Here is a 144,179-nt window from a genome sequence, read left to right as displayed (position 1 = left end):
TAGCATATTTCTATTCACCGAAGTATTGATACTTTCAAACCTTTAAAATGGATCTTTACTGTTCACACTGCTTTATAATCTACATGTTACATGTTTAATATTGTATGAAGATTGTTCAGTGACATTGCATTTTAATTTACAGTGTTATTCTTAGTGGTTGAATAGTAGTCAATGGTGTAGCTGGATCATATTTTTTTAATTTAATTTTTATTTTAAATTGGAGTACAGTTACAATGTTGTGTTAGTTTCAGGTGTAGAGCTAAGTGATTCAATTGTACATATACATCCACTCTTTTTCAGATTCTTTTCCCATATAGGTTATTACAGAATATTGAGTAGAGTTCCCTGTGCTATGCAGTAGGTCCTTGTTGATGATCTGTTTTATACACAGTAGTGTGTACATGTTAATCCCAAACTCATAATTTATCCACCCGCCCCCCGCCTTTCCCCTTTGGTAACCATATTTGGTAACTTAGAATTTGTTTTCTAAGTCTGTGAGTCTGTTTCTGTTTTGTAAATAAGTTCATTTCTATCATTTTTTAAGATTCCACATATGTGATATCATATGGTATTTGTCTTTCTCTGTCTGACTTACTTCACTTAGTATGATAATCTCTAGGTCCATCCACGTTGCTGCAAATGGCATTATTTCATTCTTTTTTATGGCTGAGTAATCTTTCATTGTGTAAAATATACCACATCTTCTTCATCCGTTCCTTTGTTGATGGGCATTTAGGTTGCTTCCATGTCCTGGCTATTGTAACTAGTGCTGCGGGAAACATTGGGGTGCACGTATCTTTTCGAATTATGGTTTTCTCCCGTATATGCCCAGGAGTGGGATTGCTGGATCATATGGTGGTTCTATTTTTAGTTTTTTAAGGGACCTCCATACCGTTCGCCATAGTGGTTGTACCAGTTTACGTTGAATAGTCGTCCATGGTGCAGCTGGATACCGTTTTGAAGGGTTAACGACGTGTTTCTCCCCATGCGCACCCTCTTGAACTTGCTTATCACAGCTGCCTCCTCCCGGTGCCTGCCCCACAAAAGGATGCTGTGAGTACCAGGCTAAGTATCTTAACCTGGGTGTTTTCTGCAGAAATGGAGACAGAATTTTAAAAACAGACTTTCACGACTCATGGTAGAGGGGAGGGAGTAGAGATAACAGAAAGAAAAGTTTTGCCTTCAGGAGTCTTTCAGGGATCTGGTTTTGAAAAGTTTACGACACAACTGTGGCCAGTGTCCAAGGTCACCGTGACTAGGGTTCCCATGGGCAAGGTTGAGAGAGGAGTTGGAAATGACTGGGCTTGTGTTATGCCCCTTTCTGACTAAACCCAGGGGTAGGAAAGACAGAGTCCCTAGATTCTAGTTCCTGAGGATAGAAAGGAGTTGGGCTCCGTGTTCCCAGATTCCCAGCACTACCACGACCTGAAGAGCTGAGTGGAAATGGAAGAGAGGCAGAAAGGACCTGGTGTAGCCCACTCAGCTTCCTGTGACCCCAGACTGGTCTGGGGGAAGAGTCAAGTTCACCTATGCGTTTATAAAGGATATGGCATTGGATGAGCCAAGGGCACCCCACACAGGAAGTCTGCATGGGTGGCAGCACCCAGACCAGACAGGCATGTGGGCATCTCCGTAGGTGCAGGGTGAAGGGGCAAGCGCAGCAGAACGATGAACTTGGGGATTATGATATGGTCAGATGCCAACCGATGATCAGCAGTCTTCCCCTCCGCTCTCACCCCATTTTACGGAAGCACTAACTCAGAAGTGACTGCAAGGAGAGAGAGAGGAGAATTTCCTGAATGGATTACGTTCTTCTTGAGAAAGGAAAGAACTGAGAAAATAAGGTGACTCCTTTGCACACCTGAGTAGTGGCTTAGAAGGGTTGTACCTACCTACTGATCAAGGTCTACCATAATTTAACGGATCTCCTACTTTTAGAAGGTATTTTGCTCCCAGTAGGTCATTATTATAAGTCATGCATAACCAAGCATCATCCCCATTCGTTCTCTCCACTGCTGGCCTTCCCGAGTTTGTCAACCTGGTTCAACCTTTTTTTTGTTCTTTCTATGCTAACAAAACTACTCTTACAAAGGTAACCAATGAACTAGGTCTTGCCAAACACAGTGAACTCACCATAATCTCTGTATGTCACGTCACGTCCCTATTTGACATTGATACATATTCTTCTGAAGTTCTCACCTCTCTTGAGTTGCTTACTGTAATTCTTTTATTTCCTCTACTTCTCTGACTTTTCTTTCTTAGTTTGCTTCTGCAGCTCCAACTCCTCCAAAACCCATTTAAATGTTGATTTTTTTTCAGATTATCATTCCCCTTGGTTCCCTCTTCTCCATTGCCACGTGTTTCAAGTTGATTCTTGGTCAGTGTCACATATTTAACTATCTCCTAAATATGGTACCTCCTAGATCTTTATCTTCTATATCAAATTTTTACTAGATTGCCTCATTCGTGGCATCTTCTCATGGATCTTAATTCACCCATCCATCCATTCATTCATTTATTGATTTAATATTTATTGAGTGCCAGATATTGGTCTAAGCATTTGTGATATGGTAATAACAACAACAAAAAAAAAGCCAAAAAAATCTGTGCTCTGAGACATTACACTCTAGTTTGATTTGATGGACAGTAAACAAACAATAGAGGGAAAATGGCGTTTTTTCAGTTAACCGCTCTAAAATCAGGCTATTTTTTTCTCCATACCTATGATTCTTCCTTCAGCTACCATAGCCAAGAATGTTATGATTATCCATCAGCTTTTTCACGTTAGAATCATCAGAATCGACCTCAACTCCTCTTCTACTTTGCTTTGGGAAGCAGTAGAGCCTAGTGGTTAGGAGTCTGGGCTATCCCATCCCACAGATCATGGTTCAAATTTTGTCACTTAAAATAGCTACGTGACTTTGGTCAAGTTACTTAACCTCTCCAAACTTGTATCAAAAAATCCTACCTCGGGACCTCCCTGGTGGCACAGTGGTTAAGAATCCACCTGCCAATGCAGGGGACACAGGTTCGAGCCCTGGTCCGGGAAGATCCCACATGCCGCGGAGCAACTAAGCCTGTGCACTACAACTACTGAGCCTGTGCTCTAGAGCCCACAAGTCACAACTGCTGAGCCCACGTGCCACAACTACTGAAGCCCATGCACCCAGAGCCCATGCTCCGCAACAAGAGAAGCCACCGCAGTGAGAAGCCCGTGCACTGCAACAAGGAGTAGCCCCTGCTCGCTGCAACTAGAGAAAGCCCACGCACAGCAACGAAGACCCAACGCAGCCAAAAATAAATAAATAAATTAATTAATTAATTTAAAAAAAATCCTACCTCACTAGACTGTGAGTGAAATAATATACAGTCATTATCCCTGCCTTATATTTGATACTCACTAAATGGTAGCTATTGTTCTTTTATTATTATTATTAATCCAGTTGGCAATTAAATCTTGCAGATTTTATTTTCTAAAACTTCACTGGCTAAAACGGTAGCCCCCAATGCATGTGGTCATTGATCCCTTGAAATGTGGTTAGTCAAAACTGAGAGGTGCTGTAAATGTAAAATACACACTGGATACCAAAAACAGTACCTAAAAAGAATGTAAAATATCTCACAGATAATTTTATATTGATGACCTGTTAAGATAATAATATTTTTGATCTGTTGGGTTAAATAAAATATTCTATTTAAATTAATTTCACATGTTTTGTCTTACCCGTTTAATACAGCTACTAGAAAATTTAGACTTACCTAAGTGGCTCTCATTATAAATATTTCTAATGAAAGTGCTGTTGGAAACATTTCCAAGTATCGTTCCTCTGCTCTGTGCATCATGATTATCGTCTCTCTGCTGTCTTAGCTCAGTACTATCCTACTGGCCTCTGTCTGTGATTCTTCGAAATCCATCCTCTACACAGTTGCCTGATTGGTACTTCTAAAATGTTAGAAAAGCTTTTTCTACTACCTGGAGGATAAATCCAGGCTCCTTGTCTTGGCATACAGAACTCTCTGTGATCATGCGTTTTTACCTCTCTGGACCGTCCTTGAATTCTTTCTCACAGTTTCCACGGAATGCGGCTGCTCAAAGCTATTCATGCTTCTTTGCTATTGTACATGGTTTCCCTCTACCTGAAATGAACTCTCTCATCCTGTCTACCCAAAGAATTCCTCCTTTATCCTTAAAAAACTACCTTGTTGCGGTGTGAAGTTTCCCCACATCTCCTTTTAGTTTTGTTTATACAACCACGCTTTCACTTACTTTCTTCATTGTCCTTCTCCATTACTAATTCTCTCTCTTTTGGGGCTTTGAGTTTCTTAAAAACTGGGATTGTAATTTATTACTGTTTGTATTCACCATACATATCAGAGTATTTGTAACAGATTAAGCAAAAATATTTAAAGGAAGGAAGGATAAATTGAAGGCTTATTTAAAAACATAATAAGCAAGCCATAAAAACAGTATAAACTAAATATTTGGTACTGTCCATCTTGAATTTGAAAAAAATACTCATGTCTAAGACACACCAATTGCCCAGGTAAATATAATGTAACATCTGTTTCCAAACACGATAGTTGCATTTTGCATCAGAAGTACTCTTAGGATCCACAGCCGATTCTGATTTTTCCATTTCCTACTTCAGCCAGTGGGAGCAATTGGGAATAATACATGCACCTCTTGAAACAATCAATTCTTTAATGGAAACTCTAGAACTTGATCAGTTCACTCTCTGATATAAGACTGTCTTCTCTAATTTAAACAAAAAAACAAAACCTGTGATTAGTTATCCTTATTGGAAGTTCTGTTCTTATATTATTTCTACCATGAAACTCACATAAACAATTCTGAGAATAAGGCCCATAGTGCACTCTTTGAAAGTTTGCAAGCCTCTTTGTTTCCTAGGTTTTGTCTCCGTAGACTGTCCCTTATCTGACAGAAAGCTGGCCCTTCCCCACTGGGAGAACCCTGAAACCACTATCAGGTGCTAACGATTTCTGAAGCAGACAGAAAACAACTGAGAGACGTGAGCACAGATTTCTGTGCTGTCATCTCATTCCTGGTGATTTATTCACTGGAAGGCACTGTTTGTTTTCCAAGGTGGAAAGGTCTACACTCATCTTTGCAATTTCTTAAGAACCTAAAAACAGATATAGTAGTGTACTGACCTAATTTTCCAGGCAAGGGTTACCCAATAGGTCAGTGGGCTAATTCCAGATTTTTATGTACTGTGAAAAAGTATGGTCATTGGATCAAGAAGTTGGCTGGGGGCGAAAGTTGCCCTTTAAGGGTAACATAGATGACAGATGACATCACCATTGGGCCTGGGCTTGCTTGCCTTTGGGGACTAAAGTTTCATAAATTATCACAAATTAATGTTTGTGCAGCATGGGCTGTGTAGAGGCAAAAAGATATGATGCACTTTGTAGGAATTACTTGTACTAGGAAAGAATTTACCAAAAAAAAAAAAAAGATACTTCAGTTTAAATGAGTCTAAAATCTTCATATAGATCCATTCCATTTTAAAATTCACTATTGTGATATACCAAGGTGCTGTTTTTGTAACATACCTTTTTATTATTCGCATCATATTTGGTAAGTAAATATTGTGTTAACAGAAAAATATAATTTATTTTTCATTTACAGTTACGAATTTCACATTTAAACTTGTCATTAAAAATTCTTTATAAACATAACTTAATGGACTGGTTACAACGGGCATCAACAAACTGTTTCTGTGAAGAGCCAGATAACAAATATTTAACGCTCTGCCGGCCATGCAGTCTCTGTAGCCACCTCTCAACTCTGCCCTTGCATCAGGAAAGCAACCAGTAAAACTTTATTGACAAAAGCAGGAAAAACAATAAGCAGTGGGCTGGTCTCAGCCCACAGCCAGTTTGTCGACCCCTAAGCTATAGTATAATACAGTATAGTATCTCAGAGAGATACCTTAATTTACTCAACCATTCTCTTATTGCTGGGCATTTAGATTATGCCAAAAATGTCCTATTCTAATAAAACTTTTTAAATAAATGGCTCTACGATTAAAACTTTGTCTGCACTCCCAAAATTGCCCTTAGAATAGATTCCTAGAAGTAGAATTTCTAGGTCAAAAAGCTATAAATATTTGTAAGGCTTCCTATTCTTGTGCCCCTTGCGAGGAGTGTAAATTGGTGTGTCGTTTCTGGAAAACAGAACTGATGCCTCCCCAAGATCTTAACTAGTTCTAAGTATGATCATTTGTAAAGGAGAACAAAGAAAGGATTTTATGTTAAGAAAAAGGTGTCTCAGTGTATTCGTTTTGTGTGTATGCAACTGTATACAATTTGCATGTTACACAAATTTAATTTTTTCCAAGTTTATTATCCGTTTGTATGTCTTCTCTTTACGTTTTCATTTATATACATTGGACTTTTTTTTCTTTTCTTTATTTTCTCTTTTTTTTTTTTTCCTTTACCATTTTATCTTCTCCTCTCCAATTTTATTTCCATTATCCGTATTTTAGTAGTAAAAAGTCTAAGACCACAGGTTTTTGAATCACACTGCCCAGGTCCGTACTCTTGATTCTGCCACTTCCTAGCCATGTGACCTAACTTTAATTTCCCATATTTCTCAACTTCCGTATTTCTGAAATGGAGTCAGTAAGAGTATCTACATCATCTGTGGCTTTGAGAAAATTGTGTAAAGCACTTTACACATTGCCTTACACACAGTAAATGTTCAATAAATACCACCTATGACAATGACAGTGAAGGCACAATTTCTTCATTACTTAAATGTTCATTATCTGTCTGGTGATCAAATATATCGTTACTTCTATTTTCCTTTAACTTTATTTTGATTTAATTAAAAACTCCCCAGATGCTGTTTTGGTGTAAGGTATGAAGACAGGCTTAAACTGATTTATTTTCCAAATAGCTGGCCAATTACTGCAGTATTTTTTACTGAATAGTACATTCCTTCCTCATTAGTTTGTGCTGTGACCTTTATCAAATATTTTGCTTTTACACATTTTAGGATCTGCCTCTAGTGTCTTAAATTTATCTGCTGGTTCATTCTGACCTCTTCGTCACTGATTTAATTATTGCTATTTTATAACACCCGGTAATACTTGCATTACTCTAGTTTCCCATTTTTCCCCAGAATAAATTTATTCTCCTAGTTGTATTTTATAGTCATGTTTTCAGTTTCCAAAAAGAATTGCTGTCACTTGAATTTGGATCAGAAGTAAAAGATACTTGCCAAAAAAATTGAGAATTGACATCACTATAATAAGCATTCTTCCCATCCTGGAACATAATGTGTATCCTCATTTATTCAACTCTTCTTTTATGTTTTTTCGATGGAATTTTACCATTTCCCATATCATGCAAAAATAGATAACACTTATTGACATTTAATTCTGTGCGAGAGATTTCTCTAAGGACTTTGCATGTACGAATACGTTTAACTCCTAAAACTATAAGAGAAAGGTTTTTCATTATCCCCACTTGACAATGGTAAAACTGAGGAACATAGAGATTAGGTCATTCGTCCCCGATCACCCTAGGCCCGAAGTTAGAACCAGAGTCAGCTTCCAAAAGCCCATGTTTTTAATTACTGTGATATACTCATCATATACTTTAGATGTTAAGACAATTCTTAAATGTATCATATCACTGTGGCTGTGGGAATGGCATAGTTTTTTCCCCAAATTATTTTTATTTATTTATTTATTTTATTTTTGGCCGCGTTGGGTCTTCATTGCTGTGCGCAGGCTTTCTCTAGTTGGGACGAGCGGGGGCTACTCTTCGTTGCGGTGCGCGGGCTTCTCATTGTGGTGGCTTCTCTCGTTGTGGAGCACGGGCTCTAGGTGCGCGGGCTTCAGTAGTTGTGGCACGTGGGCTCAGTAGTTGTGGCTCGTGGGCTCTAGAGCGCAGGCTCAGTAGTTGTGGCGCACAGGCTTAGTTGCTGTGCGGCATGTGGGATCTTCCCGGACCAGGGCTTGAACCCGTGTCCCCTGCATTGGCAGACGGGTTCTTAACCACTGCGCCACCGGGGAAGTCCTCCCCAGATATTTTTTTTAATTGGTAACTGCTAACAGAGAGAGGAAAAATAATTGTCTTTATTGTTGATGAACTCATAATTTGTACATAAAAATCTACTTTGAGCGTTTACAAAAAGGAAAAAGAAAATTGGGTACAAATGATATTTCAAGAAAAAAAAGAAAGAAAACTAAAATTGAGATGTTTCCTTCCACTAACAAACTTAGTTTTGTTGTTGTATATTTTTCCTGAAGACCAATTTGAATGTTGCAGCACAATACCTTGGTTTAGCTTGAGGAAAGAAACTGTCTTCAGAACAGAGTTGGAAAAATACGACCAGTGATAACTCTATGTCATGGAAAGGTCCATGGACATCCAGAAGAGGAAATCTAACATTTCCTGCATGTTAGCAGTCTCTGCTGCAGTTTCCTTAAGGTTTTCTGCTCTGTTACCTACAAGAAGAAACTGACACGTGCTTAGCTGTGTCTCTTAGAGTTCTTCCTTCCCTCAATACCTTGTTGTCTCTGCTGAATGTTATGATACGTTTGTGTCACTTTATAGACAAAATGTGCAGCTGTGTACACACACACACATAACATACACATACACACACACATACATATACACACATATGTACACACACACACACACACACAGCAACGCCAAAGTGAGGCAGTGTCATCAACTGTTGTCAATCAAATAATAGGTTATTCAGAACAATTACAAATCATCCACTTGAGAGTAATCATGCTAGAAATTTTCCTGACAGTTTGCTATTGCTATACTAATGTCACTGTCAAGGGAGGGAGATCATTTCCCACTTGAGATTCGAGCTCCACAGGATATAAATCCCTACACAACCAAAGAAGCCGTAAGAACATGTTTTCCAAAATGCAAGATAATCCCTTGACCCATCAGTCTCACTAATGGGGCGAAATTTCTCTCTCCCTTCCCGGGGGCTACTCTTATAGGCTAAGAGTAAAGTAGATGATGTTATATCCAGGAGCTAAAATGAGAAAGATCTGATGTGGGCACATCTGATAAATCACCTTCCTTGGACCCCAGAAACTTTATGTGTGATTACCTTGTGAATTATCAATGCAACAGACAAAGCAACTGGTGGTTGCTATTTGTTGTTTTTGCTTCTGCTGTCCCCCTCCTCCTCCTCCTCCTCCTCTTCTCCTCCTCTTTATTATTATCATTATTTATTACTGTTTATACTACTACTGTTATTTTCAGTGCAGTCCACCTGACAACCCTATATAAATTGGTTACCTTCCCCTTTACATCTGGCACTTTCCTCCCCTGCTTCTTTCATAGGATTTCGTATCTTTTAAGAAACTCTATTTTTCTAGTGTTGCTTGTCTGTCCCCGCTAAAATGTAATCCTTCACAGAGTAGGATGTTGCATCTGTTTTCAGGATGTACCCACAGAGCCTGAAAGAGCCTGGGACACATAGTAGGTGCTCAATAAATAGATGTTGGATGGATACCAAACATTGCTGGTACGTAGAGGGCTAATTACCTCTGTCTTTGAAGGTTTTTCTAAGCAGAGGGACCTGTTGCTTAAATAGTATTTTGATGCATTTATTGACCCAAAAATATTTTATCTGGGCCTTCCATGTACCAGGCACTCTGTTAGGCTCTCTGAAAGATTTAGAGAAAGATTAAGCCATAGGTCTTATCATTGAGATTCTTCTAGTTTATGAGGAAAGAGAAACCTGTACAAATAGGATTATATTACACTATGGTGGGTTTTAGAAAAAAAAAAATACCTTAGGAACAAATCGTTGGTGTATGATTTGCAGCTGTTTTATAGAGGCAGTCCTTCCGGAAGAGGTGATGATTAAACCAAGCACAGAAAGATGGATAAGAGCTTTCTAGGATTGTAAAATGGCAAAGGACATTGTGAGATTTGCACGTGAGATCTGGATGTGGAGGGGTAGGGAAACATAGTCTGTTATTGTCATGAAGCTGGGGCTCTAGAAAGTCCCCCCACGTCAACCTGTAAGTCATCATGAGGCTCAGAGGCTGTTCAGGGTGGGCCACAGGCTCCCTACAAGCTGCACCTGGTCGCTAGCCCGGGTTGGCAAAAGGGGTGTGAATCTCCAGAGGGAGCTGATGCTGGGGTGATAAGATGCACTCATGTTTTTCTCTAAGCTTCCATCTCACGTGAGTTTCTCCTCACATATTTGGTGATCACGTGGTTTGGCCGAAGGGAAGAGAGTTTATGAACACCGCGTCAGCAGAATATTGGCGTCAGAATTTCACAGTTATCTGGGTCCTAAGGGACTGACTGGGCCGGACCTCAGACCAAGATTCTGATAAAAAGAGATAACGAGGGGGCGGGGGGGGGGGAGGTCAAAGCAGGAACCGTGCTTCGTTTAGCCTGAGTCAGAGGTAACCAGAGAAATTTAAAGAAGGAGCTAACGCAAGAAGTTTTGAGCCTGCAAATAGGTAACTCAAAACTTTAAACTCCAATAATTTGTAATAATAATAAAGAAGATCTTTTTTCCCTACCTATCGTATTAAGTTAGTGTTGTCAGCTTTGGTCTGGATGCTTCTGTCATAAGTATACTGTTTACAGTATTGTCTTTAAAATGTGTATTGAGGGTTATTTATGATCACTCATTGTACAGTAATTTATTTAATGTGGAGCTCTATTGCAATTAAAATCATTCTGGATCTTTTCGTTTTACACAGGAGGAACCTGAGTCTTAGAGAGAGGAAGTGATTTATTCGGGTGACACAGTTGGTCCAGGTTTGGGATGGGGACAAGTCTCCTGACTTCTAATTCAGTTTTCCTCCTAGCATATCTATGAGTCAGGTTCAAATTTTGATCTTGTTCTTGTGGAGAGGGTATGGATTTTCCAGTCAGATGTATGGGAGTTTGAATTCCAGGTCTAGTGCTTCTTATATGTGTGACTTAGATCAGTTAATTTTATTGTTAATAATTTCATTTAATTTTATTTTTATTGAAGTATAGTTGATTTACAATGTTCTGTTAATTTCTGCTGTACGGCAAAGTGATTCAGTTATATATACGTACATATACATTCTTTTTTAAATAGTCTTTTCCATTGTGGTTTATCCCAGGATATTGAATACAGTTCCCTGTGCTACACCGTAGGAGCTTGTTGTTCATCCGTCCTGTATATAATAGCTGACATCTGCCAACCCCAAACTCCCACTCCGTCCCTCCCCCACCCCCTCCCCCTTGGCAACCACAAGTCTGTTCTTAGATCAGTTACCTTTAACTTTCTGAGCCTCAGTTTTCTCATCTGTGAAATGTGGCTAGTGAGATAAAAGAGATCATATTTGTATGGTCTCCAGCCCAGGGCCTTCCTCAGGCTGGGCAGTAAGTAAGTAAGAACTGATGCTGTTAGCACCTCAAATCACCGGTTGGGTTTTACTCTGAGAAGTAGCCTGGTGTGGCAGAGCTGCATTTTGGGTTCTATGACCAGAAGTGGGAACTCTCTAAGTAAATTTCAGCTGAATTTCTTACTCTGTGGTTTTGACATTCATGTTCCCTTGTGATCGTGAATGGCATAGAAGACAGGATTTTTTTTTTTCAAAAACTAGTGAATGCTCCTTCCCCCTTTACGATCAGTAAGAGAGTAAGATACACCTTTGAAATCGTCAGAAATCAAAATCACAAGGAGATATGACGTCACACTTGTTAGGATGGCTATTATCAAAAAACAAAAAATAACAAGGGTTGGCCAGGATGTGGTGAGGATGTGAAGGATACAGGAACCCTTGTGCACTGTTGATGGGAATGCAAATTGGTGCAGCCCCTATAAAACTCGGTATAGACATCAGCAATCCCCACTTCCAGGTATTTTGCGCAAAGGAACTGACATCAGAATCTCAGAGAGAGATCTGTCCTCTCCTGGAGTTTTTAATCTCTCAGTCTCATCGGCACTGAGCCTCCATCAACTGTCCATCACAGTTCTCGTTTCCCTCCCCCAGCTGGTTCCCGCAGAGGTTTCTGCTCTGGAAAGTCGTGATTCTCTGTATTCGCCTGTCCTGTCTCCAAGTCTGGGGACAGCGATTTGCCTTGTGACCTCACTTCTTTGAAGCATCTCAGAAGAGTTGTTGATTTTCAGCCTGTTCAGTTTTTCACTTGTTGTCAGGAGGCTGTGACAACTTGCAACCTTCTCACATGCCAGACCAGACCATTCTTTTTTGTAAATTAAAAATTGCACTATGTTTTAAAATGAGAGATACATCCTTCGAGAAATAAAGGATGATGACATATAGTATACGTCTAATGATATTTTAAAACGACTGGACTTTGGAACTCATTCCCTGATTCTAATTATTTCCATAATTATCATCCAGTAAAGAAATTAATTAATCCTGCTATTCAAGCTAAATTCCTACGTACATTCATGCAGAGTACATATTTAGAATGGTCAGCTCCTAAAGACAATGACTAAAAATCCAGAGGAAAAATGTATTTGGAAAATAAGAGATAGATAATTTCTTAAGTCAACAGAAAACGGAGCCTGAATATTTTACCTAAAAACCCCAAACCAAATCCAAATCTTTCTTAATTGACAACCTACATTGATTTGAATGAAAGTCCCAATTCTATCTCATCAAGAGACCCTTTGGTAAATTTCTGATCGTGTATCAACCCATGAACGTGGAGTGCTCACAATATTACATTTGAGTCTCCCCCAATTGCAGATGCATTTTGTAAGAGGGATTAAAAGGAAATGAATGGAATCGCATTTAAAGAATCAGAGGATAATACACCACCCCAAGAGTGAGGTCCGTGAAGCTTTTGTTCATTCGTTTTGGTAAATTCACCATTAGTAGCCTCCAGGTGATGGAGTCTGTGATTCCTCCAAAGGCTCTCAGATGGTAATATCTTTTGTTCTGATATTTCCGTCCTAATATTGCAGACGACCAACTATTGTGCTGATAATGAACAGAGCTCAGATAGTTCGCCTCTCTTCAACCTCTGAAAGTGTTTCTTACTCTGCAAAAGACCTTGGAGAGTCCTGGCTCTCTCTCAGCCAGTGAGACTCGCTGACCTGAGGCAAATAGTTGACACCTTTTCCTGACATGCATGACAGCAGTAGGGAAGCAGTGCCTCTGTCAGGTGTTGCCTTTACCTGGCCGGAAGCGTATTGCCTCAGCTATTAGGACATTTATTGATGCGTTCTAAGTTTTTACTGCCAGCATTGCCAGGCCACGCGTGCGCAGAAACTAAATAAACACTTTTTATATCATGCTTACCGCCTTTTGGCAGTACTGTAGCCTTGACTTTTAATTCAGCAATTAATTTTCCTTTTGCAATTGGAGAAATATTGAAATGTGGCTCCATAATATCCCTGCATCCAGTGTTGTCAAAGGCTAAACACTCAATGATTACTTAAACACTCAATGGTTATTTACTCAAAGCTGTAAAGACAGTTTCATGTTGGGCTTTTTGTTTCTCCTTTTCAGCTGCGTCTCTAGAATCTTATTTCTGCTTCCGAGGCAGATCTCTTGTTGTTGACGCTCACATTCCTGGGGTGGGGATTTGAAACTGGGTCTGTGGACTTTTTCCTCTTACCATGAGCCCTCTGACCTCTGACCTTTTCTTTCCTGGGAATTCCTACAAAAATGGGAATGATTGACTTTGAAAACTAGCCTATCCAATTTAATTATCTGAATCCTACCACAAATCATGGCTACAATGGGAAACGTTACTGAAGATATACCAGCCTAGGGCTTCCCCGGTGGTGCAGTGGTTGGGAATCCGCCTGCCGATGCGGGGGACACGGGTTCGAGCCATGGTCCGGGAAGATTCCACATGCCGCGGAGCAACTAAGCCCGCGCGCCACAACTACTGAGCCTGCGCTCTAGAGCCCACGAGCCACAACTACTGAGCCCACGTGCCACAACTACTGAAGCCCGTGCGCCTAGAGCCCGTGCTCCGCAACAAGAGAAGCCACCGCAATGAGAAGCCCGCACACCGCAACGAAGAGTAGCCCCCGCTCGCCGCAACTAGAGAAAGCCCTCATGCAGCAATGAAGACCCAACGCAGCCACAAATAAATAAATTAAATAAATTAACTTATAAAAAAAAAAAACGATATACCAGCCTAGTTGCTAAAGAGAATTTAATTATTTAATTTAAAAAAATTCTTGGAAGGTATCTACTCACCATGGCAACCATTGACTTCAGTGTCATTCTGCTTTTCTGTTTTGAGTCCCAAAACCAACTTCACATGTCTTCAAAGCTGAATATGGTTGATATTAATGTTGAATATGGTTGATAAAGAATAAAGGTCATTTTTAACATCTAGAAGACGTGGATTCCCTTATAGCAGTGCAACCATGCCAAGGTGGGAAGCTGCACTTCGGTGTGAAGGGGGTCATTGAGGAACTGAGGGCAGACCAGAAAGGGCAATCAAGGGCGAGCACATTTGCTTTTAGCAAACAGGAAGCCTGCAGCCTTTCCTTCATAGTACAGTACAAAGAGTCAATAAGATCAGGCGGAGGAAGCAATTCAGATCTCACGGTGCCTACCTCCTTTCTGATAAAGGATAGTGGCAAAATAACGTACGCCATATTTTTTCCTAGAGACAAGAGATTCATTCACATGAAGGACAACCAAAGGTGATTTATTTATTCATTTGTATATTCACTTAAAAAGCCAGTATGGACTGCCCCATCTCTCAGTTACTGCGAAGCGTTAGAGAGACTGAAGAATGGGTGGTGGATGCCAAAGTGATGGAGACAGGGCCTTGAGCAGTTCACAGCATGATGGGGAAGAGAGCTGTGCTTATAAATAATCATCCTTGGTAGTTACCAGCATGATAGGAGAGCCCTGAATAGTGTGCTAAGGAAGGACACATTTTGCCTGGGAAGAAGGAAGGGAGGATTTATTGAGGATGTATGGACCTCTTGTAAGTCAATGGTGTAGTATAATGGATCTAGCTGTTCTAGACTTTAAAGTTTCTCAATTAGACAAATAAATGAGTTCATCTTCATACTACAGATGTGTTCTATCCCCTACGAATGGCCCTTCGATTGAATCAGGAGTAGGATGGAGCAGCCGAGCTTGATCGTGTAGAACCAGGGAGCAGTAGGTGGTGTGGGGCTGATGAGCTTCCATCTCCATGGGTCCCATGAGTTCTGGTCTCTGCTGGTCTAAGTTAATTCCGTGCTATAACAGGGAGTAAGAAGCACCAAAAGCTTGCCCTTTGGAAATGGCCCCAGTGGAACAAACTTTCATTTGCATCCAAAACTTCCTCTTCTTGTTATAAATGTTTCTTGTGATGTTAAGGTGTGGATATTCCCACCTCACTGGCCGCTGTTCTCTGTGTGTGTGTGTGTGTGTGTGTGTGTGTGTGTGTGTTTTACAGTTCTATCTAGACCTCAGCCAAGAGTTTGGGAAGTTTAGAAGGGGGAACTGGGCAGGGGGGAAGAGAAAGACAAGAGGGAAAAGTTAATTTGAAAAGGGAGGAAGAGGACAGTTCTTCCAGCATGGAGCAGATTCTGTTTCCTTGTTCATCCACGCTCTTTCTCCCTCCCCGCTTTTTTATTGCTCCTGATGATTCGTGGAACCCATCCTCCTGGAATGCCATGGGTCAAAGTACTGTAAAGAAGTAGAAAACAAAATTGAAAGGCATCTGGAGTGAAACCAGATTACATCTACCAAATGGTACTAAATTCTGTCTTTGGTTTTCTGGCATTCCACTTGGAAGATCTCAAGTAATAGATTATATAGACAGAATTTGCAAAAAAAAAAAAAAAAATTTCTGAGTGGCTCTTATGTGCTTTAATGAGTTAATATATGAGAGTCCTTTGTATTTTTAAAATAGCCTTGATGTATGGATTTCAAAATATTATAAGTAATAGCTAGTGACAGAAATGCTATCACATCTTACTGAACTCAAATAATTACTTTGACTTGTAAATGTTAAATGTGTTCCTTACTTTCAAGGTGATAAGTTACTCTTTTTTAACTGTTAGGATAATTGAGGTTGCTAAGTCTTTAGGGTTTTTTATAACAGTGACTGTTATTTTTGTTTAATGTTGGAGAACGATGCAAATAGGGTTTTCTACAGCAGTCTACCTATGAGTCTTCATATGCTTTTCAATAAATAGAAATAGAGTCACAGATGTAGAAAACAAACTTATGGTTATGGGGGGGAAAGGGGTGCGGAGGGATAAACTGGGAGATTGGGATTGACATATACACACTACTATATATAACATAGATAATTAATAAGGACCTACTGTATAGCACAGGGAGCTCTACTCAATACTCTGTAATGACCTATATGGGACAAGAATCTAAAAAAGAGTGGATATCTGTGTATGTATAACTGATTCACTTTGCTGTACAGCAGAAACTAACACATCATTTTAAATCAACTATACTCCAATAAAAATTTTTAAAGAACATATGCTTTTCAATAAAGGCAGTTCATTAAGAGGATAATCACATTTTGTTTATTCAGAAATAAACGCATAAATCAGAAACATATTCTGCTGGACCATGTATCCTGATTTTATTTTCCACAAAATGTGGTCATTTTACCCATGATTACAATAACATAAGTGGCATAGCTTGGAAAATATACTGTTAAAGGAAACATTCTAGTGAGATTTAAAATGTGGAATGCATATTGTCTGAATGGAAGTGAACCTTTGTGGGAGGTACCAGAAAGAACTTTAAACCTTAAAACACAGTCAAGGAATGAATGAAGTGGGGTAACTCCTTCAGTAGATTTTGAAGTGAGGGTGATCATCATATTCTTTCCAGCTTTACAATTCTTTGTCTTTACGGAGATCTCGTCAAGTTCTTGAATTTCAACTTGCTCATTGTAATGTCCAGTGAAAATCCCATTAATGTAATCCCAGGGAAATAGCTTGTGACTTTCTCTTTCCACCAACCCATTGTGGTTTGAGTGTTCAGAACATCCAGGAACTTCCAGATCGGTATCAGTTTCGAGGGCTTAAAGTAATTTCAGGAAATAAGTGGAGTGCCCATCTGACCTCCAGTAAGTGTGCCTGGTTCCAGAGAGCTTGCTGTTTTCTCACGATGACCTTGAAAATCACTTCTGTGATCAAGTAGGACCTCTTCTAACACTCAGAGGAAAAGAAATACTTTTCATGAAATGATGAGAATTCAAGGAAGAAAAGTGACTAGGACAACACATTGGTCCACTCACGGTGAAGATGAGACCTGGAAAAATTTTGGCATTTGCGACTTCCTATTTACTTTCAAGATGATTGCAATATCCAGGGCAATTAACATCCAGTCAATAGCTGGGCTCTGCCAATGTGCATTTTTCTCCCTGCAGAATACCTACAAGAAATCAGTTTTCATTCAAGAGGAGATTTCTCATTTAGATTAAAGAGACTAACAAGTTCACTTAGAACCCCCCCAAGAACTATAGGCAAAGCTTATGTACTAGCAAAGGTCATGATGAAGCGACCCTGGGCTCCTTACTAGCTGTGTGACATTGAGGTCAACATCAAGGTTCCTAGTTTTATTTGTGAAATGGGAGTGATAATTTTACGTTGACTCATGAGGTTATAAGGATTAAATAAGAGAACATACTTCAAGCTCTTAACATACTGCCAGACCTTTAGCAAATGCTACGCAGGAGATAGCTGCTATTAATAGCGCAAGATGGTTGTTTCTGAGTGGATTTTTCCCCCTGCAGTGATTCTCTTTCAACTCGAAGGTAGTAATGGATTTTTATCTATTTGGGGGGGAAATAAGGACATACAGAACAAACCTACTTTTTTTTCCTTTGTTATGATCTAAGCTTTCCCTCAGGAAATACCTAGAACAAGAGCAATTTAGATGTAGTTTGAGAGGGTTCCTCATTTTCAAATGGTTATCTAACTAAAGACCAAAAGAACCGTGACAAGATGTGTTGTTGTTTTCCTCGATTTACTAGGCTTAATGGTGAATTCTCAAGGCTAGAATCGCATCATTAGCATAGAATTAGTGTATTGTTGGAATTAGCTCTGAAGAGGAGACCTCTGCTCCCTAGAAAGTGGGTACCCTGCCTCACCAATAAAATAGATAAAGATGACAGGTTCTGTACTCTACGGTTTAAAGGGATTTTATTGGATTAATTGTAGATGCCCAAGGAGGCTGGCTTGAAGTAAAGACGTACTGATTTCTTCCACACACAGAGCAGGTACTGCTTTTTGGAAGTTGGTTGGATGACAATTAATATTATGTATTTTTTAACCCCCCTGTAACACATAGATGACACTTTTGTCGCTTGGGGAATTTCAATCTGTTGTTGGCACCCTCACTTTGCTGCCTGTGGCACTTCTTCAGAAATTCTCGGTTTTCACTGAGCTTACGATTTTCCATCTGGTTGTTTTGGAACAACTTTCCTTTGTCCACTGACCAACCCAACAAATAGTAAATGGTCAGCAACAAAAATATCCAGGATCCGGGTGCCAGAATGGATGTGTTTCTCTGACAGAATTCTGCTTCATTTTTAGTAAGAGCGTACATTATTCCATTGCTAGTCATCCCATCCCAAATTGGGACAAACTAAGGGAGCAGGTCCCTGTGCAGATTATATTCTCTACTTAAAACCATTTGTACTCAAACCCAAATCATATCTAACTCACTGCATTAAGAGACCATATTATTTGTTGCAGAGAAAAATTCCATGCCTGAATTACAGTGTATAGATTTATAGCTCTGTTTTCAGAGACAAGATTGATTGGCATGTCACAGGTCAGCAATATTAACTGAATATCAGAATCACATATTACACCTTTCAGGTGAAATAATTTGACTTGTTTTATTCAAATCCATTGCATTCAAAACCATATGATAATTGGGTTGTATGTTGAAAAGAAAGCAAGAGAGAAGGAGGGGACTAAAGTCCTAGCTTAATCTCATAGAATAATAAATTACAAATAAATTACCGGAACGTAGCAAAGACTGATCCAAGAATTATGGAATTTCTAGGCTGGAAGGGATCTGAGGCTTGACTTTAGCCATTTTAATTTTACAGCTGAAAAACTGAGAGGAAGGAAAGTTAAATGACAGCTCAAGGTCACAGGTTAGTAAGTGGCAAAATTGGGACCGCAAGCTGGATCTCTCAATTTTAAGACCAGCGTTTTTCAAAATATGCAGTCAAAGTGTGTCTTCTCTTCAACATTTTACATTTCAATTGTATTTAATTTAATACACACCTACTATTTTCCACACCAGTTTAGTTCCTACCGTCTCATATGGATGCCCTCTTAAAGCACAGACGTTGGTTGATGAAATTTAACAAAATGATCCAGAATGTACCTTTTATGCTATTTCAGAAATCACTTCCGCAACAGTTATATTTTTGTGTTTTACCAAAAAATAACTATATGTGTGTGTGTGTGTGTGTGTGTGTGTGTGTGTGTGTGTATGATATGTTTAAATGTTTTTCTAGAGCATCTGATTGCATGATGGGAAAGCTCAGTCCATGTATCAAGCAGAATGAATCATAACACATATCATAATCATGTACCCCAGAGATGAAATGCCTGGGTCCCTGTATGCACTTTCTTCTTCACAGAGGCAAGCCAGGGAAATGGTTATTAGTAGAAGCTCTTGTCCATCCCTGACTGATTTGAGGTCAGTAGTAGCAATTTGCTTCCTGTGAATCATGATGCCTGGAGTTTGGTCTCGTCACAGCACAAGCTACACCTGCATGTTTAGATGACTCAGCAGTTTGATTTTGCCAAGTCAGTTCATCAATACACGGTTTTACTGATATATTTAAAGTGCAGGCTATGCATCAGGCACCAAAGCTGCGTCCCACAGTGACACTGGGATTTTCCTTTGGTAGGTGCAAATGGACGCACAGGAAACCAGTGACGGACTGGGCTTGCAGTGGGAATTCACATGGCTGGGAGGCCAGCCTATTGCAAAGGGAGGCATGAACCCAGAGTATGGTAACCAAAAAAGAATAGAAAGTCCACACTGTCTGGACACGTGTTAAGGTACCAGGAGACCAGCCAGGAGGTGGAACAACAGCAGATTTCAGGGGGTGGCAACAAGCAAGTCATTCAAGGTCACAGCATCCACGGCAGGCAGAGCCCATAAGTATTGGTACCCGAGCGTGAGAGGTGGAATTAGCAATTCACGACAGCATGCACGTCCAGTTAAACAAACAAACACCTAAAAATCTACTGAGGTAGAAATGAGGAGAACTGGCCATGTGTGCTGTCAACAGTGGTATGCTATTTCTTCTTCTTTTTCCTTTATACTCAAATAACTTAACACTTGGGGATTTCAACTGGCTGTTCCCACCTCTGGACGCTTCTCATTTTTTACCTGCTCTCTCCGCCTAGGACCTTTACAGCACATCACCTGTCACAAGCTTAGAGCTGATCAGACAGGAGCATTTTCGATTGATTACTATTCTCTGCTCTCCTCCAGTGACTGAGACCTGAACTGAACCAAATGGTGAACTTGAGACAGCGCTGCCCAGTCAAATACACTGCACGATTCAGTCTCTGCCTCTTGAATCCCCATGATTCATTCATCTGTAGCTCTCTCTCTCCTCTCACTTTCTCTCTCTTCTTTTAAATAAATCACGCGAGGCACTAGTATAGGCAGGGCATGGTGCTGTATTCTAATAGCCTGGTTATGCTGAGAATTGCAGTCGTATGAGAGAAATCTCCCATGTGGGATGACAACAGTAACCCGATAAGGGTAGGGCATTGGAAATATGAGTTCCCACTTTAAAAAGAATCTGATTTTTTTTAACATGTTTCCCTTCTTTGCTTAAAACTTAGAAATCTAGTGGGCAATGCTGGGAGAGCTGGGACAGTTAGACAACATTCAAGCTTCACACTTTGATCATCTCTCATCTCTAGGGAAAAAAAAAAAAGTGACTCACAGTCATCTATGATTTATGGAAGAATTGTACCGTGCAACTCTGAGAAAGCTGAATATATTGACTCCATAAAGGAAATGGAAACATTTGTCTTCAAAGAAATACAGGCAAAAGGGTTTAATACCTTCGATGAAATCATGTTCCCCGTGCGAAATATCTGCTGATGTCCTTTTAACTCTAGAAAGCAAATATTGTTCTCACATGATATCCTCATTTGGTGATTCAAGCAAAGTTCCCCAGGAAGGGCCTGGGATTGACTGATTGGTAAATGTTTACTTATTTATATTCGAGAAAATTAAGAAACATATTTCCCTAAATATGAAGAAGTTTTTTAAAAATTCTATTTCCTTTTTTTCAATGGCAAAGAAATCCTGTTTAGCAAGTTTATTAGCGTTGAGGATCCGTTTCCTCTGTTCTGTTTTGTTTTGTTAATTGTGATCCTAGACCTGGCTCGTCCCCTGTTCTTCATGTGTCATCCTGTCCAGATCAATACATGGCCTCTGTCCCAGGATGGCACAGCTTTCTGTTTGCAGGCTTTGGGATAAAATATCAAGACATGGAGACTTTTACTCATCTTTCCAAACGCAGCTTTCTTGTATTTCCAGAAGTCCGCATTCAGTTGAATCTTCTATAGAGGTGATGGGATTTTCCTCTTGTTTTAATCTTGTCTCTCTCTTTCTGGTTTGACCTAAAAGAGGTTTTCCTAAGTGGCTGTAAAACTAATGCATATTATTAACACAAAATATTCTCAGGGGCACAGGAAGTTTTGAAAGTGATCTTTGGTACTGATTGCCTTAGCCAATTCTTCAGAAATCAGTTTAATCATAGGAGGGATGTTCACAGCAAGATTTGCCCCTTACATATGCGTGTGCATATTTTATAGGCTGTTTTCTGGGATTAGCATTAAAAACATGATGAAAAAGAGACCCAACATGGTGTGGGTGTTCCTGTTATCTTATATTTACATTGGATCATTGTAAAATCCTCTCTAAAGTATAAGATTCCTAGACAGAGAAGATTCTCAAATCTGTACCTTGTTGAAAAACCAGATGAGATATATATTGAAAAGCATTTGCTTTGGGTATTTTATGTAAATAAGCTATGTCACAGAATTGGCGAAACACACACAATAACAACAAAATCCAACTTCAAAATGAAACAAGAAAATAACATTTCAAGGGTAAGAAATTGCTGGATACATTTTCAGAGTGTAACAGTAGCGATGCTTTATACAGTATGCTATAGAATACTTTGATTAAGATCTGGAACAAACAGAAAAATTAAGAAACAGAGCTGGGATTAAAAAATGGAAGATGAGCAGGAAGGATAACATAATCTAATCAACAAGGCACTCCATCATGTCAGAAGAAAAGAAGCTCTTGAACAATCTTGACTTTACCATATTTATGGTCCTGTTGTATGAGGAGATAAATGATATTATTGGGGACAGGGAAAAACTACAGAGTTCGTAGAAGGATTTAATACATCAGCACAACCGTAAGCAGCTATTTGGAAATCTTCTCAGAGTTAAGAAAAAGTTTAACTCTTCATTTGACTGTTTAGGTGTTAAATCACTGTAAGCTGAGAAGATGCAGTCAGTTCTGCTCTGATGCTTGTTTTGAACATGCGAGTTAGTCCCAGCGCACTTGCTGTACTAAGGAGCAGTTTGGACATAACCTGTTTGCTTGAGTATCACATGCCTTTTGAGCAGGCTTCCTGTGTGCCTGTATGTGTTTCATTCCCGGGAAACACTAGGTGAATGAGAAAAACTGCATCCAATGCAACGGAGCTGCATAGGAACACGTGCGCGCGCGCGCACACACACACGCACACACATGCACGCACACACGCACACACGCAACACACACACGCATGCACGCACACGCGCACGCACACACATGCACGCACACACGCACACACGCAACACAACGCATACACGCACACACGCGCGTACACGCGCACACACATGCACGCACACACGCGCACGCACACATGCGCGCACACGCACGCACACACACATACACGCACACACGCGCACACACACGCGCACACAGCGCACACGCATACACACGCGCACACGCACGCACACGCACACACGCGCACACGCATACACACGCGCACACGCACACACACGCACACACATGCGCGCGCGCACGCACACGCACGCGCGCACGCACACACGCGCACACGCACGCACACACGCACACACTCTCCCAGCCATCTCAGTTCACCCAACGTCTTATGAGCTCATCCACCTACACCTGGTGGTACAACTTTCCATGAGATTTCAGAGAACGCTCCTTCCACCACTTCCCAATAACTCACAAGCTGAAACCTTTCTTCAGCTCCCCACTTCCACAAGCAAACCTCAGGCCTTTCCCAAGGTAAAGTGCTATATTTATTGTAGCATTTTTGCCTTCCTTAACCATATATAAAACACTGCCACTGTTTTTATCAGGGTCCCGTCTTTTATTTTTTAATGTATTGGTGATGAAATTTTTGAGTATTGTACCCCAACCCTATTTTCCCAAATAAGTCCTAGTTTTATAGTTTTGTTTTTTTGCAGATTATGGTGATTTTTAAGGACACTTATATCCTGTTGTAGAACTAACTGCTACACCACAGAGGAGAACTCATGGGTGATGGGCACGTGAAGCACAAGCACTGAAATGCACTAGGACCCTCTGCCCTGGAGGTGCTATTTCCTATGAAGTAGGACCTGTTCAGGACCCTCACTCTATTAGCACGGAAATCTAAACATGTTAGTGCTTTGTCTTCAATTCTGAATTAGTCCTCTGGCCATGTGATTCCTAATGCCCCCATGGCTCCATTGACCTAGGATGAACCTAGCCAGTTGGCAATGCCTCGTACTCTGAGATGGGTTTTCCAGAGGCCAAATGGACCCTTTTCTTGCCTTTTCAAAGAGAGCCACACAGGAAGGAAAACAAGAAATTCAACTTTTAAGCTGGCCTATTCATGGCCTTTGCTGAATCCTGGCAAAGAATTGTGGCTTTTCATTACAGTTCATCTCACGGATTTCCAAGTGGAATGAACCGGCCTTTTCATTAAGGCCATAGGAAAGCCAAGTGGGGTGACCCAGGTCATTAAGTGTTGTTATCCGATGAGTGAAAAATGGATGACTTTTCAATATGCATTTGGGGAGCCCTGTGTTTTCTTTCACTGGGTTCTGTTTTGTGAAAATCGGTTCAGGGGTCAGGAGAATTCCGATCTTGCCTACTCTGTCCTGCTAGAACAACGCATGCCTTTCTGCTCTGTGGGGGGATAAAGAGAAATAGACAGGCTCAGGAATCGGAAGTGGGGTGTTACCATTCTTATTTCCCACTTTCTGGAGAGCCCGGCCATGTCACCGTCTCAAGAACATTCTGTTCCCCAGGTGGACCTGTTTACAAAGCAGAAATAGAGTCACAGAGGTAGAAAACAAATTTATGGTTACCAAGGGGGGAAAGAGGTGGGGAGGGATAAACTGGGAGATTAGGGTTGACATATACACACTACTGTATATAAAATGGATAACTAATAAGAACCTACTGTATAGCAAAGGGAACTTTACTCAATACTCTGTAATGACCTATATGGGAAAAGAATCTAAAAAAGAGTGGATAATGGCTGATTCACTTTGCTGTACAGCAGAAGCTAACACAACATTGTAAATCAACTGTGCTCCAATAAAAATTAATTATAAAATAATCACCCCCCCCCCCAAAAAAAACACAGAACGTTCTAGTCCTGTAACCAGCAGGAGTGTGTTTTCATTAGTTTCTTAGCTTTTCAACTAAAGCCAACACACACACACGCACACACACACACACGTACACACACAATGTACACACACGTACACACACACAAACACGATGACACTTCTTCCTTCTACCAACCCCCCCTCCCTAGAGATTTCAGTTTGAATAAGAGGGGAAGATGGATTTATTTAAACCCCATTCTAAACTCATTGTTAGGAAATATAATGATCTCTAACACTGAACCTATTAAAATACTTTGTGGATAAAGAATATAATTACAGCTTTGCTTTAATTTGAGCTAAATTTACTGTAAAAAAAAAACCTCTGTGATTTATAAATTATTGAAATGAATACATTATATTTACTTATTTAGATATTATTAAATACCATCTTTGAAGGTATTATTTTACCTTATTTTATTACAGTTTTAGACTATGCCATAGTCTTTTGGGTTTCAGGACCCGATTCCAACACTGTAGGGGACAGTTTCCCCTACCAACAAGGGGCAAGGGGTGTCTCCAGACACCAGTTGGATGTCCTATCATTCACCTCAGTTCTGAAACGATGTATCCAGAGATAGCATCAGATTCTACAGGTTCAGTCCTACAGGACTGCCCCCTCCCGCTCTTCAGACACCAGTTACAAGCCCAGGGTGTCAACTGACTGCCAACTGTCTCCAAATTGGAGGTTCCAACAACCCCCTCCAACTTAGAATGTCAATCGCAGGGCCAGGTTATAACCTGTACCTCTGGCCATTTCGCTATCAGAGATTCCCACGACCTTCTCCTTGGGTTCGATTGATTTGCTCACAAAACTCAGAAACATGACTTACTACATCACCCATTTATTAGAAAAGGATGTAACTTAGGAACGACCAGATGGAAAAGATGCGCAGGGCGAGGTGTGGGGAAAAGGTGTGAAGTTGCCATGCCCCCTCCAGGTGAGCTGAACCTACACAGGTTCACCAACTGGGAAGCTGTCTGAACCCCATCCTTTTGGGTCCCTATGGAAGCTTCATTACAGGGTCATGGTTGATTAAATCATTGGCCAGTGGTGATTGATTCGACCTCTGGCCCCTCTTCCCTCCCCAGGGGCTAAAGGGGGTGGGACTGGTATTCCAACCTTCTAATCACAAAGTTGGTTCCCGGGGCAACCAGCCCTCACCCCTTAGGTTACCTGTGGGCTTTCCAAAAGTTAGCACATTAGCATAACAGAAGACACCTTTATTGCCCTTATCACAGGAAATTCCAGGGGTTTTAGGAGCTCTGGGCCAGGAAGAGGTCTTACTATACATCACAATATCACACTTAGACTGAACTTTTTGCACATCTAATTCATTATACTATTTATTTTTAAAAAAGAAAAAATGGTAGTGGGTTAAGGATTGCGATGAGATATATATAACCCATTAGATATAATCGTTCAAATATCTTTATTAGAAATAAACAATCTATCATCCAGGTATCTTGTTTACATAGTATTAAATATTCAGCTGTTTGGTAGTGTGTGTGTGTGTGTGTGTGTGTGTGTGTGTGTATGAGAGAGAGAGAATGTACTGGTACTTAGCAATCTTTTTGAAATGCATAGATCAGGATAAGAGAAATCATTAATGCAAAATAAATTTCTTAGAATAATTGTGTGCCGAGGTTTGTCTACACAATTCTGCTGAATTTTGGCTTCTTCGTTCTTTGCCCTTATGTATAAATCAAAGCAGATAGTAGAAATGTGAAATATGTTGCTTTCTAAGCTGGATTGTGGTTTATAAGGTATTGAAACAACTGGGCATTATAAATATAGTTAGTCGATTTATTGCAGAAAAAAACTTCGAGGTGTAGTTTGTCTTCAAACAGCAGAATAGGGGCTTCCCTGGTGGCGCAGTGGTTAGGAATCCACCTGCCAATCAATGCAAGGGACACGGGTTTGAGCCCTAGTCCGGGAAGATCCCACATGCCGCGGAGCAACAAAGTCCGTGCGCCACAACTACTGAGCCTGCGCTCTAGAGCCCGTGAGCCACAATGTCCTCATCTGGTGATGAAGTTCTTCTAGGACCTGGTCCCGATCCCTTTTTTCAATCTTTACTTTCTTAACAGGTGCCCCCAAACCGCAGTCCACCTGCAACGTTCCTGTCTCCCCAATAGTTTCTCTCTTCTGACTTTTTGCATGCTTTCATTTAGGTTCGCAATACATTCATAACCTTCTCTACCTCTTGAACGTTCATTGGTTCATTGTGTAATCACCACTTGCATGCAACTTTTGCTGATCTCCACCAGTGGATGGGTTTATCTTTACTTTGCTTCCATAACAATTGGTTTGTGCTTTTTTAAGCATTCGCATCACCTAAAATTCAGCAGTTTTTAAAAAAATATACTTACTGTATTGTCCTACTACACTAATAATTCCCTGATAGTGGTCAGGGGACCATATCTTACTCAAGTTTTTAACTGTAATGTTTAGCACATCTCCTGGAATATATAGGTGCTCAATGTGTGTTAAATCAAATTCCAAAAATATATACATATATGACTAAATTTTATAAAAAATGAGGATCCTTTCCTCCTTCCCTTCTGCCTAATCCTTTTTCCTCCCCTCTCTTACTCTCCATCCTTCCCTGCTTTTCTATCTCTTCTAGAAAAATGTAAAACTTCTAATTATGTATCTGCTTTACTGTATAACAGATACAAGATTAAGTGAAAAAATTCAGAATTGCTGTAATTTAGTGGTGTTCATTTTTTGCTGGGTGAGTGATCCGAAAGTTCTAGGAACTTGAGTTTATTTAAACAAGTAAATAAATAAAATAGGCAGAGGAGTTTGTAACAGGAATAAGATGTATAATGTGAAACAGGAATGAAATGCAGTCAGGGTCTGAAATGACTTGGAAGAAGACGGTGGTGGTCTTCACATCAGATCCATGGGAAAGTCTAGAACTCAGACAGGGACCCCATGGAGCTTTGAGTATGTGAGGCAGGGTCGTGAGGGTTCTAAAAAATGGGCATCCTTCTGAGTTGAACAAACACCTTCAACACATACTAAATAGTCCCACAGAAAATTACACCAAGAAATAAATTTACCTGATATATTTGCTTTACATTGAGCTTTAAATCTGTCAAAAAAGAGACATAATCTAAACTTCAGATTTTGAGATTTTCATTATGATTTAGTTGTATCAAGCTCTCTGATTAGCTAATATTATTTGGAACTAGAGATGCAAACATTGCTCTGTAGTTGTCATAATTTGAAATGGTTTTGCTTTCCTTTGGGGGCTGATGAAATTGTGTCTGGGGCAACTTATTGGTATCTAATCAATATTTGTTAGACCAAGGAAAGATTTGCTCGGCTAATACTTAGGCAAAAACATGTGGTTCACAGCTCTGGTTCTGTAGCCAGACTGCCTGGGTTCATCTCCTGGGGTCTTCATTTGTGAGATGTGAGGCCTTGAGCAGGTAACATGAGATGCCTGTGTCTACCTCAGTTTCCCCATTGGTTAAATGAGAAAAATAAATGACACGAAAATAAATGACACAATACATGAAAAGTGTCTAAAAGGGTACGCGTGACTACTATCCACTCAATAGGTGTTTCTTGTTACTTTTATTTAGATTCTAATGATTATTGCCACAGTAAAAATATACAGTTGGAAAATTTAAGAAAAAAAAAGTCATCTTCAGTTTTAGAGCAATGCTTTTAGTTATACAGAATCAAACAGGCTGCAGTAGACATCATCTTCATTAAATTATTTCATTTGAAATGACACCCACTGACATAGATGCATTTCATTCCCATTTTGTATAAATCACCACTTCTAGGAAATTATAATTTCACCATTTAAAAAAATCATTTATTGAAATATTGTGCCTTAGGTTATGAAAAGGCTCAAATGGATGTTCCTTGAGGAAACAAATTCAAGTTGATTATTCTTTCCTTTTTCCCCCACTTCTTATCATATATTCTCTGGAAAACTTGGAACACAGCAGAATACACAGAATCCACTAGTATTTTTTTCTAAAAAAAGGAGGAAACAGAGGAAAGGAAGGAGGGAGGAGGAGAAAGGAAGGAAGGAATCAAGGAAGGCAGTCTGGCAGGTAGAAGATGGGTGAGCAGAAACTTACTTTAAGAGTCAGTTGTAGGGCTTCCCTGGTGGCGCAGTGGTTAAGAATCTGCCTGCCAATGCAGGGGACACGGGTTCGAGCCCTGGTCCGGGAAGATCCCACGTGCCGTGGAGCAACTAAGCCCGTGCGCCACAAGTACTGAGCCTGCGCTCTAGAGCCCGCGAGCCACAACTACTGAGCCCGCATACCACAACTACTGAGCCCGCATGCCACAACTACTGAAGCCCGTGTGCCTAGAGCCTGTGCTCCGCAATAAGAGAAGCCACCGCAATGAGAAGCCCGCACACCACAACGAAGAGTAGCCCCTGCTCGCCGCAACTAGAGAAAGCCCGCGCACAGCAACGAAGACCCAAGGCAGCCATAAATAAATAAATAAATAAATAAAATAGATTTATTTTTTAAAAAAGTCTTTTGTAGTTCTCTTTACAACATGAGGCACTTTGATTTGTGGTTTGTGGGACTAGCTGTGTGAACTTTACAACAGGAAAAATCCTGTTTGTATAAGCAAAGGCATCGCATTTCAGTTTTATTCCCTCTGGAGATTCAAAGGTTCTCAAGTTCTACCCCCTCCGAAGACAAACCTCAGCTCCGTCAGGCTTCTCCGTAGCCGGCACAGAAGTTAAGAACATGTGACTCTAGTAGACAAAACAAGAAGATAGACAGACTCACGGGAAATGTCTAGATTTTGAAAAGTACCTGATGTGGAAAAAAATTAAAAGAGACATAGGAATGGAAAATTCCCTTGCTGGCTTCCTGTTCTCTTTCCTGCTAAGGTGGGATTAGTTACCAGCTGTCAAAAGAAATACCACTTTTAATTCTTATTGGGGAGCTGGGGGGAGGAAAGCATTAGAAAAAAAAATGTCTTGGAAGAGAAGGAAGTAACGAGGACCTTCCTTTTTACAATCCATCCCTGCAGTTTGAAAGTGTACAAGAGGGGCATAAGGAGGGGAGGGAGGGTTTTGCTGCCATATGAGCACTGAAGAGGAACTGAGGACATTATGTAGGTAAATGAATCTCCCTCGCATGTTTCCTAATGAAATAATCCACGTGGTAATGAAGTTAGTTAGGGGTTTGGGGCTTGAAGTATTCAGGTAATTGTCTCACCGGCTTCCCTTGGAGAGGCAGAGAAAGAGTTCATAAAAGAAAAATAGTCTTTAAAATAAGGGCATCCTTTGAAATCCGATCAACCACCTTTGATTCAATTCCCATTCCCATAAGGCTTCCTTGAGGAGAGTGACCGCTTTTCCGTGTATAAGCACTTCGTCCAGAGAAATAGGATTGACACCGTGTTTGGGCACACCTTCACGTGGCATGCTGGACAGTTTACAGAGCTCTCTCAGGGCACAGTTTCAGTTAATGCCCACAACTCAAGAGTAAATCCTATCAGTAAATGCGGGCATGACTGGGGAGTACAAGGAAGCCAGCACCTGCCCCGAAAGATCTGCTTCACCTGCTTCTCCTGGGTGTCGGAAATTCCACGGCTACGAATGCATTCTTTTGCATTAAGACAAGAGCTCCTTGACAAAGGTTAAAAAGCAAGATTCAAAATTGTGAATATAATTGAATCTCAATTTTTTTCTTAAAACAAAAGGAAAAAAGACTGGAAATAACTTTTCCAAAGGAAATTGAGGCTGGTGATTAATTTTATTGCCTCCTTTGCACTTTTATTCATAGTATCTACGATAAACATACGTAACTTGAAGATCCAAGAGAGATTCTTGAAGGTATTCTCCCAATTTTTTCCCTCCTCCGGGAAGGATAACGCAGCTCTTAACCTGTTAGCGTGATTCATTCAGTGTATCAGGCTCTTTTGAATGATACAGTAAATCGCATCATTTGTATTTAAATCTTTTGCTGGAATAGTGTGCATCTGCTTATAACAATGCTGAACTGGATTTCTCCTTGAGGAAGCAAATTCAAGTTAACTTTTTTTCCCCTTTGCCTCTTATTGTGTATATTCTGAAGGGCTTGGAACATGGTAAAACACAGTCCTTCAAGTGGAAATGAGACACCAGGAAGGAAAATTGTGAGAGATGGGATGATAAAGAGAGAAAAAAACTCAGGCACAATCCAGCAATTATGATGTTGGGTGGAGCATAAGGGCAGCAAAAGGGTCTCGGGCCTTCGGAGAGGTGGAAATGGACAAGGGATTGTAGGGAAGCTGGTTGAGACAGTGAACTGAAGAAAAGGGTCAAGGAGAGTAAAATCAGTCAGTCAGTCAATAAGTCTCTGGTCTCCGAATATGGTATGCTTACTTACTTAAAAAAAGCATTAATTCCTTAGTATCTATTGTGTTACTGTTTTCTGCTAGACACTTTGTTGGATTCGGCGATGGATAAGATCCAGTCAATCCTTACCTGCTAGAATTTAAAATTTGGTGAAGGAAAAGACACATGCAACCAAAAAACCACAACATATAGATTGGAAGGGATAGTGCCTTTAAAAAGTTTATTGTTTTTAAAAATTGTTTTTTAAATAAACTGTGAATTGATATTTATAGTAGGCAAGGAAGGAGTTAGTAAAAGGAACCTTGAAGGAAAGATAGAATTTTTTTAAAGACTATTTTTTAGAGCAGTTTTAGGTTTACAGTCACATTGAGGGGAGGCAGAGAGGTTTCCCGTATACCCTCTCCTGCTACATGGGCTTCGCCGCTACCACTACCGACATCACTCACCAGAAAGGTACATTTTGTTTGTTTGTTTTTACTAAGGATGAACTTCCACTGACATATCGTAACTACCCAAGGAATCACCCTAGTATACTTTAGGGTTCACTCTTGCTGTTGTACGTTCTGTGGATTCAGACAATCGTATGATGATATATATCCATCACTGTAATATCGTACAGGGTGTTTTCACTGCTCTGAAAACCCTCTGTGCTCTGCCTATTCATCTCTCCCCTCCTCTACCCCTCACCAACCCCTGATCTTTTTATTACCTCCATAATTTTCGCTTTTTCAGAATGTCATATAGTTGGGATCACACATTATGTAGGCTTTTCAGATCGCTTTCTTTCACTTAGTAACAGGCATTTAAGGTTTCTCCATGTATTTTCATGGCTTGATAGTTTATTTCCTTTTAGCACTGCTTAATATTCCATTGTCTGGATGTACCACTGTTTATTCACCTATTGAAGGATGTCTTGGTTCCTTCTAAGTATTGACAATTGTGAATAAAACTGCTATAAATATATGTGTACAGGTTTTTGTGTAGATGTAGGTTTTTAACTCTTTGGGGTAAATACCAAGGAGCACAACTGCTGAGTTGGATGTAAAAAAGATAGGATTCTAAATTGTAGAAATTCAGTTGGCTTGGAGTTAACCCTGTGTTATTCATTAATCAGAAAAGAGGATCACCGTCTTTGGAGAAGAGGGAATTGCATAGTTTAGCTAGCTCAGGGATTTGCAGACATTTCTCTGTAAAGGGCCAGATACTAAATATTGGAGATTTTGAGGGCCACATGGTGTCTGTTGAGGCTCTGAGGGTCATCAAATTCTACTGTTGTAGGGTGAATGCAGCCATGGACAAGATGTAAATGAATGAAAGAGTGGGGCTGTGTTCTAATAAAACTGTTTATGGGTACTGAAGTTTGAATTTCATATAAATTTCATATCACAAAATATTATTCCTATTTTAATTTCCCCCCCCACCATTTAAAAATGTAAAAACTATTCTTAGTTCCCAGGTCTTACAAAAACAGGAGTAAGGCCAAACAAACAAAACATTTTGTCCATGACAGATCTAGAATAGTAATACCTCAATTCTAGACTCTAGAATTTTGTATAGTATATAGAATTGGTATAGTATATCTTCTTTTTAGAGTCTATCTTCTTTTTAGACCACTACTAAAATCACCAGACAGCAGTGAAGTACAGATGATTGAAAAAGAGATCATGTATCCAACTTCTTATATTCAAGTCATGGATTCTTTCCTCATCTTGTCATTTGACAAATCTTAAAACAAAACAGGCCCCTTCAATTTACCTCAGTTTCTCTCTGTGTTTCGGGGGGATTGCAGCTCCCCGAAGCTGAACTTCAATACATTAAATTTTCAGTTAAGGTAGATTTAGGAAGCATAGGATGCAACAGAAAAGCCAATCCAGAGAATCATTTTATTTGGCTTTAGAAAGTGTTTTTCTACTTACATGTGAGTATGGGTGTGTCTGGTGTTCTGGGAATTTACTTCAAACAAAGGAATGAGGCGCGCAGGGATGATCTGACTCGGACTTGGGATGCCGTCCAGTTTCCCCATCTTTTCTTCTGTCCTGCTCCTCTCTTTGGTCTTTTTTATTCCGTGCTTAGCGGCCTCATCTTCTCCTATCAGTCCGAACACTCACCTAAACAAAGCCACCTTCCCTGAGATTGTCCTTGCAGAGGAGAGAGAGTTATGTGTGTGTTTTGTTCTTTTAACTCCTTTCAGATGAACCACTGATAAACGAACCTTAGCTTTCCAAAAGCCGGGAACAGAGCAGAGTAACTGATAATACTCCCTAAGCAATCACGTCGGCCTTATTATGCGTACACACCACCGCGAAAGCGGCCTCGATCTGTATGGAAATGTAGACATTTCTCCGGTCTTCAGATTTCTTGGCAGAAAAGTTGACCTCTGGGTCCACTGCTTCCCTGACATTTATGGGTGATTTAAAAGATATGTCCCTTGGAGGGTTCAAACTCTTCTACCGGTTACTGTGTAACAGGTTGCAAATCACGTGCTCCTATGAGAATGTCAAAACCTGATTGAGAGCTAAGAGGTTTGGAACACTGAGTATCAGCCTGAATAGGAGCTGTTGTTGTTATGATTATTATTCCCATTTTACAGATGAGGAAACTGGGATACAGAGAGATTAAGCAGCTCCCAATGTCACAAAGCCGGTAAGTGACAGCACCAACATTGAAATCCACTATTGCTTCCTTAAGAGTTCATGCTTTTACAGCCGAATAGCACAGGGAGATCAGCTCCGTGCTTTGTGACCCCCTAGAGGGGTGGGATAGGGAGGGTGGGAGGGAGCTGCAAGAGGGAGGGGATACGGGGATATATGTATACGTGTAGCTGATACATTTTGTTATACAGCAGAAACTAACACAACATTGTAAAGCAATTATACTCCAATAAAGATGTTAAAAAAAATAAAGAGTTCATGCTTTTAAAAATGCAAACAAAACCAAACAACCCCCAAACAGCAACTATGGTCGGAACCTAGACATGGCCCCTTAAATTTGGAGGGTGAACCAAACGAGATGGGCCCTCCCAGATCCCCGTGCTACCAATGCTCTTTGGAGTAAAGAAAAATGCTAATTCCTCTGCCAGCACAGAACTCCTTTTGCAATCTCCTGGATACAGCTGCCCCAGGTTCTGAAGAGCTTGGGTGGTTATTTCTTTAGTTTCTTGTGGCTGCCTTTCACATGTTTGGGAACTTACTCTAGACTCTACCACCTCTTCACTTATTAATCAATTTTGTGACTCCTGGTCAGCCAGCTTGACCCCATGAGCACCTCATGAGGACTAATTGCTGGGGCAGAGGAACTGTCAGATTGTACTTTCTGGATCCGGACAACAGCCTGTGGTTTATTCATCATCTGTGTCTTAAACTCTGATTCTTGAGGTTGGTGTGTGTGGGGCAAACCTTTAGCCTCCATCTCTGCCTTCTGTTTACCAAGGTTTATTCAACTGTGGATGCCGGTTCTTTGGAACTGCGCTTCATGGGGTAAATGATCATTAAAGGCATGTTGAATAAAGGGATGAGTGGCTGCTTAGCTGTTTCTGGTTGTCTTGTCTCAGTTTTCATTGGCATCCCATCTCAACTCTGACCTGCTAAGGTGTACACAAAGAACTCTGGTGAAAAGAGCTTCTTTGCATTGCTCAGACCAAGTCTGAAAACTTAGCTCCCAGTAACCCTGTTGGTAAATATTTGAGTCACTTACAGGCATAGTTGAACATATTCCTGGCCCAGGAAATCTTCCTCCTTTGTATCCCAGCCCGAGTGAAAAGTGAGTCAGGGTGTGCTTGGGTGACCTTCTCCCCGTCCTTTCTCCTGTGGTACAGAGGTGGAGCCATAACCTCAGGCTCAGCTGACCGGCTATTGCCTGCTTTATAAGATGCCAAGGGCTGCCTATGTAGATTCCCAGGGTGGAGCTGTAGGAACCAACCAGTGTCAATGGTTAACCCAGGTTCTTGGTGTCTGGAGCTTTTCTTTCCTCTATTATTAACTAAAGAACATTTTTACCATTGCCCAGCTGTGAGCACCCAGCTCATAGATCCTCTATGGAGACAGTGAACACAGGTAAGCCTTGCTCTATTATTGTCATTATTCAAAGTCATCCAGCCTATGTTTTGCTCATGCTGGCCTCTTTGATTAGGAAGCAGCAATGCTTTGTATCCAGCAATGTAAATATCAGTGTTGAATTAAATGCAGTTAAGAGAATGTAATTTCCTGTGCAAGGGCTTTAAGTAGGAGTCTGTGTGTCATATTCCTTGAGTTCTTTTGAAACTTTGGTCAAAAACAGTTTCAAATTGGTCTTGAGAGAGTTGACTGAAGAGAGCTTATGTGCCACTGTAGATGTAGATGTCTAAAAGTGACTTCCTTCTATCCCATATTTAATACCAGGTGGAGTATTCTATAACTTCTATCAAAAGCAAATCGTGGCAGCCGTAGATATGCATACATTTATGAATATATGGCTTCAAGCTTTGGAATGTGTGTTTAAACATCCCCTAAAAAAACTTCAAGAAAAATAGGTTAATTTTTTCTAAGAATTATATATAGTTATATGAGAGAAAATAAAAACATCCATTTTTCTGGACTTATTTATTTATTTAATTTTATTTATTTTTATGCAGCAGGTTCTTATTAGTTATCTATTTTATACATATTAGTGTATCTGTGGGATGAATTGGGAGATTGGGAGGGACATATATAGACTTATTTTAACATAGATTCGAAGTAGAGAATTTTCTCCTGTTGTGTTCATTGTAACTTCTCTAAGGCTTTTTTCTTGTCCATTAAAATCTTAGAACTTTTGTCTTTGAGTATCTATTCAGAGAATTATAGATTTATCAATTCTTGCTCTCTGGACACCATGAATTCTTTAGCATGTAAAATCAAATTGTCTCCCTTGTTGCTGGATATAGGTGGTAAACAAGAACTTTTCTTATAAAGCTGATGGCTTTTGGTCATTTGCATTATACTCTTACACAGTCATAGGAACTGAAAGGTCATTAGGGAAATAAGACTGGAGTATTTGTGCTAAACACTACCCTTGCAAGAGACAGACCCTTAAGAAGAAAACAATATATTAATGTACCTTTGCCACTTTACTTTGGAAACTGTAGACCAACCACTCTCTTAAGAAGAAAACAATATATTAATGTACCTTTGCCACTTTACTTTGGAAACGGTAGACCAGCCACTCTGTAAGTCAGATTTTAACCAACAAAGTGACTTGAAATGCCTAAGCCACAGCTATTTTGTGGAATGCCATTTAAGAGTTCCTGAAATTAAGCCAAAAATAAGCTTAAAGGTGAACAGGGTCCAGAGTTCAATTCAATTCAAATCAGCAGAGAGAGAGAAAGAGGGAGAGAGAGAGAGAAACAGAGACAGAGACAGACAGTGAGAGAACCAGAGTAACTGATAGACGTAATTCCTGCTTAAGTTTATTTTTAGAACACGAGCACTGTGATAAAATCGAGGCATTAATCCCATGCAAAACAAGACCATGACAAGATTTGAAACTGGAAGAAAAGACTGAAGTGGAAGGGGCACTCACGATGCTATTCTAATGCATTTTCCTAAATAAGTGCATTTTTATTTGCAAAAGAACAAGAGTTTTAAAGGACACTGAAAAATCTGTTTTTTCCATTGTGCATGTGAATGGTGAGTCCACGTCAAGACTTGGATATAAATGAGTTGAAAGTTAGAAAATAGCATAAGGTAGAGTTTTTGGAAAAACAAGAGATATATAAAGGGTATTTAGAATAAATATTTATAACCAAGACCACCCAAGGATTTGGTTGAATCATTTCTTTTTTGAATTTGTAAAACCCATCATTTAACAAACTGTTTTGCTTTTGTCCCCTATGAATTTATCCTTCAGTTACTTCCTTGTTCTAGGAAAAGTGGCCTCAAATCTAACTTTAGGAACAGTGGATGGAAAATGTCATTATTTCAGGCATCACATAGACTATAAATATTTCTATGGTAGCTTGGGGAAGTAAGCATTTATGTGCTTACTATGTTCTGGATGATTAAATACGATATTCATTGGGTCTTCACTACAAGTTTGAAAGGAGCTATTATATTCATTTTATAGTTGAAGATTAGGTTTTCCACTTTCTGGCTGTGTTATCTGGGAAAGTCACGTAACTGCTTCAGGTCTAAGCTTCAAACTCAGTCTTGTGTGAATTCCCCAATGCATGTGCTTCTCATTACCAGGTGATATCCTACCTTTTCTAACATTATGATACTAAGAGTTATTAAGCTTGATACAAACAGCAAAAGGGAAATGTCCCCAGAAGATCTCACCCATATGATCTTTGTTCGAGGATGTGGCTGAGAACACAGATGGGTGACCAATACCCTCTCTCTTGAACCGATGAGTGATGTTTTCTCCACAGATATCGGTTTCAACAAACCGATGGGATACCTATCATCACGGCTCCATCACTCTACAGTAGCGGAAAACTTAACCCTGAAGAAGCTACCCTGATTCTTTTTATAAGGTGATGACTGACACTGCTCTTCTTTCCTAGGCATTTATGTCACATTGATAAAAGCAGTTCTTCCAGAATGGAGGACATTTTGCTCTTTGTTTTTCCTGCTAGTACCATTGTTTTGAATAATGGGAAAGAACTAAGTTAATGTTCTTAAGAAGGCAATGACCTACATTTTGTCTGTGAAAAAAGAAACTCTAGAATTCTGATTCTTTTTTTTTTTTCCCCGCCACCATAGTCTCAAGCCCTTGACCTCTATAAGACACTAACATGGAGTTAATGGGTCATCTGGTCATTTCCCTGACTTGATTGTTATTGCACTTAGCGAAAAAATCCACTTTTCTCTAATTTATTCACTGATTGATCCTCTCAACAAATATTTATTAATTATAAAAAAGTCCTAAAGAAGAAGGGTTCAGTGGGAGATGATTTATTGCAATGAAACCATTTTCCTTAGGAACTTAACGTTAGTGAAGGAGGAAAAACAGATAATTTGTCATTGAGTGATACAACACTTCATCTATTTAACATATTTATTGATTGACTACTGTGTGCCAGGCAATAATTAGACATCAAAATATATTGATGAAAAGAAAAAGACAAAAGTCCCTGCCTTCATGAATCTTGTATTTTAGTAGATGTTGACGGAGACTATCAATAAGTAAAATAAATTGCACGTCAAAGGTGATAAGTCTTTATGGAGGAAAACAATAGGGGAAGAAATTAGGTGTGGGAGGTGGAGGAGTGAGAATATTGTATGAGTTATTTTAGAACAACAAACATCTGTTATCTCCGAGTTTGTGTTGGTCAGGAAGCCAGGCTTATCTGGGTCCTCTGGATCACGGTCTGTCAGGCTGCAGACACAGAGTCCAGTGGGACCGCAGGCATCTCAAGCCTCGCCCGGGGGAGGATTCTCTTCCAAGCTTAATCACATGGTGCTTGGCAGGACTTGGCTCCTCTGGGGCAGTTGGATGGGGGGGCTCAGTCTCTACTAGTTGTTGGCTAGAGACCTCCTTCAGTTCCTTGCCACTTGGGCCTCTCCATAAAACAGCGCCCAACATGGCAGCTGGTTTCCATTAGCTCCAGTGAGCAAACAGGCAAGACAGAGGGCAGAGTCTTTCTCTAGCCTGATTTTGGACGTGACATCCCCTCAGTTTGGCCATATTCTGTTGATTAGAAATGAGCCACTTGTTCCAGCTGGCCCTCAAGGAGAGGGAATTTCACAAAAGTATGAACCCCAGGAGGCAAGGATCACTGGGGACCATCGCCAGAGCTGCTTGACACAGGTTTACATGTTTAAATAGGATGGTCAGAGAGAGAGCTTCACTAAGTAGGTGAAATTTGGTCAAAGTCCTGGAGGTGGTGAGGAATTGGGCAAGGTGGATACCTTGGAACAGAACAGCCAGTGCAAAGCTCTGACGTGCTGGGCATATTCGAGAAACCACAAGGAGACCAGTGTGGCTGAAGCAAAGTTACAGAGGGAAGAGTAGTAGTGGATGAGGTCATCTTTGTGCCAGGATTTTTTTTCCAAGATGGAGAGGATTCTGCAAGCTAAATATGTCTGAGATGTTTTTTTGAGATGTTAGAAAAGACCAGGGTAGGTATAGATTTGAATAGTTAGAGAGGAAAAATATTGTGTATGGCAGGCAGGTGATGGTGATAAACAAAAGACAGAAGTGGGAAATGAGGGTAAATGAAGACCTGGCTCCTCCAGCTTGACCGATGGAAAAATAAAAAGATATCTGAACACCAAGACTGTGCTGAGGTTAATGACCTGCTACTCACCAAATGAGACTTGTAAGGAACACACCAATCTCATCAACACAGAAACTCATGCCAGCTGTTGCCAACAGACAGGGAACTACAAAGCAAGTGTAGATTTCTTGGGTGGTAAACACTATTAGAAGGCTTTCTCCAAATGCCTCTCTTCTGATTAGGATGTACCCCTCTCTCAGATTTTAGCAAGTAATGACCGACAAGTCACCCGCCGGTCTTAGCATCTTCAAATGGTCACTTTGTTGGAAACCGTGGGAGTAAGGACTCAAAACAAACAGTCCTTCTGAGATGCGTATGGTCTTAGTCTATCAGGGCTGCTATGCAGAAACACTATAGACTGGGTGGTTTAAATACAAACATTTATTTCTCACAGTTCTGGAGGCTGGAAGTCTAAGATCGAGGTGCTGGAACATTTGGTATCTGGTGAGACCCATTTCCTGGTTCATACAGGGCTGTCTTCTCACTGTGTCCTCATATGGCAGAAGAGGCGAGAGAGCTCTCTGGGGTCTCTGAGGGCTCCACCCTCATGACCTAATCAACTTCCAAAGGCCCCACCTCCTAAATCCATCACATTGGGGGGTTAGGATTTCAACAGATGAATTTGGGGAGGGTACAAACATTCAGTATGTAGCATCGATGAATGTCGAAATAAACTCAGATCGGTTGTTTTCGGTTACAGTTTCTAGGCCCAAGAGCTCAGCTTTAGGAAAAAAAATGGCTTGTCTACACCCTGTAATGATTGTACTGGAGGATCCCTCTGCAGGGACATTTGCATCCTGCTTTCTTAGCTGGCCAGCCTCAGCAGACTTGGAGGAGAATTCTTTCTCTCATCATTTTTAGGCCATACGTACCCTGGACTTCGTAGTTATTTAAACATAAGCGGTGGATGACTTTATTTTTTCTTATAGCTGCTCTTCAGTGAAAAAGATGGGATCGATTTTTTTTTTCTTCCTGTCCCTCCAGGGTTTTCTACTCTAAAATCAAGGATTCAGATGCACAATGTGTATAGCATTTTAAAGAGGCTTCTACTTTTAAAATGTTTTCTAGTTACATTGGCTCCACATTCACTCTCTTTCAAAAGTAGACCTGAAACTGTCCACAGATGCAAAGGAAAACTGAAAAAAGTCAATCATCTAAGAAACAGCCCCAAAATAGATTTACCCAACAGTTCCACATAAAGAAGGTGATTTTTACCTTAACAATGTCCAGAAGTATCACCTCAAGTTCTGATTTTATGTAAAATATGAGTATAGTTTTAAAGACTTCAAACGGTTGCATGGCTTTAGATTATGTTCCATAAGATTTATTCTTTTAACTCAAAAAGAAGCATTCAGTTATTCTTTCTGTATTTAAAGAAAAAAGTATGTTCCAGCACACACGACAAAAACATATTTCATCACAATGAGTTTTCATTTTTCATTATACTCCATTTTAAATTAGAACCATGTTCCAATGCAATCAATAATCATTTATTGGGTCTGGTACCAAGATGACAAAGACCTGGTCCTTGCCCTCGGTCTGGCAGAAAAAGGCAGATCTGTAACTAATTAAGGGCAATTCAATGACCTAGTACCGTGATAACGTGAGATATGATGAGCACACCAACGAATTGAACTTTTTTTCACGAAAGCAATAAGGTGATTGATAGACAAATTTGCGGCATGTTGCTCTTGTCCTGGGTATGCTTTTGGAATTCAGAACTTTTAGGCACTGAAATATTGTTTTTACTATGAACTCTTTTACGAGATTTTTTGTTGCCAGAAGCTTACTCTGACAGTTCCCTTAGAATTATTGTTTTCTTTACCAATTGTTTATTGGTAACTGTATCAGGGTTATCCAGAGAAATAGAACCAATAGGATACATATATATAGAGAGAAGGAGAGGTAGAAAGAGATTTAATATAAAGAATGGGTCATATGTTTGTGAGGGCTGGCAAGTCTGAAATCTGTAGGGTAGGCTGGCAATCTGGAAATTAAGAGTTAATACTGCAGTCTTGCGTCCAAAATTTGCAAAATTTGCAGGATAGGCCAGCAGGCAGGAAACTCGGGTATGTTGCAGCCTTGAGGCAGAACTGCTTCTTCTAGCTTCTTTGGGAAACCTCAGTCTTTGCTCCTAATCCCTTCACCTGTTGGATGAGGCCCACCCTCACTATGGAGGGTCATCTATCAATACTTTACTTAAAATCTACAGATCATAAATGTTCATCACATCTAACAAACATCTTCACAACAACATCCAGAATGGTGTTTGACCAAACAACTGGGCACCATGGCCTGGCCAAACTGATACATGAAATAACCCATCCCAGGAACACAGGGCATCTTCGCTGTGATTGTATTTTGCCATACCATTAGACATTCTAAGCTTGAAGCTTCAGTTTCTGTAAAAGAAATTAACTATGTTTTACTCATTATATACATTTAAGATTCCGTAAGATGGAGATGCCTAAAAATACCATCATTTTTGTATAGACGCATCCAGTAATTTAATACAGCATTTTCAGTGCTACAATTTTTTAATAAGGCAACGTGGACAAAGAGAAAATGATTTCTTTTAATTCAGGCAAAGAAAAAGACACCACAGTCCAGCCTTCTAATGGCTTTGTCTCTTAACTTCACTTTCTATACCATATATTTCAGCTACTATATATTCTATCCTAGATTTTTGTGTAGTTTATATATTTTCTTTTTTAAAAAATTTTATTGGCGTATAGTTGATTTACAACGTTGTGTTAGTTTCAGGTGTGCAGCAAAGTAATTCAGTCATACATATACATATATTAATTCTTTTTCAGATTCTTTTCTCATATAGGTTGTCACAGTATATTGAGTAGAGTTCCCTATGCTATACAGGGGGTCCTTGTTGGTTATCTATGTTATGTATAGTAGTGTGTGTATGTTAATCCCAGGCTCCTGATTTATCCCTCCCCCCTACATTTCCCCTTTGGTAACCATAAATCTGTTTTCTATATAAGTCTGTTTCTGTTTTGTAAATAAGTTCATTTATGTCATTTTTAAAATTAGATTCCACATATAAGTGATATCATATGGTATTTGTCTTTCTCTGTCTGAGTTACTTCACTTAGTATGATAATCTCTAGGTCCATCCATGTTGCTGCGAATGGCATGATTTCTTTCTTTTTTATGGCTGAGTATGTGTAGTTTATTTTTCATATGTATGAGGCCTGCCCCCCAATGACTATGTTCACAGTAGTAGCAACATGCCAGGAGCTTTGAGAAGCCACAAGGTAAACATGGTGTATCTTTTTGAAGCATTAATTTAACTCAACAGTTTGGTTGGAGAATAGACGAACTAAATCATTTAAGTGATAAGCAGGTTAAGTAATTATTTTTGTAATGCAGTATATATTTTAAAGAAAAGTCATAAGACTGGAATATTTTGAGCTTGGGCTCAGTCCGATGTGTCATATTCTCAGATCTCCTAGGATTTTGGGTAGGGATAACGGTAATATACTCTTTTCTCTTTTGTTTTTTCAGATTTTTTTAATGGACAATTTTGAGAAGCACTGTTAAAGGAGGATTTTTGTGAGGTTAAATACATGGGTTAGGTTAGTACTTGATTAGTTAAGGGGCTGTGCCCACCTCCACCCCACCCAAATAGCTACTCACCCACAGACTTGGCGGTCTTCTCACAACTATGTACTTATCTCATGTGAGACCGTCGCAAACAATAGTCATTCAGGACATTCTGTCTCTACTTTGGGAAAATAAGCCAAAGTAGCCTCAAGAAACAAGGCACCTGGCATAAGGGCTGGACCACAAAAATTCTAGTAGATCTCTGATTCAGGGTTCTTCTATGTGGGAGCCACCGCCTTGAGTCTGCTGAACAAGAGCTTAATGAGACTCACCAACTTGCACTTTCCTGAAAGACGCACCCAGCCATCCTGATGAACTATGAGGTTATTAACTGACCTTTTAGTGTTCTTGTCATGTACTATTGAGTTCTATTTCTAGATGGCATAATAAAATCCTTCCCTGGACTTGCAACTAAAATTTGAGAAGGTGCCAGAGTCTTAGAGGCTCTGAGCTATGTGCCAAGATTGTCACATCCAGAAGCTTGCTCCCTTGGTTCAGGTCAGAATTGAGTCAACTTGTGGGTGGTTAGAGAACACTCAAGGAGAAAGTAGTGTGGCTAATTTGAGCAAATTAAGACTTATGAGTTACACATATTTAAATTTAGGCTTTGTGAGAATGGAAGGCGGTTTCATTTCCTTAGGACTAAATTTTTATTTAGCTGTGCCAGATAACAGTATTGAGTTGGAGATAAGATTACGCCATTTACACCAGGAGTTTAAAAGCTAAAGAAACATTCAGAGAAACAAAACTGAACGAAGCGAAATCATAAACAAGCAGACCCAAACAAAACCTAACAGAAGTAAAATATACTGTGATTTATGTTCACAGCAGGAGTCAGGACCGTGTTTCCATGCCTTATATTACTGTAGGCAGAATATTTTGTGTGTGCTTTTCCTGAACATTTGTGTCACCTCATTCCTGTTCTTTGCTGGCATAAAGGAGGGACACTGTTTCTCCAGTTGTGCATGGAATCTTGTGTGGGAAAAAAGTGACTGTATTAATTATGCACCAAGTAATACCATGACAACTATATCGTGGACCTGGTTATTTTTGGCATCAAAATAATAGCATTCAGTAACCACATTGCCACTCAGGAGACAGAATGTTGTCATCTTTTACACTTTGGTTTCACGACTTGAACACATGGCATCTCTGTTCTTCTGAGTATGTGCACGATACTCATTCCACTGGGCACTAGGGTATATAAAGATAACTCCATCAGTTCCGTGCCAATGGGAAAGACAAAGCCTATCCAAAAAGGACATGGGCAGAAAAATCAACTTTGCTGGGAAATTGAGGGAAGCTTTACAGTGGAGGTAATACTTGTGTTTCAGCCTGAAGAGAAAAGGAATGTCTGCCTGATCTACAAAGCACCGAACATGTTTGGGAAAATGTGAGAAGTTCAGTGTGGCTGGAGTATAGGGTGCTGGTGTAAGAACTGAGGCAGGGTGGTGACACCTGGGCTAAAGAAGTGGCGTGACCTAGCGGTACCTCACCTGGGAAGGCTTTTTATAGGGTTTACCCTTCTCCCCCAAATCACACGCAACTCTAGTTCTAAGACTGAACTGTTTACCCATTCATTACCTGTGACTGATTCTGGGAAAGGAGAAGGATTTAATAGAAAATGTAGAGAACAGAGAAGAGATAGAAGAAGCTAATTCCTGACGTTTTTCTGCTTTACAGAGGACCCTTTGATTCTCATGCAAGGTGGGCTTTTTCCAAGACATAAAACTCTTTCTAATGCAAATAACTTAATAATTGCTCATCAGGGCTCTGTTTTCTTCCCAAGTTGTCCATTCGCCATGCTTTATTGTCCTAAACTGCGTGGATATTAACTTGGTGCCACTCTATTTAGGGAGCACGTGGTCAGAATAGTTTTTTTCACACCTGAATGGAGCGCTTGAGATGGGATCAGGGACTCACCTGCAAAGACGCAGCTCCTCTGTGTACCAAGGGATGACCAGATAGACTAAACGGGACGTCATGGCGGTGGAAAGAACACTGGGCTCAAAGTCAGATGCCTTCAGTCTTAGGATCGTTATATATTTATTCTTTTTGGACAGTAAGTAGTTCTACATTGTCAGTTTCCTCATCTATAAAATAAAAATATTCCCATCATTTATTTCTACATTCCTTCAACAAGCACTTAATAGTGTATGTATATATTGTGTGTATATTTATATATATAAATAAATACATATACTATATATAAAAATAAATCTATATTATATATATAGGAGAATATATATATATATATATACACACACACACACACACACACACATTCCTCTAGTGGTTCTGCTTTTCTAATCAAACCCTGGTAACCAATTCTATTAGGTATATATATGTATATATATATGACATGATAATATTTGACCTTATATAATGGGTGACACCTCTGGTGCTGCAAGGCAGGCAGCTGGCAGCACAGGTGGATTTGAGGTGAAGGAGGACAGCAGGTGAGAACCAGCAAAGATTAGCCGGAAGCCACCAGGATGAAATGAAGCTCATGTTCATCTCTCACAGCCTTTGAGCTTCCAGTGAGATCATGGGGGTGTCCGGAGGGGAAGAGGCTGCCCCCCGCCATGTAACCCAGGTGCCGCAGAAGCTGAAGGAAGAAACCCAGCAGGAACCACGGGCTCACCTGCTGCTCTGTGCCAACACGTTAGCCAGCAGTTCCATGCCAACCTGTGTGAAGTCCCACAGTGCCTCGTGCCCTGTGCCGACCTTCCGATGTAAAGAGAACACAGCTGTTGGTTTACTTCCGCCTTACAGATGTCATGCAGAATGTCTCCCGTGGCCCAGGCTAACCTGGAACTATGAAGGAAATGGAATTCTGGAATGTGTAGTCCCAGTTTAGCTAAACTGATACGATCCAAACCTACCACCTCTGACGCCTGCCATTCAGAATATAAAACAAATGGTTGAAACAGAGTTCCTGTCTCCAAACAGCTACCTGTATGGTGGGAGAGAGTCTTCATTCACTCCGATGTGTGTTATAATAGAACTACTTGTGTCATAGAACACAAGTACAAAGGGAGAACAATACCCGTGAACAAGCTCTGGAAGTATTAAGTTTTTAATGGCTTTGCAGAGCCTCATTTTGGCTATTTGACATTAGATTACCTCCACTTAAAATAGTGAAAACTGGAGAATAAATGTGTTCTAGATATTTTAATAAATGTATATTCCCTGAGATACCCTCGTCTTTATCTTAGTTCACTTGGGTGAGTGGTGGTGCTGAACGGATAGCAACCAGATCTCTACACTAACCCAGATCTTCTGGTTCGCGTAATTATGTATGCTTATTTAAGTCACCAACCGTTTTTCCACAGAGACGATGTTTGTTTTGCTTAAGTGTAACTTACCCCTCTTTTAACCTGAGGAAAGAAACCCAGAGATATATTAAGAAATTTCTTGACCGGTAGCAAAATTCCTTGACAATGAAAAATGTAGAAAAAAGCAATGAAGATAGGAAATAGCCTCAACATGCTATGCCAAAACGATATTACGAAAGCTGCTTCTTTATCATCACCATCTTGTATAAATTTTCTCTATTTCCTTATTACATTATGTTTGACTAACTCTTTCAGCTTAATCTGCCTCGGTTTATCTTCCTTTGCTGCTGTCTAATAGGGTAGATTTGGTATATTTCAAAGACGTCATGTTTTCTCTGTATCACAAAGATAGTGTCACAAGGATAGGTGGCCTCATCCGTTCTGTGAAGGGTTTGTGTTCACATCCCAAACGTTCTGTTACCAAAGTCATGGAAAGAAGATATTTCTGCTGAATCTTCCATGAATGATACGAGACTACATGGAGAAACTTAGGGGATGTTTCACCTACAATAGCAAAGGAGCATGTGTCATTTCACGGCAGAAATCACGTTTTCAATTTACTCCCTGAGTTTTATTTAACAGACACAGGGTGCTAACTACATGCTGTGCATTGTTCTAAGTGCTTTACAAGTATTCATCCTTCCACCCCCACGAGAAACCTTATTTTTACAGATAAGAAAACAGGAGCGGGCTTCCCTGGTGGTGCAGTGGTTGAGAATCCGCCTGCCAATGCAGGGGACACGGGTTCGAGCCCTGGTCTGGGAAGATCCCACATGCCGCGGAGCAACTGGGCCCGTGAGCCACAACTACTGAGCCTGCGTGTCTGGAGCCTGTGCTCCGCAACAAGAGAGGCCGCGATAGTGAGAGGCCCGCGCAACGCGATGAAGAGTGGCCCCCGCTTGCCACAACTAGAGAAAGCCCTCGCACAGAAATGAAGACCCAACACAACCAAAAATAAATTAATTAATTAATTAAAAGAAAAAAAAAAGAAAGAAAACAGGAGCACAGAGAGGCCATGAAATGTTCCAAGGTCACACAGCTGATTTTGGACCAGGCAGCCTTTCTCTATAATAAGTGTTTTAAACCATTAACCCACGCCCTCTAAAAAACCTCAATTCCCCATAAATTCATATCTGTGTGATTGTTAGTAATGCTAAGTTATATTGACACATAATTTGGGTTATACACCTAACATTCAAGAAACCTTTGTACTCAACTCAGAGTGAAAGCCTGAGGAATGCTCAGGCATTGAAATGATAAAATAGAATCAAACCCTTCCCTCTGAACCCTGCTCTCTGCTCTCTGGTTATTGGTTTCTTTGAAGTATTCTATTTTGCACGCCAAACATTAAGTTGTGCTTTCTCTATCAAAGGCATTTAAAGAATAAAAAACAAGCAAATCAGAAACAGAAAGGAAGATATCTGTACTCTATTTAAACAGGCAGAACCCCAGCTGCACCAGCACAAGCATCTGTCATTTTCATCAAAAGTTAATAAACACACAAAAATGTTAATCGACACAAACAGAATTTTAACACCATAAATCAATAAGGACTTCACTTCATAAAGCAAATATAATAGCCAATCTAAGGAAAGTAATAATTCATTGATGGGGGAAAATACAATCGTTCTTTGTGGTCCTGATGACATATGGAAATCTGTCAGCTTTAATACCAAGTATTGAACTAATACCAAACAAGCCATTTGTTTGAGGGGAAAAATATGATAAAAGTAGAGCCCAATGGGCCTTGACAGAGTTCTTAGTTTAGAGTAGAAAGTCTCCCTTTAATTAATTCAGTATAAAATAGACCCCTTTTTTGTGCCAGTGAATATTAACTTCATTAGTTAGAAGTCGCTGCTCGTGATACGCAAATATTTACAATGGAAGTTTTCATGGAGAAAGTAGAAGCAGCCTTAGTTTTCACTCTTGCATTAAAATCAATTAAGAATAACAGTGAGTGATATGAAGTCACCTGTGTTAACTGCTTATGGCGTAGCAAATCCTGTATTTCATTGGTTCCGCCATTTATTACAGATGAAGTCAAATTTATATCTTGAGAAAGATCATCCAACAAAGCCAATGACCAGCATAATGAAATTGTATTTTTAATAGTAAAATATTTTCAGTATTCTCTGAAAGAAAAAGAAAAAACTATACTTCCAAAGAAAGAAAGCTGTTAGCGTTACATTTTTACTATTTAAAAATAATTACATGAAAATAATTATTTATTAATCATTTTCCAGGATTCATCATAAAAATGTCTCTTGAAGAAATAGGATGTTTACTTCTTAAGTTGAAAACAAAAACTGTTGGAAAAATTTGGCAGTTGCCCTACCCGTAGGACTGTTAGTGCATTCATGTTAAAGATCCCTGAATTCCTGAAGGTTCTAATAAACTTCTTTGTTGTGCTTGGCATTTCCTTTTGCGTAGTCTCAGCTTTTAAACTAAAGACCAGATCCTTCACTCGCATATTTTTGTTTTTCTTGTTTTACTCTTTTTCTGATTTGATTCCTAATGAAAATAACAAACATTTGTGGGTAGCATTTCAAAGCTTAGAAAATTCTTTTACAACAGTGATCACATCTTCAAAGCGACTCTGTGAGGTGAGTGAGAGTAAAGTAGCAGAATTCTCACTGTAGTGATGGGAATGCTTAGGCTCAGGTCAATGAAGCCATACATGGCACCCAAGGGAACTCAAACTCCAGGGTTTCGACTCCAGATCCATTCCTCTTTCAAAAAACGTGCAAATCCTACAGATTCTCCTTTTCTCTTCCATCTCTGCAGTAGAGAAATCTTCTTAAAAGGATAACAAGTGATTTCTTAGCGTGCAATCGGTTTGTATTGTAGAATCAGGCAGACCTGGGTTTTAATCTAGACTCTGCCCCTTATGCCCTATGTGATTTAGGCTAGAGGTTCTCAAAGTGTGTCCCGGCCCTAGAAGCATTAGAATCACCTGGGAACTTGTAAAAAATGCAAATTCTCAGACTCCATCTCAGACCTACTGAATCGGCAGCTGTGGGGATGGAGTCCAGTGTATCTAACAAACCTTCCAGGTGATTCGGATCCACATTCAAGTTTGGAAACCAGGGGAATGTATAGGCCAAGGCACTTCACCACTATCAAACTTCTGTTTCTCTTTAAATTGGGTCAGTGATAGAGTTTTGGGGGGCAAGAATATGAAACAGCGAATACATAGCAGACAAGCGCTTTAGAAATGTTGACCTTCCCAGGGGAGTGAATTTCATTAAAAGGGTTAATTCTAACTCATTTAATGAATTTGGTCCTCCATGAGAACAGAAGTGAAGTGACGCTTCTTTTTTGGATGCTGCATTTTTTCTAAACCTGGAAGAGAGGACTATTTCTAACTTATAGGTAAATGGGTTGGTCCTTTTGGGCTATATTCAAAGTAATTAGTGGCTGCCATTGAAAAGAAATCAAATGAAGTCAGGTGGTGGTGTTTTTTTCTACTAGGAACTTTAATGAAAGCTCACGGAGGGGGCATGACCTCTGTCTTTGTCACCAGCATTCTGTTTGTTGTTTGTTCACGGGATTCTGGCATTTGAGTCATAATAGCTTTGCCCGATGGCCAATTTTAGTTCCATGTCTTGAATTACTTAAAATTTATAGGTCTTAATATGGCTTAGTAAATTAAGTCTTCAGTTTAAAATAACCTATAAATTCAATTTGAAAACTCAATGAAGAAAATTTTTTAGCCTTGTGTCCATCAGAACGTTTGAAAGTTGGTCTTCTGTGGCTACATGGAGTACAGAGATAGGAACAAGCAAATCAGGCCAGTTTCTCCCTCTGAATCCTCTGCTTCTCCTCTTCTTGGACCTACAATAGTAGAGCACACTTGTTAAAGACCTACTGTGTGCCAGGCACCATGCTGTAAACTTGGGGTCCTACTATCCTTATTTATTTGGCTCTTTAGGGAGGGGGTGTGGGAAGTGTTCTGTAACAGGAATTGGGTGATTTAAGCCACATGAGTTGACCACCTAAGTTTTTGTTTTTAGATCAAATTAAGAGCCTTGCATAATTTGTACATGAATTTTAACTGCCAGGGACGAGAGCCTTAGTATGCCGGCTTTCATTCAACACTCCGTCTGCCCAGATTCCTGAAGTCTGAAGAGAAACAACCACATAAGCCATGGTTTTTGTTGTTTATTTGCTCCAGTAGTTCCCAAAGGTGGGATTCTTGACTTGGAGGAGACAATGAGGAAAAAAAAAAAAAAAAAAACACTTTATGTTACTAAAGTGTAAAACTGCAGGGTTTCCATAATTGTGGCAGTCTACAACCGGAGGGCACAGTAATAAATAAACTTACTTGGCTAGGAAGAAGGGAAAATACTGAGCTATAAACGAGACTTACCACTTATGTGTGTAACATTACCACTTATGTGTGTAACATTCTTTTTTCAGAAGGTTATATCTGTTTACCAAATCTATATGTAGGTAAAAAATTAAAAGCCAGTTACTTCAGTGTTTACAGAGGACACACAGCTCTACTAACTCTGTTTAGAATCTTTAGTCACATCACACTCACGATAAAGGCAGAGTATGATATTCTGACACTCCATAACCCTGGCAATAACTGCGTCCATCACCCGAGGTCTAGTCCTGATGTCCCGGGGCTTTAAGCAAAGAGATCTGACTGAGACTGGTGGTGTCCACTTCTGTCCAGCCTCAGCTGCCTCTTTGCACAGCAAGAAAGCTGTTCAATCATTTGCTCAAACATTTATTTTTTTAGGCTCCACCTTGAATTTCATCACATACTTATCTTCCTGCCAAAGTATTTGTGCTGGTAAAACAGGGCAACTCGATCTAGGCAGAACCTGCCGTTTCTGCTTCTGTCCAAAGGGTCAGCGGTAGAAAGGCTGATGGCAGTGATTTTATCATTGAATGGGGTAATTGTTCTGAGGTCTTTGTTTTTCCCTTGAAAGAAAATGCTACAGGCTTGAAAGCTCTAAGATAAGGGGGAAAGTCTATGGCAAAACACTGTGTGCCTTCTCACAAACCTTTAGCTAGTAGAAAACAGATCATCTTTGTTACACTTTGGCTGGATAAAATCGACACATTATATGGGTAACTGAGGTCAGTGGAAACCCTTGGAGTTGATTTTCCCAGGTACTTTTCTTTTCTGGGCTGAATTATGGACCTAATTTAGGCTCATAGTGCTACTTACAGACTGAGTTGGATTCATTGGGTTCATTTATCATATTCACATGTTAAAGATACTCAAAAGCCCAGAGCTGCCATTGTGAATGATCAAATTCTGTAGCCTCTCTTCAGTAATCTATGATTTATCTACTTAAGTGACCAGGAAATGTATAAAGGACCGTGTAATTTTGCTAAATTTGTCAAACAGAGAATCTGAAAAATGGAAGTGTGATCCATTTCGTTTGCCTCGATGGCCAAAAATGTAACCAAAACCTTGTTCAGAAATATTGTTTAGCAGATGATGGCTACTGAAAAAAGACTCAAAGTCCTCAGCCAGGCAGGTAAAAGTTTTGCCATTTGGGACCCAAATTCATGTTTTGGCCCTCTCTGCCACCATTTCTCTCTCTCACTTTACACAAATGCTGCGTCCTTTCCTCCCTTCTGAAGTATGTTCAATCCTCTCCCACTCCACTCACCTATCTAAGCAGGTGTCTCAAAGTCAGAGCCAAATCCACCTTTTACATGACGCTTTTCCAGATGAAATCAAGCAACAAGGAGCACATCCTGGTTTCTATTTCCTTTTCTGCTCATCAAACATCAGCCATCAGCCAGGACCGTTTCCCACTCATTTGACTGTTAGTCGAAACATAACTGAAATAAAAATACAAGTGATCATTGCCTGTTTGCTATAGCTAGTCTTCTAAACAGCTTACTAACTTCCTAAGGACTGGCATTATGTCTTGTAAATCATAAATTTGCAAATAGCCCATTTGTTACCGACCTCTTGGACTCTTTAATCAGTAGAAATTGGTAAGAGGCCCAATGAGGGATTCAGACAAGTCTTTACTGGGACTTGTGCTGCAGCAGGAGGGGGCGAAAGCAAGTAATGCGTAACCTTGCTCCATCCCCGGGGGGCGGGGGGTGAGCTGAAACGGGGTAAGCGTGGGCAGATCAGTGTGTCGGGGCAGGAGGGGTGGCTGAGGAGGTCTGCCCACCCCCTTCACGGTGCTGTGTGCGGGGATCCCGCGTGGTACCGTGCTTTTGCTCCTGACACCTCACAAGTGGAGAGGTGACAGTTGCGTTTTGGCCTCTTTGTATCTTACTGTTCATAATTTGCCCCGACTGCACAGGCACGCAGTTATTTTTAGTCCCTCATAATTCCTTTGTATTTTGTTGCTCAAGGAGATGTTTGTCCAGGTGCAAGCCCTGCAGCAGAGGGTCCCAGGTCCCAGGTCCCAGGTCCCAGCCTGTCTCATAGTAACCACCTTGAACATAGTAAAAAGGCCAGGGGCGGGGACGGGTGGGCAAGGAACAGCATTTATGTCTTTGGGGCAAATAATCAAAAGTTAGGTTGAGGAATGATATATAATAAGATTTGCTCCTTGATAGGATAAATTGCAAACAAGTTAAAAACAGGCAGCATTTATTTTGGGTTTTCCTTCCACTCTGTCCCTCACCCTGTCTCCCAGTTCTCTCTCTCTCTCACACACACACACACACACACACTCTCTCCTGATGCTCTGATTTCCTCTCTTCTACTGGTTGCACGTCTAGTACTTTGCTTTAGCCCCGTGTAGGTCTTCACTTTCCTGCTATTCTCCAGGCAGGGCTGCTTTGCTTGATTTTTGCCTGTTCCCTTGAATCATCCTGATCCCGTACTCTGTGAAGAGTCACTTTTCCCTTATTTTACCCTCTCATGTAATATTTACATTTAATTTGAGACCCTTGGGTGCATCGACTACACAGTGAATAACATAAATAAGTCAAGTACTATGATGGCCTGGGATGGGAGGGAGGAGTTTTAATTTAGGCGAATTTAGGTTACTTATCCTGTTTAAGCAGAACCTCATTTGTGGGCTAGGAAATCAGGTGTTATATAATACCAAAAGGTCTAAAATGTGGTCTGCATCACAAATAAATCCTCAGTGTTGCATCCTCAGTGAATTGGAGAAAGCTGCAGAAGTTGAAAGAACGTAAGCTTCTAATAATTAGTGAAAGTATGTACTGTATACACAGACACCATCTAGATTGAAAGAAAGGGCTGGCAAAATATTTAACTGACTGCACCCTTCCACGTGGCGCTTTATGGTGCCTGTAAGGTGATGAGTCAGAGAAATATAGCCAGCAGAAAAGGTAGGGAAAATGGTCAAATACTTCGACCTTCCTTTTTGTGACTGAAACCAGTTTGAATTGGTAGATCTGACAAGGCTGAAATTTATTACCCACTCTCCCCCCTAGTTTAAAATAATTTTTGACTGTTCAAAGAGTCATATTGGGCAAAATGCCATATTTCCAAGAACAGGATGCATCCAGCTTGCTATAGTTGATCAGTCTCAAGAGATGGCAGGAACTGCTGTTTTCAACAATCTATAGTGCAAGGCCATGCAATTTATCCCCAGAAAACTGTTATTATTGAGTATTTGTTACAATCGTTTTCATCAAGATCAGATTCAATGATAATTAAATCAACCCAGCTTTAACATATTGGCCAATAGATAGAGTTCTAAGAAAGTCAACCTGCTTTGAAAAAAAAAAAAAGAGTGATTGAATGCATTTTTTGGCTCATATAATAAGGGAGTCTGAATAATTTATTTGGGGTTTTTTTTCCCACGAATGATTCAACTCTAAGTATTGGATGGAGGCTATAGTTTCAAGAAGCACGTTTGCTTAAAGTGGTTTTCCCACATTTCATTTACCACCACGTTCTACTGTTTTGAGAGGTTGAATATACGAACGGTGGCCAAGATCATATATGACAATACAATTCTGACCGCCCCCACCCCACCAGCTCTGTAGCAAATAGCCCTGGAAGACACATTTTTGTAACAATGGGCCCAAAATGATCAAGAATTGGTCCTTGACTTCCAACTTCCCTAATTTTCTTCCCCTGCTTCTAACTTCAAACCAATAAGGGAAAGCAAAATGTGCCTCCTCATCACAGAAGACGCCCACTTCTGGTACACCTGATTCCAGCTTCTCATGCCCCCAGCCTCGGATCAGACCATACCTGAAGCCTTCCTTTTTTCTTTTTAACTATAATGCTTTCCCACTCTTCTGCCTCCTCTTTGAATCTCTGCCAAACACGAGTGATGGCGGCGGACTCCCCTGCTAGAGCAAACTCTGAATGATAGCCCCAGCTTGTTCTCATTTGGGTGATCTTCATTTCTGCAATATTTATTTGATGTCTATACAGAAACTTTTAAATAGCAAAATGAGCCCTGCCCAAGTTTAGACAGTCATTTAGGGCCACTGGACCTTCAGTGGAGTGCCAATAATTTTGAAAGCCAGACGAACTGTTAGAAGTGGTTCAAACTTGGGTCAAGACTCCTTTGACCTGGTTCAGATTGATGACAATTCGGCATTTGTCATAGTCAGTCCTCTTTCCAGGTCATTGCAGCAAAGGTCTCACTGATTGTGTCTCCTGCACACAGTCCGGTTTGGGGGGTTGTTTTCTTTGGAAAATGACATCATCTGTAATTAGTTCAAATTGGCTCTATTTCTTTGAGAAGTCTATTTTGCCTTTATTAACTGAGAAGTATGTGGTATTTGGTTTTAGAAGGTTTCAATTCTAATCCTGCCGATACCTTCTTTCATAACAAGACTTTGAGATAGTCTATCAGTATATTTAAATCTTATTTAAAAATTGCTAGGGATGTAAGTACCTATTTTATGGGTGGCTTAAGAATGAAAACAAATAACTTCTGTAAAACTGTTACCAAAGTCCTACGTGCTAATATGTATGTAGTATGTATTCAATAAGTAATGGCTATGATTATAACATCAAAATAGTGGCTCATATTTCCAAAGGAACCATCCTTTTTTGTCTGATGTGACAACAGAGAACATTTGGAGCAAAGATTTGGAAATTGCTGGTAACTTGCTAGTTTTTCAGATTGCATTAGGTATCAGATAAACACGGCTATCTGACAATATATGCATTACATCCTATGGAGAATAAAGGCAATTGTCTTCATAATTCAGTTGATGTACACTTTCTGCTCTACTGAAAACCACACCTCTCAGACCTGGAATGCTTTGGGGATTAGGCAGGACTGTGTTTTGACCTCAGCGTTTTCAGTGGCCTCTACGGGTTGAGCGGTTTATAGCTCGTAACTTGGTTAAGGTTTTTGGATATAAACTTGCCTTTTTAGAGTGTCGAGAAATCTACATTTAAAATGTGTAATTCCAGAGGTGCGGTAAGGTACACGACCCAGCCAGCTGGAGAAAGGAGCATGTTCTTTATTTTCTCTTACATCCTATTACAGTCAGAGAAAGCATCTGACATGGTGAAATGCTCGCTTTGCAGACATGACGTGTGCAAGTTTAATTTGTGAATCAAACAAAGGAAAAATTCCTGGGCCTTTTACATGCATTTTTCTTAATATGATCACTGAATCCGAGTTAGCCATTTAATCCTGAACGAGACATGACTTCACTGGGGATTGCTCCCTGACTAAATTTCGGACTTCCACACCAGGACGCATCAATCGCTTGCACGCTCCTGTGCCCGTGCTGATGTCAGGGGCTTGTGTGAGGGGGGGGGGGCGGGGGAGGGGAGCCCTCCAGCAAATGTTTTCGGAACAAGTATTTGTGGGAAGTTCACTGTTTTTGTCATAAAGGCCCTTTAGTGGTCAATCTGGAAACCACGAATGGAATGAGTTACCCTGTTGAAATTCTTAAATCAAAACGCATTGGTTTTCTTTGGCGAGTTTCACTAAAAATTAGAGGCACAGATCATTACATGGAAGTGGGAAGACCTAACAGGAGCACCTGGGACACGTTTACAGAATACACGTTTTCCATCAGATTCTTGAGGAAACGTTCCTAAGGACGGGCCCTCAGTGCAGGCCCACGTAACATAGTTTTTAACTTCCCTACGGTTGACTATTTCAAATGTTTTCAACTTTCTTTCAATCTCTGATCCTGTCTCTCCGTACCCACCATCCCCTTATTGAACCAAGAAATAAAATCACCAGTTTCTTGCCATCCCACCTGTTGACCTGATTGCAGCCGTACCCATCCTTCCCTTGGAATCATACTCAACTCTTCCCACCCTTCCCTTTACTCTGCAACTCCTTTCCCTTTTCCCTCCCTCCCTCCCTGATGGATTTCTGCTTCTTGTGGATTCAGACCCCCAAGTACCTCTTGAATCTGTTCCCTTTGCTTTATTCCCCCAGGTTATGCAATATCTTCCTCACTTCCCTCCCTATCAGTTGTCTGGCCAATCCATTCTCACCACCGCTGCCAGAACACATGCTCTTAAATTCTAATCAGATTGTCCTACTCCCCTGATCAAAGCCCTTTAATCCTGCCTGAGAATAACTGGAATTCTTGAACCTGACTTACCAGATGTGGCTCACCGCTCCAGCTCTCTCTCATACTTTTCCCCATCCTAGATCCCGCCTTCAAGCCAAATAAACACTTTAATTTTTCTTGTAACCCCTATTGGGCGCTAACATGGTTTGTCTCCACCAGTGGCGTTCAGTATGAACAGAAGAAGGGTGCAAATTACACCTTTGGGGAAAAATGACCCACAGGTAACAACTGCAGGGTGGATTCCCTAAAGAACAATCACAAACATACCCATGGCTTTAAAGAAAGTCGAGTCTATCCAAGAGTGAAGAAGGCTACCCATGAAAAGAAGTTTATTCATTTGCAGAGTTTTAAGTTGAATATTTATAGAGCTTCCTTAATGCACGAGAAGGACTTCACAAAGACTTACTGAATTACAGGGAAACGTTTAAAACTTTAAATCATTTTTTGCACTATCCCTCTTAACAAGCCAGCCGTTTTGAAGCCAGTTTCTTTCTCAGTCCATTAAAAAAATGACAACTTTCATTAAGACTTCGTGGTAGATAAGAATTGCTTAGTGATATATATATATATATATATATATATATATATATATATATATAATTTAACATATATCAGCTTTGCCCAATTTTCTTTCCAGTACAGACACTAAAGACCAACTTTTTTTTTCCTGACCCAGATATTAGAAGCTAGAGGCTTTTTCTGTGACTTTGTCTTTCTCCATCTCCCTACTCTCATTCCCAGCAGTTGCGAAGTTGAATTTTGATGAAATTGGATCTTTGCAGTGGAATTTTGAGTGGAATCTGGACAGATTCTGGGCTGGTCAAACATCACCTCAATAACTGTGAATTAAGATATGTCACATTTTAAAAGAGAGAATCAGAGAAGAATAATCGGGATATTGAGCAAATCCTAAAACATGGTTTATGACCCAGGGGTGTGCCGGAGCAGACTTGTGTCAGCTCCCAAGAGACAGCTGTTCACCCCTCTTGCCACCTCCACGTTCTGGTACATCCCATCAGCAACTGGACATCAGCCAGGGTTGCAGTTTATACCATAGAAATTGGCAAACTCTTTACAAAACAGAAATAGAGTCACAGATGTAGAAAACAAACTTATGGATACCAAAGGCAAAAGTGGGGGGGATAAATTAGGAGTTTGGGATTGACATAGACACACCACTCGATATAAAGTAGATAGCTAATAAGGACCTACTGCATAGCACAGGGAACTCTACTCAATATTCTGTAATAACCTACGTGGGAAAAGAATTTTAAAAAGAATGGATATATGTATATGTATAACTGAATCACTTTGCTGCACACTAGAAACTAACAGGACATTGTAAATCAACTATAATTAAAAATTAAAAAAAAAAAAGAAATTGGCAAACTCTGCAATCAGTCCTTTTTTTCCCTCAGAGAACCCGTCATGAAAATTTACTAGCACGCAACTGCTTATGGATAAGCTAAGTGTCCCAGCAGTCCTGGTTGACACCTGCTGTCTTGGTGAGTCATCGTTTTAGCATTTGTCCCAACACTCTTCACTCTTAAAAGTGGCAAGTTAAATCATCACTCTGCATATCAGGAACCTAGGAGGCTTTGGAGGGTTTTCCCTGGAGGAAGTGAAGCCTGGGACTTGGAAGGTAAGAAGTAGCGAGGAGATTCTGGTCTTTTTTTGTCTGAAGAACTGGCTGTTGGAAGTAGGACGTGACTTGTTTTGCAGAGGGACAGCAGGGGGACAGGAACATCCTGTGAGAGCTACGGAAGACACATTTTTATCTGAGTTTAAGGAAGGACTTCCTCATTGAGAGAGTTGAGTCATCATAAAATAGGAACAGAACACGTGAGGGTCACTGAGGTCCTTGTCAATGAAAATGTCCCAGCAGAGACCGAGGGCCACCTTGAGGGGCTGTCATAGCAGGGCTCAGGCAAGGACGTCTTGCTGTGCTCGTGCCCTTCTGAGCCTTTGAGGTGACGGACTCGGCCACTGCGCCGATTCTCACAGGGTCTTTGCTCAGTAATGTGTGTATTCGGTGGATGGTGCAACAACCAGCCAGAGAAGGGATTCATTCCAGTTCAGAAAATAATGATCCAAGCAGAAATGTTTATGATGCCTCTTTGTTAAGCTTGAAAATGGAACAATGATCACTCATTTGAGAGGAAGCCCACGCTAACCAATTGACCACTGATTGATTTCTGAGTCCACATTTGGACATCTATTAAGATTGTCCACTCCACTTTAGCACAGTTTGGCCAAAGAGAGGAAAATAAGTCAGTAAGTTTCCCACAGCTTAGGAACATAGGTAGCGGGAGAGACTTTCGTAAGTGGCGGAAGAGGAATGCCCTGTTTCGCAGTGAGAACTTCAGACACTTCCTCTGTCGCCTATGGTCACCGGGCAGTTGGAATAACAGGAAGCCCTCCGGCCGGCAATAGTGGCTCCTCTGAAGTTTGTTTGGGTCTCTCCAAAGGCACGGTTTCAGCAGGGGCTGAGGCTACACCAAACAACTTAGAAATTCCCCTTAAGTATGGAAAATTATGTTAACATAAACAATTCTGTCCATTACCTAGTGTCTACAATGTACCATAGAAAGGTCTAACTTTTTTTTTCTATTTCAAATGACTCTATTGAATTAGTCAGTTTGATTATCTTATAGATCATCATAAGAATAGTTATATAGTTTTTCCCTAAGCTCGATGCCTTCCATTTTACACACTTTTACTCTTACCTAACACTTTGCCCATTCCTTCAGCCATGTAAGATCTCCCAATGTTTTCCATTTTTCGTTTGACTTTTCACCACCCAGAAACCATCCTCCAGCCCACGTGTGTCTCTTCGTGTTCTCCCATCAGACTGTTATTTAACGGCATTGAGAGGGCAAATATTATTGTCTGATACTTTTATAAGTGCTTTATGAATATTCATTTATTGGTTCTGCTGAGAGCTATACCGAATAGGTGGTTTTATTATCATTCTTTCACAGATGGGGGGATGGAGCCACCGCGAGAGTCAGGCTTCTAATCAGCAGAGTGTCTCCCACCGCAGTTCGTAATCACTATGTTGCCTCGCACTTTAAAGATGAGAAATTGAACCCATCGTAACGCGATTCTCTGAAAAACCAATGCGGACACTTAATGCCTCAATGGAAGTGTGCTTTCTCTCTACCTATTTTCCTGAAGTCCAGCCTTCTTCTTATGAATGTATATTTTCCTAAGCACAGAGCTGTGTTAACATCGAGTTCCAAACACTGCATCCTTTTATACACATTTTACATATGTACCTTCTCCTTAAAGAGTCCACCTTTATTGTGTTTTAGGAAAGAAATCATATTACGTATCTTGTGAATCCATATCCTATTATGGACTCCACTAACCGTGAGTAAAACTCATCTACCTGGTTCTTTGAGGCTAGGAGAGCGGTTCTCAACCAGGGGTGATTTTGTCACCCAGGGGACATTTGACAGTGTCTGGACACATTGCTGGCTGTCACTATGGGGGTTGGGGTCATGTGGCATCTCGTGGGAAGAGTTTAGGGTTGTTGCTAAACACCCTATAAGCCCACAACATCCTCCCACAAAAAGGAATTATCTGGCCCCAAATACCAAGGCTGAAAATCCCAGGTCTAGGGTATCCTGTGCATTTAAAGTGATTCTGTTGAGGACAATGTATGCCCCTCCTCAACTGTACTATAAAAGCTGTAGAAAACTCTGTGCATATGCAACTACACCTATTAATGGGTCTCTCATTAACATATCAGTCTGTCATTAAGTAGATTCTCAATTGATATGTCTCATATTTTATTTGCTCTTCTCACAAATCTGAACGGTTTAGAAAGAACTCAGATTCATAACCTAGTCTGAAAACAAATATAACTCTTAAGGAAAATGGTGATAATTGCAGATTTCTTTAGTACTTGTTATTCACTCATGCATTCATTCATTCTTTTTTTTTCAAGAAATAACTATTAAGCATAAACTGTACACCAGACAATGTTATAGGTGAACAAGTAGTTTAGGATTAAGCTATGATTAATTTGTAGATTAAAGTTAGGATTATGTTAATGTGTACTGAGAAGTTATTAGTATGGGTCTTATATTTTCTGTAGTTTATGTTGTTCTACACAATTATATAAACAATGTTTTATTTACGATGAAATTAAGCAAAGTATTTTGCATAATGTAGGAAAAAATGGGAGAGAAAATGATTTTTAGAAAGTTGACTATTCACTTTTCACCCAATTAGTTAAATTGGTGGTTGGTAATATAACATGCACAAAGCAGACACAGTTGTTGGTTCAATACAAGTATTCCACTCTCTCCTCATGATTTTGTAATGAAACCATGAGACCAAACAGGACACCTTCTTCAAGTCTCCCAAAAGAAGTACTTATTTTTAATAAAAACGACACACAAGAATCCTTGTAGGACATTTACTTAATTAAAAATTAAGAAGTTGGCAAAATCTTATGTGACAAACTGTACATCTCTCATATTAAAGCAAAACAAAAAACTCCCTCCCTGAAAAATAAACCCCCCTTGAGCCCCATATTCCTTCCCATCCATCAGCCCATTTTTCTACTCCATTTGACAGCAGGACTCCTTACAAAGGGGATACGTGTTTTCTCCACTTCCTCTCACCCTGTTCCCACTTGTTGCTGATCTAATCAGGCATTTGTCTCCAAAACTCTACTGAGACATCTTTCGTCAAGCCACCAGTGACGTCACATGGCCACATCCAACAGTTAGTTCTTAGTCCTCATCTTGACCTCTCATTAATCTCCGACACAGAGGATCACTCCCTTTTTCTTGCCATCTTTTCTTCACCTCCTACCACATCTCACGGTTTTCTGTCTACTTCAAGAAATTCTCCCTTTCAGTCTCCTTTGTTGGCTCATCCTCATCTTCCCAACTTCAAATTGAGTTGCCCCAGAGCTTAGTCCTGGGAATCTTTCTTTCTCTTTTCTAACTACCCTCACTCCTTGCGTGGTCTCATCCATGTTCATGGTTTTAAATACCCTATATGTACTGATAACTTCCAATCTTATACCTCCATTCTGGACCACTCCCCTCAATTCCAGAAGAATACGTATTGTCTACCTGACATCTTCATTTGGATGTCAGAGAGCATATCCAATTAACCACAGTAAAACCTCAACCACTGAGTTCCCCACTTCAAAATTCCTTCTCTCCTGGTTTCATCATCTTAGTAATTGGTGCCAGCATCCAATCAATTTCTTGGAAATGTCCACATTTTCATGACTAGTTCATTCCAAATTATAAGACTTCCCAATAGGTGAAAAGTGGATATTGAGTAAGAGACTTATTCTCTCCCATATCCCAAACTTAGAACAAACAAACATGCCAGAAAATAAAACAGGCTTCTCAGAAAAATATCTAAACGTTGTCCTTGAAACCACTACTGGGCTTGTCAGTGGTCTTCAAGGGGCACACATTTCCTTGGAACCCAAATGAAATACTGTTTGCCTTAGGTGTACGATTACATAGACAGGGTGTGTTCGCAGAGAAAAATCTTTACAGTGACAGCCTAGGGCACCTACACTTAAGAAGAACACACTTGGAAGACGTTGTTCAAGTCCTGGAGGTGTTAGTGAGAAAAAAATCCAGCCTCTGGGACGGTGAGAAGTTTAGGGGCAACTTTCGGCCATTTTGTGATTTGGGGAGAGCCTTGTTGAATAAGTTCGAAAAACAAAGGTATAGATGGGCAGGAAGGGAGGCTCTTTCTTCTTGATTCTGGTTTTCTGGAAGCCACCACTGGCAAGACTATCTACTACGGGTAGGCATGGGAACAAGTTAAAGAAAGTATTGATTCACTAGAGGCAAGCGGAGATCTCAGTGGCCTTTGTATGTGGTGAATGTGTCCGGAAAGGCAAAGAAGAGCGAGATTCTCCCGTGTGCTTTCTCATCTCCATGGCGGTGGGTGCTGACAGCTTGAGAGAGAGCTCGGAGGAGCAGAGAGAAAGGAGCCCTGGACGTCTAGTTGCCGTGCTCTTATACGATGCAAAGGACACGGGGGTCTGAGCTGAACTTCATCATCCGTAACTAAGGTAAGACCATCTAGTGGGTTACTAAGTGAGCCAAGCCTGAAAGCATTGCTCTCTTGCTCGATCTTTTTTGGGTGTATGCCTGCTAGTAGGCACCCTTATGATGCTTCCTTTGGCTACATAGTCATGATTGATTGCTCTACGGTCTATGGCTGGGAATAGTCTTTCTTTCCTTCATATAATCTCTGGGGAGTGCTGAATCAAACAGATTAAGAATGCAAGTGCCTTTTATAGATCAGGGAAGTAACCATCAGAAACAGAGAGACAGACTTAAAAGCATGATGACTTATCCAACCGAACGTGACTTATTGATGCCGTGGGGCAATGTGGAAAAGGATGAGTCTTTAATTTCCTGTGGAAATAGTCATTCATCAAACCCTCCTTTTGTGTGTCTTCGTCACTCTTCCACTGTTCCAAAGTGACAACAAAGTGGCACTGAAGATTTGAAACCGTGTGATGAGAAGTGCTGTCATTGACTTGTCGTTAATGACGTCTTGACAACTAAAAATATAGACAGAAATACTGTAAAGACGCATTAGAAAAAAAAATCTGCTAAAAGGTAACTTCAATAAATAGTAAGCTCCTCAGGCTTTGACGTCTGATTAGGTAGAAAAGCACTGGGCTTTTAAACTTTTAATGTTTTTCTTCTACTCACTGTCGTCTTTTGGTTTGCAATCTGGAGCGTTGCCAGGGAGTCATTAACATCGGTTAACACCCCATGGCTTGAGAGTTCATTTCTCTGGTGCAAGGAGCAGAGGTTGAGATAATGCAACTTGTCTACCTGGAAATTCCAACATTGCATAGATGCAGGGCCGTGGGTTTAACCATAAATATGTCTTATTTACAAAACTCTTTAAGCTTTTCTTTCTTTTTTTTTTGCAGTTTACAAGGCTAGTTTAATTGTAATGCCTAAAACAAAGATTAAACATAAAACATTAAGATTATAGGCCAATTTAAATTTTGCTATATATAAAAGAAACTTTAGAAATTGCAAATTAAATCTACCAGTGGATACGTCTACCCAAGAATGTAAAGATAATATACATTAGAAAAATCTATTGATACAGGTAATATATGAACACATTCAAGGAAAAAAATGATCTTCTCAATATGATGTACCCAGTAGATGCAGAAAGCTCATTAAATAAAATTTGAAGCTTATTCATAATTTTAAAAAATCATTAACAGAATAGACAACAAAAGTATATAGCAGGAACGCAGCAAATACCATATTTGTTTAAGCTTTTCTTTTTAAAAGCCCTTCCCCCTCCTTCTTTAATTTCCCATGAGCCTTGAAATCATTTGGAGAATTCACAGGGAGCTAGGGGAACATCCCTAGAGGTTCTGAAAGCCCGTAATCCTGAAGGTAGAGTTCAAATGGGCTGCTTACACCAGCGTGACCTTCCCAAGTGACTTAGCTTCTCTCTGCCTTCTTTTCAAAAGCCTTTCATAATCTCTCTCTCTTAGATATCATTTAATCTCCTTCGATTTAATCTCCTTCGATACGGTGCCTGGCACACAGTGAGCACAAACTCAGTGGAGACAATTATTATTAGCTCCATTTTAGAGAGGAGGGAAGCTCTGCTACAGACAGTGATAGTCGGTTAATAGCTAAGCTTAAAGTAATATCTCAAATGGCTCGACTCCAAGGAACACACATCTTGTTCTCAGGTTTGAGAAAATACGTGCCAGTTGCACTTCTGCAATTAGGATGATAGAATACTCATGATATTAAAGGTAGTTCTGGCAATTTACACCAGCCTTGACCCTCTTCTTTTTTTCTTTTTTTTTTTTTGTCTTTCTTATTAGCTGTATTAAGGTATAATTTATATACAATAAAACTCAAACATTTTAAGTGTACAGTTTGATGATTTTTTACAAGTGTATAAGACATGTAACCAACACCACAATAAAGATATACATCATTTCCATCACACCAGAAAGTTCCTCATGCCCTTTTGCTGTCAGTTTCTTTCCCTCACCTCTAGCCCCGAGAAACCACTGATCTGCTTTTTTATCACGTAGTATGGTCTTCTCTAGAATTTGACCCGCTTCTGACATGGTTTTCTGAGCAGCAATATTCCACTTTCAGCTTCCAGACACCCACATTCCATCCCTGGACCTCGCCTCTCTGATGAGGCCAGTCTCCCCAGTGATGCAGCCGAGGTCCAAGAAGGTATGTGGGATGGGCTGGCATCAGGGTGATGAGGGTCAAGAAGCGAGTCCGGGCCGAGGGCGTGCTTTTGTGTGTACGTGGTCTAATAAAGACAAATCAGTCATTTCACATTTTGATCTTTTTAAAAATCAGAACATCTGCCCCCATTATGTTCACCGTGGCTGCTTCAAGTCAGCCAAGGCAAAGTTCCTGGTTTTGTCCAGGTGAAAACTACTGACATTTATGGGACACCTACCATTTTATAATGCTATCTGATTTCATTCTCTTAATTACCCTTTTAAAGGGATGGGGATCAAAAACGTAAAATAACTGGTTGGAATTCACATAGGTAAGTGGTAGACATGAGATTCCAACAGAAATCAGTCTGACTCCAAAAATCAAATATAAATGATGTAGGTAAAGGTACTATTTTGTTTGCATTATGTAAATAATATAAATGGAATAACAGGTTGTGAGAAGAACCTGATAAAACCTTTCTGAGACCCAGACCATCAAAACCTGAATTTGGTTCACCTGCAAGAAATAGTATGTCTGACCTCACAGCGGGATTCAGGGACAGCTTGGGACACAAGAGTAACTGATCCAGAAGCATCTCTGGCCCTTGGAAACTTCCCTGTCAGCCCTTATTCTGGGCTTTCCCTAATTTTTCTCTTAAGAAAATCCATGATCCTGCCTGAGATTTTTTTTTTTTTTTAATTTAGGACATACACAGAAATACAAAATGAAAATAAAAACAGATCAACTAAAATATAACGTTGCAATGAACAAAGGCACAAATAATACCAAAACATGGGTCAGTATGATCTTTCCTCTTGGCATGAAAATATGGCTCATAATTATTAAAATAAAAAAGTAGACCCAAGTGTTTTTACTTTAACGAGAAGATCAGGTCTTTCTGACACTTTATTTTTAATCCTCTTGGACAATCTTTCACCATTGTTCATTTCATAAAATTGGAGGAAATGCTATTTAGTGGTTAATGAAAAATAACATAAAGCCTTTAAATCTTTGTATAAAAAGAAGCCTTCAGAATTACCTAGCTCAACCTCCTAACAAATTCAGGAAATTCTTCTATATATATTCTTCAAGTTGGTCATCCAAATTCTGAGTCGATGGTCCTGAAATTCACCAGATCGTTAGAGATACTAACAATAAAAAATTCTTCTCGATACAGAGATTAACTCTACTTCCCTGTAAACTCCATACACAGATCCTGGTTCAAACTTCTGTAGCATCACCCAGCAGGGTCCATTTCTCTACTGCACAAATATAGATGTCCCCTCTCTGCATGTCTGAGTGTGAACTACTTGAGCAGGGTCATGTTTTCATTATCTCAGCACATCTGGTTCAAGTTCAGGGACTATCGTTGGTGCTCAGTAGGGGTTTGAATACATGAGTGGATACCTTCTTGAATATCTCCTTCTTCAGTTCTTTCCCTAGTTTTCACTATTATAGTAACTTCTCCCGAAAAGCAAAATATCCAGAATTGAACGTTATACTTCAGATACGGAATCTCTCCAATTAAACAAACTCTTATTACTTTCATGGGGAGTTCTGTGTGGATGAAAAACTGTTTTTGTTGACTCTTGGCCTTGATTTTCTGGGAAAGATAGATTTTTTTCAGCTCAGTGGCCACCCCCCGCCCCCCTCCTCACTGCTCCTCTTCGCTGGCCTTCTGAGCTTGAGATAGATCAGCGTTTAGTGGAATCATCTGCCTAGATTTCCCTGCTGTGAATTTTCCCAGTCCCTAGGGCTTAGGGGACTGTACCCCACACGCATGCCCCTCTGCTGCCGGTTCTGAGATGGGTCAATCCCTAGGGCACCTGAGTGGCTCTACAACACATCCCAAAGGACTCAGCCAGAATCTCCTGCCATGAGTGCTGCTTTGAACTCGTGCCCCAGCCCTAGTGACTGGGATTCCTCTTTTCTTTTTTTTTGGCTGAGATCAGGTCCAATTTTAATGAGGAGAAATATTTAGTTTGGGGGAAATCTAACGATCATGTTTTGTGTTTCATGATTTTGATTCCTGTGTCCTAAGAACCCTTTGCTTACACCCAACTCACAAAGATTTTCTCCTATATTTTTCTCTAAAAGCTGTGTAGTTTTTCTATTCTTATTTAAGTCTGTAATAGATCTCAAATTAATATTTGTGTTTAGTGTAAGGTAGGGGTCTAGGTATATTGTTTTCTCTAGGGATATCAAGTTTTTCCAACACCATTTGTTGGCTATTTTTTCTCCCATTGGATTGTTTTCATGTGTTTGTTGAAAAAATAAAATAGACATATAAGTATATATCAATTTCTTAGCTCTCTATTCTGTTAATTTAACCCATTTATTGATCTTTGTGTCAGTAAAGTAATTATTTGATCACCATATGTTATAGTTAATCTTGAAATTATGTAGCATAACGTAAGTCTTCCAAGTTTATGTTTCTCAAATTCGCTTTGGATGTTCTAGGTCCTTAACAACAACAACAACAAAAAACCATCTACACCCTGATTCTGCTTCCAGCAGGTCCTCTCCTCATTAAGGGTTAAAACTTTAGCTATGGAAGGAGGTGAATTTCTTGTAGTCCTTTTCCCCCCAACTGTTTACTATCTCTGTGACCCCAGATAAATCTACCAAACTAGTTAAGCTTTAATTCTTCATCCCTTGCAAACTATTATATATAGGATGGATAAACAACAAGGTCCTACTGTATAGCACAGGGAACTATATTCAACATCCTGTGATAAACCATAATGGAAAATAATATAAAAAAGAATATATATATATATCCCAATCTCTCAATTTATCCCTCCCGTATACACACAACTATATTTAAAATAGATGACTAATAAGGACCTACCGTATAGCACAGGAAACTCTACTCAATACTCTGTAATGACCTATATGGGAAAAGAATCTAAAAAAGAGTGGATGTGTGTATATGTACGACTGATTCACTTTGCTGTACACCTGAAACTAACACAACATTGTAAATCAACTCTACTCCAATAAAATAAATTTTAAAAAATTCTTCATCCTTAAAATGGTGATGATATTGATACCTAGTTCTCAGGATTTGGGGGAAAATTAAACAAATTCATGGATGTAAAGGGCTGGCACCTAAGAAGTGTTTCTTTTCAGGATGAGGAGCATATGCAGCCCTTATCCTCCCTGCGTCTGGATTCCCTATGATCCTGCAGCCCAGCACCACACACAGGCCCAGGTGTTTTTGGCCGCACCTCTTGGATGTGGTCACTCTCCTGCCAGGGTGCCTGCCTGCTGCCCGCACTCACCTCTCCTGAGCTCCCCGCCTCTGTGTCTCCCCTTCCTTCTCGGCCCCCCGGCCTCCCACTACGTGGCTGTCACACTAATTCACAAAAGCCCTGGGAGTCTTTTCTCCCCACACTGCCCTCCGTCAGCTCAGCTGAATTCCTGTCCTTCCACAATCATGGGTGGACCTGCTTCCAAGGCACAGCCAGCGCCCCTCTCCAGTGGGCAACCCGAAACCCTTGGCCTTTGACCTTAGGGGTCTGGCCATTCTATTGCCTATTAGTCCACACACATCAGATTTGGCGCCTAGAAAGGCATTACCAGATTCTCCCCAGATGCGTGCTCCCAGCCATTGGGGTGATCCAGTGAGCTTCCCCGGCCCACAGGCTGCGGAGCGACAAGCCGTGAGCACCGCCAGCCGTGTTCCACAGCCAGCTGCTGGATCAGCCTTAGCGATGATCTCCCGAGGCTGCAAGGCTCAGAATATGGCGGTCCTCCGGCTACAACGTTTCAAGGTGTCCCTCCAAAGCGGAGGAAGGCACTCCCTTCCATCTAAAAAATTCTGAATTGTAATGACAATATATTCATCACTCTTGGGGCGTTTCTTTTGCAATGGAGATAGAAATGTGTTTTCTCTCATCCCAACCTTGGGTTGCTTTGTATTCTTTTATGAGATAGTCAGTCAGCTGTGGCCATGACAGCAGACAGCATCAAGGCTCAGAAAAAAATCATGTATTATACTCAAACATCCTTGAGACAGCAGATGTGGCACAGGACCACGTGGGAAAGACACCAGGGTGGTCCAGAGGCAGAAGACAGCAGCAAAGGGGAGGTCAAGTCACAGCTGGCTTCTATCAGGGTTTACGTGAGAAAGTCAAAGCAGGGCAGGATGAATAGCTTAGCTGTGGCTAGTTTGAATGATTCTGGAGAACTCTGGGTGATAAGGGTTGTTCCTAGTTGCTTGATACCTGGCCCTGGGTTGATGAAGGCAGAAGAATATTGCCTTCTTGGGTGTACAGCCACCTGGAGGAGATGTGGCCCTGGTTGAGTTGTTTGTGTTATCTAAAGCATGCTCCGGGCTGGGTCTTTTTCTATCTCTAAGGATTGGCTAGCCCTGAGAAGGGCAGTCTCTCTCCAGCCAGAATATGTCTTTGTTTTTGTTTTCCTTTTAGGATGTCAAAAGGTCATAATAGACAGAAAATTTTAAAACCTCTACAATGCATAGGTATTCTTTCATCTATGACTTGAGCCGACAGACAGACCCTCCTTTGTCACCTAAGAAATTCAGTAAAATGAATCTCTCTTTACTGATACTAGCCTGCCACTGACCTAAAGCCCTTTCAGTTTTGCGTCCCTCTTCTCTACCCTGAATTTTTCTGTATTTTCTAACCACCACTCTTGTATGACATGGCAGATTTTTGATCACGGTTTTAGTGTCCTTGAGGAGAGCAAGCCAATGTCCTATGAACCTCAGGGAAAATGGCCTTTGCCTAGTTACAGGGATTCATAAACTACCTAAATCATGTAGAGGAGGGCTGGGAATGTTAATTCTCTAATTCACTGCTCAGGAACCACACACACACATACACACATCCTCTTCAGTACTGGCTCTTTACGATTAGGGCTAATCCTTCCATAAGAATCAAGCTTCTGGCTTCAGAAGAAATTAATGCCAAAATAAGTCTGTGTTCTTTGGATCCAAGCAGTAGGAAGCTTTATCCTTGCCGCTTTCCTCAGGATGCTCTGTGACATCATCCACACTGGATTGTTTTTCCCTTTGTATTCAAACACTTTGGCTTAATTCCAAAGGGCGTCCAAAGGCAACAGACCTTCCCTGCAACCCACCCATGGGCCGTGTAATCTCACAACTGGAAACATTCGGCTCCATGAAGAGGCATCGCCCAATTCGCTCTCTTTGATAGCATCACCCCACTCCCACCCCAGGCCTGGGCTTCCTCTGGCCTCTTTCCTTGCTGACCCTCTTTAGGTTCTGAGTGGTTCAATCCAGTGGTTTTGCTGGTTGACAGTCACTGGGGCTTGTGGATACTGGTGTGCACATCGTGGGCTGATCTTATCAGTAGAGTGGGTAGACGTATCTCAGGAAAGCTTGAAAACAACCACAGATGCTGAGATATTTTCCCACAACCTGCATATTTAAAGTTACGGGAATAGCATACAATCTCCTTAATTCTAGAAAACCTGGTTCAAGCCTTATCTACAAAAGATACGTACATCCAAGAGGATGACATTAACTTTTATGCACCATCTAGAATCTAGTTATAGAGACCTGGGTTGCAATCCTGGTTCTTTCACTTTCCACCTCTGTGATAGATAGTGAACAACTTCTTTTCTCTAAGTTTTAGTTTGTTAATTTGCAAAGCAAAAAAAAATGGTAAAATAAAACAAGCATTTCAGGTTTGTTGCTAAAATTAGGGGAGAGTGACACAGAACTCAGGCACTGAGAGAAGAGACCCAGCTGGACGGAGGGGCAGGTGGCACTAGCAGTGTTGGCTGGGAGCACAGAGAGACTCCTTGATTAGCATCACAAGTTGCCTGTGGGCTGGACCTCCCAGGCCGCATCGTTCTGAACTACTTGGAGGTGCTTTCTGACCGCTGAGCCATCGCTTGTTAGATAATCGAGATTTTGATTAGTGCTGTTCTGTTGACCTGACAGTAGAGACTCCTTGGCAAAAGGAGCCAGCCAGGGAATACATCCTACAGATGGATAAGGTCAAAAATCCTTACGTGTTGCTTCATTACAAAGAGTGTTCTTTGATTCAAATGACAAGGATGGAGGTCATGAACAGCCCTGCAGGGGACAGGAGGTGGACACCAGCTTTGCTTGATGGCACAGGCATAGATATTGTGTTCCCATGCCAAGGCAACCATGGACCAAGAACCCAAGAAGCAAATGGAAGCTCTTGGTTGATGGTGCTGGGGAGTGAAGTTCACAAGATTTTGGTGTCATGTAATCAAATGCGAATGATTAACAGAACAAATATCTCCTTATGCTATCGTGTCTCCTCTCTTGATTGTCTGTGGATGTGGAAGCTGGCATGGATGTATTCACAAGCTGTTGAACATCTGTCTTTGAGGACTGGCTTCTAATTTTTTTCAATGAGGGCATCCAATCTCTCTTTCTACAGGAAATTTGCATGAGATTTGGGAGTTCAAACTGTCAATGATATTTACATTTCTCAGTTAAAAAGCCAACATTTCTTCCTCTGGCCCTAAACTCTATGCGTGGAAAAAGCTGTTTTAGTTCATAGCATATTCTTTCTGTTAAGATAATTAAACTTCTGCAGGACTGCCAACGCTCATCAATAGAATGAATTTTTCATAAATGTTATCTACCTTACGTGGGTGCAAACTGGCATTTTGATTAAGTTGAAGCCAAAAGTTATTTTATTAGCAGAGAAAACCTTCCTCTACCTACCCTGCTCCAACCAGCCTCAAATAAAAGGAGGCCATGCTGGCTACAGTTACAATTGTTATGAATGATTTTTAGTAAAATCAGTAGCTAAAAATTGTTGAATTTTCAAAATATATTGGAAATCTTTCTCCATGTCGCTATGCTGTGTACATTCTTGGCTAAGAATGAATTTTGATTTGGATGTGGGACATCTATTTGTTCAAGCCAAGCACCACTCAAATTTCCATAGGCAGATTATCTGCTGGATGAATTAGCCCAAGGAATTAAAAACGAAAATTCCTAAACTGCCTTTTGCTCAACTATCCAGAATGTTCCCCTTGATTACATCCTGCCTGTCTGATAGCTTGACTTCAGGTCATTTTAAAAGCCAGCCATGTACAAAAATGGGGCATTCTTTTCAGAGCCTGTGATTTATTCCAAGCCAAATGCAAATCGATTTCTCACTTCTTTCCTTCTGTGGCTTATCTATGCCACCGTTTTCCTTCCTTAGCCTAGAAAATCAAGAATTAATCACAAAAGCAGAATGCTGGGGAGGTACCTTTGCACCTTAAATGCTGGGAAAAGTCTCAAACCTAACTACCTTTCTTTTGGGTCTACTACGTGATGTCACTTTGATATTCTTCCACCCGAGAAGCCTCTACTCTCAGTGGCCTGTCTTGACAGAGCGAATGTGGTGTACTTGGCAACACTGAGCAGCTCAAGGGCAGTAACTGTCCTCACAATCCTCGGGAATAGTCCCCCAGTGCCTCAGGTACAGTTAAAAGTCGATTGAATTGAAGAATACACAGAGGCTGTTTCCATGATCTTTTCCAGCTCATTACAGGCATTGGTATGATAGAGTCTCTTACAGCGCACGTCTAAACATCTTAGCAGGAGAGGTAAGGGAAAAGTGCCCCCGTCTGCCTCAAACTCAACTCCCCAGTGTTCATCCCAATGAATATTCCAGCCTAAGAAATGCTGGGAACAGAACCACTTCTCTTTTTAAGAGAAGTCTTGCTAACCTGGGTCACCTCTGTTTGTATAGGCATTCACAGATAATGACATCTATCCTTCCAACTTAGGTAGGGTGATTTATTCTTCTTCTCTAGCACTCTAGTGGAAACTGAAGTACAACCAGTGGAGAAGGTATAGAAAACGAAATGCATGGAAATCCAAGAGTCTATCTAATGCACTAATTTCTGTCAGCTACCTAAATCTTCTGTTATCTGTTGTAAGAGGCAATGCTTTTTTGCCAAGTACCCTTGAAAAGGCTCAGTCTAATAGAAAGCTAATCTCATGTGATAGGCAACCCACTGCTTAAAGTATTGTATCAATAGGCTGTCTATCTGGATCTTCCTAGGGACATCATTTGTCTTGTATTTTAAGACCTTCTCAATTTATCTGTATCAACGAGGGAAAATGGGAATGGAGATAACAGCCAATAACAGCCTCTTTGTTTTCCTTCCCAATAAAGATGTCCTGCGTTTTCATTGTGACAGCTTAAAACAGAAATTCAATCATTTAAAGGTCAAAGAAGTAGTAGACATTATCCCAGGAGTTCCTGATCTATGAGCATATTACATCTGTGAGATCAAAGATGCCCAGAAGATTGAACAGACTAATAAATAGACTCTTTGTAATTGCCAAAAGGACAACTTACAGGCAGTTCTCACAAAATGGGAAAATAACGACAGAGAGATAGGACTTGGTTTTCTGTTGGAATACTATACATATCAAACTTGGAGAAGGTCAAACATGACAGCATATACACTTTCCATAAAATATATTTGTTCTGGAATGAACAGTTAAGTTCAACCCAAGCAGCTCCCAAACCAAAGTACACAGGAGCTATTCAAGGCCAGTCATAGGTAACCTGGCACTTAGAAAGCATAGTGGATGACGAGTACACAATAATATCTATTCTTAGTGATACTTGTGGTTCTTCTGGCAGCTCTGTCATGGCTCTTTGAAGGTTATATCAAGGCAGTTAGGTGCTAGAAGGGAACTTTAAAACAAGTCTGGAAATTGCCAGCCTCATGATTCTTAGAGGAAAAAAAAATGGTAGATAACTCTCAACCTCTTTCCCTCACTCTTTCTCTCTCCTCACTGGGATCTATACTTGAACGGACTGTAGTCACAGCTACAAGCATTGCAGTTAACTACTCATTAAATACCAAAGACTGTGGAAGGAGCTTTGGGGACATAGCTCATTTACTCGCCCTAGCAACCTATGACCTACATTTTTTCATAAGGGCAAGCAGAGGCTCAGAGACTAACATGCAGGGGGCACAGTCTTACGAGTGATCGAGCAAGCCTCTGAACTCAATTTCATGTCTGTTAGAACCCATCTTCTCCATTCTTGAAGCTTTAACATGGTGGATCTCCATCTTGAGGATATATGAGAATCAACAGGGGAGTTGGGCAGGGGAATAAATCAAAATGATTGGGGTGGGATCCAAAGATCTGGAGGTATAACGTGTTCCCCTAGGATCTCAGAAGCAGGTTGTAGTAGACTGCACTTTCAAAAACACTCTACTGCTTGCAGGGGTATCTGAATGAGGTTTCGGAGTTCATGAATAAGAATTATGAAGAATTGGCTAGGGCCAGCTCTTTAGGCAAATCTACATCATAAATATCTAATTGCCTTCTTCAAATTCATCCATTTCTAAAGATCGTTTCCTTGTGTCTTAAAAGTCCATTAACATAGACCTTAAAGTAGTCAAGTTGCAAAATAGCACAATTTTTAATATTTTCTTTCCAAAGTGATTGCAAATATTAGGATAAAAGAAAGATTCTTAAAACAGACTTTGGTATACCAAGCCAAGAAGCGAAGGCATTAGCAGTTTAATAGGTTTTGGAATGGGGAAGGGAGACAAGAGGGCACTGAGGGAGAAGAACCGCATTCGATGCTTGTTGAATTTGAACTCTGCTTTATGTAGCCCTGAATTGTGACCAGCTGCTTTCATGATTTCTCCAATTGGTCTCCAGCGGCCAACTCTGACCCAGCTCCCTCTTCCCCCACTTCCTTGTTTTAAATGAGATCTGGTTTTACTTAGATGAATTAAATGTCACTATATTTGTTTCTGTGAACTGTTCCAGCAAAAATTACAGCATCAGTGTCTGACTTTAAATGTCTGTAAGACTGTCTGCTTCTCTGGGCTATTTATAGTTGCCTTTTAAACACTCTAATAAATGCTTTTAGTTAGCCATTGGTTTGCTCCCCCTTTATGGAGCCTCAGAATCGGTACACTTCAAAGTACCAGCTGAAAATACCTGTTTTTTTTTCTTCTTTGCAAAAGTAATGCATGTTCATTGTAAAGTTTTTGAAATTGTAAAGAGACAAATAGAAGAAAAGGGGGGAGAAAAATAAAAACGATCATACCAGAGAGGGCCACAATTCACATTTTGTTTCTATCATTCTGTCATTTCTCCATGTTTAAATGTATTTAAACTTAAAAAATTATATTGTACAAGCTGTTTTATAGTCCTCTTTCATTTTTTCCACCAAACAATATGTTTTCTATTTTTTCTGTCATTCTTCTACTCTATCACATTTAATGGCTACATTAAATATAATGAGTAATGATATGATTGTACCATTACCTATGAAACAATCCCACATTTATTAGATGGCTAAGCCATAGCCAAAACTTGCTACTACAAATAGCCCTACAAATTAGCCATGTCTCTCTGCTCATTCATGATCGTTTCTTTAGGATAAATTTCTACAAGCGGAATTGCTAGATCAGAAGCTGAGCCAAATTCATAGACTTTTGCCACATGTACCCAACTCACCTCCAGAAATAGTTCAAATTAAATATATATATGTATAAAATATAATGTAATATTATATCTTTGAAATGACAGTATAATAACATGCATTCCTGTTAGGAGAACCACATTTCTAATCATTCAATCATCATTTTAACAAATTTTATTAAACACTTTTTAGTGCCAGGCATTTTTTTTTTCAACTCCAGATTTCCAGAGAGTTCTTCAGCATAGTTACACGCAGTTAACCACACTAAAAATGGTCAGTTCTAGGGAAGCTGCTAAGCAAAAGTGGATAGAAAGACTTTTTTTTTTTTAAACTATGTATGAACTGGCATCTAGGACAGGGGAGAGGCCAGGTACATGGAAGGAACTGAGAGCTGGTGTTTGGAGAACTGGCAGTGTTGATGGTTTTATGGACCTAGGAATGATGATTCTCTTGCTAGGACTGAAATCTCCTTGAGGACATTGCATTGTTCAACTGGTCTTATTCAATTATTTGTTCACTCCTTCAAAGTCTAATTAGTGAGGGTCTACATGCTGCTTATCACTCTAGCTGCTGAGGACACAGTGGTAAATAGGACGAGGAGAGCTTTTCTCAAGGAATTTACAATCTATTCCCGTGGGGCAATCCAGCCAACAAACAAACAAATCCGTCAGTTAGAGGTAAGCACTTTGAAATAAATAAATCATGTTAACGAGACAGAAAATAACAGTATGGGGGTGAGTTTTAGTTTATATCCTCATCAGACAAGGCCTCTCTGGAAAGGTGTCCTTACGGATGAGACATCAGTGATGACAAGAAGCCACACAGGCAGAAAAGGAAGTGCAAAGGCCCTGGGGCAGGAACATCCTTACTTGTTAGAGTAGAGCTTAGCAAACTTTTTCTGTAGAACGCCAGATAGTAAATATTGTTGGCTTTGTGGAGCACATGGTCTCTGTTGCAACTACCGGGTCTACAGGGGTAACGTGACAGTAAGTAGCCATAGACCATGAATAAGCAATGGTCTGAACGTGTTTCAGTAAAAGTTTATTTACAAAACAACCAAAGAGCTGGACATGCCCCATGGACTGTAGTTTTCTGCCCCCTGCGTTAGTGAAAAAGGGAGATTTGATGAGGAGAGAGAGTGAACGGTGAGAAGACTGGGAGATAATTTTCAGAGATGGGCAGAGGTCAGATATATACAATCTGTATACAATACTGATTATGCAAATTACTCTAATTGCAATGGGAAGACACTGGATGGTTTTAAGTAGAGGAGTGACATGTTTTGATTTTATTTTAAAAAAGAGTAGATCCAAGTACAGTAAGGGCAGAAAGAGGAGGTCTCTTAGGAGGCTGTTGCTGTGGTCCATTGAAGACCTGGTCCATTAAAGACATGGTGGTTTGGACAATGATGAGAAGTGAGTAGTTTTAAGATCTGCTTTGAAGGTGAGCCAACAGGACTTGCTGCTCGTGTACATAATGGGAGTAAAGGAGAGTGAGAGACCAGTACTCTTACATATAGGAGATACTTTTAAAATGTAAATTAAACTGAATTGTAACTGAGTGCTTTCTGTTTCAAGAAACAAAAGCTATCCCTGGTTAATAAAAGCAGAAGAAAATATTATTGAAAAGATATCAGGTAGCTTACAGCATCAAAGGAAGTATGAAGAGAAAGGCCCTGATTTGAGCAAAATCAAGAGGCCAAATGAAAATCTAACCTCAGGGACTGTCTCCCTGGAAGCTGCGGCTTGTGTCTTTCTCTGGGTGATTGAGATGTGCACCATCACACCACTGGCCTCTTGACTCTTGGTAGTTGCCTGGAATAATAGGATTCAGCATGCTTCTGTCACTTCCTCAGGAATCAAAGTCTTGTTTGTGAAGTTCTGATTGGCTACTCCACAGTCAGGTGACCCTGCTCCAGGTGGTGCAGTTCTGATTGGTCAGTCCAAGGTCAGGTGACCCTGCTCCAGGTGGTGCAGTTCTGGTTGGCCACTCCAAGTTCCGGTGACCCTCGTCCAGGTGTAGCGTGAGGAAAGGCTGTAGTGAGAAGTGGCTTCTGCCATCTCCACTGGCATCATCCTATTCCCAGTCACCACCATATCTTATTATCCAGTTATTGAAATACCTTTCTGCTTTACCTTCCCATGGCTGCTTTTAAATTTCTCCAACCAATTTTCCATGGCACAGGCAGAGTGATCTTTTAAAAATGCAAGCCTTATCATGCTGTGCCCTTGGTTAAGGTACTTCAATCGCTTCCACTGCTCTTGGGAGAAAGACCCAAATCTTTAATTCTACCTAGTAGGTCATTTATGCTCTGTCTCTATCTCTCTTTCCAGCTTCAAATCCGCGACCCTACCACCACTCCAACCCCTGCCTCGTATTCAGTTCTTTGGAAAGCATGCCCTATGCATCTCTGAGTCACGGAGCCTCTGCAAATGCTGTTCTTCTGCCTGGGAACCTCGTTTCCCCTTTCCTCTTAGACTTGTCCTCATCGTTCAGATTGTAACTCAGACATCCATCTCTCCCAGACTCCATAAGGACCCAGTATTATAAGCTATTGCAAGAAACAGAGGAGAAATATTCGTCCAAGTTAAGGGTTAAAGGAAGATTATAAGGACAGCTTCCAAGGTGCTAGCCATTGTAGCCTTTTATATTATGCCATTCATTCCTTACAAAAACATTTTGAGATAAGTCAGCTATTGTCCTTATGTTTTAAATAAACACAATGCGGCTTAAAGATATTTGTTAAGATGCAGATATCATACAACTAAGATGTGGTAGAACCATAACTAGAATCCAAATCTTTGATCTCCATATTCCTGCCTTTTAACTGCGCCACTGGAGGACCATATTGTGGAACTTGGACTGTGCCCCGCGGTAACAGGAGAAGGATATTTACATTTCAGAATAATCACGCTGGATGAAAGTGGCAAGAGATGGGTTAGCAGGCTGTTAGGTAAACCAGGTAAAACCAGGTTCTTAACTGATCAGGAAAGCTTGAATTCAGTGATAAAATGCAGATGAGTTCCTGTAATGATAGGTTCTTGTGAGAACCAGGCCTTAAGATTAGCTGAGCACAAAGGATGCAGCAGCCAAACTGCACCTATCAATAGTGAGAGCCTTAACAATGAGAGCGCCTCAAACAAACTAAATAGGGCAACAAGGCGTGAGCTGAGAGCATTTTCACCTACAGCGAGAGCCAGGAGAATTGAAGAGCATCTCTCGGCTCCAGTGTCGGGTCCCGGACCCCCCTTTCTCCCATCATGCTTGTGAAGTGGCACCATCGCCTCTGGCTCCAGACACTCTCCGTATTCGTACTTCATTTTGCTTTCTCCTTGGTATTTACGCCACGGTCTGGGTGATCATCTCCTTTTATTTACCGATGCCCAACTCTCAAATGCCAATCCCACAAGGGTGGGACTCTTCACTAATTCCTGAAGGTGGGTAGGTCTAGCACATATAGAGCTCAATTTTTTAAAAATGAAAAAAGAAAAAAAAAACAAGAATGAAAACAATCAGTCACAAATTCTCCACTGGAGGGTTTTAGAGACCACTGGGGAAGTCCTTTCCTTACACAACCAGGGGAAATTGAACTGTGGTCTCTTAGAGAGATGTTAAGATCTCATGATATCCAGCCTCTGCATGAAGCCGAGTCCCACTCAAGGTAACTCTGAGCAACGGGGGCTGACATCCAACCAAGACAGGGACGGGCAGGCTGATTTTCAAGATAAGAACAAGAGAAACTGTAAGAGCTGTCTCAGTAAAGCAGGTACATACCATCTAAGACAAAGAATAAGTATGATAAGCGCCTTGTGAATTTCTTTAACCTGTTAACTTTGCCGAGCTTGTCACTCTTGTTTCCTTTAGGTTGGTTCCTCTTGTTTCCTTTAGGTTTTTTTTCCTAAGAAAAAAATTCTTAGCGTGAGCTGGAAATGTATGTATCGTGTATATATGAGTGTGTGTGTTTTGAAAACAAGGACTAGGGGATTTTCCATTTGGTAACAGTTGTGAAAGAGAAAAGAAAATGACCTGGCCCCTCGGGTTTGGGGGAAGTGGTGAAAGGACAGAGAAGTGGCCCAGGTGGCTTAATGGTAGGAAACAGTGGTGACATCCATATTTATTGGGAACCACGTGTTGTCTGCCCTGCTGTCGTGCAACTGGGAAGCTCTCCGAGAAAGTTAGAGCATGTGCTCTGATATTTTACAGAAGGGGCAACAGTGCTCACGGGATCCAGATTCAGGAGATAATTACTGAATAACTGCTGTGAGCCCAGCACGGGGAAAGACGGCTGCCCATCCCTGTCTCGTTCAAACCTTGTGATAACTCAGTGGCATCGGTGACCCCACGTCAGCAGTGAAGACCCTGAGGTTGACAGAAAAGTCCCTCGCGATGAGGAGGACAGACCCGGAACTGGCGTCTACCTCCCATGCATGGTTTCTCTGCAAAACCAAAAAAAATTTTATTTCAGGCTATTTCTTAATAATGAGGTTATTCTATTTCTAAACCAGAACAATCGGCCGTTACAACTCATATTATTTTGGTACTGTCCTGACATCCAGACAATGGAGAAACAGAATCCCAGACTTCAGATTTCTTCTACTTTATAAAACACAGCATCCTTTGGGGTGAGGCTGAATTTACACAGGTGATACATATGACTTAGAGGAAAACGGGGCGGGAACAAGGATCTCCAGATAAAGTTACGAGTAGTATTGTCAGGCTGGGTTTCTGCTGCTTCCCAGCATCTACTTCAGTTGGTTGATAACATATTATAAGTCCCTTTCCTATGATGAAGCCCCTCTATTCCATAAACTGGCACAAATCTTTCTAAATCGATTCAGAAGGAGAAACTGTAAGGTTATATCAGGGAAGAGGTAAAATCCATGGTCAGGGAGAAGTTGGACCAGGGATGGAGGGTAGGATGGGAGGCAGGAAACAGAGAGGGAACAAAAGCTTTAGGTGAAGCCACCGCCTGCTCTGGGGGTGACAGCAGCTGAGAAGGAAACGAGATAACCTGGCTCTGTCAACAAAGGAGACGCTGTTTGAAATCAGGGAGTGTGTGGAGAAGGACGGGCAGTGTCCAGCAGGGACGGTGAAGCAGGTGTTCAGTGGCTGAATGTCAGGTCCACCTAAGAGCGTCTGAAAGTCTTATGAGGATTCCAGGCAAGATAAGGCTCAGGCTTAATTCTAAGGCAAGAAGCTGTGGGACAGATTTTGAGCAAACTAACTTGTTTGGGTTCTCTCCTAACTCGTCAAACCCCTCTTTCTTTCCTCCTCACCGACCAGAGCCCACCCCAAGTGTCGTCTGATCACACCTCCCTGGACCTCCCTGTGGCCCCCTTCCCCCTTCCCTTACCACAGACTCTACCAACAAGGTCTTCAAAGACAAGGACCCGCACGCAGAATTCAGGCCGCACTTTCTACTCTCTACCCCGTCAACTCTCACGTTTCCACCAAAACTTATCTCATCTCACAGTTTTGCCAGGAACGTAACTTGATTACTGATGACTTCATGAAACTCACTTACGTGCTAGAGAAAGTACTTGTTCACCTCGAAGGCCATGGGCGTGAGAAAGTGAATTTTACCAAAGATACTTTAGACCTTTATTTGTGGAGCATCTCAAATTATACAGAGATGATTACTATTGCTATTCATATGTTTATGTTAAGTAGATGCTAGGGACAAGTTCAAATTTTATTGTCAAAGTGACACAGGACTGTGAAGTCTTAGCCACTGTGTCGTACCCAACATGCTAATGAAAAGCTTAGGTTTGAAGAGCTACTTGCAGAGCGGTCTGCCTGGTAAATGGCTGAATTTGAGAGGACGTGGCAAAGTAGCAGAGGAATTGCTTCCGAATTGTTGAGTCTGACTGAGGCCCTTTTGTGCATTGAGAAAAGGGGACAGGTACACAGGCTGCTCCTTTGTTTTGTTGAAAATATTCCCTGTCGTTTCTATAGCCCATTTGAAATGTGCTCTATTCATAAAGGTTTCTCCTTGAATTCATACAAAGATCTAAAATCCTGGGGACTAAAAGCAGATCTCACTAGCCAAAGTAGATTAAGGAACATTTTTTAATGTCTTAACTTAGTACCATGAGCAAGGTCTGAGAAAAGTCATTGTCAGGGTTGGGTCTGCTCACCCCTCTGACGTTCCCTCTCACACGTGTCTACAGTGCTTTCCTGAGTATCTTTGCAAATTGTAATGAACTTGGCTGGCGTTCTCAGGAAGATCCACCATCCTCACTGCGCATGGCCTCTTACTCTAAGCCACATTTGTAAAAGGACCCCGTGTCACGACAAAGAAATTGCATGCAATGACAAAGGTCCTTCCTTACCTCTGTCATGAATCGCCGGGCAAAATAGTTTGAAACTGGTGTAGAAGAGGGACCTTAGATTTAGCATTTACTTTTGAGTTTTATATCCCACGATTTTGGCATTTCAGTGATCATATTTCCATTTTTATTTTTAAAGAAAGGAATTTTGCGGTCAATGAAATAGCCACCATCAGTTTCAGGAGAGCAGGGAACACAGCATGTGAGAAGAACTACAGAAGTAGGAACACTGAAAATACTTTTTCATCATGGAATCGATGGGGACAAGATAATTAGGAAAGCATTAAGGCAATTTTAAAGCCCGGCTTCAATTCTGAGAAAAACAAATGTTAAATATAGAATGTCCAGTCAATCAGTAAGCCTTATCCTCTGTTACTTAATGGCAAACGATTGGAAAAGTGCTCAAGTTAACACAACATATGAAAGAAGGGATTAATAAACATCTATGTTGTCTAGCCATTTTTGACAAAAGGGCTGCTGTAAACTCCTTAGCTCATGGTGTAGGCTGAGAAATGGTTAATATTAAATAAGATTAGTTTGGTTATGATCTATCATTTAGCTTGAAAACAGTTGTCTTTTTGGAAATGCATCATTTACATGGTGGGAGAATCAAAGGATAGATGAATCAAATGTATGCATTTAAACAGAATCTGAAAGCTTTTCTCTGGATACGTTGAAATGAATGATCGTGATAATAACCCACTGCAGAGGATGTGATGGGTTGGGGGCAGAATTCTCACAGCTGTTACCTTGGATCCCTGAAATTGTTACATTATTCAGAAATAATTTTTCTACATACTCACATTTGCTCCCTTGTAGCTTACATTAAGTGAAACTTCATTCACCAATTAGCATACTGTTGAAGGTATATTAAAAATGGCTTGTTTATAACAGCTGTTGGCACTACTGGAATTCACAGGGATGCCAACCAAACACCATTGCAAATAAAAACCTTTCTTTTTCCTTTCGGTAGCAGGAAAGAGCAGAGTCACACGGTAGCTCTTGATTTACGAACGGTGCTTTCTCATTCTCAGACTCCCACGATGCGTGCAGTTCCCTTTAAGGAACTGGGTTAGAAGGAAGCCTTTACCAAGAAAATAACCCTATCTCCAAATCTGCTTCTTAATTTGCAATCATGTGGGCCTTTGATTATAACTGTCCCGTTCTCATGCCTCGAATGATCATGTGAGGGAGTGGAAACTGACGACCTTGAATAACTTCTTGTTTGTAAAGTGTCCTTCAGTGGCAAATCAGACAGGAACCTACAAAGAATCACATACATTCTGGGCAAAATTTGTGGGACTATTTTACCTTTAACATCCCAATAAGCATCTTGTCAGCCTTGGGTCCCATCCTGAAAGTATACAGTTGTCTCCCCGAAACACGGCTGAAGTGTTGACCAAAGAGAGGCTGTAACTCTTCAAAGCAGATCTGGGGGACGGCTGGGTGAAGAGGCCAGGGCGGGCGGACAGACAGGGAGAAACGCGGACACGCCTTACAGGACATTTTGGCTGTAGCCAGTGTCCATCCTCCCTGTGGTCCACCAAACAAAGTGTTTAGTGCAAAGAGGGCCCGATCCCTGGAGAAGCAGAAAAATGATTCCTGTTGACTGGAGGGAAATTAACTCATTCCTCCCTTTTCCTAGCAGAGAAGGCGCTGGATAAGTACTTGGTGATTAATTGCCTTGGTTGGTTTCAAGGGGCGTCTCCATGTCCGGAACAGTATTTACGCCCACGGAATGTTCTGTGCTGCCCAGTGGCAGGATCCTCTGATCCAAAGCCTCCCCTCCCCCTTCCACGCCCCTCCCGCACCTGGCACAGGTAGACGGTGTGGAAAACATATTCTAGTGATTACTAAACTGTTACCATTGGGCCCCAGTGACTCCTTTTTTGGCAGAAAAGTAACTAAGGACCATTTGATATTGAATGTTTAAAACTTACTTTCAGGTTTGAGCTGGAAAACCATTGGCCTATATCAAGGATGCTAAAAGCAATAATAACAGTATATATCCATATAACTTGATCTTTTAAAGACTGAATGGATTTGGAGGGAGGAAGATGATTTTGCCCAGTCAGAGCTGTGAAACCGTCAGGAATACAATGGTGAGAGGAGTCCAATTGCAGCATTCTCCCTTTAAGAGGGAAACAAGATTAGCAACCTTGGCAAATTTTCGGCTTCTTTTCAGAGGGAAAGAGAAAAGCTTCCAGTGTCAAAAAAAAAAAAAAAAAAAAAAAGAAAAAGAAAAGGAAAAGAAAGAAAGAAAAAGAAAAAAGAAAAAAGGATGGATGTTTTGAAACAAAGGCAGAAGCAATTTTATACTTTATTGAAAGCTTGCCTGGGAGTGGTTTTAACTCCTCTGGGGTTAAGAAAGATTTTTTTCCTCTCAAGACCGAAGGTGGAGCTAGGGTAAAGGAGTTGAATCTGAAATAACATCCCTGTCAGTTCTGTTCTGTCCTGAAAAGTACACAGGGAAGAAAAATCTCCGTGGAAGAGAGAGGAGGCTACAGGTGCAGAAGGCAAGGGACCGTCTATGATACAACCTGTATGTAAGTTACATTGTAACAGGAACGTAGAAACCCTTAATTGCCTCCTTTTTCTAAGCAAAACCATCTGACTTAAACAGAAAGCCTCTAAGGTGGCTAGACAAATACCCAGAGTTCTATTTTGCCTTTTTACATTACAGATTATTTTGTTTTCTAAATGCCCTCAGGCCAGAAGAGTCTACAAAATGAAGACAATTTTTTTTTTTTTTTTTTTAATGTCGGGTCAGGAGAGGTAGTGAGGGCTCATTTGGGATAATCATAGTGTTTACTGAAGCGTTATGCATGTATAAGAATGTTATTTTCTCTAATCGCATATTTTGTTCCTGTAATGACTGAGTTGAATTCTAAACTGAACTGAGTAATCAATACTTAATGCCTCTATCGTGCAAATGAAGTCTTAGCTGTTTCAGATGGCATCAAATTGCTTCAAATGGGGCACATTGCTCTGAAGATGGAAATTAAAAGCAAGTGTGTCAAATTTTCTGTTTTTCAGGTTTGAAGGGAAAACTCACAAATAGCAGCACCCCTAGAACAGTCGCTGCCCCAGAAGTCACCCGGATGCCCAAAGGGCGTTAGAAAGCATGAGCTATTACGGCAGCAGCTACCCGATCGTGAACGTGGACCCCAAATACCCAGGCTACCCCCAGGAGCACGTTCTAGCCGAGAAGCGAAGAGCAAGGAGACGTCTCCTCCATAAAGACGGCAGCTGTAACGTGTACTTCAAGCACATTTTTGGAGAATGGGGCAGCTACGTGGTGGACATCTTCACCACCCTCGTGGACACCAAGTGGCGCCATATGTTTGTGATATTCTCTTTATCTTACATTCTCTCCTGGTTGATATTTGGCTCTATCTTTTGGCTGATAGCCTTTCATCACGGAGATCTGTTGAGTGATCCCGACATCACGCCTTGTGTGGACAACGTCCATTCCTTCACGGGGGCGTTTTTATTCTCCCTGGAGACCCAAACCACCATCGGTTATGGTTACCGCTGTGTCACCGAGGAATGTTCTGTGGCCGTGCTCATCGTGATCCTTCAGTCCATCTTAAGCTGCATTATAAACACCTTCATCATTGGGGCTGCCTTGGCCAAAATGGCAACCGCCAGGAAGAGAGCCCAGACCATTCGGTTCAGCTACTTTGCCCTCATCGGCATGAGAGATGGGAAACTTTGCCTCATGTGGCGCATCGGTGAATTCCGCCCCAACCACGTGGTAGAAGGCACGGTCAGGGCCCAGCTTCTCCGCTACACAGAAGACAGCGAAGGGCGGATGACGATGGCATTTAAGGACCTAAAGTTAGTCAATGACCAGATCATCCTTGTCACCCCAGTAACGATCGTTCATGAAATCGACCATGAGAGCCCTCTGTATGCCCTTGACCGGAAAGACGTGGCCAAAGATAACTTCGAGATTTTGGTGACGTTTATCTATACTGGCGACTCTACCGGGACTTCTCACCAATCCAGGAGTTCCTACGTTCCCCGAGAAATTCTCTGGGGCCATAGGTTTAATGACGTCTTGGAAGTGAAGAGAAAGTACTACAAAGTGAACTGCCTACAGTTTGAGGGAAGCGTGGAAGTCTACGCGCCCTTTTGCAGCGCCAAGCAACTGGACTGGAAGGACCAACAGACCCACCCCGTGGGGAAAGGCCCGCCCGCCCGAGGACCCCGCGCATCCGACACCAAGGTCAGAAGAAGGTCACTTAGCGCCGCTGCCATCGTCAGCAGCTGTGACAACCCAGAGGAGACCGCCGCCTCCACCACGGATGAGTGTAAGGAAGCGCCTTACCAGAAAGCTCTCCTGACTTTAAATAGAATCTCTGTAGAATCCCAAATGTAGTCCTGAGTTGTAAGCACGAGGGCTACCAGTCAATCGTTTTTACCGCCTAGCCAATCGCCTGAAGGCAAGTAGTCATAAACAGAGCTTTTAAAGAAGGTGATAGCTGTCTTTGATGGTGAGGGAAGATAAATAGAGCAGGTTAAACTTGATAAAAGATATCTAAACATGACATCTATCCAATTGTTTAACGTTTTTTTTTTTTTGGCTAGCAAATTTTATGTTAGGGATACTATTAAGAGGCCTAATTGATTAATTTAAATTTCATCTCCTTTTGTTATTCCGTATACTTGTATTGTCAGTTGGAGGTATAACATTCAATAATGGGGAACACAGGTAGGACACTGGGATAATAGAAAGTAGAAAGGAAAATAGCATGAATAATAAAAATTTTAAATGGATCCAAATTGAGAGTATAATGAGTTACCTATAAAGACATGATATCATATAATCAAGATGCGCAGGGAATGCGTTCGGTGGATTGTAACATTGAGCTGTTTAACTGTGAGATCAGTCCCTGTGTTTGGTCCCCAGAGTGTCTCGGTATCAGCTGGCAGAGGCAGTGGCCGTAGGAAGTAACAATGCCGCCGGTTCTGACGGTGAATCCCCTGCCACTTGCCAGGTGACGATCAAGCAGTGCTAGAAGCTACTTTTTCTCTCATCCGTGAGGCGGAAGAAAAGTTGGCGTTATTACTCAGAGAGGTATTTCTCTCTTAAATGCTCTGTTTGACTCCAACAAATGGCTCTGTGTGGAGGAGCAGAAATAAGGCAAACCGGAGGTTTGTAAGGTGTGTGACAAGGGGACTGCTTCTGTCCACCTCCCCACACCTTCTCTGAGGACAAAGGATTGGGATCCTGGAGATGGGGTGAGGGAACGGAGAGCCATAAACATCCTCAGACTCTTTGAGAGAAAGCGTGTTCCTGGGTCCTGCAAGACTGGAGCTCTGGCTACACAAGGGATGGAACCCTTTTTTTTTTTTTTTTTTGGCAGTTGCGGTGGGGTTAGCAGGTGGGGAGGCTGAGAGGGGAAAAGTATTTATTTGTGCCTAGAAGCAATTATGTATGTTTCCTGTCTTGGTCACTTTAGAAAACACAAATAACTTGAATTGTGAATTTTAAGAAACGCTTCCATTGAACTTGGAACAATCATTTAAATGCAGGATTTTGTGAATATAATTAAGGTGATTTTAATGCACATTATGAAGTGGATCAGCTAAGTGCTTTAGAATTGCTTAAACTGTAGGACAGGAGATAAATGTGTATACTCTATTTCCACATTAAAAGATGTTAATCATGATTAAACACAAATCCAATCACCTACGAGTGAAGAGTCACTCACTCTAAGCTTTATCAGTTGAAGACTTATCAGCTATATTCCGAATTATCTGTGTTATTTTTTACATTGTTGCTGAGCTGGTAATAAGTATATGCCACAGCTTTTTATTTGTTTATTTTATTTAAATATATATATGCACACACATAGTTTTTGCTTTTTTCTGGAAAATCTCTCTCTCTCTCTCTCGCTCGCTCGCTCTCTCCCCATTTAAATTAAAGCACACAAGTAAATTTTACTGAATCCCAGAGTCCAAGATTACCAATAGAAGTAAAATGTATAGGTCTATAAAGTTTTTCTTTTGTTTTCCTTCTTTTTTCTCCTTTTTCCTTCTTCCTTCCCTGCTTTCCTTCTTTCATTTTCCTCCTCCTTTCTTTTTCCTGTGAGCAATAAAGTTATTTTATGATGCACAAGTGCAAAGCTTGTAGTCCTGTTGTTGTATGGATAAGAGATCTGTTCAGGTCACAGGTTGCAAAATTGTCCTGAAACTTAATATCAGAGCGCTAAATAATGCATTTCTTTTTTCCAGTCTTGTTTCAGGAAGGCAAAACCCATGTTTTTAAAATTGCACATGCCCTGTAGCTTTGGATTTTGGAGCAGCAATTACTCAGCTCAATTAGAATATTACAATCTACCAAGTAGAAAACAGCCAACACTACAACAAACAAACTTGCCCCCTTTCCCCCTTTTTTGGCATGCTTCACACCCATCTAGTTTCATTCACTTTCCTTCCTGGACTCTGCTTGTTCACGATCTTGCTTTGTTAGTATCAGGATAGAGGTGTCAATGTCCAATAAATACACTCTGTCGGGCTACGTGCCTCTTCCATCAAATTCTCTTACCCAGAATAGAATGTACAATCAGCAACCCCATGTAATATTTATCTCCCATTTTCTGTTTAGATTGATAACACACTTTGACACCCCAATGAGTTACTTAATAATAAAGATCTTAAAATTGTGCAAAAAAGTGTGTGCCTATGCTAGTGGAAATTCTGTGGATGTGGTCAGCAGGGGGGACAGGGCACCAAAACTGAGATTGCTGTTTCATAGAGTTAGGATGTGGGCAGAATTAGAAACCATTTTTCTTTCGTTTCTAACAGCTTGCAGAACAGCTCTATTCAAATGAATAATTAAGTGCTCCTGTAAGCGTTGCTAGAAACCTCCCTGCAAAATAGCATTTCTAGTTGGAAGTGCTCTGTCAATGATGAGAATATTTTTTCTTCTGGCATTCATCTCCCCCTAAAAAAGACATATTCAGTAGACCTAATTAGAAAATACATCATGGCATCAAGGCACTGCTCCACTGTGTTTTATAGCCTGGGAGGAGGGAACACAGGAAGAGAGAAGGAAAGACTATTTTCACGGACCACCAGCTCATCAAGTACCCTTAGGTGCTTTGCACAGATACACTTAATCCCCACACAGAAAACAAAGGGGTGGATATTTTTAATTTCCACGTCATCAAATATCTCATTCTTAACTTTATCCTGACTGACACATTCCCAACTGGGATAATGAAGTGCCCAGGTTAAAAAAAAAAAAAAAAAATTCCAACTGTGTTTCCCGGTCTCTCTTGCAGCCGAGGGTGGGGTGGAGGGCATGCTTCTGTGACGTAGTTCTGGCCCACGAGATGCCAGCAGAACTCTCTGGATGTGACTTTTAGGGAAGCTCTTTGGCTGAGGCTGACTTAGCTATCAGAGGCCCTCTTACCTTCATGCGTCCATCCTGCTTCTCACCTGGACCTCGAACTTGGTAGCTAATGCTCCTGCAGCCCTTCTCTTGAGAGTGAGAATCAGGGATGCTCCTCACAAGCGAAACCGGACAAGTAAGAAAGAGTGCAAGCCTAGACTGCACATCTCCAGACTTCTGCAGGGGTGGCAATAAATACCATTCCAAACTGACAGAGTGAGCCATAGATCTAGAGGGAATTAACCAGGAAGCAAAGGCTGGGAAGGAAAAAAAGGATGTACAAGTTGTGTCCAACCTGAACTTGTAGATGCCATTTCACGGAGCGGGTCTCTGTGGAAACCACATATTTTCTGGGAGAGTTGAGGAAATACCGCTGTGATTGTAAAACAAATACAGAAGAGTTACTTTAGGCCTGGAAATCCCTCTGAGACAGTGAGGGGCTGAGTGACCTTGATAAGATAATGGGCCAGGCCTGCTGTCGGGCTGCCCTTCATCTTCTTCCATCCCTCCTGCAGAATTACATTCTGTGTTTTAATGGGACTTTCACTAGGGCTGGTGACCTGAAATGTCTGGAGACTCAGGCCAGCAAGCACTGTGCAGCTTGGGCAGAAGAGCAGAACTCCACCGAGGCTGTGTTTAAGAACCGCCAGCGAGATCAGACTGCATGAGTTCATCCACGGGGACTCCGAACGTATAAGATACCGAGGAACCCAGACCCTGACTTTAAATATTTGTACTTCGTTCCGTCTGAGTTGGCCGGGATATGTGAAGTAGATTCTCTGGACCACTCTCCTTTAAATGATTGGGCACTCATTCTACCCTGTTTAAAATATTCTATTAGTTCCATCCATTATAAGCATTGATTCTTCTGTTCTGAATATTCTGTAAGGCACTATAAGCCCCTGAGTTATTTTTTTTTTAAGGTAAGCTTCGCCTTCGGACTTCTAGAAACATCCTTTACACCCTTGGCACTCTCTAAATCACAAAGCCCTGCCCCACTTCTAAATTTGCTGCGGCCAATCTCTCACTCTCTCACTTTCACTTTTAAAAGAGCACTATGCCCCGTGCTCTGGAGGAAAAAACTTGTGGCACCACACACAGAGTGCAAGGAGGAATAACGCAGACAGACAAAGCAGCAGGGAGGCACTTGGCAAATTCTCTGCGAAGGCTGTCTTGGGTGGGAGAGCTTTAAAAATGAAAACTAGTAACTGAGACGCAGTTTGGATCCATGTGTGGGCAGAGAGCAAGCAAGGCCTCCTACAGGGACGTTTTCCTGAAGAGGCAAAATCCTCGTGTTGCCTGGACACCGTGATTCCTCCGCGTTGCTTTGGAGCTTTTCTTCAGTAAGGAAAACCTTACGTCCAAGTGAATTCCCAAGTTCCTCTTTCACGGCTCTTGGTTTACTAAAGCAACTTCACACAAGCCTCTGACGGCCGTGTGGTTGGGTCATGAGATTTGGCCAGGGGCAGGCAGCGTCTTGCTTCATCAGGTCACCCCGTGCTCCTTGCCTCGGGAAATATCCAGGCCTGTGGTTTGGGATCTTTTGTGCAGAGTTTGGAGACTTAGGTCAACATGGCTGAATGTTTCAAAGTTCAGTAGACTCAGCTGCTAGCAGGGAACACTTAAAATTAAATAAACTCTTGCCTTTTGCTGTTTGGTCTCATTGATTTATTCTATTTTGTACATACTACAGAGTAAAAGAATACTGGATCTCGAGTCTGTCCGTCATCCCAAGAAAAAGCCACTGGGCTGAGATTGAGAGGCTTCTAAATAATGAAGGTAACCTGAGCTGGGTCATCACTGATGTCAGGTTCTCCGTGAAAACTCTGGAGACTCCACAGGCTGCGGAGAGAGGCAGGTTAATCATTTTCAATTTTCAGCAAGCCCGGTGGATGAAAACCCAAACGGATACTAAGTCTTGCTAAATTACGTAGCCAAAGAATGCTTTTTCTCTGTGCTGTCATTTACCGCTGGGCCTATAAAACCTTCTTAATCACTATCTAAGTAACGTGAACTTGAGACAGAAAAGCCCCGAGAGGTTTAGGCCCTGTGAAAACTTCTTTACAGCAAGTTATCAGAAACCTTCAAATTTCCACATAAAATACTTCTGTCACGTGTGCTGCACACTGTGGTTAAAGGCTCTTTATTTGAATTGGAAGCACATGTTGGAGATCAGTTATTTATCGTGCCTTGTGCTGCCTGTTGATTCCATCCGATAGCAGCTTGCCCGGGGAGGGAGGCTGGCCACGGGGCCGGATTCAGGCGAGAGGCAGCATCTGCCAGCCGCTGACACTTCCAGATGCAAAGATTCTTCGGACATCGGGGGTCATCAGCGCACCTAGTCAGAATCCATTTTACATAGGAGGAAAAATTATCTGCCCAAAGAGACAAAGCCTCGGAGACGCAGCCGAGGAAGAAATCACCACGACCGGGGCTCTCTGGAATCCCCAGAGGCGATAATTGGTCCTGATATGCTGCCGGAGATAAGTTTTCTTCTGTAATCATGAAATGGGAAAAGTGACCCCTTGAAGACCCTCTGTTAAATAGAAGCCCGTTATTTTCTAGAAGTGCTTCTGAACGGAACTGTTGATTGGCCACTGATTTTTTTTAGAGAGGCTGGAACGTGGGCAAGGTTTGGAAAAAAAGTGTGGGAAACAGCTGGTAAGAGCAACGATGAATGCGGATAATCTTTTCTAAAATGTAAACAAAATGGTTGAATTTTAAAAGTCTCACCCGTTTCCAGGGCAACGCTAGTGCACAGTGGGGCACAGCCCTGAGTGTGGACCAGCCACCAAGCCTTTCACCTTGGAAGCAGGAACGCTGAGTCTTCCTGCAGGGCCAGCCTTCGGGGATAAGGACGCACGGTGAGCGGTGGGGTTTTTCTTCCAGCGAATGGATGTGCTCCCTTTTTTGAGGCAGGCCCTAAAAGGAAAGGAGACCAACCTGAGACAGACCCAGACACCTGGGCTGACAACGTTTGCTCTTTTTAGTAGTTGTACAATCTGGAGCAACTTAGCTGGAGTTTCTGATTCCTACTTTCCTTATCTATAGTTTTTCTTGCTGATTTAAGCTGAGATTGAGTGCAGGCTTCCGGACCAGACTGCCTAGGTTTGGATCCTCTCTCTATCTGCTGTTTGCTTCCCGCGTGACTTTGGGCAATTTTCTTAACTTCTCTGTGCCCCAGTTTTCTCAACTGTGAGATGAGGAAAATAATCGTACCCATCTTACAGTTGCTGTAAGGATTAAGCGAGGTAATATTTGTAAAGTGCTTAGAACAGTAGCTGGCACAGAACGAATGCTAATAATTGTGAGCTATTATTATTATCGCCAGCAGCAAATTCTTAGGTTCTTTTAGTGTTTTGTCAATTCATATACATTCCTTAACTTTTAATCTGGACTTAACGCCAAAGGAAAACAAATTAAAAGGAGCAATCATTTGGTAGAAGGAATATAAATTATTGCCATCCAATGTAAATGATTTGTATACGATCTTACCCAAAGCACTTGGGATGAAGTAAATCAAACTTCTTCTCCATTAAGTGAGGCATCAGGATTTAGTAAAATGGTGCTTTGAGAATAAAAATACTACTCTACTCAGATACACTGAAGGCTTAGTGAATGGTACCAAACCAAGGAAAAGCCAGACTGCATATCATACCGTGTACCCCCCATTCCATGTAAACCACCTGCTGGGTATTAACTTCAAGCTGTTTCAAAAAGTGTTTAACTTTTACAATACCATACGTTATACTCAAACTTCTCAATATTTTTCACTAAATTAGAGGGGTCCTGGGAGGAGCAATCTCAGTATCCAAAAATGATCTATTACAACCCAAATAAGCTGCTGCAAATTGAACTTGGAAAAACTTGGTCTATGATGTGCTGGTGGCCCCAGGAATACGCAAACCACCCAGGAGACTGGCTGCCTCACTTCAGGTGCCAGACAAGAGGCGTTGAAGTCATTTGGGATGAGGAAGAACAAGTCTTTTTCTCTAATGTGTGACATCCTATTGTAGGAGGGTCATGGACTTTCAGTCAGACGGAAGTGGGCTCAGATGCCAGATGCGCCCTGTGCCAGCTTTGTGAACTTGGGCAATTTCCCAATTGTCACTGAGCCTCAGTTTCTTCTTGAGTATAAATGGAGATGATAATACTCACACACACGTATCCTGATGCACTCTTCACAATCCATATATATGTGTGCACGTGTGTGTGTGTGTGCGTGTGTGTGTGTGTGTGTGTGTGTGTGTGTGTGTGTGTGTGTGTGAAGATACACACATAACTCCCTGGCACTTGGGAGTTGCTCAATCAACTAATATTTCCTGTTTCCCTCTATATCTACCAGTCCTAGTAGCGTGTTTCAAAGGAATTTGAAAGCAAAAGCATTGTTAGCTATAGCATTAGAATGCTTTATTAATGATCACAAAATTATTTTTTTCTAAATATTCATGCTTTCACTGTGATGTGTAGCTTGGTGGCTGAGGTCAACTTCCTAAATCTATTGTCTTCCCGCTCCCAAGAGTAATTGATTTTAGTCCCAGCACTGCCACTAACGAGCTGTGGGAGTTGGGGGAAGTCACTCAACCTCTCTGGTCCACAGTTTCTGAACACTCCTGGTTTGCTTTATATTTTTTCATGATTCTTTGAAGCCACAAAATGTGATGTCTTCCCCCTCACTTTACTTCTAGCCATGACTTTTTTTTTGTTTCTTGTTTTTTTGTGTGTGCTTTTTTCATTAACATATGTAATTTACTACAACCTTTCCTATTCTTATGATTACTGGACTATCTAATTTAACAGAACAATTCCTCTTTCATGTTATTTTCTGCTTCATTTCAAATCTTTCCTTAATGTATAACTGTGATGTACACTGAATACTTCTCATGATAATAAATCAATAGTTCATTTACAATAATAATATCTGTTGAACTTAGTTTTCAGATCTCATATTACTGTACTTTAAAAAAATTGGACCTACTTTAAATGGTAAAATTTAAGGCATTTAAAAATGACACAAGTCTGATTTCATAAAAAATAAAATACTGCTTTTGCAATTACAAAGGTCGGAAGCAAGTAGTGGCATAAAAAACGTAGTCACTAAAGTACAGCACTAAGATTCTGAGGAGGGCAACCTGAATTTACGACCAACGAACAAAGGGCATCAAATATGCTATTAAATTGTTGAAATGCCAGAAGGCTTAATCTATGGAAGTTGGGGGGAAATGCTCAGCCAAGGATGCTAGTAGCCCTTTGTGTTATTATTAACTGATGCATCTGCAGATCGGTGACTTGTGCAGTGAATGACTTAGACAACTGTACCTGGCCAGCCTGTGTTTCATTTCCATTTGGGAAAAAGTGGCTGCTCTTTTATATCCTCCCGGTAAGTATGTAACTGACTACGATCGCAGCACCTGGATTCCCAGACCCCAGTGACCTCTGAGTTCCCTGAGCCCTGAGGAGAGATGGTCTGATCTCAATGCCAAACAATCCTAAAATAAACGGAGAGCACATTGCAATATTCTGGGGTTTCTTTCCAGGATCACATCTGGTGTGGAACTGAGAGAAATAGCAATTTGCAAATAACAAATCTGAACCAAAATTTCCAAAATGGCTTTTTTATTCTTACATTATAAATAAATATCAGAGTAGTCATGAAAGACTAAAGCTTTGAGAGCAACATCTGATTCATCAAACAATATAAAGTTTTGTTTATCCTTTTCCAGAAATGTACAATAACTTACTATTATCTAAGCTGTCATTTTAAAGCTTTGGACAATAAATAAAGGATCTGCACACCTACTTGTGTAGGTTGGGGCTCCTGGGGGTTGAGGATTGGAAGAAAGCAAAATATTAACGATTTTGCAGGCAGAAGGAAGAAGATAAAAACATAAATAAAGACACTTTCTCTTTTCACCAAAGGCTAGGGCGATGTGTTGGTCTTTTGGAATATCATAATGATAATAATAACAACAGTATTAATAACAGCAATTATGTAAAAGCCTCCAGTAATTGCAATTCTATTAGGAGGTTGAGTCTTTCTGGTCACCATTGTGCCACCTTGTGGTCACAAGAGAACACACTTTTTTTTCCATGAAGTAAATCCATTAAGTTTTTATTTTCCTCCCTCACTTCTAGGGGATGATATTTGCAAGAATAACTTGGGAAGCATGTTGCCAATAAAGCCTAGAAACAGAATATAATGGGCACCATTCAACTCAAAAATCGCATATGCTTAAAAGTGACAAATGGCAATGGTCTAAGGATGAATTCCACATACCAGATTTTCCCTCTGCTACCTAGACATGGATTATACATTTAGAAGATGAAATTCGAGTTCATTAAGACTGCCACTCTCGATCTACAAATATAGGCATCGAAGTCTGGATCATCTCCATTGAGAACCTAATAAATAATTTAGCAATCTATTTATAGCATGAGAAAGCAGCCAGCATTTAGGGATCAATGACCAATATACTGTATGAGGATAATCATGTCAATGCATATATAGAAGCAGTTTAATAAACACAATTTTAATAATATGAGTGAAGATTTGCTTTGTAAATAGGTATATTATCATCTTATAATGTTTATGCATTTCAAAGAGTTTTGATATTCATTTAAAGGATTTTTCTGTTTTCTGAGTTCCACGTATGTCAGCATCCAGATGTGAGGAACAGAAAAAAAGAGGACTAGCCACCTTCCCACGTAACACTGTCTGCTGGCAACTAAATAATATATTAATATTTTGTAATCAATTCAGAAATGGCCACTGTTTTATATTAGTGCTTGTTTCATCAAGCATATAGTTTTTATCAAGGATGAAAGTATCAGAAAAAAAAAATGAAGTTCCAGTAATTCTCTCATTGTAAATAGTGTGTGTGTGGAGAATGAGGGAATGTAATAAATTCTCCTAGATGCGTAGCCATGCTCGTATGGGCTTTAAGTCTCTTCATCCCTCGCTTGGCCTCTGTTTCTTCGCGTCTATATCTGTGAACTTCTCCATCTCTCCTCTTCTCACTGTCTGTATCTTATCTCCCTGTCTTTCTGTGTCCCTCTTTGTCACACTCTCAAAATTAACCTCGACCAAAATCTAGGAGGTGGACGGCTCTAGATTTGAACCCTAGCTCTGTGGATTACTAGCAGTGTGCCTGTGGGCAAACTACAGTCATCCCTTGGCATCCGAGGGGGACTGGTGCCAGGACCCCTGCGGGTACCAAAATCCCCCGATGCTCAAGTTCCTTACATAAAATAGCAGAGTACAGTTGGCCCTCGGTGTCCGCAGGTCCCACATCCCCACACATACCCCGCGGATGGGTTGAATCCCCAGATGCGGAACCCTCGGATACAGAGGGCAGACAGTACTCCACCTCCAACTCAGTTTCCTTATCTGTGGAATGGGCCTAAAAGTTCTGACCTCATAAAGTTGTTGTGACAATTAAATGACGAGTTGCACGCAAAAGCACTTCAGACAATAGCAACGCCGAGGAAATGTTCAGCGCTTGGAGACTGTCTCTATTTTTATAGTCTGAACAAAGATCTCTTCTCAATATTCAAATCCCCGTCATCATAAGATGTTGCAGTACTGCCTCACTTAGAAACATAATGTCACCATAAATTAGGTATGTATCTCATAGAATTTTAAAACACAAAAATCTCCCATGTACCTCTTCTAACCACTTTATCAATGAAATGATAAGAATCAGAAAGCATCTTGCCAAGCATCCCATAATTAAATAGCAGAACCCATACCTGATCCATACCCTCTACCTCTATGTACTTTTCCAGTGCTGTGGCAATGAACAATGGTTCTCATTCCAAACCATGGCTCTATTTTTTGACCTTCCTTCCTTCCTTTATCTATCTATCTATCTATCTATCATCTATCATCTGTCTATTTTCCAGGTCTAGAATTATCTCAGTCAGTGAGATAAAAGTTTTCAGTCACAGTACCTGATTTTTCTAAAATTCATTAATTCATGTATTCACATATTGAGTGTCTACCTTGTGTCTGGTCATTCACAGACATTGTAAAGGCAATAATGAACTAACCAGAAAAATAATCTTGCCCTTTGGAAACGTACAGTCTACTAGGAGAGACAGAAAGTAAAGAAACAAATACATAATTTAATGCCAGGCATAGTTAAGTGCTATGTAAAAAAAATAAAGGGGTGTATCCCAGCAAAGAGCGATGGATGCCATTTTAGGTAGGGCAGTCAGGGAAAGCCTCTCAGTTGAGGTAACATTTTCTCAGAAACCTAGAACAGAGAAAGTAACCCATGTGGATACCTGCGGAAATAGAATTCCAAACCAGTGCAAAGGCCCTACAGCAGAAACAAGTTTGAGAATCTGGGGAAGTAGCAAAATGGAAAGAGTTCAGTTTTGTGTTTCAGATGCCTATTTGATACTCCAGTGGGAACAAACAGTAGGAAGTTGTGTATCCATGCGTTTTGAGTGTGGGAGAAGGTCAGGGCTGAGGATGTACATTTGGAAGCCTTCTGCGTAGATCTGTAGTTAAAGGTATAGGCTTGTATGAGCTCTGCCAGGAACTGAATGGTGGCTGGGGCGCAGGGTACCAGATCCAGGGATGCTGAAACATTGTGAGATAGAGACACAGAAGAAACTCATTCAGGGAGGATGAGAAGGAGCCATCCATGAGATTTGAGAAAAGACAGAGAAGAGTGGTTACTTAACAGCCAAGTAAGGAAAGGGATCCAATAAGTGATTGACTATGGATGCTGCTTAGATACCACATGTGAGAGAACAGATTTGACCATGGACTTGAGTGTCTGCCTGGAGTAAATGCCTGACTCAAGGAGATTCAGTGAAGAACAAGGGGTAAGAAAGTAAGGACAACTTTAGAAAACTTTTGATAGACAAGGGAGAAGATAAGTGCAATAATCATAGCTGGAGGGAAAGACAGGGTCAAGGCAAGCTTTCCATTTCTTCTTTCTTTCTTTGTATTTTTCTTTCTTGTGTTCGTGGGAGGTCGTTGAGCATGTTGATGAGCAGATGGGAAGGATCCCATAGAGAGGAAAAAATAGATGATGTAGGAGAGAGGAGATAAAGAAGTAGAGTCTTTGAATAGATAAGGAGTGGCATCTCTAGTCTACAAGTGGAGGGAGGGTGACATCGGAGCCACAGGTACAGGAGGGAAAACAACATATCCAGGTAGAGATGGAGAAGTGGGTTTCAAGGTGGGGTAGAGAGGACTGATGGTTGAAGACATTATCTTCTCTCTGCTTCCTTTTTTTTTTTTTTCCCCAGTGTGATGAGAAGCAAGGGAATCAGCTGAGAGTAAAAAGTATTAGAGACTTGAATGGAGATAGAAAATGTTCAGATCCTCATCTCAGAGACCAGGGGTGTGAATGGACTAGGGGAATAGAATAGGATTGCCAGCCGTCCCAAAGTCCCCCTGAGGTTTGTGGTCATACATTTAATGTGGTCCATATATACAATGGAATATTACTTGGCCATAAAAAAGAAATAATGAAATAATGCCATTTACAGCAACATGGATGGACATAGAGGTTGTCATACTGAGTGAAGTAAGTCAGACAGAGAAAGAGAAATATCAAGCGATATCACTTATATGCGGAATCTTAGAAGTAATGATACAAGTGAACTTATTTGCAAAACAGAAACAGACTCACAGACTTAGAGAAGGAACTTATGGTTACCGGGGGGAAGGATGGGGCAGAGGTATAATTACGGAATTTGGGATTGACATGCACACACTGCTATATTTAAAATGGATAGGGACTTCCCTGGTAGTCCAGTGGGTAAGACTCCACGCTCCCAATGTAGGGGGCCCAGGTTCGATCCCTGGTCGGGGAACTAGGGATTGAACTAAGGATGCTGCAACTAAGAGCCCGCACGCCGCAACTAAAGATCCCATGTGCTACAACTAAGACCCAGTGCAGCCAAAATAAATAAATAAATAAATAAATTTGAAAAATAGATAATAAGGACCTACTGTATAACACAGGGAACTCTGATCGATATTATGTGGCAACCTAAATGGGAAAAGAATTTGAAAAAGAATAGATACATGTGTACGTATAACTGAACCACTTTGCTGTACACCTGAAACTAACACCACATTCTTAATTGACTACACTTCAATATATAATAAAAAGTTAAAAAAAATAAAGTAACATCAGCCAGCATGTGTGTTTTTCTTCATCTAGAACATTTATTATAAAGCTTAGTTCCCAAGAATTTATCCGTTTAAAAAAGTCCAGCTTTCCAAATTAACATGCTTTATTTTTGCGAGTGGCACATGCACTCCCACGATTCAATAACAGAGATAACTAATTTGATCTGCTATTAAAACATGAATTGTGAAGATCTAGCAATGAGCAGCTAGATTACCATTTTGGCTCAAGAAGGACATCCTACCACATCAATATACCAAAGAGAAGATAACTCTGACGCTTTGCAATCTGCCAGCTCTCCATCTCTCTCTCTCTCTCTCTCTGTTTGGTCATACAATACAACCAACTGTGGAAGGGAAATGTGTGAAGTGTGTTGGGTCTCTCTCCTAGCCCAGGGGTCTGGATACTATTTCACACGCTGGTTAGTAACAAAGCCTAGTGAAAGGGGCTGAGGGCTGAGTGCATGAGCTGGAGAACCATGAATCTGTTTCAAACTGAAATTGTTCTGCAACTGTGGCCACCTGGCTACTTTGGGTCAACGCTGGGGTTGAATAGCAATCAAGTGCGAAACGAAACTTTCAAGCATTTATTTGTCCTCACGATAGTTTAACTTATTGTTTTTCCATTTAGACATAATGTTTTTCTTCCACATGTGTGTATAATATCAAAACTGGGCCTTTCAGTTAAAGCCAACTGCATACCCAGCTGTATACCCTTTGCTATATACCCTTGCTGTAGACTTCCTCCACCATGGACCTTCTCCATGTCCACTTTTTTGGAGTCGGGGAGGCGAGAGAGTCCTTAATGAATTTGGTGCTGCCTTCATTTGGGATCCATTCTTTGATATCCTTTTAGAAAAAAGTCTTTTTAAATTCGGCTTCTAAGTTTAATTTTCATGCTTTTAAAATTCCCTCTTATAGAACACACAGTTAAGGAAGTTTAAAATCTAATAGGGTTATTTGCAATCCATTTATCAGAACATAAAAACTAAAGAAGTTCATTTTTCATTCCAAGTGTTCTAAAGAGAGAGTGACGGAGTCACATCTGATAACAGGTGTTTTGTGAATAAATGAAGTAGTAGTAAAGCTGTGCTTGGGTTTATATTAGGGCACGCGTGACCGTATTGATTCAAGGGCATATGCAAAGTGTATTCTTGAAGGTATTGAAAAATAGCCATTTGTGATGTAAACTAAACTCTATTTTAATGGCTATTTTGGGGCTACTTAAATTCAATATTTGAATGAGGGGCATGCTCATATTTACGTAAAATGCTTTGTCGGGTCACTAGAATAAATCATTGATTTTTGTTGATGATCGTAATCTGTAAACAAGAGAGAGGCTTCCAAAAACTTGCTGGTATGGTTATTTACAAAGAAAACACTCTTGAAAATATCCACTGCACTAACGTCTTGTGTTCTGATTATTTGCAAGGACGGCTGCCCGTCTGCTTAGTCTTTCCAGGAGCCTCTGTGAAGGAAATCCATATCCCTGTAAGAACATTGTGTTGAAAAGACACAACATTATTGTTTTTAAATGCATATACAGTTATTCGCGATGAAGAAAGAAGGCAGTGGTCTCTAAGTTAGCATTTTCTGTACTGAAAATTACAATGATGATGATGATAATAATGTCATAATAGTCACGACACCTTTAGATCAGCCTTCAGAGGTCATCAGATTAAAGTAACTGTGCAAAAACAAAGAGAAGAAATAAGATAATAAAGCCATGTTGAATGTCATAGAACTGAAACCCCCCAAGGCATGGAGAACCAAGGTAATGACTCTCATTGAACTGTGTTTATATTATAATCATTTAAATGATATGACTGCCAGAGGACTTAAATTCATGCAGGAGTTTTTAAAATTGACTATAACAATTTTATTTCTAGTAGATCAAATTGGTAAGAGAGCCAATAAAATAAAGTACAATTTATGCCATTTTAGTGTGGCCAAAGATACCACAGAAAAATAACTCTAGACAGAACCTTGTTCAACTCCTTCTTCAGGGTAAAAAAAGACAATTAATTTATCCATGAATTTTTGATGAATATTTAACCCCGAAGATCACTCACCTCCCTTTTTCAAATAAAAAATTTTGATATTAAATTTAATGGATTTGGGGGACTCCTCTATTGTTTGAGGTAATTCATATCATCATTTTCATTTCATTAGAATAGATTCTGAAACTGAAAATTCCATTGCAATGGAACGAGCTGGCTTTATTTCTTTTTAATATTTGATGAATTTTCTTCGTGGAATTCCTCATGAAATACAATCATTTATTATATTTAAAATCCCATCATCTTCCTATTCGATCCCTCCCCGTTAGGTTTCTCTTTAATTGACTCTTAGAGGCAAATTCTGAAAAATGTATGCACCTATGCCACATAATCTGAACGGCTAATTGTTCTCTCTGGAAGTACAGCCATTGATGCTACTATGTAATTGTCTTAAGGAAAAAACAATGTCCCGTGACAAACCTATCAGAAGCAAGCTCACTGAAAATCAAGATTTTTAGGAAGATTTTTCTTTCACATGTTAGAATCTGGTTTTCAGGGTCTGCCTGTGGGTTTAGCATTTCATCTTGTTCATAGTGCAATGACAAAACAGGGGCAGGGGAATTCATCATGGAATGGGCTGCAGTTTCTCTTCCTTTTAAAGAAAATATTCAAAGGAGCAGAAGTCCAAAAGCCCTATATCTATCTTTAATCTGAGCTTTTGATATTAAAGGAAATTTAACTCTTATAGAATAGGATTAAATTAGACTTATAGGCACATTTAATGGGCCTCAGGGAGAAAAGACTGAACTTCTATGAATTCTTAGAAATGTCTAGGAGGAATAAGTTTTAGGTGACTTTGTACTTCAGTTCCTAGAGGAAATTTACCAGGATTTGCAAACTAATCCAATTTGTTCAATTATTTGTTGTTTTTGATGTTGTTTTTTAATCCCTACACGCTATTAAGTGCAACACAATGATAGCTGATGAGATCAAATTAAAGACTGGTTGAACTGAAGCAACACAAAGGTAAATAATTACCTGATGGTTTCACAGACTCTCAGATCCCTTTACAGACCAGCAAGCTTGAAACAATCCAGCTATAAATTTACCAAAATCAAGAAAACAAGGTTGAAAAATAGGTCCAAATGTACTCAATCTCTGTGGAATCAGTTTTGACATTCATTGATTTTAAGGCTTGATATTAATAGTAACCTTAACTCTATTTTACGAACCCACTTGGAAGCCACTTAATTTTAATATGGAAGTGAATTTGATCAAAATATATCAACGATAATGAGTTTCAACAGAAAATATGTGGTGGTTGAATACATATTTTACAATCATTATGTAGTTAATCCGAAAATAAATCTCCGAGCATTTATCACCACTTTAACAAGGAGGCCTCAACAGTTAAACAGACCCTTGAATGAAATTTATTCGGCCTCCTAGAATCCAAGTATCAGGAACAGTATTCCCATCCTTTTGACTCAGCTTGGTCTTACACGCCGTTGCATTATCCTGGTCCAACAGTCAGCAGACCTTTCTCAGTAAAGGGCCAAATAGTAAATATTTTCTGTCTTGTGGGCCACATATGGTCTCTGCCTTATCCTCTCACCTCTGCATTACAGCAGAAAAACAATCAGAGACATTATGTAAGCAAATAAGCATGGCTATGTTCCAATAAAACATTATTTATAAATCCAGAAATTTGAATTTTATAAAATATGCAACTGTCACAAAGTATTCTTCTTCTTTTGTTTATTTTTTCCCTACCATTTAAAAACATAAAAACATGCTTAGCTCACGGGCTGTATAGATGAGGAGCCAGATCTGGCCTGGGGGCTGTAGTTTGCAGACCCCTGTTCTATGACCATGGGAAGGATAATATTTGGATTTAAAATATTAGAAAAACCCAGGTTTCACAGAAAGGCTTTATTTCCTATGGGTCTTATAATACAAAGATATTCCCCTACCAAGTAGTGTGTATCTCTGCTCTGGGTCATTTTCTTGCTGCAGATAATCTCCCATAAAAAAAGTTCAATCTTATATTGTTTTTCATGAACAAAAGAAGGAGGATATGCTTGGGAGAACTCATTTAGGAGTTGGCCATATCTGGTGCCAGGGTAGTCCCTGCACGCAAAGAATTTTTGGAAGAACTGATTTTTAAAGAGAAACCTTCCAACGACGCTGTGTCTGAATGTTTCCTTATTTTTCCCTGGGTTGCTACTTTTTCCATTTTAATTCAGTTCTTCATCAGGACTTCTAAGACTGAATACTATTTAGAATCAATCGTATTCAAAAGTCCCCAAGACCAGTTCTAGATATCTGCAGATCTAGGTATCTAGATATCTAGGTATCTACAGAAAAGCACTGTAGCGTTTTTCCTGGAAGAATCTGTGTGCAGACAGCAAGGAAGGAGGAGGAGAGGGGAGGAAGAGAACAGGGCTGCATTGGCAGGGTGTCCCCTGAGTCGTTGCTGCATGAGCACAGGCCCCCAGATGCATCCAGGGCCAAGGGCAAAAGTGCAACTTCTCTCATCACTGTGACAACTGATGTCCTTGCTCTCCAGCTGATGGAAAATTCCTAGAGGAAGAAGGGAAAAGGGAAAAGGAAAGGGGGCTGGTGGATGGTTAAGAGAGCTGAGTTGAGAGAGGGAGAGGCTGCCCCTACCTCCCCACTCCGGCTCTGCCCACTTTCTACTGGTCCAAGTAAATCCCCCCCTGAAAGCTCAGTTTGCAGCAATGCGCTCGTTCATCTAGGGAAGCCTCCACTACAGGTTGAAGACAGGAAAGACTTTGGCATCTGTCTCATTCACTCTTTGAAGCATTTGATCTCATCAATAAAGGAAAACAAATTGGGGTCCTCTATTTTTCCCCAAATACTTTTCCCCTGTTAGACAATCCTCTTCCCATATTTTGCAGAAAGAAGGCAGAACATGATGGTTGATGAAAAGCGGTATTATCAGAGACAGCTTTTGTTTTTGTTTTTTTAACTTAAACCACTGTAGTGACACTTATCTGCCCGTAATTCTTTCTGAAGCCAAGTCCTCTGGCTATTCAAGCCATTTCCCTTCCTAGCAAGTTAGGTTTGGGGCAAAGCAGTTGTAAGTCTAGTACTTTTCTGTCAGAATCAAACCATCACAAACCAATCACATAAGGCTGCTCCCTACAGCCCAACAGTGGAGATGATTTTCCCATGATGTAATGAATCTTTTAGATCCTCTGGAAAGAAAACTCACCAGCAAGTCCATCTCTCTGTCTAGAGATCCTTTCTAACGAGAAGGCTGTTGAGATCATCTAACGTGGGTAAAAACAGTTCCTTTAGGGAGAAGGTTTTTAGACCAGAAGCATTAGTTATGGGGGTTACCATTGTTACTCCTTTGCAAGGGAGAGAATAAAAGTGTAATCACACTAGGTCATGTGTAAATTTATGCTGTTTTTACTGGCGCTTAACCCTTTTCCTTCCAGGAATTGTTAAGTTCCTTTGCAGTCATAGATCAGTCCTTGGGTACGTTCTCACCAAGGGTGACTGTTTGACGGTAAGGTCCCTCAGTGGACCAACAGAATAGAAGTCAGGTCATGTAACTGACTCCCTGGAAATTACGTAAGAGAAATAAATACCTTGGTATTTGCACAGAAAGGAAATTATGAAATTTGCTTCAAGCATGAACTCAGAGACTCTCTCAAGATCAATCCTGTGAGAAAAATTTTTCTTGGTCTGAGGGGGTCTGCAAAGGAGTTAGGGGTGAAATCTTTTGTAGGAAAGACCTCCAGTTCCTATGTGGCTTGAAACGGGCTGCAGGTCAGGCTGCCTTCAGATGGAGACTTGGAAGAGGGTTCAGGAGACAAGAGAAAGAACAGAGCATCTGTCAAGGCCTAGGGTTCTTTCTCGTTTTCTTGTCTTTTCTTTCTTTTTTGGTTTGATGTCCTGGCCTGTAAGTCAATTCACAAAGAATGCTTTCCCTAACGGAGGAATAATTTTAAAAATGAATTTTTTGCGGACTGGACTATCTCACCTGCAGGATATGGGTTGGTGTTTTAGATTATCAAGTGTGCATGGTGCTTTTTCCAGCATGTTGCTTTGTAGGTTATGCTTTTCAAGGCGGCCTGTGGAGCTGGAATCCCACAGATCCTGAACTGCATTTCTAGAGAGGAACCAAATACTCAGTTATGATAATCATACAATGCTTAGCACTCTGCCTTGATTACTGGCTATATTTGGGTCCTAGTCCCCCCCCCCCCTTTTGATAGGATTTGAAATAACGTACAGACCGTGGAGGAAAAAAATGAACCAAACGAGCAATGCATAAGGAAAGAACATAGCGAGGGGTAAACTAATTTCTGTGCTTAATTCACTTAGGGAAGAGTGCTGACTCATTTTGAGCCCAGTATTAAAGAGCCTTGCATAAATTTCCATTATACTGCTTGGGTTTTGAAACTATGGATATGGCATTGGTGACTAAGTCTTTTGTGCTAAATGATGCTTTGACCAGGCAGATGTTCAGATAACTTCTGCAAGAAAATTCAAATAACCTTTTCATTATTGTCTGCTCTTCTAAGGAAACTGCTTATGATACATATACTTAGCTAGTGTTGTACGGAAATATTGAAGCTTTATGGTTATTCTACTGTCGGAAAATATTGAGAGAGTTGCTACTATCTACTTTGAAGTTTCGATATTTTAATACATAAGAAATATGGGTGCAACGGATGAGTAGATGATTTTTTAAAAATTGTAAATTGTAAGACACAACTGAACTCTGAACACCATAAAATCAGAATCATGACAGCAATTTGCTGAGAAATGTAGTCTCAATGCTGACTACAGCTCTTCTGTCAGACTGAAGCAACTACAAGTCAAAATTCAGCTGTCTTCAACCTCTTAGGAGGTTTTTAGGCATGTCATCATTATGTCAACAGATATAACTCTGTGTGTGTGTGTGTGCCTGAATGTTTAGATAAACTCTGAATTTGCTTTCTGCCAATTAATTTATTAAGTACATTCCTTCCTTTACTTAAACCTGTACTGAGGAGGCACTACATTTTTATATAAAAATAATAGACATTAAGAGCAATAGCTTTGGGGTTTGTCCTTTGCCCAAGTGGGAAATATATCATTATTTTTCAAGGATTTTTTTTTTGGAAGCCTATTGCACGTGTTAACACATATGAGAGGTTTAATCTCCTAACTGATTTTTTTTCCCTAAGTTGACTTAACAGGTACAGTGTGAGTCTACACATATTTCAGTTTACATGCAGGGAAATGACAATCAGTTTACAAAAAAGCATTATTTGTGATGTCAGTTCCTGCCTGGCTAACTTGGTGACTCAGTTATGCAAACCCTATAAATACAAGTTTTGAAATGTGATCTTCTTTAGTGATAAGAAGATCTGAAGCTGAAACACCAGGAACAGAATTTAAATCTGTGTTGTAAACTCAGAGTTTCTCTATTGCTAACCATGGAAACAATTTTCTAAAATGCTTGTTAGTGATAGTTATAAAATAGTGATAATTCATTTGAATTTCTGTAACATTTGAAATAAGCTGGATGTAGCTCAAATCCACATGCAGGAGAAGAAATATCTGGATTTGGTCCTAATCAGTACATTAAAATATTAAGCACCTGGGCTTCCCTGGTGGCGCAGTGGTTGAGAATCCGCCTGCCAATGCAGGGGACACGGGTTCGAGCCCTGGTCTGGGAAGATCCCACATGCCGCGAGCGACTGGGCCCGGAGCCACAACTACTGAGCCTGCGCATCTGGAGCCTGTGCTCCGCACCAGGAGAGACCACGATAGTGAGAGGCCCGCGCACCGCGATGAAGAGTGGCCCCCGCTTGCCGCAACTAGAGAAAGCCCTCGCACAGAAACGAAGACCCAACATAGCAATCAATCAATCAATAAATCTTTAAAAAAAAAAAAATTAAGCACCTATAAGGTGAGTAGTGACATAACTTGGGTTTTCTTTTAATAATCATATAATGCTATTAATGTTGTTTGTTCTGTTATCATTTGTCATTCATGTTATTGCCAATAGTAGGATACAAGCATTTTATTTTTGCATAGTTGTGATACATGTTTTATTTATTTGCAACTCTACACAAGGGCTTTGAATACTAAAACATACCTTTATCAAAAGCCTGGAATTAAATATCATTTGAGGTTCTATGCCTGCAGTACAGAAACTGGTCAATGAAGGAGGAAAATTTTCAATCAAATCCTCAGACACTGATCAAACTTATTTTTCACATGGAAGAAATCCTCCCACAGCATGAAAAGTGAGCCACACATTGGGAATTAGGCTCTGTGTAAGGAGTAAAAGGCCAAACTTTATATACTATAATCAGGGTAAAAATAATTTGGGGGGAATTACTAAGTGTCTGTGAAAAATGTAAGTCCTATTCTAGGATTTCTAGATTTGTCTGAGCAGAGAGGCTATGAAAAGTTATGTTCTGCAGAAAGTAGAGGAGGAAACTCTGGATGTGAAATCAGCAGGCTTAGAATCCGTATCTGCAGCTTCCACTCAGACGAGGAGCTCTCTTGGAACGTAATTTCTATATCTCTGTTTCTTAATAAATTAAAACTGGGACTTGGGAAATCATATAAAAAACAAAACAAAACAGAACAAAAGATCACATGGTAGGGCTGCAGCCAGAGGCAATGGCGGAAGAAATGACAGATTAATGTTGCAACAGTCCTGCTTACATCTCTTATCTTCCTACTCACACATCTGTAGATCCTTCCCTGTCTAAAGAATAAAGTGTCAGCAACTCGTGCTTGTCTTAAGGGTCTAAACTCTGGCCCAAATTTAATGTTCAATCCTAATATCCCTTTACTTGTGAATTTATACAAATGCTGACCATCAACTGGAAAATTCACTTTACTTTCCTCCCTTATCTAATACCAGTTTATACGTCCAGATGTAGCTATAATGTGCTCCTGAATGCCTCAGTTACTTACCTCTTCATTTATGATTTTAGCACATAATCAGGCACTGCCATAGACTGCTATGTTATTTAAAGACTTACTGTGTAAAAACATCTCTTTAAAATATCTTGGGACTTTCCTGGTGGCGCAGTGGTTAAGAATCCGCCTACCAGTGCAGGGCACACGGGTTCGAGCCCTGGTCCAGGAAGATCCCACATGTCGCGGAGCAACTAAGCCCGTGCACCGCAACTACTGAGCCTGCACTCTAGAGCCCCTGAGCCACAACTACTGAGCCTGCGTGCCGCAACTACTGAGCCCGTGTGCCTAGAGCCTGTGCTCTGCAACAAGAGAAGCCACCGCAATGAGAAGCCCGCGCACCGCAAGAAAGTGTAGCCCCTGCTCGCCGCAACTAGAGAAAGCCCGCGTGCAGCAAAAAAGACCCAACACAGCCAAAAATAAATAAATAAATAAATGAATTAACAAATTTATTTTTAAAAAAATAAAATATTTTATTCTTCTAACTAAGTTATTTACTTGTCTTTTCATTTTCATCATCCTTAGTAGCAGTAGCTGTGGTAGTAGTATAAACAACTACCATGGTCTAAGTGACTGCTATGGGTCAGGGATTTCATGTACATTATTTCTAATCTCTATAACAATCTTTCACAACTAGCTAGATCAATGTTGCAAATCATATCAGGCTGACCGGAAGCCCAAATTCTCCCCACTGTGCAGTTCTATCACCATTGTCAAGGTCGTAATTTAGAACATCCTTGAAAATCAATGCATTGGATATAATTTGAAAGAACTGCAATTAAAAAAAAAAGTTGTAAGAGACCATACCCATATACACTAATATGTATAATATACATAACTAATAAGAACCTGTTGTATAAAAAATAAGTTAAAAAAAAACAAAAAACACACACAAAGAAACAAACTGTCAGTCGAAAGGAAACCTTCACTATTGTCAGCTTAGTGCGAGTGAAGAGAAGACAAGAATCCAAAGTTGAAGTGAGGGTTCTTTTGCCCCTCAAGAGATCTGTCTTGGCAAAGGGGAGTTCCAGGCAGAGCTCTGGCCTTTGAGGCTTCTGAGGAGGAGTTGCTACCATCAGGACAAGCATGGATTTCTGTACATGAGCCCCTTTGGCAAACTGGTGACACCTACAGACCTCTTCTCAGAGTAGTATTTTTACATGCATCAAATGAAATAGGTCAGATTGCAAGGGAGGCCGATTATATTAAAATAAAGCTATTAGAATATTTTTTAAACCTGCAATATGGTAATATACATGCCTCTTTTAGTAATACATTAAATAACAAGATCTAGCAGCAGGTCTTATAAGTACCATAATTTTGAAGTAGTTTTGAACTTGAAAGATATTTTGAAATGTCTACAACGACTCCAGCATGATGTGAAAAATCCATGATTTGTATTGGTGACAAAGTCAAGGTCATGCTAATATTACTGTGATTTGTTGCTTACATTACAATTGGAAAACATGCCAAATTTCAGTTAGAGATGAGTGAAAATAAAGATGTAATTTATTCCCATTCAAGTTCACAAACCCTAGATTAAGAAGCTCTTCAATAAATTCTGATAGTACCTGGAAGAAAAAAAAAGAGATCATAACCTTTGACCTGGTAATTCCATATTTGGAAACCTACTCTAAGAAAACAGTAAGAGATGAAGATAAACATTAATCTACAAGGACAGTTAATACATCCTTGTGAGCATAAAAAAAAAGAATATAAATGTGTAAGAATAGGTGATGATTAATTACAGTATGGTTCATACATATTATGGAAATAAAATATACGTAAACATTAAAATATATGCTTACAGTTTTTGATTACATGACAAATGCTTAAATATAAAAAGTTTGGTACTCATTTTTCAAAAAGTATGACAGAATTGATTTAAAATTATGAAAAATAAAGATATAAAAATAGAAACAGAACTATAGGACAAAGGGAAAGAGATACCCAAAGTATTTATAATGGTGGGAATATGAATTTATTTTATTTTCTGTATGTTCCTACATTCTTCTATATTTGTAATGTTTATCTTGTACGTATCTCACAATGGGCATATATTGTTTGACAATTAAAAATAAGACTTAAATACACTTCACACTTAAAAACCCACACACATAAACTGTTAAAGCCCATACCCCCAAACTTAGATATTCAGGTATGTATGTAACCTTTCTTTCAAAAGTATCATTACAGTATTGTTGACATTACTCAAAATATGTTTTGCATTTTCTTTGTAGCTTGTGGCACCTTCCTTAAATGTCTAAAACAGTGAGGAGCATTGATCTTGTGAAGTTGTTTGTTTTGTTGTTGTTATCGTTCTCGAAAAAGCCAAGTTGCATGCATCTTATGGCAGGGCTATCAGGTCAAAGGGACCACCATCTGTGTTAAAAGGGAATGAACCGAAGCTGTAGAATATTACCTTTAAGAGTGCTAACCTGCCACAGATAACACAAATGAAATGATCATCACAATCATTGTGTTAAGAATGACAGTAACGTGAGGTCTGGCCCTAAGATGAATATGGCATTTTCGGAGTGTAATTGTCTCACCCACATGAGATAAATAAAGGCCTCCAGAGCATAACAGAGAGAATTTACTAAATAATAACTCAGCTGCTCTGGAAGTGTGAGCTTCTTAAAGAACCATCCCACTTACTGTTGTTGGTTTTAACATATTTGATGGAAAACAAAGATATATTTAATGGACCGAGTAAGCATTCAAATGATTTCTCATAAATGAGTGTATGATTTTCTTGGACAGAAATGTATAAACATACGCATATTTGCAAACACACAGGTATCTTACTTTTCCAGAGCTCTTTCTCAACTATTCCTAACACAGCAAATACGAGGTCTGAAGCATTTAAGTGCTCTGAGAAGCTAAAATAGATGTCATAAATCCATATCCTGCAGCTTTTTTATCCAAAAAGGAAACTGACCAAAACAAGGTAACTCCAAATTTAGCATATGCTCATACTATTTCAAAAATATACATCCACTTTAAGCCCTTTAGACCATATTTACTTTTACTTTGCATATATTTTTAAACAACCTTGGTTACATAATTTCTCAGCCCAGTGCATATTAGAATCAACAAATTGGACAGAACACGGTGACAGCCTGGTAAATTCAAGGCACACTGGCAGAAGCAAAAATGAGAAGTGAAAGCTCATTGATGGAGAAGAAGGAAAAACAAGCAGAAAGGCTTAAATAAGCTAGTCTGGGGTCATTTCATGTAGAAGACACTGTTCTTATTGTATCCTGATAGGCCCACTCTATTGCAGGTAAAAATGAAATAGCTTATGTTTATTATAATGCGTCATTACTGCGTCATTATTCAAAAGTCATCTTATACTCAAAAATATTGTTACTTTCATTCTTTTCATCATTCATCTGACATTTATTGAGCCTGATTTATTTACTCGGCCATGTGCAAGGCAATAAGGATATAAAGATAAAAAAAAAAAAAAAAAAAAAGACCTGGCAGCAGACTTTGAAAAGCTCCCCATTGGTAGGTGGAGACAAATACAGGGAAAAATATATCTGTAACAGCATGAGAGGAACAAAATATGCTGTACTAGAACTATGTACAGAGTGCTACAGGGGCAACCAGTTAGAGTTTGAGGATGCATACATTACATAAGGGAAAATAATTCCCAATCAAACAAATTTCAATTATTTAGAAAAGCCATTAAGTCAGGGGCCTCCAGCCCCTGGGCACAGCCTGGTACTGGTCCATGGCCTGTTAGAAACTGGGCCGCACAGCAGGAGGTGAGTGGCGGGTGAGTGAGCGAAGCTTCACCTGTCGCTCCCCATCGCTCCCCACTGCTCATATTACCGCCTGAACACCCGCCCCTCCCCTCCCCAGTCCGTGGAAAAATTGTCTTCCACAAAACCGGTCCCTGGTGCCGAAAAGGTTGGGGACCACTGCGTTATGTGACATGCTGCATTCCCAGGTCTGCCAGATCAGTTAGGCATCATCGCTGTGTGTGACAAATGGCAAATAAGTCTTGTGGACTAAATCCCATTGCTTTAGAGGAAACTGTGCAGGCAGTGGCATGCAGGAAGGACGTGCCATTCTTAGAAGCAGCTTATAATTTACACACACAGTTACACGCATATAGTCAGAGCCGGGGGCATACCATTACGGACAAAATCTGAGCGAGGGGCAACCCTGTCTTCTGGTATGCTCTCAGCATCCTTAACACAACTACGCAAGCTATTATGTCACACGTGTTGCCTTCCATTCTGAAGACTTCCCCATAAATTCTAATCCATTTCATTGTACTCCTCAGACATTCTCCAGATTTTCCTTTTTGCACAAATCCACTTTAGCACTTAATCAGAGGCTGCCTTATCTTGTCATTTAGTCATTTCACTTGTGCATTGTCTGTCTTCTCAATTAGAGATGGTGAATTCTTAGAGAGAAGGAACTGTTCCTCCTAGGGCTCTTCTGTCTCCTATCTCACCTAGCACACAGCTAAAGTACAAAGTAGCTACTCAACAAGTAGCTACTACCCTTGATTGAATTTATTATGGAGATGAAATCTTACCAGTGCAGTAAGTGAAATTGCCAAAGCAGTTTCCCAACAGATAAGATTACATTCAGTGGCTTAAAATACCCTAGTGGATGGCCTGTCCTCATAGAAGCAGACTGCAAACTCATCCTGTCTACATTTCAAGTCAATATAACATTTATTTATTGATGATTATTCATTATTACTGCAAAGACTAGTAAGTGGTTCTTACTACCTAGTAGATGCAAATAACAGGAGTTTTTCATCTTTATCATTATGAAATTGGGCTGCATAGATGGTTAACAGACACCTGAAAATATATCTGATTGCTGGTGATCTTTACATAAATGCAAAGGAAAGATTTATGTTCCTCGTGAAACAATCTCCTTCTGCGTCACACGACCATTCATAATCTGACTGCAGATCTAGACTGTGACTAATATTTGGCTTTAATATTATAGGTGGTTACCATGGAGGGAATCAGTAAGAGCATAATTGTCACTTCCTTGGAAAAATTTAATCCACAGATGGATCCCAACACTCAGCTGCACTGGTGTCCAAAACTAATGGGGACTTTTTTGCTAAATAAGGACTGATTCAGCCAAAAAGATATACTCTGACTAGAGAAATCTGTATTACGCATGGCTCCAAAAAAGTATATTTACCCAAGCACTGCATGTTTTGGAACACTAGAATTTTCCTAATAGGGACGTAGTGAAAAGTCTCTCTCATTAATTAAAATGCACATTTACATTTTTCCTTATAAGATGAAGCAATAGAGTTAGTCAATGCTACCCTGAATTTACAAAGTTTCAGTTACTAACAAAATTTAATTCTTCATGTTTCCTTATTTTGCTAAATAATTAAGGTGAAAATTCTATTCAGATTGGGAAGCTGCTTATTAAAATAATCAACTTTTCTCTAATATTCTACTTCAACAAATAAGCCTTGCCGCATAGCATTACATGGGAGGTGAAAGTGACATTGATGAGAAAGACGCCCCTTTGCCCAGATAAATACATATATTTATTTGCCCCCCTCCCATCAGTAAATTTATACAAACAACCATAATCCTGTAACTTTGCATTCATTTCTTTAAAGATTTTTCCTATCGTATGAAACTATCCTGGCCTGGGGTGTATTCAGTTTACTTAGAGTGGCATATTAAAGTAAAACAATTTCAATCCTAATTCCAGAGAAATGGCACCCCTTTCTGGGTGACTGGTTTTGAACTACAGCTCATTACCTGGAAATAAGAGTGTTGCCTCTCTGAATTCCTGTGGTTTGGAAAATTCTTAGCCATCTACAGATACATAGATTGAATCACAGTAAAGAAGAGAACATCTATAGATGATGAATTTCTTCCTCTTTCCATTTAGGTTTAATATGCTTTGAAGGATTAATTGGACCTCTCCCGCCTGTTCCTTAGAAGAAATCCATGAGGAAACCCATTTCAGAGGAAGCTTATTGCAGTGCAGTGAGCTGTACCTCATCCTCTGTCCTCTGGTTATTCAGAGTTAGCTTCTCTGTCTCCAGGCTCTTTTAGCTTTAGGCTACAGCCTGGCTTTCTATACGTCCACCTCTTTTGCAGAGTTGATCCAAACAGTATAAATAACACTTGGCTTAACCTTCTCCCAGGTTAAATTAGACCTCCCTGGCGTGAAGCATTATTCCCACGGAGAGGACTTTAAAAGGCAAGACAGTTGGTACCAGGGCTCGGACTACTGTACTACCTCAGCAAATGGAATGAAACAGCAATGCGCTTGGCTATCAGAGAGTCACACCGCGTGCGCAACCCGTTCCAGACCCTTTGAATCCCAGCGTCTTCCTCGGTGCTAGGGAAAGTGGCCCACTTGCTAAGGCGGGATTAAGAGCGATCTGCAAAACCCAAGCGTATTTCACCAGCACCTCCTAGGGGCCGCGTGCGGGTATGAGGCTCGGAGGTGGGTCCCGGCGCAGACCCTTTCCTTGAAGTGTCAGTTTCACTCTCCCACACGCACAAATCCAGCCGGGCTGTGCCACCCAGAATACGAGCTAGTTTGTTGAAGTAGTTTGGCGTCTCTAGGAGGCCTTTCAGAGGTTTAAATAAACTGCGCGGAAGACACATTTGATCGCTTGAGGAAATGCACATTCAACACACACCACACACACACACACAGGGATTTCAAACTTGGGGGACTCCTAAATATCCTTTAAGAGCAAAGCTGCGTTATGACACCAAAGTACTCAGACACACACACACACACACACACACACACGGTTTAATCTGTAACGTTCCAGAGTCCACACCCGGTTCACGCTGAAGTTGACAGAGCTTCTGAAAGGGTCTACACGCTCTCGCCTGGCTGCTGGGAAGGAGGGCTGGGAGGCGCTGATGCGCGGCAGCGCTGAGTGTCTGTAGGAGTCGCCGTTCCAGAGAGTTCATTACTCTTTAATTGCTCTGATTTTAGATCAGCAGAGCGTGCCGGGCGCTGGTGCAGACAGAGATTGAGGGCGGGCCCTGCGAGAGCGAGCGAGCGGTTCAGCCTTCCGAGCAGTCTGGGCGCTTTGTAAGTAATCGACCCCGAGCCGGGAGGAGGAAGAGCTTCTTCTCCCAGGCAGCTGCAGCCCTGGCGCGCGTCTGAATCCCGCTGGGTTCTGCGAGCCGGTCGCCGTCCCTTTCCCCGTTTAATTCGCGGCTCCTCATTGCACCGCTGGTCCTGGGGGGGGCGGGGGCGGATTCAGGGGGCGGGAGGGGGGTGAAGGGAGAGGAAGACGCGCCCCGGCTGGAAGGCTGAAACGCAAGCCTCCCGGCTGCCACCGCTCTCTCGGACCCTGGCCCCTCGCGAGCCTCTGGGGGCGCACGGCCCGCCCCGCCGCCACGGACGACAGAAGAGGGCAAGTGTAGGGCTGGCGAAGGGGTCGGAAGCTTTGCCCAAGGGCCAGGCTGCCACCGGGCAGCCGCAAGAGCCCGGCCGCAGAGCTTCCCACCTGCTGCCGGCCGGGCCGGGGCGCAGCTTCCCCCTCCCCTGCGCGGCCGGACCGGCGGCCGGGGCGCGGGGCGGGGGGAGGCGGGGGCGGACGGGAAGGAAGCGGCGGCAGGTTCTCCCCGGCGGCAGCCCCGCGGCCGCGGGCGCAGCATCCTCCCTCCCCGCGCGGTCCCCGGGGCCAGGCGCGCTGCGATTGGCCGGCGCGGCCGGGGGCGGGGCCAGGCGGGCCGGTGGCTCGCGACGCCTCAAAAGAGCCCAGGAAAGCGCAGAGCGCCCTGGAGCCCCGGCCAGCGCGCAGCCCGCCCGGCGCCGGCAAGCTGGGTCTTGGGAATGCTGGTTCGCCCTGGCTCGCTCGCTTGTACAAACTCCTGGATCTTACATGCCTCTGTAACCCCCCACTTCCACTCCATGTCCCCATGCTCCTGCGCCGGCAACAGGTAAGGGCTGCTGTGTGTTTTCTTCCCTCCTTTCCTCTCGTTGCCTGTGCGTCCCGGGGAGTGGGCTCGGGCTGCCGTCCCCGACCCTCCCCGCCCCGCCGCCCCAGAGGTGCCCAGCTGTCACTCTGCCGTAGCGCTCACCCACGCTCCGGAGTCCCAGACCATGCCTATAGAGTTTGTGCGCGCACCAGAACACCCCCAGAGCTAAAAATACTGAGACATGCTTGGAACAGTTGAGCAATAGAAACAGATTTCTCTGCAGCGTCTGTTTGTGCTCATAACTTCCAGTGCACCAGCTGTAGCGAGATACTGAGTTTGGAGACAAGGGCGAGGGAGCCTCTGTTCGGTCTCGCTCTAAGGGGAAAAAAAAGGGGGAGCGGGTGCGTCTAGAGTACTGGTCTCAGACTTTGGCAAACCTCGGGACGCAGCGCTAGTCTGGATCCTTGGCGTCTTCCCCCACCCCCACCCCCGCCCCTTTGTCATCGCTTCAAGTGTAGCTTCGAGTTCCAAACCCAGCGAGCGTCTCAAAGTTGCTTTGCTGGGGAAGAGAGCGGGAGCTCGCGTTGGATTTCAGCCGGAAGACCGCAAAACTTTCACATCCTATGTCACTCTCCCTTGAGCAACTTGTTATGCTTTGTAATAATAATATTAACACCGAAATTGGAAGACAGTGTGGTTTCAGGGAAGCACAGTGGTCAAAACGACTTGATTCTGCAAAAGATTGCATCATAACATAGAGTCATCATGACAGTTGAAAAAAAAAAATCGAGATAGGAAACGGGCAGTTTATCGTCTGTGTCTGGGTAATCCTGTCAGTAGGATGGTAACTGGAATACCTGTGAATCCTGGGGATTTTCATAAACTCAGAATTTACCTGTTAGGAAACAAGGCATTATTTGAAAACGTGTTTTGGGTGTGCGAAGAGTGCATATTGCTTTGTATCACTTGTTTTCTTTTCACGTTAATAATCGGTAGGCTGTCAGATCTCCTCTCGCGAACCGCTGTTGTGTGTCTGCTGTATGTTACCTGTACACTTGCTAGCTTTTTCCTGCTCACTTCCAACCCTGCCCCAAGTGTTTTATTTATATTTGCCATTATCCGGAAAAATCCCCAGGCTCAGGAGTAAGAGATGTTACTTTAAGGAGGGTGGGAGGGGTGAGAGTTGGGGGTCAAGGTCATGTCACTTTACTTTCAACCCCTCCTCCTCCCCCTTTGCTGGCACTTTCTTTTATATTATTGCTCTCCATAGGAATATTTGTTCCAAGCTCTTGTGAATGTGGCGTTAAAAACACACACACACACACACGCACACACACGCTATTTCTACTTCCTTCAGACTTTCTGGTTGTAGAATCCCTGGTTAGCGGTAGAGTCCTTGTATGACTTGTATGAGTAGCATGAGAGACTGATCATGTCTTTACCTGAGCAGCCAGACTGTTTCAAGCTTTTTTCTTTTTCGTGTATATTTTTTGTTGGCCAAAGACGTATACTTTTCAGCATGTGAACGTGTTGAGTGAGGCTGCGTGCATTGTTGGGTGTGAAAGTTACAGGGCTCACGTAGACGAGAGTGGGTATCCCGCCTCCCCTACTGCCCCTCCCCCTCCCTTCTGTTTACTGAGCCTCTGAGAGGTTGCTTTGCTAGCCTTGAGCTCTAATAGCAACAGCGTGCCCAGAGCACACTCAGGCTGGTGTATATGGCGTCAGCAGGGGAATAGCAGTTCTAGACAATCAGCCGACCTCTCTTTCATCCCAGGGCACTTTCTTTTACCATCCTTATTTCCTATCCTTCCTTAGAAACTTTCTTATTTGCTCCATGCCACGACCCTATGAGGGGACCCACTTATTCTCATTTATTCTTCCTGGTTACATGTTTCTGTTCTTTTATACTCCATATTGGGAATATTTCCTTTATGGTAAAAATGATTTGGATGCATTCATTTACACCGTGTTATCTCCTCGACCGTGTATATGGATCCACAGCTCTCTCTCCTTGAACATCTACCTTGAGATTGAAGGCCTGAACTATTTTTTTCCATTGCTTATGCTTCGTTTTGGCTCGGCCTATAAATAGTCTTAACATGAAGAACATCACATGTAGCCTCTCAATTTCCCAGGAATACTTTCTACCTCATTGGTTATACCCTGGGTAAAAATGATTATCTGTGTCTATTAAATTTATATCAGGCCCTTAAATATTTTAGCTGAAAATGGGGGAATTTACACATTGTTCATCAAACCAAGTATCAGTTCTCCTGAGTTGTGCCCATCGAGGACTCCAATCACGTGATGTTTTCATCTATTCTTAATCAAATGTTTCTTAAAAACGTATCAAGAATAGAGCCCTAAAATGAAGTTACCCGAAAGCCCTATTCCTAATTAAAGTACTTTCCCAGATGCTCATGAATCGGTGACTTTCAGTGTGAGAAGTGCAGGCAAGGAAGTTTTCTGCTTGCTTGCAGCCACTCAGGCACGCGGGCAGGTTCACAGGAAAGACATTCTTCAGAGTGGAATATTAAGACAATTACCCTCGCACACGTTGTCAGGTTCTAGATTTTTGCTACGTCATGAGCTCCACCAGAGTCTGAATACGCATCATGTGTGTGCACACATATACACACATCAATCTGTTTTGGAGCATACCTGCTGGAAGTGACAAAAGTTTCCATTTTGCCAAAAAAAATCTTTTTTCCCCCCTTTCCAGGCAGAAATGGTAGAATTTCTAAATGATGCTCCACATATGGAACAAATTCTGTCATTAGCAATGGAAATAAGACAATAATAGTTGCTCGATACAGGCTCTTTTCAAGATTCTAAATGCGGAAAGCTATTCGTAGGAAGCTGGTAGTGTGTGTTTTGTGGAATTCAAACTAATGTCCTGGGGTCAAGATTTTTGGAAAGTCGTAATTCAGTCTTTAGATTTCATATGGTTGTTATGCTTTAATCTGGAAAGAGTGCAGAAATAAGTCAGAAGAAATTTGAGACTGTCTACTCACGGTCCCTAATGGTAACTCAGATGGAAGGATTGTTTTGAATCATGAAAAGGGAATTTCTTGGTGTCAGCTTATAAGATTCTGAAGTCAAACAGAGCTCAAGGATACAAGCACTATTTAAATGAGGCCTCCCTTGCCCCCCTTTTTGGAAAATGCACCTGCATTTGGTGTCATGTTGTTACCTCTGCTTTTGTGTAGAAATGCTTGGCAATTTCATATGAGCCAAGTGAGCTGAAATCGATGTTTAAAAAAATTCTTTCCATGTCCGGGATCTAGAACCCTGAGGAATAGGAGTCTTGTTTCTTTTGTCCAAGTACAAACTTCATGGGGAAGCAGACAAAACATTGAAGCAGGTGGAAGGCTGGGAAGGCACAGCAACTTCTTTTTATAAAGTAATTCAAAGGCACTTTCAAATCAGGCATCATTTAGGTGTCAAAAGCTGCCAAAATGTAACACACATTGCAATTTTCACAGATGACTAATCTCAGGAAAAATGTGTTGGGGCACATTCTTGCATAATAACTTGGATAAAAAGGGAGAAGTGAAAAGACTGTAACAAGACATTTTCAAAGACAATGCACCTTGCCTCTCTTTAGGGGGGTGCCCGAAAACAGATCCGTGATTTGCTTTCTTTCTTTGCAGTTGGCTTGGCTGAACGTGGTTCTGTTAAGTGCTTCATCTGTATGTGGCTTGGGGGGAGAAAGAAAAAGTGGAGTCCTCGTCATCAGGGCTTCGTCGAGCATCACTATTATTTCTCAGATCTGTGCTATATTCATTTTTTAAAATTTGTGTTTGGTTAACAAAACACCCTAGACTTTCTCCTAGGCTTTTGTGAGTCCAGGAAAAACTAGTCTCTTTGGAGCAAAATTGGAAAGTCAAAGTCAATAGGTGGTTTTTACCTGGGCCGGGGTGGGGAGAGATGAAGCAAGAGGAGAAAACTGAAAACTACTGTTTGTTTTCATTAAGTAAAGGTGAGTGCATTCTCCATAGGAACAGAGAGCAAGCAGCAGCCCTGGAAGTGAAGAGTCAGCTGAGGGACCCTTATGATTTATTACTGCAAAGCCGTCTCTGTTTGGGAAAACATAGACCTGGACTTCCACGAGATGAGTTCCAGTCTTATGTCAATCCGCTAAAGACCTGGTCCTTGGGCACAAAGGTGCTTACTTCCTAGCCTGTCATCACACCTGACAATCCCATCTCCAGAGACTTTCAGGACTCTCATTGCTAGGCAACAGGATCTCTCTGTATCCCCCAGAGTAAACCTGTGTCTTCAAGTCAGCATCACTTGCGCTAACAGAGATGTTATCAGGCGTTTCTGCCTAGTGGCTGCTTTCTGTGTGCGAAGTGACGGAATAAGCCCAAACAGTCTCCAGAAACCGGGATCCCTTTCATATGATTAGAAGGGCTGTCTGCTCAGTTTTATCTTTTAAACAAAATAGTCGGTGCTTTTGGATTTCAACTTGTCGTCAGGGGCTCTCATATTCTCTCAACATACACCTGCTGTTCAATTAATACTAACATTCTGCGTTCACGCGAAATGCTCTCTCGACACGTCCGCGTTCTTAAAGCTTCATGACAAACCTTGGAGTTAGAAAGTCTTTCTTCTGCCTCATCACCTGGGACCCCGGCAAGGAGTGAAGGCCAAGGAAGAGAACAAGAGGAGAGAGGTAGCTCTGTAAAGTAGACTATTCCAGATTGCTGGCAAAACATAGGGGAAGGGAGACCTGAGATTTCAGTTGAAAGACTGTCACAAACAACTAACTCTTCCGTGTTTAATGACTTCATGCTTCTAAATAATATAAGAAAGTATTTTCTTTTCTGTCTATTTCTCTGGGACTACAAGGAAACGAAAAACCCAGTAATTCAACGTAGAGGACATTTATCTATATCTGACCCTGTGTCTGGCTAGGAAATGTTGCCTTAGGGAGTAGACTTCATTTTTCCATGACTTCTTTTGTAACAAACGATCTCTCTCTCTCTCTTTTTTGGTAGGACCTGTTCTCTGGATGTCAGCTGAGTTACTAAGGTGACTCTGCACGCCAGGAGAGAGACCTTGGTAGAAAGAACCTCCAGGCTCTTGGAGACCCCCATCTCTCCTTCTTTTCTGTGTGTGTGGGTCTTCATTGAACATTCAAACCTGTTTCTCCAAAGGGTTTTGCAAAAACTCAGACTGTTTTCCAAAGCAGAAGCGCTGGCGTCCACAGCAGAAGTGATGGGCAGCGTACGCACCAACCGCTACAGCATCGTCTCTTCGGAGGAGGACGGCATGAAGCTGGCCACCCTGGCGGTGGCCAATGGCTTTGGGAACGGGAAGAGTAAAGTCCACACTCGACAGCAGTGCCGGAGCCGCTTTGTGAAGAAGGACGGCCACTGCAACGTGCAGTTCATCAACGTGGGTGAGAAGGGCCAGCGGTACCTGGCGGACATCTTCACCACGTGTGTGGACATCCGCTGGCGGTGGATGCTGGTCATCTTCTGCCTGGCTTTCGTTCTCTCCTGGCTGTTTTTCGGCTGCGTGTTTTGGTTGATAGCGCTGCTCCACGGGGACCTGGACGCATCCAAGGAGGGCAAAGCGTGTGTGTCCGAGGTCAACAGCTTCACGGCCGCTTTCCTCTTCTCCATTGAGACGCAGACCACCATAGGCTACGGCTTCCGCTGCGTCACGGACGAGTGCCCCGTGGCTGTCTTCATGGTGGTCTTTCAGTCCATCGTGGGCTGCATCATTGATGCCTTTATCATCGGCGCAGTCATGGCCAAGATGGCCAAGCCCAAGAAGAGAAACGAGACCCTGGTCTTCAGCCACAATGCCGTGATCGCCATGAGGGATGGCAAGCTCTGTCTGATGTGGCGGGTGGGCAACCTTCGGAAAAGCCACCTGGTGGAAGCTCACGTGCGAGCACAGCTCCTCAAATCCAGGATTACTTCCGAAGGGGAGTACATCCCCCTGGATCAAATTGACATCAACGTCGGCTTTGACAGCGGCATTGACCGCATATTTCTGGTGTCCCCCATCACCATCGTCCACGAGATAGACGAGGACAGCCCTTTATACGATTTGAGCAAACAGGACGTCGACAACGCGGACTTTGAAATCGTGGTGATCCTCGAAGGCATGGTGGAAGCCACGGCCATGACCACGCAGTGCCGGAGCTCGTACCTGGCCAACGAGATCCTCTGGGGCCACCGCTACGAGCCCGTCCTCTTTGAGGAGAAACACTACTACAAAGTAGACTATTCGAGGTTCCACAAGACTTACGAAGTACCCAACACTCCCCTTTGTAGTGCCAGGGACTTAGCAGAGAAGAAGTACATCCTCTCCAACGCTAATTCCTTTTGCTATGAAAATGAGGTTGCCCTCACAAGCAAAGAGGAAGAAGACAGTGAAAACGGGGTCCCAGAGAGCACGAGTACGGACACGCCCCCTGACATAGACCTTCACAACCAGGCAAGTGTACCCCTAGAGCCCAGGCCCTTACGGCGAGAGTCGGAGATATGACTAATTCTTCCTCGGGAATAGTTACTTTGAAACACAGTCTGTTGGTCAGAGGCCCAAAGCAGTTACGCAGACGACGGTACTGGTGAAGAGGTGGTTTGAGACAAGTGACCACGAGGGACTGAGGCTAGCACGGTGCTTTCAAAGAAAGACTGTAGGCTCAGAGATGAACCTAAAGCACTAAACATGCCTCCCCCCCGCCCCCCCCGTGACCCGATGGCACATAACACGTTGTAGAATAAGTTATGGGGTGTTTATGTCTTGTCTTGTGTTTTCATACCAAACTTGAACTTGCAGGCAAGCCTTGGTTGGTTGGGTATTTGATGTCTCCAGAACGCTTCTCTTTAGGGAACAAGAATGTTTTTAAATGGCATCACATTTTTAAATGTTTTCAAGGCAAGACTCTGCCTTAACTTTTGAAAAGCTGCTAACTACACGAACACACGTTGTACTGTTGCAGTGTAGTTTTTCTTGTGTGTAATTTAAAAAGTCAGTGTTGAACTTTCTTGAGAGCTCATGATACGCGCTTCACAGTGGCAAGTATTTGGCTATTAGTTGCCAAAACGAGAGCCTGATTTTTTTGAGGCCAGTAATTTGTTTGCTAGAATTGATTTCTCTCTCTCTGTCAGTCTCTTTCCGGTTACATAAGGGCATTATGTAACACTAGCCAAATGGTAGCCTCTGGGTTGTTATTGTTTTTTTTTTTTTTTTTTCCTCCATGATGTTAATGGGTGATCTCAAATTTTAAGTTAGACTACCTAAAATAAATACCAAAGATAACGCACATTTTTGCACAGTGGAGCTTATACTAAAAAGGAAAGAAAGCCCCACGGCTGCCTTGAAATCAAGAGACAATAACTTTGAACCTCAGCAAGACCCTGAACTGCCCTCTCCTTTTGCACCTTATTCAGAAAACAGAACATCACACACACAGTCGAGTAAGTGCAGTGCTTTACATTTCTGTTCCTTCGTGTAACTTTCACGTTATAGGAGGAAGAAGACAGGGGAAGAAAAATTCACACACACACGACATAAGCATCTTTTCTTTCCTTCGAGGTGGTGCTAGCCAGGTGAACGCATACGTTGAGAGACGGTGAGGTGCCCTTAGATTTTTTTTCTGGGTTTTTCCATTTTTTGCACATTCCAAAATTTATTCCAGAAGACAAGACCTAGGTTGACATGAGTCGGCATCCTTGACGCTGAGCCATCCAACTTGAAAGATCAATAGGTTTAAACCCCTGCGGCTGAATTCCTTGCCCTGACAGCTGGTACGTCTCCAGCTTGACTTCATCTTCCGAAAGATGCCATGCCTGGCCTCTAGGCTGGCTCTTACGATCAGGCTGTCTGGACTGAGTCCTACAGCATCCGAGGGGCCTGTGAATGCCGAAGTGAGAAGGTGGGAAGATGCAGAAGAGCCCATTTTGACATAGCTCATCAGCTCAAGTATTCAGGAGGGAGGGGAACATTGCTTTTTTTTTTTTTTTCCTAATGGTACAGAGTAGGAACGAAAATGTCTCAGTAATTTAGGGTCAACAAGAGCCATACAAATTCTAACAGAGTCCCAAGTAAAGGAGATAATGATCTAAAAGGGTCCTTTCCCCTTGATGGATGCACTCATGCACTCATGATTGAATCCGAGCTGATCCCTTTTGCCCGCGGAGCCCTAGAGCAGGCTACTTAGGGCACATTGTTTTCCAGAAGCCTCTCCTGCCTGGCTGCCTGACTTGCTAGAAACATTTTGTTTTGTTTTGTTTTCCGCTGTAGCTCAACATAATGGAACTCTCTTTTGGTTTAAAGTTCCTTATTTGTGAATTCTGGGGTTGCTGACTTTTCTTTTTAATTGGCGTCTCGAAATCAACTCTCTTACGGTATTATATCCCTGTATGCCATTAAAAAACAGCTTGTTCTAGAATCCTGTATTTTGTAAACTGTTGTCTGTGGTGGTCTCTGGTTCTTGAACAGCCATATCTGAATGCGGTGCCTGCAATAATCGGACAGTCTCTGCTGTTCTCAGCCTTCAGAGTCGATGGGTTTGAACACTGTGGAGTTATTTTCACTGAAACCAAGTTAGAGATATCAAGCAAGTGGATGTTAAGTCCAAACTTAAAGGCAGATTGGGGAAGTTGTTTAGAGAGTTGGAGGGATTGCGTGGACACAGAATTTACATTCTTCTGTAAATGGCAAATGTTCGGCCATTGACAGAGGACGTTGACAGTTTCAGCTGCTGCTATTTCGATATTTTTGCAAAGGAAAATAATCAAACCAAAGAGTATTCAGTGGTCTGTAAATTAAATGAAGATTCAGTGGAGAATGGGGGTGGCCACAGAAAAGGCACCTTCCCATCACACAGCGCTGCCACTTAAAAAGACTTGAGATATTTGAAAGGGGGTGGGTAGGGGGCAAGAATGAGGGAGGGAACTCTTGCAACTTCTTTCTGAAAAAGAGAAAAAAAAAAAATCTAAAATTTCTGGTGCACAGGTTTGTTTTTTTTTTTTTCAAGAAAATTTTGCAGAAGCTATGTTTTTAAAGTGTACATTTTATAAAGTTTATCAGATATTTTCATATTTAAAGCCAAATGTAAATAGAACTCTGTAAAGGGAAAAAAATTGCCATAGAAAGTATAATTTCAGTGCAGCAATTTCTGAGAGCTAGTACCTATATGCTACCGGTTAGCATGGTTTTAGCAAATATTTACCAGCCTTATAAGGTTCGTATTGCTATGTTCTTCTGTTATTTATTTCAGCATGGACTGTTGATTTGAAAGCTTTTTCTAGTTATTAGTATTTTCACAGTTACAAGCTTTAAATGGCAATTTTTTTTTTTTTTTTTTTGTCAAGAGCCAAGACACAGGTAATGCACAACGGTTTTTGTTTTTGGTTTTGGTTTTTTTTGCTGCATTTTACCTTCAAAACATTTGTCATTGACTGGGTTTCCTTAATTAGTGCACACATGTCATTAGAATGCAGGTTGAAGAGACTCACTGTGAATATCTGGGGTCTGTTCCGGGATCTGTGTTGGCTTCTCCGTGGCAAGCAAACCCCCATTGAATTTACTTAGGAATTATTCCCTTTTAAAGAATTTTTGCCCATATCTGGATGGGCATTATATTTTTGGGAGGAGGACTAGATTCCTGGTTATCCTATTTTTAAACAAAAGGTAGACAAAGTGAATTCTATTTTGATTATTGAGAAAGGAATAGTTTTCTATCCCTCTAAGAGTATACTTGAATCAGACATTTTAAGGATGTCACCCATAACTCTGAAACCATTTCCAAATTCCTGGTGAAAGTTTGTTTTATCTTTTTTTTTCAATTCTATCAATGCATTATTTCTTCCCTTCACTTCCTTTCTTCCCTGTCAACTCCCACCTCAAACCTTGATGTTTATTCAGTGAGTTCTGTCCCCTAAATCATGTCACTCTTACAAAAAACAAATGTTGGTTCATATTTGATGATAAGCCACTCAGTAAAGGTAAAAAGCTTGTTCTGAGAAACAGAGTGTTTTTTCACTGTGTCCAATAATGTTAAGGTAAAAAAAAAAGAAAAAAAAAAAAAGTGTTGCCTAGTCACTCACTCCCAACTAGAATCCCTTTTCTAGCGATGTTGGGTTTCAGCTCTGGGCTGCGGTGAATTGAACAATGCCGGCCTTTGACAATCGTGAGAGTTATTATTTTCCCGTTTGCTGTCTTTTTGTATCTAAAGTCTTCCCAATGTACTGCACAAACCATGGATTGTACATATTTTTATATATTATGTCTTATTTTATTATTTCTAAATAAAAAATTAAAAATTGAAAACAAATCAGTGCAAGACTCTTTGGGCTCCCTGTATGGTTACTGTAGCATCCCTGAGATAGAAAGCAAAGGTTCCCAAACAAGAGGGCATAAACCCTGATAGTCTGGATAAATAGAGCCATAGAAATCACCGTTAACAGGTGTGGGGTGGCAGATTACTTTAATCCAAGTAAGAGGAAGTCAAGCTCATATTTTGTTTTTGGACAGAATGGCCTAGATAGAAACGACCGAGAAACAAGCAAACAAAACTAACAAAATGTGTAAGGTTTAGATTTTGAGTCTCTGTGTAACGACAGAGGTTACTCTTTATTGAGCCTAACTGGGTAGGGTTCTGGCTTTCTATTATTTCATTCCCCCGAAACCAAATCAGGTTATTATATTCTCGTGTAATAGATCAGAGTTGGCAAATATGTTCCCTAAAAGGCCAGATAGTAAATATTTTTGGCTTTGTGGAACAGTCTTTGTCAGAACTATGCAGCTCTGCCCTGGTACTACAAAAGCAGCCACGGAGAATACAAAAACAAATGGTGCGGCTGTCTGTCAATAAAACTTTACTTATACAAACAGCTGGTGGGCCGGATTTGGCACATGGTCTATAATTTATTGACCTCTGTTATAGAGGAAGAAACTGAGGCTGGATTTTAAAGCTAATAAATCATCGAGCGGGTAATCAAATTCAGGTTTTATGTGCTTCTAAATTTAGTTTAATCCACCAAGCTATAGAGCGTTTCAGGGCACCAAGGTACCAAGGATCTGTGGTCTCAGAGAAAATGTCAATTCCTCTGGCAAATTTCAAATAGTGTAACTGTTTTCCACCATTGGAAACACTGAGGAAAATCCCCATCCTGAAATACGGGTTGCTCCTTAATATTTTTCCTTTAACAAATATTTTTCTTTTAACAAAGCCCTTACTATGTTTCGAAGATGGTTCTACGTTCTTTATGAATATTGAATAATTTAATCTTAAGAGCAACCCTATGGAGTGTGCATGATTTTTATCCCTGTTTAAGAAATGAGGGGACTTCCCTGGCGGTCCACGGGTTAGGGCTCTGTGCTACCACTGCAGGGGACCTGAGTTTGACTCCTGGTTGGGAAACTAAGATCCCACAAGCCGTGCGGTGCGGCCAAAAAAAAAAAAAAAGGAAATGAGGTCACTGAGGCCCAGAGAGGTTGAGTATCTTGTGTAAGCACACACAGCTAGTAAGTATTAGAGCTGAGTTTTAAACTGAGGCCATTTACTTTGCAGCAACATGGATGGACCTAGAGATTATCACACTGAGTGAAGTAAGTCAGACAGAGAAAGACAAATACCATATGATATCGTTTATATGTGGAATCTAAAATAAGACACAAATGAACTTATCTATGAAACAGAAACAGACTCACAGACATAGAGAACAGACGTGTGGTTGCCAAGCGGGGGAGGTGGGGGAGGGATGGAGTGGGAGTTTGGGGTTCGCAGATGCAAACTCTTATATACAGGGTGGATAAACAGCAAGGTCCTACTGTAGAGCACAGGGAACTGTATTCAATCTCCTGAGATAAACCATAATGGAAAAGAATATGAAAAAGAGTGTATACATATGTATAACTGAATCACCTTGCTGTACAGCAGAAATTAACATTGTAAATCACCTATATTTCAATTAAAAAAATAAACGGAGGCCATTTAGCACTGGGCTGAGCTTTTTATCATTATTCTACGCTTTCCATTTGGAGGCATTCTTGGGAAAAGTTTCATCATTTCGTTTCAGGCCTCTCTGCTTCTCAGTTTTTATTCTTGGTGATGAAAATGCATTCTTTTTCTCCGCATAGGATACTATACATGAGCACAGTGCCCCCACCTCCTTCATAACCTGCTCTACAATTGCTCCCTTGGTTCCTGAGGCGAGAGGACAACTCACAAAGGTAGATTAATTACAAATAAGCATCGGTTGTGGGATTTAGGTAAATTTCAAACTTCAGATTAATTTCAGTTAACTAGGAATTGCTGAGGCCTGTCCGGAGGTGAAACCACAAAGCCCTGTTACTAACCAAACGGCAGGCACCTCACCACATCACACACTTCTGCTTTCCTCCAGCTGTGGGCCGCCAAAGGTGTAACATGATTCGCTTGATGATTGGTCCCATTAAACAAGATACAGGATGGTAACTCCAGGCAACAAGTTGAGTGCTATATGAGTCCCATCTCTACTTTTCAAAAAAGAAAATCAAATATGTGTACAAAAAGAAAAGGTGAGGGTGGAATTTCAGAGTTTTTCTGCTTAGGCCTTCTTTTCAGTGAAAGCCAAGCAAGGCCTCCCAACTCCAGCCTCTTTAAGCAACAGCCTCCAGATAATACTCACAAAGAAGAAAACATGTTTCTCTCTAGAAATTTCCATATTAAAGCTCGAAACACTGAGTACATCAATCAGATTTGCTTTCCCAAATTAAAAGAAATGAAAAAAAAAAGCCTAGCTTTATGCATTTTGAGTGAAGTAAAGAACCAAGTCCATAATTAGCATATTTCAAGAAGCCAGAATCTTTTTTTTTTCTTCAAAATAGTTCAGAGCAAGGAGCCTAGTGACCTGATGATTTGAGCCACTATATGAGGTTTGTTATAATGACTTAAACATTTTTATATAATTATAAGGTGATACCTACAAGGCATGGGTGAATAAAACTATCATAGTACCTGGCTCTGGAATAGGTTGACCAGCTGTCCTGGTCTGTCTGGGACACAGGGTTTCCCCAGGATGCAAGACGGGCAGTCCTTGAACTGGAAAAGTCAGTCATCTGCTTTGGAGGCTAGAGGAGTAGAAGTGTTGGGGAAGTGAAGAGAGGGACAGTTAAGAAGAATGTGGAAGGGAGGAGTTTAGAAAAGGTGAGCCAGACTCAGCACAAGCGTTACTAAATAGTAAGAATAATAATGATGGATAATTACACATAAGTGGTTCTCTTCGAATAACTGAAATTTGTTGCCTCAAGGGCATTCATTGTTTTGGAGGAATGGTTTGCTAAAATATTATACAATTCTCTGCCTCATTCAACAAATAGTGTGTATTATTTAACGTTTCCTTATGTGGTTCAAGCTACTAGGTGCATCTCTTCCTGGTGGGGTGTGCTTTGAAGTCTGTCCATTAAACAATCAGCTGATATTTTGTCCTTAGCACCATTTAGGTTCTTGCTTCTCTCTGCTGTTTTGAGGAAATCAGATAATCCATTTTAAAGACTATATGACTAATAATAGCCAGAAAGGTACAGGTGAGACACAAAAGACCTGGCTTGAGCGTAGAGTTTTTGTGGTGATGGTACTAATTTTCAGAGATCTTTTTTATTTCAAGTGTGAAATTACGTTCTGAATGGTTGACTCTGTTAATGGGTTTGGCTTCTAGAAAATTCTATTCAATTTGACCAAAAATTTATTGAGGAATTATTATATGGCGCTGGTTACTCAAAACTTTCTGTATGGATTTTGTCTTCAATAGGACACAGTTTGGAAAAAGGGTGGTACCATTGTATATTCATTTTGTCTTAAAACTGAGTTTTATATACAAAAAGTTTCTGTAAAATTACAAGTACCAATTGTTGAATACTTATGACTTATTAGGCACTGCACAGAGATCTTCACTTGATTAAATATTTTTACAGGGATGTGACCATGGATTCAAATATTTCTGCAACACCTCATTGGGAATCATTTGAGGTAGTTTTGTAAAAACTTTGCCCCCTAGGATGCTGTTCTTTTACTTCTTCCTGCTAGATGACTGCTCTGACCCCAGACACTGCTTAGATTAGGTCTGTGAAATTATTCTTGCCTTTGGGCAAGTATCTGGGTTCCCTGCTGTATAACAAACAAATGAGTCAAATCTCACACTGTGTCCTTTTATTTGGCTTTTGTTTTTCAAATTTTTGCTAAAACAGTTGTATGTCTATAGTCCCAGTTAAGCAATGTTTTATTTGATCCTGCAAACAAAGAGAGCATGTTTCACTAAATAGCATCTAGGAGTTTCCTTTAAAATATATGAACAGCTGCATTAGGCACTTAGACCCATGAAAACAGATTATTTACCAATAGAGACATTTCAAAGGCAAGTGTGGACACATCCCTGACAACACTCAGCAAAGCACCCTCAGATGGCAACCATTCATACAAAAACTAAGGAGAGGGGCTTCCCTGGTGGCGCAGTGGTTAAGAATCCGCCTGCCAATGCAGGGGACACGGGTTCGAGCCCTGATCCGGGAAGATCCCACATGCCGTGGAGCAACTAAGCCAGTGCGCCACAACTACTGAGCCTGCGCTCTAGAGCCCGCGAGCCACAACTACTGAGACCACGAGCCACAACTACTGAAGTCCGCGTGCCTGGAGTCCGTGCTCCGCAACAAGAGAAGCCACCGCAATGAGAAGCCCTCGTACTGCAACGAAGGGTAGCCCCCGCTCGCCACAACCAGAGAAAGCCCACACACAGCAACAAAGACCCAACACAGCCAAAAAATAAAAATAAAAAATAAATAAATTTCTTTAAAAAAAAACAAAACTAAGGAAAGTGGATCCTCCATGCCAGAGGTTTTCTTCAGTCCTGCCATGAGCTCTTGGTGGTCAGAGGTCTCCTCCCTGCCTTTGCAGGCTCCGCTGAAAGTTACAGCCTGCATCACTTGGGCACATCCAGTCAATGAGGCAGCTGAAGAAGATGCCCCAGGGTTGCCATAGAAACGGAAAGAAGCATCGAAGCACCTTCTCCTGCATACTCCTTAATTTAATCTGAGTGACTTTATTCAAGAACCAAAAATAAAACGTGCACCAGGATGTAATTATATAAAAAGCTGTGTTGGATGATAAATACAGTATGTACTTTTGCCTTGGTGTACAGCTCTCTTCTCCCTTCTATTCTGAAACATTTGAACTTTTCCAGCAGGAGTCTTCCTGTAAGGTTTAATTGAAGCGAGGCCCAGATTTACCAAGGTAAGGCAGTGAGCCTTGCTTGGGAAATTCTACCTTGCCCTGGCTCATACGTGTTATATGAATGTAGAGTCTCCTAAAACAAGGCCCACTTCCAGGGTCTGCTCATATTGGGCCATCTAAGCTCCCTGGCACCAACTGAAATTGCTCTGCCTTCAGGCGTTCACCAGTCTTAAACATGCTATAGGTTTACGATCATTTTCTAGGATAATAAAAAGAAGTGGACAGGGGAATGCCAAAACAGCAATTAGTGGAGAAGGCCAACAAAAAAAAATTTTTTTTTTTAATCCTGTTGCTACTTGCAATAAACAAGCTGCTTTCACAACAGAGAGATGGGGGACGGAGATGCAAAGACCTCAGCAGTGGTCCTATTGCAATACTCACCTGGGAGAAAGGGGTCAGGATGGAAGGAGTCTGCCCCCATTAGAAGTTTACACCTTCGAATGGACTGATGGATTATGTTGGCTAGAAGAAAAAGTTACTTCTTCTTCCGACCATCCTTAAGTGAAATAAGGCAGTCCTGAACCTGCACATTGGCATGATTTAAAAAGGGCTTAGGTTGCTATTTCCTGCTAGTGATTTGCATGAAGCTCTGTGCAATGTAGGATTTACTTAAAAAGGAAAATGCAAAGGTACAAGGTGTGTCTGGTGAGCAAGAATACAACCCTATTTGTTGTAAAAAAAAAAATGTGCTGGTCCAGTTAGTGCCATTTGTAAAACTAGACTGGCCATATTGTTTAAATGCATATGAAAACCAGCTACATGCTTGCAAAACAAAAAGAAAGAAAAAAACAAAAGGAACTGAAGAATTTCCTTGAATACCTACCTAAGCTTGGAAATTTTTACTTTAATGAATCTAGAATTTCCAGACCTTTGTACCTAGACGTATGGAACAACCACTCAGAGGAAGTTATTACTCTGTCCATATTAGTGGCACAGAGGAGTTGAGTTCTTGTAGGTTGATGTGGAGAAAACAGAAACAAAAACAAATCAACATCAACAGCAAAAAACCCCAGAAACAATCCATCTGAACTCAGAGCCATGCAGATATTTAAAGCAGTGTTTGAGGAACTTCAAATGTATGTTCACATATATATATATTGTTCACATATATATTTTCCTTAAAGAAACTTGCAATTCTAAGAAATTCTTTAAGGAACCACCAATAAGTTTTGTGCAACAGATTTTATTTCTCCCTTATCTTTTTATTTCTGTGTAAGATGCATTTAACCCCACTTAGCGAAATATTATTTGCAACCTGAGTCATCTTCTGCAGAGAAATGGCTGCAAAAAGCTGCCTTTCTAAGGACTTAAGACTTTTGAGCCTTAGTTTGCTCACTGGAAAATAAGAATAAAAACAGAATTTTGTGAGATTTAAAGGGAGAGAGTTTTTGTAAAAGTGCTTCATAAATCATAAAGTACTATACATATTTTAGTTTTATACTTGTAGTGGCAGTTTTTCATTTTCTCATATAGATAGTTTTTACTCCAAATTCAAGACATTTAAGTCTAACCAGAAAGAAGGGAGCTCGTCGCATCTGGGAAACATTCACCAAGCATCAAGCATCTAGAACTATGATGGGTGTTGAAGGTCCAGAGGTACTCTTTTCAAAGAGCTTGCAGTGGCATGAAGGAAATGAGAACAACAATTACAGTAATCTGATTTTATATTTCTATATTTGTGCTCTGACTTTGGCAATCAAAGCAAAAGACCTCCAGTACAGTGTCTGTGCAAGAAATGCAAGCATACTCTTTTCCACTCTTGCTGAGAAAATCCATCCCATTACCTGCCACGTTATATTATATGCATTAAATGCCAAGGTGGTTTTCTTTTTTTCTTGCACTGGAGTTTATAAGGTGGCACTTATGCACCTGGAGCCTGGTGCCACGTGAAGGGAAGTTGTTATTCTTGGCAAAATGCCAAACCTATCAGATCACAGAATCGATTTCCTTTATCTTGGGGCACTGGACTCTTTTCAGGACGCAAGAGGGATAGGATTTCACAGCTTGTTTGGACACGCTGGTCGTTTCTTATTCTCATTTTTTTCTGGGAGAAGAGTGTAGTCACCTGGCACACCTCCTAGTCGGGTCAATGCCTGAACAAGAAATGCATTAGGTGCCCCAGATGCCTTCAGCTGAACAAAATGGCTTTATTGCCCCAAAACACAACTGCTTTCCAAGTGCAAAAGGTTGGCTCTTCCTGGACCTTCTAGCCAAACAAAAGCAGCCTTGCTCGTTGGCCGAAGTTTGGTAATATTTCTATCAGGGTTGGTTGTATAAGAAAACCTCCTCTGTTAACCTTGGAGCCCAAACTGATTTCCCCTCATTGGACTCTGAAGGATTCCTTCCCTATCACTTCCTTGCAGATATATATATATTTTCTCTTCACCATCTTCATCACTTCATATTGCAGGTCAAATCTTTACCAAATTTTCAAGTCACTGAAAACTTTCTGGAAAATGTGCTAAAATGAACCATCTATTTTCTTTTCGACAAATTTTTTAAAAAAAGAAAACCAAATTCCTGACAAAGAATTATGAGGTTCCTTTTGCCCATCACCCCACCCTAACACATACACACATGCGCATGAAACTAAATGCACTCACAACGATGCCCAGGGTCCTCATTTTTAAGGAGTCTTGCTTGTGACATTGGTAAGATGAAAGGGGAAATTCAGCCCAGAAACTGTACAAACATCACATAATTTGAGGCATTTGACCTGAATTATTTATTGTTTACTATATGTGTTATGGTTACAGGAAAAGAAATAATAATAATGATGGGATTGTTGGTGATTCTCGTTTTTTTCTTTATAATCTATTTATAGTTTTCATATTTTTTACCATGAAAATATACCTCTTTTTCAGGTCTTATTAAGATTTTTGAGTTGAACTTGTAGTTCATTTTTCCTATTCTTGTTTTCTTTGTTTTATAATAATGATTGGTCTATAAAATATCATCTGAGTACCACTTTTGCCAAAATCCGTTAAGTTTTTGGATCTGCAGCATTCTCATGTTTATTTATTTATTTATTTATTAGAAGTTTCTGAGTACTTTGTAATAACCCAAAGGTTATCAAAAAGAGTCTTTAAAAATGTCCAGCTGGATATTTGTCTTTTTGTATGTGTTTTCGTGTGTGTGTGTGTGTGTGCGTGTGTAAGGAGCCTATCTCATTCCTTTTGTTTTTAATATATAATTTTATTGAACTGTGGTCAGAAAACATAATATATTATTTTCTTTACAACATAATGGCCATTTTTTTGTGAATATGCCATGACTGAAATAAAAGTATATTTGCCCTTTGTTAGGTACAAAGTCTATATGTTTATATAACTTATGTAATGATAACATATAAGTCTATATGTTATTATATAATTCAAATATTCAATACCCTTAAATATTTTTAATCTGTTTAATCTCTTGACTACTGAACTAAGTCTGTTTAAATCTCTACCATAACGGTGGAATAGTCCATTTCTACTTGTCTTTAAGGGCACTTGCTTCCTGTATATCTCAAAGATATATTAAGTTATGATATATTAATATATTGATATAAGATATATTGTTATATGATATATCACTATGATATACTGATATATTGCTCATGGTAATGGTTGCTAAATCTTATCGGCAAATTGTAACTTTATCAAATAAAATAATTATCTTTTTGTCTTGAATTATTTTTTTGTCAGCCATTAATGTGGTAATGCTGTTTTAGGGTTTTGTTTTGTTTTGTTTTGTTTTGGTATTTACCCAGTATATCTTTATTTTTCACCCTTTATTTTCTATCTTTTTATGTCTGATTATTTTTACATGTCTGATTTTTATAACAAATTTGAGGAGAACATCTATGACGATTATATTATGAATAATCACGTTTTCTATTTTCCTTGCCCCTTCTCTTTCTTCTCCGTCCATTAATATATTAATGTATTTGTCTTTGTTTCTTCTTCTATTGGCTTTTGTATGTATGTTCTGTTTCTTTAATTTTAGTGGATGTCATTATACGTTTAAGCACTGTATTTTAACAAATCATTCTGAAAATGCCTAGAACTTGTTTGCATTTTCATCTATTTTTTTTTTTCGCTAAGATATGTCTATGCTTAGCATTTCTCCACCCTACAGTACATGATAAAAACCAGAGCTGAATGAATTTTAGTGGGTTTTTATTTTAAATGTGATGCAAATTCATTATGCTCCCTAAATTAAGATGAAACAGACACTGCGGTGATTCAAGTGGAATAAAGATTTTTACTACGTCAACAAAGGAATCTGCATTAAGTTGTAAATTCCAGGAAGTAGGTCAGGTTGTTCATTTGATATTGAACACAGCCGCCTTTCCCAGTCTGGTCTTACGAATCCACATCAGCTTACCTCTCACCCAACATTGCCCATGGTAAAGGACCGCTCTGAATGTAAGCGGGTCCTCTGAGTCATTCTGATGCACTGGAGCTTGAGATTTCCTGCACGAGACAAGCATAGAGAGAAGGCCCTCACCCCAGAATGTCTAAGTAGCAGGCTTGAGAAGGGGCCCCAGAATTTGCATCTCTAATAAGTTCCCCAGTGGGGCACAAGACACTGACCCATGGACCCACACAAGGAACAAATGGTCTAGTACAATAGTTCTGAACAGGAGCCCTGGAAACTTATCTTGACAGTAATAGGCTAGATCTATCACCTCGGGAAAGCCATTTTCTCCTCCCAGAGTCCAGGTTCCTCAAGTAAAAAGGAAGAGGAAGGCTCTGATGGTTCCGAGGGTCCAGCTAACTCTGGTTTGTTTGGTTTTTCTCTCTGTAAAGAGGCTGTGGTTTATTTTCTATCACATTTGATAAAAGAGAGCATCGCATTATTGTATTCATCAGTGATTTTGAGATAATTACCTAAAGATTTTTTTCTTTTAGTGTTTAGACACCAGTAAAAAATTCATACAAAAAGATACAATAGATTTGCTAGAGGCAAAAAAGAAGGGAAGTAAAATTCAAACAGAATAGAGAGTAGCTTATATAAGGCATGCCATTAATATTTATATGTTTGTATAATGGGCCCAAAATTTGCTTCTGTGAATTTTTTTAGCAGTCAAGTTGAAGGAAAATGGTCAAAATAAGGTAAATGGTTTAGGAAATACAGCAAGTGCTGTATGGTGATCCAAAGGCAAAGGAAAATACTTCTATTCAGGAAGGCTGGTTAAAACAGAGAGGACGATGGTACCGGGGAGCTTTGGAGATAAACCTGAAATGATGGGTATGGTTTGCAGGGATAAAGGTGTCAGGCAGGACATTGCAAGCAGAGCACCCACTGCAAACACACATATAAACATGGGAGACCTAAGGCATATCTTAAGAACCTCAAGACACCCATCTTGTCTAGGGCAGGAATTTTGCTACCCCAGAACTTTTGACAATGTCTAGAGGTCTTTTTGGTTGCTGCAGTTGTAGGGCTGGGTGCTCTCAGCATCCAGACAGATATGCCGCTAAACATTCTACAGTGCACAGGACAGGCCCCCGCGAAGAACAAGTATTCAGTCCGATATGTCAATGGAGCTGCTGTTGAGAAGCCCTCGTCTAGGGGGTAGCGACTTTGTGACGTTAATGAGGAATATGATTGGAAAGTAGCTTAAGGACTTTAAATGATTTTTCTTGAAATAGAAGGTTGTGAGCAACCAGTGAAGTCTTGTGAATAAAGGAATGATGTCGTTCTTTAAGAAGCTAAAATGATGGGCTTTTTAGGAAGATGATGCGGCAAATGCATAGAGGTGACTGGAGGAGTAGGAGATGAAGATGAGCTTTGTAGACTAATTAAGCACCTATGGCTCAATATTTCAGGTGAGAGGTCATAAGTACTTGGACTTGAGAATGGGAAGGAAGTGATTATCTCCAGAGGTGATTCAGAAAAGCGATGTACATGACTGGGCAACTGTTTAAATCACGGTGCAGGAGAAGGTGGCTGGAAGCATCAAAGCTGGTCTCGGCATGGCTGAATTAAGAAACAGAGGAATCAGAAGACTTCCCTGGTGGTCCAGTGACTGAGACTTCGCCTTCTGATGCAGGGGACGTGGGTTCCATCCCTGGTCAGGGAGTGAAGATCCCATATGCCTGGCAACCAAAAAACCAAAATGTAAAACAGAAGCAATATTGTAACAAATTCAATCAAGATTTTTAAAATGGTCCACATAAAAAAAAAAAAAAAAAATTCTAAAAAGAAAAAAAAAAAAGAAACTGGAGTCAGGAGAGAGGGCTGATTGGAAGGTTAAAGAATACACATGATTTTGAGGGTGGGCAGGGTATTTATAGGTAGACACATCAGTAGGCTTCTGGAAGGCAGATAGATTCAAAGTAACACTTCTGTCCACATTCCTAAACTCTTCCAGTTGAGCTGAATCCAGGTTACCACCCTCACTTGCAACAATGTAATCTTTTCATTCTGAGGCAGGAGGGCGCCCGGGCTTGGGCCTTCAGCAGTTCAAGGAGCCACCAGTCTCATCCTAGCCGTGTCTTATTGGAGTTCACTAAATATTTAACAGTAGTCAAGGGCTGTCATGGGTATTGTTTACTACAGGTTGTGTCTGCCTCTGTGTACATCTTCCATGATTTCGGGGTTGTAAATTTCCAAGTCACACTGGTTCTCTGGGCACCAGCTCACATTTATGTAAATCACCTTCACATGCTGCTACATAGCCACTCAAGCCGGACAATTCAGCACATCCCAACATGTACATTTGAGATGGTTCCATGAATTACATTCTTTGTTCTAATCCTGCGTTGACTCATTCCCATGTATTTGCCATCACTCCTGCTGCAACTTGACCCACGGTGCTCTGTTAGCCTTGTTATACAGTCTTACTTTACAGTGGACAAAGGTGCTGCCCCTTCTCTGATGGCAGGAATGGAAGTAGAGGAGGCCAGGAATCAATCCATGTGCACAGCTGATGCACACAACAGCCAGAAATTGGCATCTTGACAGATTCATTAGACGGCTGCATGGACAGTTTAATTCCTTCTGACTTATGCAAGGCACATTTTCTTCCATCTCAGGATTTCCTCATGCTTCCAGCTCCAGAGAATCATGCAATTCTGGAATCCACATACACTGTGTATTCCAACTATACTTTCACCACACAATTTGAGTTTGTGCCACAAAGAGGAAGCATGATCTAAGGAAACTGAACTGTGGTTAGTTACGAAAATTCTACCCACGTCTCGTGACCTTTCTGTTAGTTGATTTGTCAAAGTGCTATCCCAGTTGCAGGAGCGCAGGTGTTCCATGAATCTTGTTGACTGGGCTGGATTCGGTACCTAAGGTCTTGAAGGTACTTGTCTCCGTGTCCAAAAGTCAGACTCACCCAAGAAGATGAACCTACACCAGGGTGATCCACTGTGAGACCTGTTGAAAGATTAATGTTATGGAAAGCCCTTCACAGGAGGGGGAAGGATAGGAGAAGGTATTTCCTTCTTATCTACCAGCTTCCACATGCCACGAAAGAAACAATTTCCAGGCAGACAAACTGGTCAGTGCCATGCTTGTGTGGATGATTTTTCCAATGGATACATCAATCCTTCACTGACTCAGGACCCTGAGAAACTTACATCTTTCTAGGCTACAACACTTCCTCATTGATGGAGAATCTGTCTCCTGGATATTTTGGCCTGGCTGCCAGGCCATCATTCCCTTCCTTGCTGCTTCCATTTTTCTGTACGAACTGCATTATTCACATTCCCAGAGGTTTATGGTAATCATCACCAAATACTTTTGCAGCAGAAGGTAACATAGTGGGTGGCTTAAAAGTAAGAGAGACAAAGAAAAGCTTCATCAACCTCATAATTCTCTAGAACTTGTCCTGCTTCCCTGGCCCATTTGAAGGTGAAGTTTGAAAATTTTGTGTTTGAAGAAGATAAGGAATAAAGAGTGGAATGACAAAACAAACAAACAAACAAACAAACCCTGAAAAATATGGTTTCTTGAAAAACTATGGAAAGGATCGAGACTCCATGTATAAAGGGATTAAGATGGCTGAATGAATGTTTTATTGAATCATTTGGACTTAGAGGCAGATAAGCTGCTCCTTGAGGCTCTGTAAGGGCCTTCCAGAAAGTTACAGGTAACAAATTAATTCCTTAGGGGCCTTAAAAGGAGAACACACCTTTAGAAATTCTCCTTTCTTCCAGGTAAGACCTAGTCAGTCTTAATCTTCCTTCCCTCTTGTTTTCCTAATCTGGAACATCTTTTAGAAAATGTCACTCAGCTATTAAAAAAAAAAAAAAGAACAAAATAATGCCATTTGCAGCAACATGGATGGACCTAGAGATGATCATACTAAGTGAAGTAAGTCAGACAGAGAAAGACAAATACCATATGATATTGCTTATATGTGGAATCTTAAAAAAATGATACAAATGGGCTTATTTACAAAACAGAAATAGACTCACAGATGTAGAAAACAAACTTATGGTTACGGGGGAGGAGGGGGAGAGGGATAAATTGGGAGTATAGCACAGGGAGCTCTATATGTTCCGTAATAACCTATATGGAAAAGAATCTAAAAAAGAGTGGATATATTTCTGTGTATAACCGATTCACTTTGCTGTACACCTGAAAGTAACACAACATTGTAAATCAACTATACTCCAATAAAAATTTAAAAAAAAGAAAATGTCACCTTCAGCCTCTAAAATTCAGCAGCAGTGATATGATTTTACAGAGATACAATTTAAAGTATGCCATTAATAATATCTGAGATTTATGGCAAGTGTTTCCAGTGGTCTTCCTGACCCAGAGAATGCTCCTGTTCAGACTTTGTCAAAGATGACCACCAGGGCTGAGTTGGGAACCGATGCCCATCAGTACTTGAAAATCACTTTAGTCTGACTGCTCCCGGGAATTACCACCTAGGCTTCCCCAACTTTTCACACACGTTTTATGCATTCACACATACAGACACACACTAACATCAGCTCTATGTAGCCCTGTATTATTTTCGATTGTGTCTTTAACGGCTTCCTCTGTCCTGTTCTTCCCTCTGACAATCTGAGATGAAAAAGCTCCACTCATGTTCTCACCTATTCTTTCCTCCATGAATGGAAAAGAGATTTAAGTCTACAGATTAAATGAAGTGACCTCAGGTTCCTGCTAAACCTTCCTTTAGTGTCACTTAGGATCCATAATTAGTAAACAATTTACACTGAGAACTTCAAAGTAATTCATAAGCTACCTGTATTAATCTAGAAATTACTGGGAAAAAAAAATCTGAGTTTATTTCCCTGTGTATAAGCAGGCTGAGTAACGGTTACCTTGCATGACATTTAAGTGTCTTGACAAATTCCATTTAATTTGCCTAGGTCAGGACCTCTAAAAAAGGCGACTGAGTAAAAGCACTTTTATTTGGCAGTCCTCCACAAAATACACCCAAAACAACAAAATTAACAAAAAAAAAGGAAAGAAAAGAAAGAAGAAATCTTTTCTTCAATGGAATGAGGACGCCGTCAGCTGGAACACTGATGAATGTCTGCCAAGCACAATGAAAGTTGGATCATTCTGAAGAAGGCCACGAAGAGAAACTAGATCTTCAGGTCTTAAGCCATGTGGCTGATTTTTTTTCCTTAAAAGTGAAAAAATCAAAGGTCCAACCAAAGACCATTTTTCTTGGAAAACCAAAATGTAGGAGCATGAGCTGGCCCAGGAAAAAAATCACACCACCATCTAATTCCAAAGAGTCCCAGTTCCAGCCACAGAGCATCAGGGAGATGCTAGGCAGAGGGTAGATGTAATAAGTCACCACCATTTTCCAAGATTTAACCTTCCAACTAGAGAGATGTCTTGAGGGAGGCAAGCTGGAGATGGGAAGGAAAGCAGCACTGTTCTCTGTAACTGTTGCTCTCCAAACCAGAATCGTGGGAAAAAAAAAAAAAAGGACGACAACAAAAATGATCATGGGACAGAGCATCCATAATAGTCGGACCAGAACAAGAAGAATAGAAAAAACTAAGGACATATTCCCAAAGCAGAGGGCGGACAGATTAGGTGAGAAAATGTTCTGAGTAAGAAGCCTCTGAGAGATGGGGCAGATGGACACTACCACAAAGCCCGGCATTTATTAGGCACTTAGTAAGTATTCCCTGGGAGATGGAAAGAAGGAAAGAAGGAAGGAAAGGAGGGAAGGGAGGAGGAGAGCAGTGAGTGGCAAGCAAGTGGCAGGTGCCTACCCATCCTTGTTTCCAGGGTTACACCCTTGCCACATATAGATGAAGCCCTTGTTTCTTTTTTGGTTTTCTACCAAACATCTCAAGGCCATGTGACATTCTGGGTGTATCTACATCTGGGCCAGAAGGGTACACTGTATTCTATCTTTAACTCTCAGGGCATACAGGAATAGTCTAGGTCTCCTGAGAAGTCCTGGGATGATCAACAGATATAATGTCTCTTGCACACTTCTTTGAGCAAATCATTAAAAATAACGGAAATACATTTAGTTTCAACAAAGGGGCTATCTTTGGATTCCATGAGGATGAGGATGAAGAATATGTATTTACATTTTAATTGGTGTCAAAATAAATATTTGTATTGGTGTCAAAGTTAGAAACACGTTAACTTTTAAACCCATGCATTCTAAAAGTGACATATGTCTTATTAGTACTTTTCAGAGTTTCGTAAACTTTCTTTGGCTCAGTTTTCTCATGTATAAAATGGTGATAGCAGTATCTACCACGCATGGTGTGAGGATATAAACGAAAGGAATTTACAAAACATCTATCACAGTGTCTGATACATTGTAAGCGTCTGATTTCCCCATTTTAGACAGGACCCTAATTTAATAATATTTTCTGTGTCTGTCTTTCCCAAAGTACTTTGGAACCACTTCTTTTTTTTTTTCTTTTTTTTGAACCACTTCTTTTTTAAACCACATTAGAGTATTTGAACACGGTAAGGTAGAGAAAGTAAAATCTAACACTTCTAAAATGTTTGAAATAATTCATTAAACTTAAAAAGAAATACCAGAAAATGAAGGGTCATCTACGTAGACTGAAGGTATAGTATGTGTTTGTTCTTTACAGTTTGAACAAAACCCAAAGTTGATCTTTTTCCTCTGACTTCCTGTATTTGCTTCCTTTCACTTATCAATGTCAGCAAATCCAAGAGGGTAGATCAGCTTCAGGCACTGATGAAAGCAAACAGTCTAAGTGGGGGAGTTGGAAGAAGTCTCCCTGCCAAGCCCAGTACTGATGGTGGATGGGGCTCCCTGCAAAAAGCCCTTGGCTGAGGTGCGGTGCTGAAATCGGCAAAGCTGGCCTCCGGTTACCAGAACCTCAAGAGGGAATAATTGCTGTCTTGCCCATCAGCCTGTTCATGAGGTAATTCCCAACCAGGGCAGTAGCGCTCTCCAGAGTGTGTTTGGGAATATGTGTGGGTATTTTTGGATTTCACTATGACTGGAGGATAATTCTAATATTTAACGTCAGGGATCCAGGGATGCTCCACTCCTGCAATGTCCTGGGGAGCCTGCAGTGGAAAAAGTATCCCATCCAATTTGCAGTCTCATGCATTAAAAATACTGCGATACACACACACACGTGCACGTACATATATGTCTATATAATACATAAATTATATATACGTATGAAGAACAAAAATGAATTCCATCGCAAGATGTCGATACCGACCAGGGTTCTTGGCCTTCTTTGATAAATAGAAATTGATTAGAGGCCAGACAAGAAATTCAGGCAAGGCTTTATTGGGACCCCTGCTGCAGCAGGGGGGAGCGAGAACAAGTAACAGGTTCCCCCGAGGGGGGGCGAGCTGGTTCCTAATATGGGGTGAGGGAAGGGGTGTGTGCAGGGGTCAGGCGGGAGGGGTGGCTGAGGTGGTCTGCCCGCCCCTTAGGTGATGTTGAGCACAGGGGGCCTGCGCAGGACCCTGCTTTTGCTCTCGTCTCTTCAGAAGTCGCAATTGGTCTTTTTGGCCTTTTTGTATCTTGTTGTCCATAATTGGCCCGAACTGCCCATGCACGCAGTTACTTTTAGTCCCTCATAGTTTCTTTGTGTTTTGTTGTTCAAGGAGACATGTGTCCAGGTGCAAGCCCTGCAGCAGAGGGTCCCAGGTCCCAGGTCCCAGCCTGTCTCAGTGTTAACATAAGTAAAGGCATAGAATGACTGATTGATGCACTTCTTAACAGTGGAGCTGCTTAGGGATTCATTCCTCTGTCCCTGAATGTTGATTCTCAGATCACTCTCCATTCCATTGGACCCAAGATGCAACTCTTGGGGATCAAATTGCATGTCCCCACCACACTCAACTTCTGTTAAATATTTACAATGGCAACAGATATCTGAGAATCATAACTTGCTATTTGTTTTTTTTCTTTTAACCTCAAGGTTTAAAGGTTCTCCCTTAAAGAAGCCTTTGTGAGAAGACCACTCTGGGTAGCTGGTAAATCTGTGTGTGAGCCCTCATGCAATGCATCGTCTTCAGGAATGGATGCTTTTTCAGGAAAGATTTTTGTAGGTGGTTCTTTTTTGTTCTGACATTGTGTTTATATTGGGCTCCATCCCCACATTTTTTTCATGTAGTTGCATTTTCAGAAAGCCAACTCATAACAAGATATGTATTTTTCTTTGTCTTATACCGGGGTGGGGCCTCTTCTTATTTATATACACTGTCAAAAACAGATGCTATAGAAACACAAACTCTTATTTTTGGTGGCAACTTGTCTTTCCTAACTTCATGCAGACCTGAAGGAAATTATATCCTAAGAAAATGGAAGATGGCAACACACTGGTGAAAACTCCGTTTGAAGAATATATTACTTAAGAGCTGTATTGTTCAGGTGAAGTACTTTTAGGCCTTTTAAAAATGGCTTTCTTAGGTTTGGTTATTATGGATGTAT

General features: G+C 40.9%; 2 protein-coding genes across 11 annotated transcripts; both read left to right on the top strand.

The window, feature by feature from the left end:
• Positions 1–34,883: 34,883 nt before the first annotated feature.
• KCNJ16 (potassium inwardly rectifying channel subfamily J member 16) lies at positions 34,884–88,393 on the top strand. Of its 10 annotated transcripts, none has more exons than XR_009698343.1 (5): positions 34,884–35,045; positions 58,074–58,160; positions 59,970–60,027; positions 62,539–62,716; positions 83,595–83,767. XR_009698343.1 is itself a non-coding variant. In XM_061175636.1 (5 exons), exon 5 carries the CDS (start codon positions 84,773–84,775, stop codon positions 86,030–86,032), a length of 1,260 nt encoding a protein of 419 aa, XP_061031619.1. In that variant the 5' UTR covers positions 34,885–35,045; positions 58,074–58,160; positions 59,970–60,027; positions 62,600–62,716; positions 84,685–84,772; the 3' UTR covers positions 86,033–88,393. The 10 variants fall into 10 exon arrangements, 8 of the variants coding, with proteins under 8 accessions (XP_061031619.1, XP_061031612.1, XP_061031613.1 ...); XR_009698344.1 differs by lacking the exon at positions 83,595–83,767 and adding an exon at positions 77,653–77,710; XM_061175636.1 differs by lacking the exon at positions 83,595–83,767 and adding an exon at positions 84,685–88,393 and having other exon boundaries at positions 34,885–35,045; positions 62,600–62,716.
• A 26,772-nt stretch (positions 88,394–115,165) lies between these two features.
• On the top strand, positions 115,166–123,057 carry KCNJ2 (potassium inwardly rectifying channel subfamily J member 2). The gene is made up of 2 exons (XM_061175450.1): positions 115,166–115,234; positions 121,074–123,057. The coding sequence occupies exon 2, from the start codon at positions 121,294–121,296 to the stop codon at positions 122,575–122,577; it is 1,284 nt and encodes a 427-aa protein (XP_061031433.1). The 5' UTR covers positions 115,166–115,234; positions 121,074–121,293; the 3' UTR covers positions 122,578–123,057.
• The last annotated feature ends 21,122 nt before the right edge of the window (positions 123,058–144,179 follow it).

This window comes from Eubalaena glacialis, chromosome 19 (assembly GCF_028564815.1).
Source record: "Eubalaena glacialis isolate mEubGla1 chromosome 19, mEubGla1.1.hap2.+ XY, whole genome shotgun sequence".
NCBI lineage: Eukaryota > Metazoa > Chordata > Mammalia > Artiodactyla > Balaenidae > Eubalaena > Eubalaena glacialis.
This window is presented reverse-complemented; position numbering and strand designations above follow the sequence as displayed.

Bases quoted from the DNA above. Each gene is read 5' to 3' on its own strand.
- KCNJ2 (XM_061175450.1), top strand. From the start codon at position 121,294: ATGGGCAGCGTACGCACCAACCGCTACAGCATCGTCTCTTCGGAGGAG.
- KCNJ16 (XM_061175635.1), top strand. From the start codon at position 84,773: ATGAGCTATTACGGCAGCAGCTACCCGATCGTGAACGTGGACCCCAAA.